Below are 110,370 nucleotides of genomic sequence, written 5' to 3'. Positions count from 1 at the left end.
CTTTTCTTAAGATACACGTTTATTCAGTTTGTTTGCTTTCTTTTTTTTTTTCTTGGCAAGACTCCACAAACATTTTTGGGGTCAAACTTCTCCCAACTATGGGATGTAGCTGCAACTTGTGAAAGGCCACACCTGACTTCCACAACTCATTGTCGCTTTTAGTCACTTTCATGCTTCATAATATGTAAGATGCAGCCAGCAAAGACACTTGCTACAGAAATAATGTTATAAATACACTCTCAAATGGGATATATGTATAAAAAATAAGTGAGAAACCACAGGATTTTCAATATACCTTTCAGAACAGATTAAGGCGCTGCCCTTTGGTTTTATTGTGGTCTACATGTTAGACAGCGTATAACAAACATGAGAGGAGAGGAAAAGAGAGCAGTGGTTAAAAAAAATCATGGATAAAATAATGAGAACATGGATGATACTCAGTAAGTCCCTGCAGGAATTCATATAAACAAAAATACCTGTAACATTAGAGCCTTATCTGAAGTGCCTATGAACTCTCAAGGGACTAAACAGCCTTGATAGATTCAGTGAAATAGAGGATTACAAAAAAGAAACAAAATGAATGAATAAAACAACTTGAGAGGTAGAAAAAGTAAATAAAATGGAATTTGAGAGAAGCAGAATAATGAAAGAAATGTGAAGGGGGCGGGGAGGGAAGTTTATTCTAAAGCTTCCTTCTCTGTCATGATAACACTATTGCATTCCTTATCAACCAGAACTACACGGTCAGATCTGATTTTTTTCTTCATGCCCTGAGTCTGAAAGAATCAGAAGAATGCCACTTATTCCTCCATCCAGCACTAAGAGGCAAACTTTTCTCTGTCCTTACTGCCAGTGTTCAGATCCAGCTTGTCTCCCAACATTAATTCACCTTTCTTCTCTCTGAATTTACTCTCAGTTTCCCAAAGTCATATCATATACGAGTGGCCTAGATTACCACATAAAACTTCTTTGTTAACATAACCAGTTCTTTGGTGTTTCTTAGTTTGCACATTTACTAATATTTTGTCATAAAAGCCTGCATCATTGCTCTGATTGTATATTTTTACTTTTAAGCCTTGGAATTTGCATGACTGCATGACTATCTCTATTCAGAAATTTTTTTTATCTCAAAGTTGATGGTACTGAATCATTTCCATACCCTGTTACATCATGGGAAATCATGCCAGTCTTCTGTGAGACACCATTGCTGCCAAAGTTTTGCCAAAGACTCCTGCCAGGATCAACAGAGATTAAAAAGTGCTTTGTGGATTTAGTGATTGTTCCCTATAGAGAACTCCATCCCCACATGACATCTGTAAGAGAGAGAACAGTTTTTAATGTCAAATGACTACATAAAATGGAGCTAAATGCAAATGTATCCCCTCTTTGATTATCATCTTATGCAAACATAGGTCCATTTACATCAGTGGTGTACCTTGCAACAAGAAGAAAAATCTATCAGCTTTTCTCTTATTGAATACAGCCCGTTAGTTTTTATATCACTAATTTTGTTCTTTCATTTCTTGTTTCCTATACTCAAAGATAATTGGGGTTTCACTTTTCATGTGAAAGCACGAGTTAAAAAGCTAAGTAGCCTTGAAACCTCTGCATTTATTTGATACTCACTCCTCAGCAACTCCTACCAAGATTAAACAAATTTTCTTAGGGACTGTGTGAGATATGAACAGATCATATGGATTAGGATGACTCTGTGCATTCTTTTGTGTATCTGCTTCCTCCCTCCTAGACAGATTCCCAGAAGTTTAAATAATGGCAATGCATACGGCCTGGCCATCTTCATAATGTATCCGTACCTTCTAATTAGGTCTGTATATATTATTGAAAATAGCTTTCTGCTACCAGAGACATTGCTGAAGGAGAAAGCTGCACTATCATTTTCTCAAGGAACATAAATAACACGTTTTGAACACCTTTTATTCTGCAGTGAACCTTAGTCGAGAGTTACCTGTATCTAATGAGGCAGAAATGCAATTCAGTGGTGCCTCCAGGGGCTCCCTTTGCTGAGAAGGGAGTACAGACACCCCCTTGTGGAAGCTGCCCAGTGTTCTGCGTGATCAAGACACACACCAATGGAGCAGCACTCTCAGAGCACGAAATACTATTCCTGTGGACAGATATTATGCCTCCTTTCCAAAGAGCCCCAACCCTTGCTTTTACACTAATCCCCCTTTTTTTCTGGGGGATTCAGGTAAAACCAGGCGAAAAATGGCCGACTCTGTATCATTCCATTCCACTGAAAAGAGCAAAGTGGAGGACACTTACCGATACTTAAAAGTTATTTCAGTAAGGAAGTTATTTCTCTCCAGAACAGATGTTCGGAATTAATGGTCTAGCTTTTAGTTTTGGACTAGCAAATACACTGTACATTGCAATGACCATTTTAGTAATTTTGTTATTTATTACGTTCTTTGTTCTCTCTCTATTCCTTGAGTCCTCAGCATTATATTGAAAAACCATTTCTCTTCCACAGCTCAAAGAAAACCTACCAAGAAGCACTAATTTACTAACCAATAGCAACAAAGAAATACCAAAATGTTCAGAGTCTCAAATTAGAATGGTTGCCAGGGTCTTCAGATGTATAAAATATTTTCTGTAGGCTGTGATGTCTGACATAAATACACTGCCAGAGTAAGGTCATCCAAATCAAAACCATAAATAGTGGAATGGTGGCAGAAAATGTTAAAAACAATTACAATGCACATGTTCTTTTCCCCTTAGGACAAAAGATTCTCATCATGTTCCTTTTTGTTATGCCAGAAATATTTAACTGATTCGTGTTGTGTGGTATAAATACATAAGTCAGTTTCTGTTCCTGTTTCTTAACAGTTCATTTTACGTAACATACAGATTCATTTGAACCAAAGTATTCTGATCTCTAATAGTTTTTTATCTCTAAACCTTGACTACCACAAATAAACTTATGATGTGGGCCCAGTAGGATACAGCGTCTAACAAGCAAATTTAGCAAAGGTTTGAAGACGGACTGACATGCATCTCTAGTGTTATTTGTAAATGCCATTACTTTGCTTCAAGAGACTGAAGCAGATATTTCCACTATGGAAAACTAAGGGTACAGACTGTTTCCTATCTTAACATTATCATCACAAGGAAGTAAAATCCAAAAGGAGAGAAGTAACATAACTGGGCCATGATTGATGCACATGGGCAGTTCACAATAGAAGATAAGGATCCTGCTGCAGGCAAGGCTAAACAGGGAAGAAAAGGCAACCCCAAGCACTATCTATAGTTAGCCCTAAAATGGGAAGAAACACAATGATCTGCGTTTACAAGAGTTCATGCAAAAACATTGCTTTTCAGTTTCGGGAGCAGTAGGTTCATGTTGGCAGGACTGCATGCTTGAACAACACTCAGAGTCGAAGTCAGCTAAAGTCATGGAGTTTAGGGGCTTTTTTTCCCCTACAGAAAATCTTGCTATTGCTTTTTATATGCAAAAATTGCTAACAAAAAGGAAATTTCAAAATCTCAAGCATGAGTATTCATGGAAACCAAAGTTTAAACAGATCAGTAAACAAGAGAGACAATGACCTGATTTCCACCCGTTATAAATAGGACCACGCCTCACCCACAAAGATTTTGTGTCAGTGCCTGTGGGTGATGACAGAACTCTGTAGTTCAGTAAATGCAATGCACTCAATATATTGGAAGTAGGGTGGAACATCACTTAACAAAAGTCTCTTCAAGTAGGTCCCTGGCAAGTAGCACTTAAGTCAGCTGAGATCGTATCATGCACATTAAATACTGCAAATTAAGTAGGAACCTTTCACCTAGCCAGTGACAAGGCCAGTCTCATTGTTCTGGTCAAGACAGCTTGGACAAATGCTCCATGGCTTGAAAAAGAAGCATTTTTAAATTGCCTGAGGGTAGGCATACATAGTGCACAGTCCTGTGGAGAGACAAACGTAAAAAGCAGTATAGCTTCATTACTGGCGTTTCTGCTTGCACTAATAAACACAGTAGTTCTCAGATGAGCTACTTCTTCCTGAATCAAGTATTCTAGCTTCTTCAGAGCTAATACGGATCTCTTTGCAAAATACAAGGTTATTCCTTGGAGACATTCTTTAATATTTCTATATTATTTTCATAAGTTACTGCTCCTGAAATAACAACATTTTTCTGAGAGATGCAGAATGTGTTTTTTCAAGCTCACCTCCTGAACAAGATTTAGTCAGGCAGAGGAGAAAATCTTCCAGTAGCTAGCATGATCAGCCATGATGAAACAGCTCAATCTGAGGAGAAAATGTTCCTTTATACAACAATGCCTCAAAAGGGCGTGCTCTGTACAAGTCTAAATTAGAGACCAATAGAATGAAAATACCATAGAGATGTGGGTAACTCAATCCAAACTTTAATTGGCAAGTGTTCGTCACTCTTAGAGGCATTGCAAATTATTCCCCCTTCCCCCTCCCCATCTCAAGCAGAATCTTTTGGTTATAAAACACCAAATGAAAAATCATAGCAATTTTGGATGTCTTCAAGCAGATCTAATACTGGGAAACTTTCCACTTGTGTACCTACATCAGCAAACTTACTGCCAGTACAATACACAAGCATCCTGGTCCCCTTTCTTGTAAAAGGTAGGCTGAGAGGCCTGTTTAATGGATTACTACATTTCAACAATTACTGTACCATGAACAGGTCGATTGTTCCTCAGCAACACGTATTGCAGGAAAACTCCACACTGAAATTCACAGCCAAAATGGGGGACACCAGTACAAGCATCTGGCAAAGCAACAATCCTTAAATCTTATTGCATAAACTACTGAATACTTTTTGTGCTGTGAACAGATGAGTGTTTGGGGGAATAGGCTAGGATAAGAAACTGAAGCTATATTATTAAAAAGTAGATTAATCATTTTCATATCCAGAAACCTAATAACAGCAAAGAAAAAAAGATAGCTGTGCTCTGATTCAAAGCATGAGCCAGAATAATGCTAGCATAAAATAATAAAAATGAAAGGAGACAAATCATCCCGAAGAACATGTTTTACTCCTGTGCAGTATTATTTAGTCTGTATTGTTAATCAAATTTGGAACATTTGTAATTTTCAACAGAAAAACCAAAGGAAAACAGGAAAAAATATAGATATTCTCCCAAGGCAGTAAAGGCAGGTATTAAAAATATTCTCAACCAACCTGCATATGATTAAACTTTGTTTTAGTATTTTTTCAGTATGAATACAATTTCATAAATTGCCAAACAGCAGATACAAATAAAAATCATGTTTTCCACCATGAAATAAGAAGGTACATGAGTGGAAGAGCTCACAGAAAAACTTAATGCTCTGCCACTTCCTCTAAATAAAGGTGGCATACCTCTTTCCTGGCCTTAATTAAATTAAAAATAATGAATGTAAATTCATATCCATTCAGGCCTTGCCCTTTTTGCCAGATTTGACTAAATGATGATAATTTGTACTACTGATACATACTAATATATTTATGTCTTAAAGTATTTAGAACATGTTCTACCCCATATATTACAGACAATCTTAAGGCAATTAAAAGCCTAACCAGCCCAGCCTTTTAGGTAAACTAATGGCTTAGACAGCTCTATATGCTATTTTGGGTCTTCCCACCCATCTAGTTCTCTTTCATTAGAAGAAGAACATGAGAAAAAGAGAAAGGGGAAAAGAGCTGTAACTCTAGAACAGCAGGGGAAGAGTCTCTGAAAGTACACTAACTATAATTTTATTTAACAAAGACGTAAAGAAAAAAGGAGAAATACTAATGTTTCCAATAAACCAAATATACCTTTAAGTCTAGTCAGTTTGTATACTGGCATAAGTTAAGACACAAAACATGGACCAATTCTTTCACACGTACAGCTTTTCTTCACAATATTTAATAATGTAAACAACTATTAGGAGTAAACATAAATTTTATCTGCTTAAAAGGAAACTGAGATGAATTGAATAGACCTGTAACCTTTCCTACAGGAAAGATGTTCAATTTACAAACATGTTTATAGAGAGCCCTTTTTGTTTGTTTTCACAGAATACTAGGCAATCAGAAATGAAAGTCTCCCAGGTGACAAGGACAGCATAATGCTATGAAGAGATACATGGAGGTATTTCTGTACACAATTACATTTTGAGTACAAATACCTCTTTCTGTGCAATACTTGCATCAGCATCTCTAAGTAACAAACTACAGATGGTGCATAAGGCTACAAAACTACAGAAGTTTTCTGTGGACTCTCTGTATTAGCTACATGCAAAGTGAGTGCATGTGTTAATCACATGGCTGACTATAATACATAGTTTTACAACAATGATTTATTTTATTACTGAATATTGATTTAAAAGTGTCTTAATTCTGAAACAAAAAAATAAAAAATATTTGAAACTTCTTAGACATTGTACATTGAGATAAGCAAAAGTAAATTGTTTAAGTTCAAATATATTATGCAGCTTTGAACAAAAGGGCGATAAATCCACTTTATAATTTGCATATGAGTATGATTAACCAGTCACCCTAATCAGAACCTTTGCTTTGAAACACATGAACATAATTTTAAGTGCTAAGTAGAAATTACTAGCAACACAGAAAATTAAATCTTTTTCTGAAAACACTTCAGATTTTAAATCACATCTGATACTTCGAAAAGTATTTTATATTCGGCCAAGATGAACAAAGCTCCCTCCCTATTTCAATTAAACAATTGCAGCATTGCAGCTAACGTGGCTAGGTGCAGGAAAGTGTTACTTACCAGAACTGACCACGAAGTGGTGCTATTTGAACAAAAATGGATTTTATTTCGTCCTTAAAAGGTTTAGGATGTGCTGAATAGCTTTTTGTGTAATAACCTTTGGTTTAAAAAACAATTCACAGAAGAGCCAGGTTTCATGTGAATTGTTGTCACAACTGGCTGATAATAACATGTAGCCCAGCTGCCCACACAAAAAACATTTTCTTTTAAGCTTTCCAAGTTGTCAAGCATTGAAACCATACAATAGTAAGCTTGCAGGAAACCCATGACAGTTGTAAAGGGATTAAATGTCCTGTGCAAGAACCTACACTATCATTAAAAATCATTGGCTTAAGCTATCCGGAAGGTAAACGCACAGCATTTCACTCAGCCTATCTTGCCATTGTAGATTTCAAAACTGAAATAGTAACAGATGGAAACATTTGTAAACAAAACATTCACCTAATGCATTCACAATATTCACAACTACTGTAGCATTAGTGTCACAAACTCACTTGTTGCATTAAGCTGATGCACCTCCTTGCCCAACAGAGTGTGAAAGGCTACTTGACTGTAAATAAAGCCCCATGCTAAGACTATAGCTCAGCTCGAATTCTTGAATTTCACGATCTTCCATTTGCTCAACTACATCATCATACGACCGAACCCGGAACGCTCGTATTTCACGTACAGTGACGCCTGAAAAGGCGTGTTAGGCCAGGCGATCAGAACCCCCGGCAGGCCTGCGGAGATGGTGAGCTGCTGTGGGCCCAGCGCATCCCGCAGGAAGGCAAGGGCTCGGCCGCACCGCCCCGGGGGAAGCAGGCCTCCTGCTTTCCCCGCTCCTCTCTGGCTGGGCACAAGCACTAGGCAGCCCAAATGGTTCTGGCTTCCCCCCTTCAGTACCGAGGCCTCTCCCTGCCAGGCCTCGGTCTGGCGGGTACTCCTAAGCGGACACAAATGCGAGGGGCCTGCCTCTGTCTGCCAGTGCGCCATTTGCACTAACTCCCCCGACTCTAAGCACGCCTAAGGAGAAGCAGTCGCTTGTCTGAATTGGGATATTTTAACATTTTTGCATTTTTCTCCCCCAGGGACGCCCCCACAACACCCCCCCACCCGCGGTCCTTCCCTCCCTCAGCCTTTGGGCCGCGCCTCCACTGGGCGGGAAGAGCCCGCCCCCTCCCTCACGCTCGCTCCCGCTCATTGGCGGCCTCCGCCTCCCCAGCGCCCAATCGCTGGCTGGAGCCATCGCCATGGCGACAGCGGACGCCGCGGGACCGAGCGCCCGCCATGGCCGCCTACAGCCCCGGGGTGCGCCTCGGCAACTGGGAGGAGGAGGCGGCTTTGGAGGAGGTAGCGCCCCCCGGCCCCGGCACCGCACGGCCTTTCCCCCTAACTCTTTAAACTCCGTTTAAACCTGAGACTGAGAGTGCTGCGTACCGTGTCTAACCCCCTCTCTCCTTGGCAAGCAGGAACGCTTGAGGGATTTTATGCGTAAAAGAGAACGAGGAGAACTTTTAATACAGAAAATAAACAAACTTGAAGAAAATCTTTTAAAGAAGGTAATTTTTAAAGAAGGTTATTTCGATCCTCTGTGACTCACATAGAACGGCGTAGCTGTTGCTAGTGTTCTTTATGCGTTAAGAAATATGGATTAGCATTTTATATGCTAAAATACTTCCGATATTAGGTCCAGATAATTCTGTAAAAATTATGTATATTTTAATTTAGGTAAAGCTGTCGGTATCTAAGGATGGATTTGTTCATTTTGGAGACACTGTGATGCTTTTGAACCCAGACAACAAATCCTCAGTGGAGAAATACCCTGGAGTGTGCGGCAGTCTGACTTTGGCAGTTAATCTGGGTGAAATATCCGTGTATTCGGCCAAATCATTGCAAGCCCCATGTGGAGTTAGCGCGGTCGAGAGTGTGGGCCCTGTGGGTCGAAATACTTTTTGTATTTTAAGGTTTGGTACTTTATTCTGAGTTGTTTTCAATTATTGTGTTAGCTTTCAGTATCTTGTTTTGAGAAATATGCAATGAAGTTTGCTAATATGCAAATGAATTTGAGTAAGATTAGTTTATTTAAGAAAGAGGCTTTAACTTGGGTCATGCATTAGGCTTGATTCTGCTCGCATATTACTGTGAATAATTGCAAGGAAGTTGAAATCAGCTTAGAACTGGTGTGAAGACAGAATCGAGTTCACTGTATCATTTGGTAAACTCTACAACTATTTTTAATGTGGTCGTGTTTCAGCTGTAAAATACAAAATATGTCCAAGAAACACTTAGTATTATTATTTGTTCTCCTGCAAATAAGGTCTCTGAAGCAGAAATCTGTGTCAATGCTTTTGCTGTACATGAAGTGGACAGTGTTTCTATTGTTCTAAAAAAACCCTTAACCAAATGGTATATTGTGTCTCACAAATACATACTTAATTCGAGCTTTGTGGGAGAAGAAACAGAACAGGCTGCTGTTCAATAGTGGAATGCTCTGCCTGAGTGCCTGTATTTAACAATAATAGTAATGCATAAGAGTACAAACTAACCCATATAATCCTGACTGAGCAAAAGTCTTTGGGCTAGACCTAAGAAAGAATTTTGATGCCAAGAGCATAATTTAGACCTTCTAGAACTGCAAACAAAATAGTTTTGCTTAGCTGCTGTCTGATCTTAGAGTCATTGGCACTCAATGCTATCAGGTCCCCCATTAACTGATTACTAAGTTCATCAGCTACATAAGTTTTTTTACACTGAATATACTTAGAAAGCCTAGCACTTAATTTAGTGATTCTTTAATGTAGAATACAGAAATCGTTCTGGAAATAGGGATATACCAGCATCTATGCTGATGTAATGAATCAAATTATTAAATATCAGTTACATATATTATTAGCAACATATGTTAAGTTACCGACAAACAAACACAGACTGTTCTGCTTTTAGTGTGTGATTTTTCAGATGCCTGTATTAAGTGTGTTTTAAAGGGGGCCTCAGTGCTGAATTCCCATGGATTTTTCATTGGATGTTATCTGTCCACCCTGCATGTTAATGAATACATCATAAAAAGTTATCAATACAGTCTGTTTCTATTCTGTTAAATACTTTAACCAGTGAGTCAAGCGTGAAATGTCTTTTCCATTAAGATGAGTTTACCTATTTTTAAAAGTAAACTTTATACAAAGTGTTGCCACAAGACCTAACTATAGAACAAAACAAGACAAAACAAGACTAGTAATGCTGATTATTTGAATAACTCTTTCTTCCTTTTTACAATTTTAACAGTGTTGATGGAGGTGCAGTGGATGAACCAATTAGATTTGGGCAAAACTTTGGTCTTGGCACAACAGGAGGGTTTTCTGACCAAATGGTAAGGCGAAGCTGCAAATGGCAATGGTAGCATATATGGAGAGTGGGCATTTAATTACTATATATTTATATGAAGCTGTACAGTGGTTCAGCATCTTAGCTTTACAGAACAGATTCAGAATCATACATAGATCAAGATAAGCAATACCTATCTAGAAAGTTCATGCAACCTGCCTGAGATCAGGTGTGCAGGCCAAGGGGGCTGTCAGCCAGAACAACTGGATAAAGAAGATTTTAAAAAAGAGAAGAAAAAAGGAAATTAGAATTAGCTTGTGAAGCATGAAAGGACACATCATTAGAGGGATAATTTTTTAAATTTTTCTTTAAATAAATCCCAAACTATAAGATTTCATTTCTTGTAAGGATAAATCTATAGTAGTTGTATGAAGTAACATACTGTTCTATCATTCTGAAGGAGCAGATTTCTGTTCAATGTTAATGTTGTTTCCCTCTGCAAGTTAGGCATAAATAAGACATTCCATGTTACAATGCATTCAAAATAAATCACCACAACTTTGAAAAAATTTTCCCTCTCAAAACTACTTTGGTGACAGAGACTCTTTGGAATGTAAATTAAATTCTAAATGATTATTCACCAGTCTGCATATAGAATAGCTACTTAGGGAGTTTGTTGAGAATACAGAATCTAAGTTATGGATTTTGTATGTGTAGCTTTAGCTTGGCAGACTGATTTTTCAGCCGAGAGAAAATTTTTTGTATTGAAAACTATTTTTAAAAATTACATCTTGTTTATTTTATATTTATACTGTCCTTAATATATTTTTTTATTTACAGTTATATCTAGCAAGTGACCATAAATCATTTGTAAGATTTGCTAAAAAATCTTACCTTCAGCAAGTATTTTTGACAGATGAGCTTTCCTATTTGACTTGCTGGCAAGTTACCTTCTTGGATCCACAGCTGCGTCTTGAATATGAAGGATTTCCAGTTCCTGTAAGAAATTAAAACAGTAGAAAATGTTATGAAGATTTAATTGAAACAGTAGATGGAGTACTTAGAAACAAGTTGTGCCCATTTTATACACATATTTTCCTTATATAAGTTCTGACCTGTAATTTTAGGAAGGGGGAGAGGGGAGGAACCATCTCTTTAACCAGGGAGTCTGCATATATAACTATTAGGTTCTGGTGTTCATTTTGAGGTTGACTTGCTCATTTTTTCTCATCAGAATTTTTTAAAGGTTGACATTATCCTGTTGTGAGGATGGAGTACCTGGAATCTGCTTTTCAGGACTTCTGAGCACTAAATTCCATTTCCAATATTAGGAGCTGTGATTAATTAAGAACTCCTGTTCATTAAATTTAAAAAGCATTATAAAAAACCCCAGGGCATCTGAATAAGTGGATGCTTTTCCAAATGTAGTTTTGTGCTGGTTTTGGCTGGGATAGAGTTAATTTTCTCCAAAGTAGCTTGAATGGGGCTATGGTTTGGATTTGTGCTGAAAACAGTGTTGATAAGACAGGGATGTTCTAGCTGTTGCTCAGCAGGGCTTACACACAGTCAAGGCCTTTGCTGCCTCTCAGCCCACCCCACCAGCGAGGGGCTGGGGGGCACAAGGGGTTGGGAGGGGACACGGCTGGGACAGCTGACCCCAGCTGCCCCAAGGGGTGTTCCACACCATATGACATCATGCTCAGCATATAAAGCTGGGGGAAGGAGGAGGAATGGGGGGACATTTGGAGTGATGGTGTTTGTCTTCCCAAGTAACCATTACTTGGGATGTTACAATGGAGCCCTGCTGTCCTGGAGATGGCTGAACACCTGCCTGCCCATGGGAAGGAGGGAATGAATTTCTTGTTTTGCTTTGCTTGTGTGCGTGGCTGGTGCTTTCCCTATTAAACTGTCTTGATCTCAACCCACAAGTTTTCTCACTTGTACCCTTCCGATTCTCACCCCAGTCCCACCAGGGGAGCATGAGTGAGTGGCTGTGTGGTGCTTAGTTGCTGGCTGAGATTAAACCATGGCAGGTTTTTAACCTTTTGTAAATACATTAAGCAGATGCAGTATTTTCCTGTTCCAAAGAACTGCTAGGCTTCCTGAAGTGCTGGGTGTACAGCAAAATATCACAAATATAAATTTTCCTTCTACAGCCTTGTACTGTGACTCACATAAATCAGCTCAGTGATAAACACAGTCAAAATTATGTAATTGCCAAAGACAACATTCTTTATTCACAATATTGGTAAATGGGGGTGACTAAAAATGAATTATTTTATACAGAAAAAATTGAAAATTGGTAAAATATAAAAGTCCATTTCTAGGCTGTGTCCCCAGACCATCTGGATCTCTCGTACGGAAAAATATCGTATGTAAGTGGGATTACCCAGACGCACAGGCCACTGGAATGACTGATACCTTTTTTTTTTTTTTTAAGTGCCCAGCACAAGGGGGTGGAATGGGATGTACTGTCCTGAGAGCTAAGAATTTGGCTGGTCTGAGCTGTTGAGACAGTTGTGTTGAGAACTGATAGGGTGTAAAGTATCTCACTATCAATGTACAGCAGTACCAGAGTGATATAGAGCAATGTGGGCTTACACTAAGCAGTAAATAAAAGCATTTAATTTGAATAAGAATAGTTAAAATTGCTGTAAAAATATCTGTCAAGTGTCTTCACTTGTTGTTTTTTTTTTCCAGGCAAACTCTAAAATGATTATTACTCATTGCCATACTAATCGGAGCTTAGCCATTCCGAGGAACTTTTGGACAAGGTAAGAATAATTTTTAAAACTGGCAGGGATGTGTATAATGATGTGTCAACATCAAGAGTTTCTGTAAGAAGCAAGATAGTTGCTTTAGGAATGCACTGAGGAAATGGAAAAGAATGCAGAATGCACATTCTCCTTTCCCTTATTTCATTTCTGGGCTGTAATGTGTGCTACTGTGATGCTGAAGACAATCAGCTCAGACTTATTTGGTTTCCTTTTTTCTTTTTAATTCATATCCTATTATGCTTCTAGCCTTCTCTAGTTCCTTGGTAGTTCTCCCTTTGAACATCTTGAGCAATTACAGTTGTTTGGGTTTGGTTTTTTTTAAAGAAAAATAAAAGGTATAATAAGAAATGTAGGGAGTAAGAAAACTAAATAAAAACACACTGCATAAAACTATATATTGCTTATATTCATATGAATCAATCTCTCAACAAATTTAAGTTAATCCAACAATTCAAGTTAATATGCCTGCATTACATTAATATTGATTAAGCATTGTGAAGGAGTATACCAACTGTTTCCCATTAAATTCTGAGCAAGAACTGACTGAGGATTTGTATCAGGTTTTTGAGGATGAAACAAGGTCTGAAAGTTTGAGGCCGAAACAGTTATTAAGTAGCCAGAATCTTCCTCAGTCAGAGAGAAATGGTGATGTGAATGGTGATGACAACCTAACCAGCTTGTATAGACTTTAGCTCTGAAGCTAGAAAGGTGGCATTTCTCTTTGATTTCAAATTCCTAAATTATTTATAGGAAACAAAGTGGGCCATTGTGTTTCTTGTAAGGGTCTTATATTTGAAAGTGCATGGTGATGCTTCTGAATAAGACAAGAGGAACATGAGAAAAACTTGAACAATTTATAGATGATGCAGATTTGCTGAATTCGTATATGTGTTAATTCCCCCTGCCCATCCCTTTTGCTTTGACTTTGCAGGTCTTATTTTGGAAAAGAATATGAAGTAGTTTGTCACACTTATCTGGACTCACATAAAGCTGAAGAAGATAAGAATTACTGGGTAATAGTTACAGGAAATCCCAGCGATGAGGACAGTACAATGATTGATAGACCCAACCCTCACCCAGGCGGGATCAGAAAGAATGAGTTTCGTGAAGAGACATAGAATACAAAAATCCCAGACTACAGCCAACAGAGGCTGATGAGATTCTGATTCTTGGTTTTTCTGTTCAGATTTTAGGTTTAGAGATGTTTGTTTTAAAAATGGAAATGAAAGTCTACCATTAGTAATAATGTATAATCTCATTCACTCATGAAGGTTATACAGTGCACAAAAACTAATAAAATTTGATGAACTATGCACAGCATCAAAAATTTATGAATCAGGAAGGATTCATTTTCACATTTTCACATTCACTGATGGCAAAAGATGTCAGAATCCAGGAATCTAATATATTTTCACTACCTTACTGGCCTTCAGCATGTATTTAACCAGTTCTTCCAAAACCAAGCCAGTGTCACACTTTTTAAAAGGATGAGTGTACAGTTTCCAAAACACTGAAAACCAAAATCCTGCAAGTTGTCATGGGATACTTTGACATTTAAAGTTCATCTGAAAGAAAGCTGGTTGTTGAGCTTGTTCCATGCTCTGTCTAGCATAATAGTGCCAATTACTAAAAAATCACAAGTGAGGTCTCTTTATCTCAAGATTGGCTTCAGGTTTATGGGAATTAATTAAAAAAGGTATAAATTGAGTTTTTTACCCTTGTACATGTATTCCAAACATTTAAATGTCAAGTAAACAAGAACTTGAGCACAGTGATACCGACTAGAGACTTCCAGCAGCCTTATCCATGTGTCACCATGTTCCATTTGCCTCCCACCCTCAGATATTTTCAATCAGTAATGATTTCTACCAAGTTTGATAGCACGGTGAAATTGTCAAAGAAAATTAAGCCCCCACAAGTTTCATGAAAATAAATGCCAAAACAGAAAACGAATAAGAGACACTGTAAGTTTATCCAATAAGAAAAAGATTGTAGGCTATGGTCATTCCTAATTAGAGACCAGAGAATCCACATGAAAAAAAAAATGGTCCAAGAATGGTGAAGATTTCAGCTGGAACTCACATTTTCTTATACAACAAAATCAACTAAGTATGAGATGCAAAGATGGAAAACAGATGTCATTACGTCACCGAGTTACCTGTATTGATATGGAAGTTGAAACAGCACCAGAGAGAATCTTCATGTATGACATTCCACTGTGTCCATTTAGTAAAGCTACACATACACATATTCCTCTTCCTCCTGTACCACAAGAGTGGACTCTTTCTGCACAAAGTGAGTGAAACTCTGAGTAAAATACTACATGAATTTCGATTCTCAAAAAGGATTCCAAAGATCTTCAATGTTCACAAAGGACAAATAAAACTTTTTAACTTTTACCAAAACAAAACCACTAAACTTTCACAGAAGAAGGGACCAATCCAAACATGTTATGTCTTCAAGCTCTATCCCAGATAGACTATGTGTTTTAAACCCGCTGGCAAGGCTTTACAGATTCTTTCCTTTATTCAATTTAAATTAAATCAGGAGACTGCAGAATAGGCTAAGTAGCACTTGGCTTGCAGAGTCTCAGAGCAGGAGACAGAGTACGGTTCTGTGACATGCAAGTTTGCTTTGGGGGAGTGTATCAGAGAGAACAGTTTTTGAATCACAGTCCTTGCGTGCAAACCTTCACAGATCTGTTGTAAATGGAGTCTTATAGAGGAAATTAACTTTAGGAACTTATTCTTTCAGTTTCTGTGTAAAGATATGAAACCTGATGTGTGGAAAACGAAGCACATTTTTATAGAGGCACTGATGATGCATGTTTTTATAGAGGCACTGTTATTACTCCAACTTACAGAGGTTAAAATTCTGCACATTTTCATGATAGCTTACCATAATTCTGCTTTGATTTTGTAGGTAATAAACTAGAAAAACTGAGGCTGCATGAGTGCACTGCAGTGTTTCTAATTTGGCCACTGTGGGCATTTATTGGTATTAGGGTTAGCCATTTCAAATCTGGCAAAGTATCCTTCCTCTTTGTTAAATATAAGAAACAAGAAGAGGCTGAAAACCAAAACCATTGCTGAAACAAAGCTTCGTGTGAACTCATGCAGGAATGATAACTGTGTGGGCAGAGTGCCTTGGCCAGCTAATGTTATGGATAGGAGTGTTCGTGTGAGTGTGTGTGTATTTGTGTGGGAGAGAAGCAACGCAGGCTGTACAAAAATAAGTTTTGTAAAGTCTTACAGGAATACCAAAAAGATAAACAGATACAGAAAAGACTACAGAAGTAGGCAATGTTGGAATTAGGTGCTGATTAAAAGTGGCTTGGAGGCTCTTGAGCGTGTTTTGCTCAGTCTGTGCTCACGGGAAAGGACTTCCTGAGCTGTTGGAAAATAAACAGGATTGAATCGATGATTCTTGATTCCGGTATCAGTTTTTCTTCTTACCTAATACAGTTTTACAACCACAGATTTGTGCATAGCTTCTTATATCCTACAATACATATTTATAATTCAGCTGATTTGTGATATCGAATACAGATATTTATCTTTTACCTAGTTTTCCTTTTAAAAACTTTTTACACTTTGTAATATCGTCCACATGATGGCACCACATTTTTCAAAACAGCACAGTTATTGCTACATATGTAAAACAACCTGAAACATTTAAATCTAAATGAGTCCCTGATACAATGCAACAAAAACTAGCCAAGTAAAATCAGGCCTGAATTCTGGGCTAGGAGGTGTCATTAATGTTTTATCATATTTTTGGAAAATAAAGTTAAGCAACAAAGGTAGGTAGAAGAACATAGAACATTGTGCATTGCATAGAGTCAACTTCTTAAAGCTAATTGGAATATTAATTAATTAGTAACCAAAACATACTTAGAAGAAATTATGTTTAGGAGATTTTTCTTTCAATTTCTATGTAAAGATATGAAACCTGATGTGTGGCAAATGATGCACATTTTTATAGAGGCACTGATGATGCATGTTTTTATAGAGGCACTGTTATTACTCCAACTTAGAGAGATTAAAATTCTGCACATTTTCATGATAGATTACCATAATTCTGCTTTGTTTTTGTAGGTATTAAACTAGAAAAACTGAGGCTGCATGAGTGCACTGCAGTGTTTCTAATTTGGCCACTGTGGACATTTATTGATAAACACAGGATTTAATATAAAGAATTATGGGATTGAATATTAGTGCAGAATCTGAACAATCCTGCAGCTGCCAATTAGAGACACCATATTGTCTAGTGGTAGAGTAATGGAGATCTGTACTGTGCTCCAGACCTGACCATTGTGTAGCTGAGGGCAGCCACTGTATTTTGCTTGTCCTAGTATTGCATATCATGAAATATAGACAGTGATGCTTGCCTCATTTGAAAGCACTTTGACATATACCAATGAAAAGCAAAATCATGTATTAAGAAAGCTTTCAATGCTTCTTCCAAATTAGACCCAATATGGCTGGCTCTACAAAGTACATTGTGGGATAATAAAACTCACTTTGCCTCCAATCGAGGCAGCTGAAAAGCTGTTAGCATGAAGCTGATCCTGAGCTATTAGTCCTTGCTGAGGGACAGGGTGCATTAGTTCAGTTTTAGTGCTGTGCTAATATAGCTTTTCATAGGCCGGTAGCACAGAGAGAACTCACATCGGCACATGTTCCGCTGTGCAGATGAGTGTTAGCAGCACCATGCTGAAGTACAGAGAGGTACAGAGAATTCAAAGAGTCAGCAAATAAAGGCATCGTCGTCCTAGTAAAATTACACTTTGGTAACACTGGAAATTGAAAATCCAGTCTTAAATCTGTCTTCTCTCTCTCCCTCTCTTTTGCATGCTTCCCAACTCATATTTTGTATCACATCACTTCTCCTCTGCCATGTCACTGAGCCCAAACTTACTGATTTGCCATGGTTATAAAGTGCTATTCTAGCACTCAACACAAGCCCCTGGCCCCTCACCATAAACACATCAGTATCTTCAGAAGCTGCTTTTCTTTTCAGTGATTGTCATGAAGTATTGTTGTAGCTCAGACAGCTGATCAGAGTTCATATGCACGTTTAGTAATCGGATAAAACATCTGAAAAAAAAAACCAAACAAAAAAACCCAAAAAACCCAGAAAAATAAAAGCACAGAGAACATTAAAATAAGAAATTCCACACAGCAGTGGAAGAAAATATATAAGCACTGCAAAATTTTGTGGAGTTGGCAGGTAAGAGGGTGATTCTGATAACATCTGTGCCCACTCACCCTAAATTACTATTGCACGTCTGTTGTAATTTGGGGGTGGAGGGAGGTGAATGTTCTTTTAAAACCATAGCTGTAGCTTTAGAATTCTTAATGCATGAAAACTAAACTAAGGGGGCCACAAAATAAAAATACAGATGTGAAATGCAAAATAGATTAAACAGAAGTGGGAATTAGGAAATCTCTACATCATTTTGTCAGCTCTCTTCAAATTCTGTTCTGTTTTAGGCTTTGTCCCAGGCCTTGCCTCCATTCTCTGCCTCACCTGCCTTATTTCCCTGCCTGTATACAGTATAGAGAGGGGCAAGCTACAGTTTGCTAGCTCCCCTCTTTGTGCTGGTTTGACTTCGTCCTGGAAGCCATAAAAGGGAATCTAATCGTCAATACTGCATTCCCCTGGGTAAGATGAGGAGTGGAAAGACCTGTTGTCTTGCTGGATGTGTGCTATTTCAGCAGAGGTATGAGCAGCCATAATAATGTCAACTACATGATTTGCATGGTAGGTTAGCATTACTCAAAATAAAAGGGACAACTTGCCATAAAGATCAAGAGACACCCACCCATTTTGTTTTGTTTGGGGTTTTTTGTGAACACTGTATGGAGGGTATGTAATGAAACAACTGACACTTTTCTTAATTGTTTTTTCACTGGTGGACTTGTTCAGGGTAATGTCTTTTCTGCAAGAGAACAGAATCATTAGTACTGTACTAGGAGCCATTGCTACAACAGAGTCACTTAGCTTTCTCTTGAGAAGTTTCTATATTTTTTGGCAAGGAGCACCCAAAGCACAGCAGAATGGGTACAAACATTAAAAAATGCCTGATGAAATTAATACTCACATTTGATGATGAAATTAATTCATACACATGCATGTCTGCTGTATGTTTATATGAGAAGCTCAGAGAACTAATTTCCCAACATCTGCTAAATGCTGCTTGATACAGTACGTCAAAACAAAACTAAACAGACCATCCAATTATAGACCAGCCATTATATATGTTTCTGTAATGGTGGTCTTGTTTTAATTATAGGCTCCTTGGGGCAGGGACCATATCTTCATCATTTTTTCCAAATACGAACAACTGCAGCAGAGAAGTTCAGTAAGTATTAGCATAAAGCTGTTATTAGAAGTGGTTGTAAGATGACAAGACATTTAAGTAGACCTGGTGCAAATAACCAGAGACAAAGGCATATGAAATCTACACATAAACCAGTGCCAAATAGTAAACTCTCTGTGTGAGGTATGAAGATGCAGTTGCCCAAGTGATTCTGACATTAATGGGAGTTGCTAGGAGAAAAGCCCACAAACCACGGTGCTGTCCATGTGGGTCTGACAAACCCACAGAGGGGAAAATAATTACACATTGCAGTAGTTATTTTTTTATATATATATATATATAGACAGTTTTTTAATTATATAGTATACTAGTTAAAAATACCTAACCAACTGTTAGCATAAGTCCCATTTGCAAAAGTGACACTGGTCCTGAGAAATTGAAGACCTGTTTCTGCAGCTTGTTCACATTAAAACTATTAGAAATTAGGTTGTACACACCTTTGGAGATCTTAGTCTGACTAAGAAAATCCCTTTAAAAAATGGCGTTTAGCTGTTTCTGAAAATGTTACCTGTAGAATTTACAAAAACGTCAAATCCCTAAGCAAAATGAAAGCAAGAAACCAGTGAATAAGCAAAGCCCTGAATTAAAGTATGAGTTATCTTTCCTTTATGGGCAAAACCTCTGACAACTTCTAAAATGCTAATGAGCATGGATTATTGTTATAGGGTCTCTAAAAGATTAAATGCAGCAGTTTGTGAAATCCACATCAGACAGCAATTTCTATCCTTCCTCCCTGGATTCCTACCACTCCTCTTGCTTGGGCTTTCTGCCTCTTCTATATCCTGAAGAAACAACTGAGCAGTTGTTTTGGGAAAAGTTTAAGGTTCATCAGCTTTTCCGGTCTTTTTGCTGACGATTTTGGCAGCATTAGTTTAGCCAGAACACCCAAGATGTATTATAGTCCTGCAAATAACCAGTGTATTTAACTGACCATGAAAAGAGGTGTATTTTGCCATATAAATACACACGTATATTTATGTATATAGATATAAATAGAAATACAAATGAATTGGCACTATATACACATACACACACTGGGTACTATAATGCTGACACAAAAATAACGTGTGGTTCAGATATGCAGAACAATATTTTCCTCCTCTAAAAATATTAATTGGTTTCTTTTGAAACAACCTGAACTAATTAGTTCTATCAGTGTAAGTGGTCAGGGCCATACTCAGTTCTGATTATAAATGGCTCCAAGGCACCCCATGGTAATCCAGAATGACACTCCAGCTGCACTTATTGCTTTACTCTGCCCCTTTTTTCATATTCATCATCATTCCCCTTTCTGCTTGCTGTACAATTGTGTCTTCAAATCCAGCTGACCTCAGGTTCTACTCGTAGTCCCCACAGAGAAACTAAAAATTTGCCTAGAGATGGGCCAACTTACAAGCTGTTCTCTTTGTGTGATAATTCTTTATAGAACATGTTGAGTAGAGGACCTAGATGACTCTACTGTGTTGTCTACAATTCATAATTACAGAAAAAGCAACTTTTAACCGTGGTGGTGTAAGTTCTGCAATAAGGTCCTAATTTTTTTACTGTTTTCTGAATTTTCTGCCAAAAAAGCAGTCGAAATTTGCTCTTCAAAACTTTCTTATTGAAACATCAGCTTTGGATCAAACCAGGAATTCTGGCAGAATTCACCATATTGAACAGAAAGGTTTATTACCAATAAAACAGTTTAGACCTTAAATCAAACAAAGGTTAATAATTTGAGCAGGTTGCTGTGGTTTTAGTAAAATGTTCTTTGGGAGTCTCAAGCAGGCATAGTTGAAAGCCCCAGGATTCAAACTCTTTAAAAGAATGGGGCCCTTGAAAGGTAACTAAAGCGTGCCTCCCACCTTATTGCCTAGAGAGGGGAAGCCAACCAGGATAAAGGAGAAGGTCTGAGTATGAAACTGCAAACCTTATAACTAACTCTGTCTTTTGTTTTTATGGCACCATTGTAGATCGGTGATCGTATTAGACAGAGGTAAAGAGCAAAGAGACTACCCAGGCCAAAAATCCCCAATGTTTGAGCTTTGTATCTCCATTTACTGTTTCAAACAAAGACAAAACTCCTTCTGTTTCCCTGGCTAATACAGGTAATGGTAATGATAATTCTGCGCTTCGTCATACATATATTATGTGCCTTTTCATCCCTCATTTACCATATCTGTGCATCAGCATCACTCCCTGTTAAATGGGCATAATTCTTTCCTAAAGGAAGATAGTAAGAAGTATTTTGTGGATGTTTATTAGATGCTTATAAGAAAAACACAGAAGCTTTACAAAGAAAATATTATCATTGTTCTTAAGTGTCATGGCATTCTAAAATTTACCATAAAATCTGTCTGCATATATTTGGTCTCAGATGGCACCAAATTTCACTGGCTGAATTAATAAAATTATCACTTTCAATTAAGTTAGCAATTTATCCAGACAAAAATCCTCTTGATCTATTCTCTTTTCCCCACATTCCTTTTTCAGACACAAATGACAATTTGTTTAAAAGGGATCTGTGTAGCTACCTCAATAATTACAATGTATGACCTTTAATACAACATAGCTTAGTGTTCTCGCTGCTCATTGAAAATTTTGATGCTTCCAGAAGTAATTCAACATTTTCCTCCATCCCATGCTAATTAATATCTAAGTATATATCAACTGATTGTGCCATGTTAGGCGGTTATGGAATTTTTGTCCTTAAGGGCCAACTGATTTTAAACAGTGTCACACTTTGGGACTAGTGAATGGTTTCTAATGAATATTGGGCTTTATACAGCATTCAGAACACCAACACAAATTCCTGCTTCCTATGAAATTAGCTTAACAAGGATTTGGGGAGTAACCATTTGTACCATATGGTTGATGTGTGCAACCTTTTCATCTAAGCAATTATTTCTGAGAACACAACGTTCATTCATCACAAAAAGAATTGAGGCAAAGTCAATTTATACCACATATTTGGCCTGTTATATGATACAAGCATTAGCTGTTTGGTTTTAGAAGTTAAGCATTACATACAAGCCAACAAGTGGTGAAGGTTTTTTGGTCAGCCCATGTAACCTTTAGCAATTTTAGGTTTTCTGGAGTAATGCAAGGTTCATATTGTAAAGAAAGATGTTGTCATAATTGGTATAAATTCACAATAATGATTTTTAAAACATATTTGAAGCTATTCCATGAAAGAGAACTTACTAACATGCTGGGATAGGGCAGCAATTTTTCCAAATGAACAGTGTAATTAAGTGAGCACAATCCTCCTGTGTAACTGTCATGAAGAGAGTGTTCATCACCTAGAGTTCTTGTGCCTGCAACATAGTGGCATCATTGGCTAAGACAGGCTTCCTGAGGGTGGGACAATGAAGTTGGAACTGAACTGACACGCAACGAAAGGAGTTCTTAAAGAGTTCAGAAAACACATCCACGAAAACAAAATTATAAAAAAAAAAGAACACAAACTAAAGCTGTTCAAATGTGTTTAAACTTGTACAGCTCTCTGTCCCTGGGAACAACTCAATATGATATTAATCTTCCGCAGGTGAACATAGGTTATTTTTCCTACAGAAGTAAACAATGATCATCTTTACAATTTAGTAGTGAAATATAGCCATAGTTATATTCTTCGACAACAGTCTATGAAGTTTTGTGTTGATACTTTCTCCCTTGTTGATCAAAGTTAAAAATGTTTGCTTGAAAGAGTGTTTTCAAGATTAAAAAAAAAAAATTTACTACATTGAAAAACAGTTTCCCTCATATAGTTCCTGTTACTGCAAAAAGATCCTGGTATGATAAAAACACTGGGTATGGAATAAAAAGTGTATTGGCTTAACATCTCAAAATTCATTAATCTCTGTAACATTTGCATGTTCAGTACAATCAGGGCAACACCTAATAAGTTATAATTAATAGCTTCATTTAGGTAAAGAAAACAAACCAGTAATGAGGTGAATATTTTACCTGATTTTGCCAATTACTACATTACATTCTTCCAATCAGGAAGAACATTAATGCAACATATGAATGGCTGGGCAGGCTTTTGAAAAAAGAACTAAGCAGAAACATAGCTCCCAGAATTGGTTATGAGAGGATTAACTGTTGAAATTAGATTAGCCACTATGCCCAAAACAGTACATTGCTGCTGTAGTAAATTGCATAGAGCAGAATAAACATTCCAGGAAGTTCTAATTACCTTATTGATGAACTTTCATTTAACCATATTTCTGATTCAAATGCATCTGCCTTCACATCCCAGTCCTCTGAATTCTGTCTCATGAAGGTATGTACACAGACAGCAGAGAAATCACATTACAACAATTTGCTGGAAGAAAATAAAAGAAATTCTTTAGTCTCTTACTGAAAAACGCACTCCTCAGGCTTCTTGTAATTGTTTTCTGAACTCTTCCCACCTTTTTAATATCTGTGCTAAACAGAGTGGATGCCAGAAATGAACATAGAGTTGCTCCTTTAATGCTTTGTTTGGTAGTAAGGATGCTGGTCCTCCTTGACCCTTTTTGGCACATGTATCCATTTTGAAGGCTGCATCCAAGGCCACAGTGAGGGTGGGTGGCCTGGGGCTAGCTGGAGAAGGAGTTGCATCCTCCAGCCTGCTCCTGCCCCCGCCGCCTTCTCATTTCTCTTTGCTTGAGCGGTGTGAGACCAGCACAAGCTATTCCCCCAGAGTCAAGGAAGCAGGGAGGGGAAGATGGAGAAGTGAGATTGGATGCACAAAAGAACGTGCTTGGGCTCAGTAGTTAGGCTGGGAAGAAGTAGGACCTGCTTTACTGAATTCAGCCATTAGTCAATTACTTCACACTCCTTTTGGGAGACTGGAAGGGACTCTTGTGCATTGACATTATGATTTTCTCTTTCCCCCCATTCTGCAGCTCTAGGTAAATGCTAGCTTTGCCTATAGCTACACTGGCTGTACTTGTCCATACAGTTGCCATTAAATTATTTAATAAAGACATCAGAATAATGGATAGAAGTATAACTTTTAGAGGTATAACCTAGCTGTATATTTTAAATGGCATAATGTGTATAAGGGTAAAGAATAACTGAAGACTAAGAAAAATATTATGACTCAGGAAGTAGTGAAGACTGAATAAAAACTACAAGTTAATGGTTATTTTCAACTGGGCAGGACATTAACAGGGGGAGGTCCCAAGACCTACACCAAAACTGGGGGTTAATTTAATATATATGTACTACTCATCTGGAAAGCAAGCATGCAATAGGAGTGACAGCATAATTCGGAATTGTACACGATTGTTTAGAAAAGCCACAACTTTAACAAAAATACCCCAAAACAACCCTAAAGAAAGGGATCAGACAAGCTGGCAGCTGAAATTTAGTGTAGGTAAGTGTGAGGTAATGTGTATTGAAGGGAACAATTTGTACTATTCATATATACTGATGGTTTGCAAAATCACTCAAGAAAAGATCTAGGTGTAACTGTGGACAGCTTAATGGAAATTTGTACTCAGTGCACAGCAGTGGTCAAGAAAGCCAACAAGACATCAGGCTATATTAAAGACAGATTGGACAATAGTACTGAAAATAGTAACAATACCATCAAATACTTCAATAAAGTATTCTTCATTTTAAGATTAGCTTATTTTGCTTTCATTATCTGAAAACAAATAGGAGTCACTTGGCAATTAAAAGGGACGTAGGGGCATAGATAAACTTCTATAAAGTATAAGATTTTTAAAGGGTGTCAGAATCATGACATCCTTCCAATTAAGTTTTTCTTCTCTAAACAACTTATCTGCTCCTCAGTTCATCAGTTTGTAAACAAGGATAGCAGGAGCCATTGACCTTTGTCTTATCTACTGAGATGAATGGATGAAAAGTGGCATACAGCATATGGATGACCTTCTTTCAAGCACTAGACCTGAATGTAATTTCCCTGCTACCCCAAAGACAAAGGGAAAGGGTCAGTTCCTCATCAAACCTCTTCTCTGCTCTCCCCGAGCCCAAGTCTGCAGGGCCCAATCCAGCACCACATCTTATCCAGCTTAGGCACAGCTGAGGCCTGTACCCAGCACCTTCTATTCAATTTTTACCCACTTCCTCAAATCCAGCCTAGCACCCTAACTTGAGACCTTTCCTCCTTTAATCCCTTCCTTCCCCTCGTGCCCTGCACTTATATCTGAACTGCCCTCTGCTGCTTCCACAGTCTCACAGCGGTTACCCCACTGCTCCCCATATGGCTTTTTAGCCCACTTTTCCCTCACAACAGGCACAGATGACCAGCTTAGTTCCTTCAGTGTCTGCTGTCAGGATTACCAGCGCTGTTGGACATCCATTAATTTGCCTCCCTTGCAGTACCTACACAGCAGGCCACTTCCCCATGTTCTGCAGACTGCTGGTAGAAGTGCATGATACTGCTGACATTATCAATTACTATTCATGGTAACTGAGAAAAACTGAAATCAGAGGTTAATTTACAGCAGAGGAACACCGCCCCACACGCACACCAGCCAGTTTAGGGCTATAGCATGCCTCAGTGCATATATTGCTTAGATAGCAATTAAGGCAGGAGGTTTATGTCCTGACTACTTGACATGCCAGCTTGAAGCTGTCCTGTGGGTTACGGACAATGATCTACACCAACATCCGTGGTTCCTAGGGTAGAGTGCTTGCTATAAATAGACGTCAGATTTGTAAAATTAACATTGTTTAGTCTGAGGATAAATGAGGAAATTGGGAAACTCCTTTGCTCAGCAGTGGGATGGTGTGGAGTGTTGTTTTCTGCTGAGGATTTTTATTTTTATTACTAAACTCTTGAGAGCATTGATATGTCACAAGGTTGTTTTGCTTCTGGGCTGTGAAACCAGGAGGGGAAAATATGAACTGATGCAGTTTTATATAACTTATAAATGTGTTCAGCATTTTCTGTGACAGTGAAGGCAGTCAGAAAATTTAACTGTTTCCTTTGTGAACTTTATTTTGTTTGTCTGGAAGCTTGTTCTTTTCCAGCAGAACTGGCAGTAGGCTTGTCCAGAGTGGGGGCAGGACACTTTTCCACATAAGCAAAATAAATTCTAATTACAATAAAAGGGGAGGAAAAAGAAAAATTAAATTTATACTGTGAAGTGGCATTATTACCTCTCTAACAGGAAGCATATGGAGTAGTAGCATGCACATAGTTCTGAGAGCCAGGAATAAAACAGGGACAGTCTAGACATGCTGATTCCAGCTGTGGTCCTGAAAAAAGCTGTTAGGGTTACAATTTGATTAAGTCTAATACCCACCTGGAGAGAATGGTGAATGACAGCAGAATAACACTGTCACATCAGAGTTGTGCTAGAGGTACTTACATTGTGGCTGGGACACAGGCAGGAGAGCAAGGGTTCCTCCATTGTAATCCCCTCTTTCTGACAGTGACTGGATCCACAGCCGGTATCAGAAATCAGGGTGGTACATCCTATGGAATAGTGACTTATCACATAGCCCTGTTCTCTCCAATATAGAAAAAGGACCAAAGGAAACATCTATATGCAATCCTGTTTTCCACTTCTTACTACAGCACTCAAGGTTTCTTTTGTGTTTTCTCCATTGTGGCTATAACATTTAATTAACTAATATTTAGAAGTACCCAGAAGATGGAAAGCCTATATATTATCTATTTAGGGTGAGTAATTACCTCACAAAAAGACATAAATGAACATTGACCAACAATGTCATTCAGAGAGCAAAGCACTAGCAGAGTCTTACAAACCCTCACAAAAATACCTCCTCCCTCCTCCACTCACTTCCCCAAAACAATGAATACCTCTCAGGTGATCTGATGTGAATAACATTTGCATTTCCTTTACTATTATCATATTTTCACACAGCAAAAGGATCCTAGTTTTTGTCTGTTTGCTTTAGCTCGATCTCAGCTATCCTCAGACAAAACTTTTCCCTCCACTACACAGACTTTATTCACCAAAGAAAAACCTCCAAAGCCCTTGCAGACCTTATGAAAGGCGTTTTCACTCACTTGGGTTAAATGAGCACTGTGTGTTTTCTTTCTTCTTTTTTTTTTTTTTTGTGGGGGGGGTGAGTTGTAGGCGGAGAGTAAAAAGTAATAAATGAATCATTTCAACTTTGGGCAAGAAGCTTAGGTGTTGTGTTTGTACCATGCAACTACATAAACACAGAACGAGGCAGTTAACCAATGAATTGCAGGAATGAGAAGCAATGAGATGATCTAAAACATTTTAACACATTTTCCATATATTAGCCCTTGGACTAGTTGTGTTTTGCTTTCTTACAACAGACACAAGTCAGTAAAAGTCCAAAAGGAAAGTCTGAGGTTTTACATTTCTGTTTGTGGTACAGGAAAAGGGTTACGATCTCAGTGGTTGATTCAGTGAAATAACATCTCTTTTATACACATCTGCCTAGCAAGTAGGGCGGTAGTTGGAAATACCCAATCTAAAGCATTAAAGATTTGCTGGCAAATAGCAAGGCATTTTCTGCAGAGGAAAAGTTGTTATATTGAGTAGTCACTTTGAATGCTTAGGAGTTACAGTCAAATATCCAAACACTGTGGAGTTACATGGCATTTATTATTTTGTCAAGTATTTAACACACTGGGAATTGACTCTGCTGCATATTTCATATCCAAGAAGGCATGATAATAGTGGACTTACATAAGAAGACACTTGGCAATGGTAAGTGATATTTTTCTAGCAAATTATTTAGGCATCATACAGTCAGCTGTTTTTACATGTCAGTATGTATCATTTTCAACTGTTTTGAGAATTTAAGAGGAGAGTATACAGATAAGAGGTGAAACCAGAGGTGTTTCACAAACTACGTTTTTCTCTGTCTATTCACTGTCATTACTGTTTTGTTTTTAAATAATATGAGAAATTTGGAGCAAATTATTGTTGCCTAATTATCAGCATTATGACTTAAAACAGAGATGCTCTACAGGGAAGTACCTTAATTTAGGACACTTTTAGTTTGCTGTATGGTATTTCTGCTATTTCTCCTGACACATATAAAAGCCAGCAGAGTGGATCAGAGACTTTTGTGAGTTCGTAGCTTTCTTCAGTTTTGAAGGCCTCTCTAAACCTGCAATATTATAAGAAGCAGAAATGAAACAAAATCACAAATCAAATTATTATTTACTTAACAGCATTTTAAATCTACAAAATCTCTCTCACTGGAAATTAATCTTCATAAATAAGAGAAATTAATTAGTTTCAGAACCAGATGAAAAGGGGATGATATGAGATATTTTTTTCTTTTTTAGCTTTTGCTAAGTCCATTTTTTCCCAGAATGGTTTCTAACCTTTCCACTCATTTCTACTCTGCTGTGTAACTGCAGGATATGTTCTTTAACTAGTTTATTTTTCTTTAAAGAAGCAATGCAAAAAAATTTATTTCTCTGTGAGAACTGTGTAAGTGTAATATCTAATCTTCTGAAAACACATACACATTTCCAAACCATTTTAAAATGAAACATTAATATGATTATCTAATACTGTTTCGGCGCATAGTTCCAAGCAAGACGTCCAAATGCACTATTTACTTGAATTTCTGTGTGAACTAGCCTATACAGGAAATCAGTAAATTGCTGCAGAGTCTCAGCCTCAAAGGGGATACGTATTTGTTTAGTCATATACTATAAATAACATCTGTAGACTTGAAACCTTGCCAGCATTATTAATGCAGTGTTCACTTAATAGTACCCTTTATTATGAGCCTCATTAGTAACTGATTCATAGAGTATGAGTCTACAGAAAAAACATACAGGCTAGTACAGCACACACATATTGATGATATATCATCCGTACTGCCAGTGTAACCTCATTTGTTGTGGAGCTGGTATGCTCTCAGCTGAGCTCACACCTCCTGGCAAGCAGCCCCTTGGGAGACGCAGTCAGCACAGAGGCTTCTGGAGGACCCCTTTCTGCTCCTCTGCAGGGGGATTGCTGTCAGGGTGGTGGTAAGGCCAAAACACTCCCCTCTTCCCCCACTGTACCAGCCTGTGGGTGCAAACAGATGACATAAAGCTGTGGGGCTGTCAGATTGCTTCAGTTTACGCTGAAGGACTGACCCAAAAGACAATGGCTTCTTCATCACTTTTACAGCTCTTTGCTATTAGAGAACACCAGTGATGTGATCTGCTGCTTTTATTTGCCTAGTGCTGTTATAATATTTATGCTGTCTATATTACAGTATGACACATACTGTACACTGTAAAATAACTTACATGCTTTATCATAAGGAATAAACTTTATATGTGATAGGTTCTACATAATATGAGATGGTTTAGTGTAGGATATCATTACCTGCCACTAGCAGATTCTTTTTGTTTTCTAAGAGTAGTTCATTGGTTTGTTCTTTGTCCCATTTAAAAAACAAAAACAAAAACAAAAACAAAAACACAACAACAAAAAAAACCAAAACCCAAAACATTTAATTGTCTTATAGTACTTTTCATCAGAGGAATCCCCACCCCACACATCCAAGAAAGAAGGTGATAGCCACAACCCAATTTTCATAGATGCGGACAATGATTCAGAAGTGAGGGAAAGTAAACCTATCTGAGGTCAAAACAGCAGGTCACTATCAGAGCTGGAAGGAGATCTCCATACCCAACACAGTGTTTGGTCAGAAAAAATGAGCTAGGGCAGATTGTCACTGCTTTATAGTGAGTGGTGTGTGTTAGATGTGATTGGTAAGGTTCACTGATAAGTAGTTTACAGCTTTGCCCAAGATTAATGCTGAGCCTAAACTGATATTTTCAAGAGCTTAACATTTTCCCTCTTCCTATACATTTAGGGTCCTTTGCTTTAGCCAGAGATAGGAGAAAACCAACTTTAAAACTCCCATTCTTGTATGCAACTGCCCAAGGTCTGGGTATTCTTACCTCTTGAATGTTTATTTCAATCAAGTCTTTCTGGGGAAGTGATTATGGGCCTTTACTGTGCCATAACAGTAATAGTCAGGCTCTTTTGGACAAATCTAGAAATAAAAGCAAATGAGCATCAGGACACAGCAATGTTTCAAAGCTATGGTAACTAACCAGTGTAACAATCTATCTGAGGATATAGCAAGTTTTCAAGATTGGTGGAATAATGTCTTTACAGTCACATTTGGTGCTTATTTTAAAATATATGCTTTACCTGGAGCAGCAGTTATTGCCATCAGTACAGGAATTACAGGTTAAATTTTTCTTTTTCACAGGCCAATTGGACTAGCTAATTAGAACTCCTTCTGGGCTTAAAACCTGTGAGTCTTTAGGAAAAACAAAATCTGAGATCAGGAATCTTCAGCTGAAATCTCTTAGTCGTTGGATCCAAGCTATTTAACATTAGATACTGCTCCAAAAGTGTAGGCTGATTTCAAAACATGGAAGAAAAGTCATCTCCCAAAGACACTAGATCCTAGACTGTTTAGGATGCTACAGCTGACTCCAGCATGATCTATCATACTGATGAGCAGGGTGTCCTCAGGTCTCATGAAGCACCAGAAGCACTGTGTTTTGTGTCTCGCCAGGGAGCTACTTATGTGACAGATTATACTGTTTCACCCATGACAAAGCTGTAAAACAGTCTAGTCTTATCTTGCTGTCAACAATAATGCCAGCAAGTAACATATGTGGTGTGCATTATGACTAAAGTTAGTGTTAAAAGCTACAGTATTGTAGAAGTTAAGAGCAAGAGAGCTGCCCTCAGAGCTTTATACTGTTATCTTCAAAACCACAAATAAAAACCATCCCCTCAGCTTCATTCTGATTGTCACAGCCTTAGAGATAAAGTAAAGCAGCAGCAATGTGAAGGGTCCTCAAGACTTGTTTAGTACAGAGTTAAGCAGCAGCCCGTGTTAAGTAGCTTTGCCTCTGCCAGGCACTAGGAATGACAAATACTCAGAAGAAGCTACTCCTAAAGCCTTGCAGGTTGAAATAACAACTGTACTTATAAACATAGTAAAGTCATCTTACTCGGGCATGGATATGCAAGAGAAGAGATTGTATACTTCCTCATCACTCACTGACAAGATTAACTCAAAAACAAAACAAAACAAAACCCACAAAACAACCCCCCCCAAAAAACCTCCACAACATCCCCCCTCAAAAAAAAAAAAAACACCCAACAAAAAACCAACCACAAAACCCAACCTAAACCAAAAAAACCCCAAACAAAATGCCAAGTCAACAAACCCGGCAATGAAGACAGGACCATGTATGCTATCTGTGAAACACTAAAGGATAACAAGCCCCTGACTTCAGTGAGACTGAGTAGAAAGTGGTGCCTGTGCCAGAGTGTAAAATATGGAGCAAATTCTGCCACTGGTACTCACATGTACTAAATATATTCACCTTTTCAGTACTTCCATTCATTCATATCTGGCTGTTCAAGGTGTAAAGGAGAAGGCAGTAGCAACAAATATGACAGAATCCAACACAGACTCACAATAAAATGCAAAACCAGTCAGGTCTAAATACACCTTTTATACCAAACCCATGAAAAATACAGAGAAAATTTTCATATGATTTTTGCATGTAGAATAAGTTCATTTTTCTTTTACTCTTTTTTTTCCTGATAAATCATACTTTTGGCAATTGATAATTCTCCTTTCATTCAACCTAAAGGGCCTCTTATGTCAGCCTACAGTTCAGGCGAATATAAATCAAAAGGAATGCAAAGCCAGATGAAAAAGGAACATTATGTGACTGGAAATGTGGAAAGAAGAGGTAAAGTCATAACTTTTTAAAATATTTGTTTTAAATTAGAATGACACCATACAGGGGAGCTCACATAATGTTTTTACTAGTCTGGTGCAGCAGTAAGTTATAAACTCCGTATTGGTCAATGGCTTTAAAAAACCCATTTCTTCAGTACCAGATATTTAGCAACTTCATAGCTGACACAAATATACTGTAGTGTTTCTCTAAGCCTAACATAATCGCTTACACATAGTTGATGTACCCAGTGCAAAAATATTAAAATAACAAACACAGTTCACAATACTTTGTTGTGATACCATCCCTGCTATGCCTCATACACCACACCATGGCTACAGTCAATGCTCTTTACACTGGTAGTGCTGTAATTTTTCAATCACACTCCCTTAATACAACACTTATGTAGAGCACATAGGCTACTTTTTCTGTAAAAAAAAACATTGTATGTATACAATAACATATTCTTCATAAAGTTCAAGGATATGTTCTTAAGAAGAGGCAAAGGTACTTTTTGACAGGTGAACACTCAGTATTAGACCCTCTTCCATGGAACTACAGGAGCAATATTCTACAGCTTATCTCTAAGGCACTGCAACAAGTAAGGACACCAGAATAAGGCTAGTAATCATGCAGAGTGTGAGTGCATGTCATGCAACACAAATGTATTTGGGAAGACAAGGTCTAGAAATTTTTATTAACTCACAGGAAGGCAATTGACTGGAAACAGTCCAGAAAGCTGCAGAGCTGGATGCCATTATGAAAGAGTCAGGTAATAAAGTTCACAAAAGGAAGTGGATTTTAAAATAGTTCTGAAGAAAAAGAAGATCTAAACATATGAAAGCAGCATGAAGCTGAAAGAAAGGAGGGGCAGAAGAAGAAAAGGTAAAAGTATGTAGAAGATAGAGGATGACGTCGGTACAGAGATAATGAGAAAAGGATTCTACAGAGACTTGAAAGATTGGGATATTTTTCTGGGTACAAGAACTGAACAAATCTTAGAGGCAGCAAATTTAAAACAATTACAAGGAAGTACATTTTTATGTAACACATGAAACTCATTGCTTCTGGATACTCTTGAAATCAAAAGCTTAATGGGAGCCAGAAATGGATGAATTACAGTTACATTACACAGGATTCATTTCATCTGTTGAAGGAAAAAAAATTCTTTGCACTTCCTGGCAAAAGTTAGGTACTAAGTGACGATAGGAATTCGAAAGAGATTTACCTAATTTGACATAATGCAATACTTATCCATTATGGGGCAGCTGTATCTTCTGCTAAAACAAGATTATCCAATCATAATGTAAAAAGCTTCAACAATTTTGGAATACATACAAAACCTCAGAATGCCAGCCTACTCTCAACCTGTAAGGTACTCAGAAGGAACTCTTTCTAAAAACAAGCGCTCTCTTGATTTTTTTTTTTTTAACAAGGTAATCCCTTCGAATCAATTGCTATTAGCCATTGCTGGACAAGGGTCCTGCATTAACTGTGCTTACAGGGTGACTCAACATGCCATGTTGCTATGTTTTGATGGATGGAAGGGCAGAGTGAAAGTTACGAAACCCAAGACAGAGATGACTAATCCAGTCCTGGCTTAGCAGCGATGAGGGGATGGATTGTGTTGTGCAACATAACTGTTGTCTGGAGTATGGCAAAATGTGAAAATTGTGACTCTGTTTAAGGCAAGAGTAATTAATCAGTTTGCTGAGCAATGTAAGGACAGGACAAAAACTAGAAGACTCCAAACTATTGGCTTGCTTTCCCATTAACACAAGCAGCATTTGGAGTTGGGCGGAGTTCAGGACTGAGGCTAAGTTCCATCATTACTTAGATTTGCTTTGCCCAGTACTAATGTTCTGTTTAAATTTATATGCTCCTTTTTGGAAAAGGTTATCACCAGTAGCAACAGGCAAAATATTTAGTACTGAATAGTCTGTATATTTGTCCTCTAGAATCCAAACCTTTGGATATGGAAAATAATTTAGAGAAAAAAGGGATCAGATCCTGTATCTGCTATGGTTCCAAACACATCCTGATTTTAGCCAGGCAAAAGAGAAGAGCTGTCATAACAAATAAATTCAGTGGCTCTATTTCTTTTTCACACCTCCAATAGACATTAACTCTAGACATCAGAAAACTTCCTCCATTTTATGGTAACTAGGACCCTATCCCAGGACAGAAGTATCACTCTACCTGTGAACGGTACTGTTTGACTTCTTCTGTGAATCAAGAATTGCTGCCACTTCTACATGCTATTCCCTTTAACTGCAGATATTTTTTCATATCTGAAATCAATATACCCACTGAAATCAAAGGCAAAACAGCTGACTTCAAAGGGCTCATGATTTCTGCTATCTTCATGTTCCACACACTAATTATGCTTTAGGTTTCAAGTATTTCCTTTTATTTGTTTGAACTCTCTTCATTTTACTGCATTCTTTTCCCGTCCCTCACATGAAAAGGCAGTAAAGAAACCCAGCTGATTTTCCTTAGAGTACTTACTATCTCATAAACCTTCATCACTACAGCTCCTTTCTGCAAAGGAGAGTCCACATAATTTCAACCTTTTAATATAAAATTTCAGCCTCTGATCGTGTTCACTGCCCTGGTACAATACCTTTGAGCTAAGTAATGAAGATTGACCACAGTATCCAATATCAAAGCATACCATTAGTGCAACATGGCAGGCAGAGCAGAGGTTCTCTCTTTCTCTCCCTCTCTCCTTTTCCTTCTGGCTTCTAGAAATGTGCTTTTCTGTTCACCACTGGGCACTGAACAATTACTCTACAGAGAAGATGGAAAAAACTGCAAAAGGTTAGAGTGAAACAACATGAAAAAAACAGCCCCTCCTTGTGATATTTATGTTTCTGCTGCTGGCCCTGGCAGAAGTCCAGATTCTGAATGAACAAAACTCTCAGAGGCTTAGGGGCTACAGTATTCAGCCCATAGTCAGGAAATGCAATAGCATGTGACAATGAGAAGAAATAAAAAAAGCTTTCCAATGCTTTGGAGCTTCCAGCTCAATCAGTTTGGATCAAAACTCAGGGGCTGCTGAGATTTTCTATGAATGAGTTCTCTATTGCTAAACAAAAATGTGTGTGTTACAGTGTAAGACAGTTAAGTAGTAAACAGCATGTGGCTTTGCTTCCTCAGTGATATTTCATTTTTACAGTACTGGCACTATACAACCCCATTTTATGTATGTCCTCTCCATACAAATACAAATACAGTGAGGAACTGTTTCTCAAAACACAAAATCAGCTCCCTATTTCTCCCCCTATCCAGCTACTTGATAACTGTTGTTTACTGCTCAGTGTCAAATCATGGTTCTTGTACAAGATTAGAACTTAAAAGAGTGGGGTAATGTTCAATGTTTACTGTCATCCAATGATCCAGGTTAAAACTATTCCCTTTACAACAGATTTCCTTCAGGGAACTAATATCCTGAAAACTTATTTGTTGGGAAAATTAATGCCAAATTCTTTTCTTTTCTTGAACACCTAAAATATAAATTATCCACAACTGTATTATCGGGGACAGAGTGTTTTGGGCCTCCTGCAGACACTGTAGAGAGCAGAGGTTTCACCTTCACTTTTTCTCCCAGTATGTACATCATCCTCATGGGGCAGATGCTTGTCTTCACAGTCCAGTGTGAAGTCTAGAAGTCTAGAAGTCACAGGACCACTAAACATAAGACCATGTCAGTGCAATATTTTAAACCTATTTTATAATTCTCTCTCTCTTTTGCAAGACAGACCAATAAAACCAGGACCTTCAAGCCACAGAACAGAGGGCAGCAGGTGTCTAAGCAGTCTCTTGACCATTTTCATGACCATGCAGGGCCAGGTGTAAAATTCAGGTTTCTGTTTACATTTTCCTGAAAAGTATAGGATTTATAGTTTGTGAGAACATTCCAAAGAGGCCTCACTATTTCAATAAACTAACATTAACTGTTTCAGAGAAAATTCTTTCTGTTATGGAATATTTTTTTTAAATCTACTAACTCCCTATGTATCTTATCACACAAATTAATTGGGACAAAGCAGGTTTCTGCAGCAAGATTGCTATTTGTCCGTGTGAGCAGAGTTAAGGATTGACAGGTGGGAACCGACACATTGATCTGTGTAATTGATGAAAAATAGCTAAGTGTGCCTAGGGACATGATGGAAAGGTGGATCCCTGCTCCCACAGGTAGGATGGTAGATGCAACTCAAGCAGTGTTTCATGGGGGGAGCGACCACAATAGTAGCATAGACTGTGAACCATTTACTTTGCAGCAAATGAAAGGTGTAATTGAGGCAATATGGAGTCTATGGCATAGGTCTCACTTCCCGGATGCTCTGTGGAAACAGCAACAATTGATCAGGTTGGATCACAAAGTTGCAGTCTAGCCCATAAAGGGGTGAGTATTTAAAAACTGGTAGGTTAAAGGGTCCATGCCACTTCATGGTGCACAAGCCAAGGGCTTGGCACTCAAAAGTGGCTCATATTATGTTTTGCTCCTGGAGCAGAAGTGGCCTATGAAATTCTTCTAGCTTAATGTTTAAAATATCTGCTAAAAATTACGAGAAACGCGCTTGCCATCTCAGCCTCCAGCAGGAAATCCTGCACTTGATTAGCACAGATTCTGGCTGGCCCCTTTCGCCTCCCCCCAAGTAGGTTTAACATGCCTGAACCCCCTCAGTCCTAGGAACAGAGAGCGATGGGTAGAAACAAATGACACAAGCGCCTTAAATGGTCTTGCCTTCTCTGGGTACCGAGGAGCCTGCTGGAAACAGTTTCCCCAATACTGCATCCCATTGCTTTTGTTTATCTATCCTTGCTGACATTTTCTTCAATTAGGAAACAATAGCTCCGTTCCAATGTACTGAGCAGAATTACTGAAACCAAGTCACGTGACACGATGAGAGTGTGTTTTCAATTATTCACTCTGTCTTTTTTTGCCAGGCCTATGAAGAGGAACAGCCTTCTGCAGGAGTCAGGTTTGTCTGCCTCGCTGTTGTAAGTTCCTCCATTTGAATTTTTATTTTACAATTAGGGATTTTTAAAATTTTTTAATTTTTTTAACAGTAAATTCAACTCTCAGTGAGTTTCTTACTCTATTAGAAAACTTCAACTGTCTAGCTCTTCCTACTGCCTGGAAATCCTAGACATTTGCAATAGTTCAGTGCTAATAGTACTGCTCAGTAATGAATCTGACAAAGATCACAAGCTCTAGATTAGAATGGGAAGAAAGATATTGTGCTGTAAGCACTCAGTAATGTAAAACTCATCGTGTTCTTGCTAGTAAAGAAAAGTTCTATCTTTCCTACTGCCTGGTTAGCAGAGCATTTGAATTCAATCTGGGAGCTACACCAAATTATTTGCATCTTGTAAATGCTTGGTTTAATATCCAACCAAAAATTTGAACTAAATGGGCACAGCTCAAATTAGGTATTTTGTTTGCAGAAGGCAGACTGAGTTAGAGCTTTTTAGACTTAAAGCTGGAAAAATAAAGCTTGGGAAAAAAAAAAAAAAGAAACAGAGGAGGAACATTTGGTTTGCATTACAAACCACAGACAACTTCCATCAGGCATGCTGGAGGTATAAGAATGGCAAGAGAAAATGACAAGCAGTGAGTCCACTGGAGGAAAAGATGAGTGGTTTGCAGAATTGACTTTGAAGTAATTGTCCACGCCACCAATACCTTGAATTAAATTTGGTGGAAGGTGGCAATGAATCATAAATCTTCTCTGGCACTTGTGATATTGTTTTCTGTGTAAAATAACATTTCTGGATATTTTTATTGGAAAACTTATAGACTATGTTTATGGTACCTCCTATGTTTCTGTCACTTATGCAACCCTGAATCAGCAGCTCTGGAGAGGATGTTGCCTTAGTTAAGAATTGGGCTGTGACCTAATCTTAGAGCAAGATCAAGTATTTAACTGCAAGTCTTCAGGTCTACTGGGTTTATTTTCACCTCAGCCACTGGCTTGCTTTGAGATTCTAGGTAAGTCATCCAAGGTTAAATTTGGTCTTTGAGCCGATGGAGCTCTGGTGGGGGTTGGGGAGGAGGAAATAGCTGATGCAGCAGGGCAAAAGAGATGTTCTCTCCCATAAGATAAAATTCCTCAGGAGCATTGCGGGGAGGGGGGGGTGGGATGGCAAAATTCACTTAAAACAATGTTTCCTTCACTGCTTCAACAGGTGCTTCTATGTGTTCCCTGCATCCCAGATGCTTATTACAGTCAGAGGGACACCTCTTGGAGCATTTAGTACCCATGGCAGTGCTCCCTTTTAAGCTCAGCAGCTTCAGGCAGAGCAAGAAAGGGCTCCTGCATCTCTCCATCCTTCAGTCTAGCATGCCCGTCTCCAAAGAGCTGTATTTTGACCATGAAGCTCTCGAGTCCTCTGCTTACCCATGTGTTTAATAGCTCTTTTTAAATTCTTTCTCTTCCGGGAATTAAGAATGTAGTTAATGTTTGTACAACATGAAAAACCTTGAATGAAAAGTACTATTTCTTCTAATTTTCCCCCACAGGCAAGATTGTTTAGGTCTGAATGTGGAACTCAGGCTCATTTCTGACATTCTTATTGCTGGTGTCTGGTAGCAATTGCCAGAACCAGAGAAGGAGCAACAATCCCTGTTGTAGACTTTCAAGCAGTATGCATTCTATGCACTTTCGGCAAGTTAGCTCTGCTGCTTCCTACTGAGGTGCTGAGGGGAGGTACTTGCAGAAGTTGCCCTCATCCTAGCCATCGTATTGCTTTTTCAACTCTACATTCTGGTCTAATGAGCCAGATTGCATTTTTGCTTACCTTCAGACATACATAAAAAGCAACATCAGGCTTTACAAGATTAGTCTCCTAATACGCTGGGAACACTAACAGCGATTTCCCAACTCAAAAATTGCAATTAGGTACATACATATTATGGCAGACTAAAGCTTTAGGCTTACCAAAACACTAAAAAGTGTCTTTAGTTGTTTAGAACAAACAAACAAAATCTCCAAACCTTGAAAGTCTTTACATATTTGTAGGGATAAGTGTCAGTCAGCTTTTAACTAGTGTAATCAACAAAAAAGCATACAAAAATTGCCAACTTGTGATGCTGAATTGCACCACCAACTACTTATTTCAGCTCTCAGAATTATTGTTCTAATATAATTCATAGCACTTTTCATCTCTGTACTTCAAAATAAATTACCACAGAGGTTCTGAAAAGTAGCTTCTATCAATGGTGCAGGAAGGGAGGTTAATCCCAGAGAAATAAGACCCCACGCCAACAACAGAGATAAAACTGAGCTTCGTTATGTCGTACCTTTCCCCATCCCCTCTGGCCTCTGTGTCCTTACGCATAGGCTCAGATATCCTTTTATTCAGCATGTGCTCTGCGTCACAGGAAGGGAATGTGGCTGTGCTGTTAGGCAGTCCTCTATCCACGCCATGGCTGCATTCAGCTGTGGTTGCAAATCTTGTTATTCGTAAGAAGAGAGGCTACTCTGATGAAAGAGAAAAGCAGAACATTCTGTGTACTGAAGGGAGTGGAGAATATGCTAGTTCAGTGTGACCCTTAAAGCTTCCTTCATACTAGTGTGGGGAAGGCTGTGAGCCCAGTGGCTTCAGTTCCAATGTTCCTATCCAGTAGGGTCAGACTCTCCCACAGGAGCAGAGAGGATCCCAAAGACACACAAGAAGAGGGCCAGAAAACATACCAGCATTGTGGAACTTGACGTGTTCCATGGACACTTTCAGACTTAAAATTTGCCCTGGAATAGTGTCCTGCTAGGAAATCTGACAATCTGGTGAGTTCCAATACTCAGGGCATGAGTTTCTGAAGTGCTAGGGATTTTGTTTTGGAAAAGAGACATCAGAGAGCAGAGCAATCGTAGCACTGGTATGATGGAAAATAAGTTGTGACGGAAGGCTGTAGGAGCATTACCTATCAAAAATACCAGAAAGGACTGCAAAACCAAACATAATTCTCCCTGGGAGAAAAGGGACCTCTTTGCTGCTCCTGAAAAATCTATGCTTATTTCTCCAGCCATGCCATATAGCTCCTTTAGACAGGTACTCAATGGCATAGTATTTATCACCTGTTTTTGTTTTTCCTGGTTATTTGGGGGGGGGGGGGGGGGGAAGAAAAATAATCCTGCAGGTTTATTATAAGGCTGGCTTGGATTTATTATATGAATCTAGCTCGGCCAGAACTTGCAGGCCTGTATTTGTTGTTGTGGTTGTAAGGAGCCCTTAGAAAATCTGCCTTCTATTTCTATATCACTAGTGGCATTTCAGGTACAAAGTGCATGCATACCTACCTAATTCTGCATAGAATCAGAGTAAAAAAAACAAACCGAAACAAACAACAACCTAGTTTAGAGCACAATGTACAAACTTCTCTCTCAATAGTATACTTGATATGTGCTTTTCAAATTACATTGATTTTCAATTTTGTGTGTAACACCTATGGTATCTTTGATTTATGTAAATCCTTTTGTTTCAATAGGTATTTTCTCTAGAATGGCAGCATACAGTATCAATTAGGTACTGTGAAGAGAATAGAAAAGTTTGTGTAATAGATATGATAATAACAATTATGTGAAAAAGTCAAAGTAATTAATTTAGACTTCCTTTTGTTGAATTTTCAGCACTGACACACACCTACCAAAATATTTCTAGGAAACTTTTTCTGAGAGAAAAAGGAAACAGTTTAACAAAGGTCCCCTCTGTTATCGTAACAGTGCTTTGCTCATTTTACAAAAGTTCCAACTTCTGCCACGTTTTGATTGTATAGCATTTCTTCCATTTTCTCTTAATTTTGTATGCTGAATCATGTGCTGAAACAAACCATTTCTGTAATGGGATGCTTTTTGATTGATGTATTGGAGCTGTATTCCTTTATAGAGTTCAATCCCTAATCAGATATTCATATCTTAAGTGCTTCACTGGATCTGTTACTGTTAAATGCACAATCTTAAGTGAACTCTGGTCTGCAAAGGTAGGAGTTCTATAGCAATCTGACGCTCCTTGCTCTCTCATGGCTAAGATCTACTTTTGCTAAACCACTTACAAATCAGATGTGCCAGGCAGAGAACTTAACCTCGACAATTTGATTAATCTTCTTTGAATTATAGTGGTTTCATGAATCAAACCTCAGAAGGAGCTTCCACTTTCCAAATAATGTTAGGAGGATGGAATAATGCTTTTAAAGTATCTTCCTTTTCAATTTGGGATTTCAACATGCAAATTCAGCAGAAGCCCAAAGGAAGCAGCACAATGGAAGCATCAAAAACATTTATTAAAAGCACTCCATTGTGCTTGTGGAGCATGGGAAGAGAATGAAAAGGTGAAGGAGAATTTAATAGAGCACTGCACAGAAACAGAATTAGCAAGTCATGAGATATCACGTGGCTGTTAGCAGACTGAAAGGCTCTGTTGATTTCATTTATTCATTAGGGCTTTTCAGTAGTATAGGTTATTAAGTGGGAGAAAGTGGGGTATATTAAAACTTTTTATATTTCCTTTCCTGGAGGATATTTAGCACGAGAGAAGTGGAGAAAGTCATAGAAAGGATCATGCCGCATAAATGGGAGAATGATAGGAAGAAGAGCAGTGCCACCAGCTCTCTGAAGATGGATCGAAAGAGCAATGCTGGGAACAGGAAGTCAAGGAAGTTTCGCTCCATTTCAAGATCACTTATACTCTGCAATGCCAAAAACAGTGACGATGGGTCTAGTCCTGATGAGAAATGCCCGGATCCCTTTGAGATCTCTACCAATTGGGGTCAAGAGGATTTTGATTGCTGTCCTAGAACACAACTGCCATGCACATCAGAGACTGAAGACAGCCCACCTGATCCTCCATGTGTGATCACCAGCGTGGTCCGGTCCAAAGCTGCAGCAAATGAAAACTGCAACAACATGAGAAGAAAGTTACTTGCTAAGGTAGGCAACTCAGTACAGTATATTGTAATGTTCCCATTGCAGTAGTCCCTAAATGGATTAGTTAATTTTTCTCAGGAACACAGGATTTTACATGGCTTTTTCAGAACCTATGAGCCTGCAGTGTTTCTGCTCTATATAAACAGCATGAAAATGTATTAACTTCCCTGCTGTGATGTTGGACTCTGCTGACTGATGTTCTGTTGAAATCAGCGGCCGCTAGGCCACTCTCTTTGTATTCAGACTAGCACAGTTGGTGCTTTCTACCTGCAATATAGTATTCAGCTCAAAATATAAACCTGTCACTACAGTAAAGTGTATTTGTAAAGTGTGATACCATGAGATCTCACAAGCTATGCAGGTATGGATTATATCAATACTATGAAATACACAGGAGATTCAGCAGGCAGGTGTTCTTTCTCTCTGATTCAGGAGGGAAGTAGTGATGGCTCTAAAACCACCAGAGAGGTCACTTTTTCCTAGAGATGTAAAACTCTTGACAACCCTGTATTACAAAATTATTCTTTAATCAAGAAGTAACTGTGTTAACCCTAACAATCTTTCAGTCTGAGCAATATATTCTAGATGCCCTTAGAAAGACCCTTTTCAGTGGCTTATCCTAATTTTTCCACTTTCTCTCTACCTGTTGGTGTGATGTGTAAAAGGGACCTCACTGCAAGTATGGCATGTGTTTTAATACAGTTTGTGTCCTCCTGGCACCTCCTTTATTATATGTCCTTTACCTGTGCAACTGATTCTTTCATCTAAAATATTTATTTCTTACATATTCTATTTTATTTTACATACCTTCAACAGAAATTGGATAACAATAGACTTTTATGTCTCAACACAGAGTGGCACACACAGTGGTACTGAAAATCAGAATTTCCCCTTACTCCTTGAGTTCCTTGCATGCAGCCCAGTATTACAGAGACTGCAGCAAGACAGAGTTCTGTATGTGAGGTGTTTCAGCCCCTGGCAAAGTCACAGCATGAGGACAAAACCAAGCCAACTTTCTATTACATTCTGACAGAAAACATAAATAAGTGATGCTGACCCAACTCCCAAAATACACCCAGTCACCTGCAAAACCATACCACCTCCTTCCTTTTGGAAACAGTCCATATGTACTCTGCTTATTTCCTTCTGTGAGTGAAGAAGGAACTGACCTCTGTGGACTCTCACCTCTTCTCTTTTAACAAAGCTGAACTACTTGCTTAGGTGTGTGTCAGATGCCACAGTCACCTTGCTTGCATACCTCCGAAATATGTAGGACTCTATTAACTGTTGTGATCCACGCCCATATGAAACTACTCAGTATCTTATTGCAGACTGTAAGTTTAGATAATTTGCTTTTCTAGCTGGCAAGAAGATCAAATAGGGATCTGGGGAACAAAGTAAGTCTTTAACTAATGCCATTGCACAGGTAAAATACAACCGCTAAGGGTAGAAATCCACCCTTGGGCTGGAGTGTCAGTGTCACTGAACAGGATGGGTCAGGAGCCTGGATAAATAGCAATATAAATTAGTCATCAACCCGGTCCCTCACAGCAGAGTTTGGGTTTCTTAGTGACATTAAATTCCCTCTACAGAGCTCTCATAGCAATACAAACCTCTTCAGATGGTATTTCCTAACCTTCCATACCTTTCAGAGTCATGGATCAGTGAGTGATTCTAAAAAGTCTTATTCTCAGCATGCTAAATAGGATGAACTTTGGGAACAGCTACACTGACCTTATCCTGTACTACTGTTGCTGAGGCTTTGCCCTATATTATGAAAGCAGTGATCTCTATCTTCCATATGGCACAAGCCTGCCAGAACAATCTTCCTGTACCATGTATCTTAGAGAGCTTAAGCTTAAAGCCTCTCTCTTTAAGAAAGGAGTCACAAGCATTTTTCAAGTCCCAGTGTAACACTCACTCCCTCCATCTCCATGTGATGCTTCAGAAATTCATGATGTGTGACTCAGAGCTGAAGGATCCTTTTCTTTGTTCAAGAAAATTGATTCCATTCTTTCTGTGGTGATGCTGAAGATATTCCACTATTCTGCTTTCCAGCACCTACACCCCTAAGCACGACTCTGAAGGTACTAATAACTCCCACAGAATTGCACAACTTAATTTTTGCTGTCACCTTGGAAGGACAAAAGAACGTCTAAAAGTTGTGCATCATTTAATGCTTCCTGTGTATTTCTTCTCCAGAGCTAAGGAAGAACCTGAAACATCAGTATTCCAAATACTAGTTCCTCTCTTTTGTTCAAAACCTTAAGTATCTTTCTAAGCCATACTCTGCAGATTGCATGGGGCTCACTATTGTATAAACCATGAGCAAATTGAACAGCGTTTCAGGACTTCTGCGTATGTATTAGAGATATGTTTTCCTGATTCCAAAATCTTCAGGATCCCAAATAGTCCTATGTCCCTTTACTAACGGTCTGAGGAACTACGTGCTACTTACAAAGAGGCAATGAGCGGTAAGAGGAGGATTTCTGAAGAGAGGGCATCTATGCATCATGACATCTATTCCTTTCACTTCAGTCTTCAGTAGAAAATCTGAAAGGAGGTTGTAGCGAGGCGGGGGTTGGTGTCTTCTCCCTAGTAACAAGCAAAAGGACGAGAGGGAATGGCCTCAAGCTGTGCCAGGGGAAGTTTAGGCTGGACATTACGAAAAACTTCTTCACTGAAAGGGCTGTCAGGCTTTGGAACAGGCTGCCCAGGGAGGTGGTGGAGTCCCCATCCCTGGAGGTATTTAAAAGAAGGGTAGACGTGGTGCTTGAGGATATGGTGTAGTGGTGGGCTTGGCAGTGACAGGTTAGCGGTTGGACTCGATATCTTAAGGGTCTGTTCCAACCTTAACAATTCTATGATTCTATCTTTCTGTATCCATTGAGGAAAGCACTGCAGCATGAGCACAAGCCATACTAGACTCCAGAAAATCCCTACAGAAACACTGCTCTGATTGCAGTAGCTGTAGAAAAGACTTTGAGCTGGAACCCAGATTTTATTACATACCAGAGAATTTCAGAAGACTGAAATTCTGATGATACCAGATTTTGTTCATTCTTTTCAACAAAATATGCACAGGTTTTGGTGCCAACAATACTACACCAATTGGGGTGGGACTGCAAATTGAAGTAACTTCTTCTCTATCATCTGACTCACAGCACAGTGCTAGCGTGTGTGTGAAGGGACCAAACCTTGTGTCTTGAGTAAATTTGGCTTGTGAGGAGTATTCTGAAGGTTGGCCCACAGATGGGCCAATGGGTACAAAAATGGGTACAAAAACCTGACTTGTACCTGTGCAGATATTTTAAACTGAAGCATCCATAGTCTGCATTTACACCACTAGTGCACCAAACGGGCAGATTCGCTGTGATGCTGCCTACCATTTTTACTGTGATGATATGTGGGCAGTACCAGACGATAGGGGTTTCGGTTCATAACTGCATCTTCTAGGCAACTTCTTGCCAACAGTATGGGGCATGGTGGCACACTCAACATGAAAGGTCAATCTGTGCAGCTTTATACCTGTACAGAAGTTATAACAGGTGGAAGGAAATAAGCTTGAGACAAGGCTTAAATAGGAGCCCATCAACAACTATTCAGTTCATTACATTCAGGGCAAAAACCTTGGTCACTGCTACATCCATCATTCATGTGAACTGTGGAGTTACCTCAGACATTTGGGTGACCAAATAGTCATTCACATCCTGCCAAGACATGGCCACTATATGTCACATAGGGCCCTTTGTAACAGTCCTTTGTGGTTATGTCCTTCTCTGTCCTCAGCCTACCCTACTGCCACAGATATCTAACTTTCCTGCTGCAGTCCTATTTCCAGTCATTTTTTTGTCACAGAAAAGCTGCTGCCATGACATACAGAGAATGGAAGAAAACAGGAGATAATCTGGGAGAAGGGAAATGGAGAGGGAAGAGAAAGTGTGGAATTACAAAGATGGGAAAAGAGGAAACAGTTGACCATGAAATATTTTAAAGCAGGTGAAGTGAGGGGTGGAGAAAGCAACAGTCAGGAGCAGTGAAGGAATCATATCTGCCGCAAAGTGCATCACCTAACTACTTCCCACTTCCCATCAAATGCCACATTCTTCTTTCAGTTCTCAGCACATTTTGTGCATTGCAATAGCAGCTTCATTCATCTACTTGTTGAATGGCAAGTAGAGATGTTCCTACTAAGGACCATCACTTCATAAACTTCCCAACCATCTCTCTCCTTCTGCCTGGCTGATTTTACAGGAAAGCAGTAGAAGCAAATAATACATCACCATGCACACCCAGGCAAAGAAAAGCTGTATCAAATTATTATAGCGCATAAAAACTTATGCTTTGTGAGACAGTACCTGGGAAAGAATGTCTCAGTCTGATCCATTAATCTCTACATTCTCTTCCAAGTATCTCCTTTAATTATATATTCTAAATAGCAATGGTTTTTTTCCCCTTCTCTAATGTACTGTCAGCAACGATGAGAACAGATGAAGAATCTTTTAATTAATTTGGTTTCTGTGTTCCATTATTCACTCATATTGGCTATTGCCTATTGTATCTAGAGCACACAGGATTACCTGGGTGTCATCTGTTCAGCCAGCTCCTGAACCACTTGGTTTCCAAGATGAGGTACACTTAGTCTGGTATGGACAGAGCTGGAAAGCCAGTTTGTCAATGTATGAACAGCAGTTCTCCTTATAGCTTGTTTCTCAGAAGATCAGCAATTTTCAGGTGGCCTGAAAGGAAAAGAAAACAAAAAAAATTATAAGCGGTGTCTGATACCTTGTGCACTGACACAGCAAACACTGTGGAAGATTGCCTTGCCTTCTCATGAAATTACAAAGTCTGAAACTATGCCAGCTGTAGGGAGAAAGGACATGACTAGATAATATCAGCTCCTATTCTTCAGAGAACAGCAGTCTTCGCTGTGTTTGAGAGCTGTTTCAAGAAGCATGCCATTACCTCTTCCCTGCATCACCAACACCCTGGGAAGCACCAAGAGCCAGAGGGCCTGGTAGCAGGGTTGAAATAGCATCTAGAATAAACTATAACAGGGAGGGGCTGCCTTGTCATGCAAACACTGCATCTAAGCTGATCTGACTGCATGGCTCCACTCAGTTCTAGAAACTTCTCTGTCCTTGCTTCCTTTGGTCTTTCACCCTCTGCGCGAAGGAGGAAAAAAGCAAAAGGTCTTTTTTCTCTCTTGGTCATCACCAGAATTTATTTTCATTAACTCACCTTTATACAAACACCAGTTAGCTGGTCCTTTCGTACAAGGACAAGTGTTACGGCAACAGACTGTAATGTCTCAAACATAAAACTATGGGCAGGATGGACAAACAAAACCAGGAGAGAAGACTGCACTTATTTAGACATTCATGTGTTCTCCTCCCTTTTCCTACTTGTTCTCTCTTTCTGTCTTCCTGGCCTTCTTGCTTTTGTGACATCAGGGCCATGTTATTCCCAGAGCAAGTTGGGAAAGAGGCTGTTATATTAAGACAGCGTGTGCTACAAAATGTGGGCCAGGGCAAAGGCTCCCAGAAAAACATACCAAAGGCCAGACGATGGGTAGAAAGGTCTGTCTGTAAGATCTGACATGCTGAATCATCCATCAAGGGCAGAACCTGAATCCCATGCCCTGCTTCTTTCATCATCCAAAGGCTTTCTAGCTTCTGCCATTTTATTAATTGCAAAGAGAATATGCTGCTGGGAAAAAGAATTACATCTACCATAAATATTTTGAAAAGACCAAGGCATTGGCTAGGGTACATCAGAATTGGCGGAGTCACATCAGTTTATGCTGGAGAGACTCTGGCCCTCTCTTTGTAGAACTGATATAGAAAAAAAAATACTTATTGAAGAAAATCCCCAAAGACTGTATTCTCTTAAACTTCTACTTGGAAATCCCAGGCATTTCACAGTCAGGAGACCAGAAAACCTGAATATTTAAATTCATTATTATACTGTTTTTAGATTTTTTTCTTTATTTTTTGGCTTTTTTTAAGACAACAGTCAATCAGCTCATTGTCATATGCTTGGTTAACCGAGTCAAAGACCTTACTTGAACTAGCCTTGTATAACACTTCATTTCAGACAATCTAACTACTGTGTCTTACGTTAAGAGGGCACAAAAGTTTTTCAGTTTTCCACTGATGCCATGGTTACCCTTATTTCTAAACAACATCTGGAATTAGATGTTTTGAGACACAACTCTGGGCTAGAAATGTCTAATGAGAGCATGAAGGAAAAATAAATCTTTTAAATGGCAGACAGAAAAACATCCTCAGAAGCTTTGCATTCTGCACAGCAAAAAAAAGGGGGAGCATGAGGAGAGAGTTGGTCTGGATGTGCAAATTACTTTTCCAGAACTAAACACATGAAAAATTAATCTACTCTCACCTGTGACAAAAATATATTCAAGAAGGCTCTTGAACTCCACGTTTGATTTTTATCTTTCAGCCAAGCAAACTCAGTTTGAAGACAAATTTTGCTTCTAATGCACTCCCACAGACTTTCTTAATTTTGTTTTTACAAAGATGAATGCATATTATAATGCAGATACAAGTTTCCCCAGAGTCTTGAAGTGGTCAGTGGCAAAGCCCCTTATAAGCAGAAACATTTTATTCACTGGCAGCAAATACATATTTAAACATATGTTCTAATAATGAGTAAGCAAGGTTGACCTACAATCCACCTGCCCACACACCAAACCTGCCAACCTTATTTTAGCAAATTTTCAGCATTTGCTCCATTCAGAGCTATCAATCACCTTTCAAAATAAGCAGGACACTTTAAAAAGAAGGAGGATGCAAAATAAATACTGTCTTCACTCTTGGAAACATCAGCTGTATTTCTATGTGTAAAATAATAAGTGAGACAGGAAATAAAAGATATTAAAGAGCAAAACCCAAAGCAAATTGACTGCTGGCACATGGATTGATCAAATGCTTATTTTTCTAAAGAACAGCTTTTATTAATTTTCTGTCATGTTGCAATAACTTGGATGTGAATATAGTGATCTATATCCAGGACCCAAAAGACCGCAGATGCTGGCAACATACAGATATGTGCCACACGTCCCTACAGCCCAATAAAACCTTTTTTTAAAAACATAATTCACGTAAATGAATTGCAGAAACGATTAACACACAGAGTTTATTTGAAATGTAGCCCAACTTGGGAAGATGACTACAGATTTAAACAAAAATTGTTCCCAAGATTTTTCTGCAGTGTACAATGGATTTCACCTCTACTTTCCTTCTGAATAAGTGCATGCAACTTATTGCTCTTGGAAAGAATATTCATATAAGTATTTATTTGGTGTCATTTCACATGTATGTCCCAATACAACCCAGAAATTCTGGCTTGGCATGTGTCCCATTGTACAAAATACAATGCTTTCCCCACTGTACTCTGTGATGTCCTGTGAAACTGATGAGATCTGAATTACTTTGGGACAATTAATTATGAAGATTTTTATAAACACCATGAATGCAGCACCTGTACACTGTGAACAAGTTATAGGAAGGGCATAAGCATGACCATGCCCTTAACAGAGATGAGTTGAAGACAGTCTGAAAAGGCCCGCCATTAAGACCAAGAAAAAAAAGTGTGGAAAACAGCTATGCAAAGTTCTGTGTGGTGTGTCTGACCAGTATCTGTGAGAGGATATACAGATATTTCAAAGGAGCAGTTCACAAGAGTCAGGGCTCCTAGGAAGAAAAGCTGGCAAGTCCAAACTTGAATTCTGACTACAGAAAAAAAGGGAAACAACTTTTTAAAACACTGACTCTAAGACAATTATTCTTTCACAACAGCCCCAATCCATGAACAGCTGAGGTCTCAAATACTTACCAACCAGCAGAATAATTTCCTACCTTAAATATCGATCTTACATTTCTCATGTTTTAGAACAAGAACACTACCCTACTGAAAGTTCTGTGAGCTTCTTGCATGCAGAATCTGGCTGGTAATTTCTTACGGATACCTAAATCAAAGCACCAATACAAATAAACAGAAGAGGTAGCTCACATTTTTTTTACTACTCAAGATCTGAAATTTTAAGACGTCAGAATTCTAATCTTTATCTTGTTACCATGCCAAAGACTTCAAAGCACTGCCATATAAAATAAAAAAGAACATAACGTAGTCCTGATTTCAAGTATGTATTTCCCAAGATATTTAACTTGGGTGAAAAGTAAATATAGAAGCTCAAAAACTAATACTAGAGTTCAAACAAACTCATTTAAAATAAAATTCTGTCCATGCTTATACACTTACCTGTTACTCACTAGAAGCACTCTTCATGAACAAAAGAGGCTTCGTAAGATTCAGACACTCCTCACTAACAGCAGACAATCTGGAATGCAAGCAAACCCACAGAGTTACCAAGTCAGTCAATACAAGTATAGCCCTTATGCATTACCTACTGATTTCAGCCTGCAGTGAGCCTAGGGCTCAAAGTTAAATACTTAATTCATTCACAGCTTTAGATTTACTCTGGCAGGTCTCAGAACGGAAGCCAGGCTTCAACAGTCTGCCTGGAAGATAATGACCATTATTGACATTGCTGTAAATTCAAAGTTTCTGTGCTGTAAGTTAGGTATGATGTGATGCCTATTGATTTGTGGGGAATAGGCATAATGATTCTAACCCTCAGGGCTGGATGAACTCTGCTTAGGGCAAAAATGAAGCCCTACTGACAGTGAAGAAGGTTACACAGCTTTCCTTGTGCTGTCAGAGGACTACAGATTACTGGAAATAGTTATGCCACTCCAACTACGGGACCCAGGAGCCGCACAGACAGTTGACCACTGCTGTATTTTGTGGCCTGTCCTAACATGAAATCTGTCTCCCCTTCAGAAATCTATACCTCAGTCATAGAAATCTCTCAGGAACAAGCCTGGATCCAGGATACACTGAGAGCCCTCTTTACTATGTGGAGTATGGAGAGGCTGGTGAGGGCAGAGGAGGTGGGCTCAGCTGGGAGCAGAACAAGTGAATACTTGAATTAGGAGATTTACTAAGCAAATAGAAAAGAAATTATGTGCTAACTTTTTCCAGCTTTCCTTGTCTCTCTAGAATTTTTTAAGTGTTCACGCATTTGTGCTGCAGCAGCGTATTTGCTAGACAAATGTCTTGTCCTTCATGTGCTTAGTCAATCCATTCTTTTCTTTACTTACTCATATGACTTAAGACACTCTTTTTCTGTATGGCCATATGTTAATGATTCATAACTGTGTTTAAAATATGCTTACAATTAGTCCTCCAGATGCAACACACAGACTACAGCAACCTCAACCAGTCTGGAGCGGACAAAGAATCTTCAACTGCTGCAGTCCTCTCTGCTCCCCTGCCCCCACTAAACAAGTCAGCAGCAGGGGTGGAGCTTCTACTGTTTTGTATACAGTTATTTTCCATTAAGACCTCTTCTGTTTTCCAGAGTATTTCCTTTTCCGGCATATGCTTATTTTCCTCCCTGTCTTTTCTTATAATATTTAGCATAGGCAAAATTTATCCAGTTATTATGAAAAGTCTGTTATCTGTTCTCTTCCCTTCTATGCAACGGGCCACTCAATTCTAATGCCTCCCTCTTGTAGCCAGAAGCCACTGAAGTCCTAAGGAAAACAACTTCTTTTAAACACTGAACCTATAATACAATTATTCTTTCACAACTGCACATTGTTAAAGGCTTGTTCCTATTCTACTTGGAGGCATTCCAGTTCTAAGAACAAGAGCATTTTCTGCATTTCTTAAAAAGGCTCAAGATAACTGTAAGTAACTTTTAACATCCTTGGTACATTTTCTTTCATGCAACATTTCATCTTCTGAATCAGGAGAGCTGCATCTGCAGGCTGTGTACAACCACAGGGAACAGCAACTCAGGAATCAAGCTCTCCAGGAGTCCGAACTGTGCATCTTTCTGGAAAGGGTTCACAGCCAGCCACTTGCTGGCTGGAGGTGCAGCAAACAGGTACAGTACCTGTGAAATCAGCAAGCTTATTAGGGAGCCATTTGCATGGATGTTGCATGACCAGCTTTCTGTGACAAGCTATGCCTGGAAGCTCAGTTTCCGAGAAAGGCAGTGATGTCTGGGAATAATTTCTTAGAATGCTTCCAGTTAAGAAGACAGGTCAAGATTCTAGAAAAACAAAACTGTGACCATTCAGGGATTTAATGCTTCTCAATTATACTAAGAAATAAAACCTAGGAGAATGAAAGATTGTATATAACATTAAGTTTGCAAACAGTGTTTTCCTGGTTGCCCTATTAAAGGGCAACGTCAGATATCACCAGCATAGCAAGGCCACTGGAAAGCAATATGAGCCAAAGTTCCTGAAAGGGAGTAAAGTATATAGCCTCTGATCAACTTGCAAATGCAAGACAGTGAAAGGAGGAATATTTTGCCTGGCTTGGGCTATTCTATCCTGTTGTCTTAGCCTGGATGTAAGCTATATGTGGAAAGGCAGCCACTGATCACCAGGACTGAGCAGAAGAGAGCAGCAAGAGGAAAAATCCTAGCAGGGGATGGGGTGTATCACACACCAGGACACCTCCTGGCAGCTCTGTTCAAAGCGAGGACTGCAGCTGACTCCTCAGTTAGTGAGACACATAGCACAATAGTGCTATATTGTTCTTTGTAAAGCGATATGTAAGCATGTTCCTGTTCTCTTTTTTTAAGGGATGGTTGTCTAAGCCCAAGAGATGAACTGTTAACACTAAATGGACAATCACTTAAAGATCTGTCCAGCAAGGAGGATGAATCTCTCATTCACCCAACAACACGGCTGGTGAACATCATGATGGCTAGCAAAGTAAGCATGAAAGTTGTGGTCCCCTCCCACAACTGTGGGGTGATTTGACATTTACTTGGGAGAGAAGGGGAATTTATGCATCAGACAGTTGAAGAACATGGTTTTGCTCTTCCTTACAAAACCCCAAACCGCTTGTGGCCAGACTCTGGTGGCTTTCAGCATAGCTTGTTCCCAGATAAACAGAGGCCATGGGGAGGCCAAGGCCCTGGGAAATTCTAGCAAGGGCTGTACAACCCCTCCTGTTAGGAACACATAGCTTGATAAGGCTCTTTTTCCATTTGGAAGTCGAGCAAAGGCAGAGGTGGATTTAAGGGAAGATCCATGAATCCAGAAGCCAGAGAGCAGGCCCTGTACTGAAGTACTTCTGTCGATCTAGGATCTATAGCTAGAAAATTCCCATGGTGAATGTTACTGGAGTCTGTTACAGAGAGAGAGGAACAGGAGCCAGCATTAACAGGTCAGCAATCCTGGATTGTCACCAAATCGTTCAGCGGAAAACACTTTTGACCTTTCTTTCAGAGTCCATTTCATTGGATTAGACACATTTCATTTCAGGCTTCTTGTCCTCTCATCCCCACCCCAAACTAGTTGGCACCAAAGGCTTTTCACTTGCAAATTCAGGATGGCTGGTCAAAGTTAGCCCCCTTCGACACATTCACCACTTCGAAGACAATAGAGCTCAGCCAGAGATTTGTTGCAGGCTTCAGATCTTGATATTCATGCAAAAAGGCACTTTCTTCTTGTTATCTGCAAATGGGTCACACAGAAAGCTCTGATATAATCCTAGACTGAGAAAACAGCCCTGACTGGAGCTGCTATCAGGTCTCAGTAGCCTCATTCTAGGACGGCAGTGAAGTGTCTAACCCAGACGTTTGCTGGATTCTGCCAAGACTTTTGTTTCTTTTCTCTCCTTTAAATGCCTAAGTGTGCAGAGATGAACTATATTAAACTTTTGTAGCATAGTACCACCCAAGAGGCAGCCAGGTGAACTGTACATTTAAAGACAAGCCTGCAACAAATTCATTAAGGGTTAATATCAAAGGCTTTTCAAGCTAGCTAGCTTGGTAAGAGAAACACTGCCAAATAATTTTCAAAATGCCTCTTTAAGGCTCTTCTCTGCATTTCTTATTCTGAAGAGTTCCCTAGGGGAACAGGACTGGAAAGCCCTAGTAGGATTTTGCTACTTGGCAATGCCTCCACCTGCTGTCAAAGAGGAAAATTATCATTCTTTAGTTCTTGAGGTATCTCCAAACAGTGCTACTAAAGTCAGGCTTCTGGAAAAAAAGTGTTTGTCTTGGTTGGCTCCAGACAGATTAGAACATATAGATCCTGCTCTGATGCTGCTCTTGTGGCCTTCTTAGCCCCTGCATAATATCACTGAGCAGAACCCTTTTATATTTGGAGGTTTACTATATCTCAATCAGTTTCCATATGATATCTGTATTTAGTAATGTTATTGCTTTAACTGTGATTCCCACAGGATCAATGGCATTCCCCATGTCAGAACAGAAGCAAGACTTTTGGGAACCATACACAACCAGAAACTATTCCTAATGACAACTGTTATTCAGATGTAATAATTTATTTGTTTTCAAACTGTTCTTTAGAACTGGTATTTAGAAACCTAAATGTGTTATCTACAAGTCTTTAAATGCTAGAATTATTAGCCATATTTTCAAAAGCAACTAAGCGTTTCCAAGTAGAAGGCCTGAAGTTTTGGAAAACACTAAAGCCTAGTTCTCAAAGGTTTTTAAACACCCTGGCTCATATTTGGACTAAAAATGGTCCCTCTGAAATCAGCAGAAGTTAGACACCTATCCACCACAGCAAAGCTGGGCCTAAGAATTTTCCTTTAGACACCTTTCTAAGGTGATGGAGACTGAGTACCTAAAAGAACCAGTTATCTCCGGAAAATAGTTAAGCACAGCTTCAGTTTATCCATACATCAAAATATCAGTCTGTATGGAAGCATCCAATTAATTTTCTGTCCATTTTGACAGAAGACCAGAATCTGCTTCTATCTTACAACTTTGGCAAGTTAAAATCATTTTTACAGCAAAGTTTTGAGCTGCATTCATCTTTATCATCCTATTTATTTTAAATAATTAATATTGCTCCATGTTTTCTGATTCAGGTTGAAATTTGTGCAAGCCAAATTAGGAGAAATTTAATTTTTAAATTTAGATCACTTTCAGAATTTCTTGCATCACAATAGCCTTTTTTCTTTTTCTTTTCTTTAAGGAAACGCCAACCTGTAAGGAAAGGCCTTTGGAAATACAAAATGGTTTTCTGCACAGTAAAGCTGCATGTCAACGAACTCGCAGTAACTCAGCCAGTAAGTTGCAAAAAAGTAATCAGTAAGTTGCAAAGAAGTAATCTTTTCTCTTGTAATAGTCAGGGAGCGCACAGCAGAGCACTTTATTGTGTCTCGGTATTGCTGTGTTGAAAGAAACTGCAGCTGTTGTCCAAATTTAGTCTGCAATCCTTAGCTAAGAATTGCTGCATTCATAAAAGCATCGGCTTTTATATTCACCATATCCTACAGTCAGAGGTTTTATGGGTAAGCATTCCATTATATGTTTTTTAAGGTGTATTCTAAATAGGCCAATGCTCTTTCGGTAGGGAATACTTGCTTTTTACTATATTTAACATTGATAGCTATCCCCACAGGGAGGACTGAAAAGATTATTCCTTTCACAGAGGGATTTACAAGAGGATAAAACATTTTGAAGTAACATTTACCTGATAAAACGGATGTGCAGAAACGTCCAACACTTGAGAAATAACCCAGCCTCTCTCCCCACATCTGACAGGTGTAAACCCATACTGGATAGGGGAGATGGACTGCGCAGCTCCCCGGAAAGCCGTGCCCTTCAGAGACCGGCAGCCCAATGCTCTCCACACCAGCTGCAAATCTCTTTCCCAACAGCTGGACTGCTCTGGAGGGAGAAACCCAGTAAGTGCCTCAGGAAATCACCTGAAAAACAAACAAAGCTGTCTTCAGTAAGAATCTCTCAATGACCTTGGCCGCCACTTTCCCGCCAAATCCTACCTTCCTTGCAGGGCCTGTCAGGGAAGATGGCACACTGTGCTTCCTCCACTTTTTAACCCCATCCCTCCTCTGCGAGAAGTAGGAGAGTGGGAAAGGCTCTGTACCAGCAAAACCCCTTTTCTTCAGCAGCTTCTCCCTCCCGTTGCCCCAGCAGGTTTTACAGTGTGTGTAAATCCCCCTGTGTGGTTCGCACCACCTTGGTAGCCACCTGGAGCCACCTCAGAGCTCACCGCTGAAGAGGCCCTTCCCGGGCATCTCCCCGCTGCTGGCCATGGAGATGCTCTGTGCACGTGGCAGATAAAACCCCGGCCTGAGCTTTGGGCCCCGCCGCCGCGAGCCTCCCGAGTCACCTCCGTTGGCCCAGCCATGGCCACAAGCAGGTATGGACTTGCCTCGTGGCTGGTAGTCGCTGCCCTGAGCTGTGCTGGCTGTGTGAGGCATCCCGTTTTCTGCCCCACAGTGACTCAGACATATTGAAACAACCCCGTTAATGCAGGCTAGAGACTGACAGAGTCTCTTGCTATCCAGATGGATGCCAAGTGATTCACCACAGGCTGGGAGAATGGAGGCTGGGCAGGGTAGAGAGGGTGTGCTATTTATGGCCGCAGATCCCCAGGCTCAGGACTGGAGTGGGGAGATGGAGTGGAGCTCCTCACACTCAGCTGCCACCTCTCAGCCTGCCTGAGGGACTTGCTGCTGCTCCTCTGGCTTTTCCTGGCTATTCCCTCACCTAAGGCTTTAAGTGAGGAGATGGCATGCTGGAGCACAAAGCCCAGCGAAACAACACCTCTGCAGACAGAAAGACCCTCAGGGATTTGCTGGGCTTCCTCCTGCTTGAAGGTCCTGTGTGGCAGATGCTGCCAGTTGGCAGAGGCTCTTCAGTGGCATCCTGGTTCTGGGTATCGTTATCCACCACACACAGAAATACAAAATACACCTCCTCACACAGAAGCAGAAGAAATTTGAAAACTTCCAATTTCAGATTCAGAAGACCCAAAATGGAATAAGCAATCACTCTGATCTGGCAGAATTATACTTTTGAGAGAGTATGTTTCTGGTATTGTACAGACATTTCCCTCTTAATCATGTTCCCAATCCCATGTTGAATAAATAATTTTGTTTTATGTCAAAATTGAGACTTATTTTCTCACATATGCAGAAGCTGAAATTTTGGCAGATGTTCCATACACTTTAACACCTGTTACTTTCACTTTGCTGCATTAAAAAAAAAGGTGTTGAACTCTCTTCTACTTGTAATGAATGCAATTATCTCTTGCCCTGCTGAAGTTCATGCATAGTTAGCTTTGGGTAATGACTTTTGTCAGTGTTTAAATTAATTTGTAATACCGAATTCCATGTTCAGATAGGAGGTTTTCATTAAATATTCCATTAAACATTTCATTAGAGGTTCATTAAAATGGGTCAGATCTCAGGAGCTGGAGTTCAGAAATCCACTATCTGAGGGATGGAGGGAGGAAAAGCACTGAGGAATAGCTTACCTTGGTTATCAAGCAAAAAAGATGTGATTCACCTTTCAGCAGCAGAAAGAAGTCTGTGTGGTACCTTATCGGAAGCAACAAAGGGTAGTTCACAATCTGAAGAACTTTTGCAAGCACTAATTCTTATTTTAGGGGAAATGCTGAAAACAGGTTCTATATGGCCCAAGATAAAGTTTTTTAGTGGCCAGATGAGGAAGGAGTTAGAATTTCTTCTTTTTTAGTTCAGTTCTTAGAGGCAAATAAGATAATACTTGTTTAGGACCCCTAATGGCCACAAATGTCATTTTGGCATGGAGAATCAAATGACACCACAAATATATCTTTGCACCACTTCAAGGACCAACATTCCCTTGATTTTGGTCTAGTTTACCCACTGTGGGACAATTTCAGTGAGCAGTGATTGAATAACAATTCAGGCTTCTGAAAATTAAAGATAATTTATTTTTTTAAAATTTTTAGTACCATCAGTTATAAGGAGGAAAATTTGAAATAAACAAGTTGTCCTAACATATGTCCAAGAATTTCTGGTTCTGCAGTAAAATGATTTTTTTTTTTATGTTCACAGGCAATTTCAAGGTCATCTAGATCACTAAGTACGGCACACCTAGTGCACACATTCTGTGGCTCACAGGCTTCAGTAATCTCAAACATTGTATTGATGAAAGGACAAGGGAAGGTAAGATTGGCTCTGTTGACTTACCATGTTTTACTTCAGTTCTCACATGCAAGCTGCAAAGTGCAGGGAAGTGACTTCAGGTATTAAGGTTGCTAATTCTGGGTTGCCAGATCATATCCAGGCTTTGACATGAGTGATTAGTTACCATCACTTGCTTCTCAACATTCTGAAGTATTTCTTCGCTGAAGCACAGTCTTCAGGTTCTAACAACATACCCACATCAAGATAGCAGCACCAACACTGACATTCACTGCTACCCTTTTTGGCATCGGGAGATAGGCTTGAAATCATAGACTGTGTGTCATCCATAAGTTGCACTAGCACAGCAACCTTAGAGCTTCCTTCAAGTCAGAGTTGAGACATAAGGACAGTTCTGTTGAGAAGGGAAATGAGAGCTACCAGGAACATACAGGACTTCAATAAAAAACAATATACATTTGCAAAAACCTCAGTAAAGTCTGCAGAAAGACAGAAGATACTTGTATCTGCAAAAGTAATGCCACTGAAGATGCTTAAAAAGAGAATACAGAAGCTATGAACTTAAATACATAGCTTCTGAACTTGTTGAATAAGGTTCTAAATTTGTTCATTAATAACCTTTTAATTTAAAGTATTTAATATTTTATTTATAACTATTTAAGCTGTCAGAAGACTCTCAGAAATCATTCCATCCAGTATCATCATCATCATTTACAAAATAATAATTTCTTGCTTGTATTTTGGGAGCCTATGAAGATGTCATCAGCACAGTACTTTCACTTTCCATTTGAGGGACCTTAAATGCTTCAGAGGTGCGAATTAGTCTTGTAACATCCTTCTAAGGGTAGCAGTTAGTGTTTGGCTTTTATATAAGGGGAGGAAGGGCAAAGAAAGAGTAGACAAGAAGTATCTACCTACAAAGGTCTATTGGTGTTGCTTAAACATACAACTCTCGTTAACTCTGTTTGGTAGATGGTAAGAGAGAGAGATCTCCATGGAATTTCCATCTGTGTGTCTGAACTTAGTAGTAATATCAAGATATTATACAGTGTTATTTATCAATCTTATTTAAGGGAGAGGAAATTAAGGGCAAGAACAGATAAATTAATCTCTCAAGGCTGCTTATTGGTTCAAGGGCAAAAAAAAAAATTAGACACCTTGTGTGTTTATAATAATGAACTAACTGATCACAACAAACAAAAAGTAAATCATGAGAGTACTCCACTGAAATTTTAATTTGTTTGTACTACTGCCATGTGGTTGACTATTTTTTCATGGATTATACTTCTTCGTTGACTAGTACTGCCCATGTAGGTAACGCAAAAGAAATTGCAAATGAACTATTATAAGAACTGAACATGGGCTCTCACACACTATTTTTCTTCCATAAATTAGGGTTTGGGCTTCAGTATTGTTGGAGGGAAAGACAGCATTTATGGTCCAATAGGCATCTATGTCAAAACCATCTTTCCTGGTGGAGCTGCTGCTGCTGATGGAAGGCTACAAGAAGGTGGGAAATCCCTCTTCTCTCCCTTTCCCACTCCAGATTCCCAAAGAATGATACCTAAGGCAGATTAAAGTGAAGCTGAAATGAGCCATAAGTGACTTTTACACCTACATCCATTATTACATTTGCAAGACTGCTTTTGAGTACATGTATGTATCACCTAACTTATTGCACAGTACAGTAATAATAACATAGTACCATTTCTCTCTTTAAAAATAGGTGATGAAATCCTGGAACTGAATGGAGAATCCATGCATGGATTAACACATTATGATGCTTTACAAAAATTCAAGGTTATGTACTCTTCTTCCAGAACAATTTCTGTCTTTATACACCACGTGCATGTGAACTCAACCATTCATTCATTATCCTTTCTTTCTAGCAGGCCAAAAAGGGTCTTCTGACACTTACAGTCAGGACAAGCTTCAGCACGCCTCATTCTGCTTCCAGCTGTCTGTCACCCCTCTTGTGTCAGTCACTGAGCTCTAGTACATGCATAACCAAAGAAAACAGCTCTTTCAGTTCAGAAAGTGCAGCATTCTCATTAAATGCTACAAAGCCCAATGACAGGGTGATAATGGAAGTTACCCTAAACAAAGGTAAGTGCTAAAATTAACTGAGCACTGGTGAACAAGGCACTGATTGACAAAGCACTTTTCATTTGTTCTCTGGTTGTCTTTCCTCACTAACCTGATTCTTTTCCTGAACTAAGGTTTAATACACTAAATTAGATCTTGGTGCCTGCCAGTGTTAACCACTATCTATCAACAGCAGGATTTTGAACACCATCTGTCCTCAAGAGCCAATCATTCATTTTTTTGCACTCAAGCATTATAGTCACATTCATATCCTTCATGTGAAAAAGTAAACCTCTTAGCAACAACTGCCAATTATTAAGCAGATTATGCAACTCATCCATAATTATGCAAGCAGTTAATTTCATTCTTGAAAAGGTTTAAAAACAAATAAAATACATATCTATATCTTCTTGTAGTTCTTTCACCTTCTCTCCAATGGTTTGACTGCTTCTTATGTCTTTTTTTTTGTTAATTCTTTCAGAGCCAGGTGTTGGCCTTGGAATTGGGTTATGTAGCATTCCTTACTTCCAGTGTATTTCAGGAATTTTTATTCACACTCTCTCACCTGGCTCAGTGGCACATATGGATGGGAGACTCAGGTAGGATGAGAAAGAGTGTCTGTCGTATGCCACAAGTTTTTCATTGCTGTTTTATGGGTTTATTTTTGAGCTGCTTTGGCAGGAAGTCTAGTGCTTTCTGGGAGATTTGGGTTTAAAGCATATGTGTTATTCTGAGGTTTTGAGCATGCATATTTAGGATATGTGGCATTTCCAGATATTTAGCAACCCAGTGAAATTATTGTCTTGTCCACGCTGGGCTAGCTTTGGGGGTCTCAGACAAGCACATAGCATGCTTCTTGGAGAAGATTTCCAAATGAGAAAGTATCTGGAAAAACCCCAACATATGGCATATTCTATCTTGTTTGAACACTAGTTTTTCCTGACACAAGCTTCTCAAATTCTATCCCTTCTTGCCCAACAGAAATACAGATTTGCTAAAATGAGCTTTAGTGGGAGTGTAGAAATTAACTTTGTAAGATTTATGACCAGTTAGTAGCGTTGAGCATATTTAGAATTGAACAGAACACAGTATTTTCAGTGAAGGCTTTTTGGTTTAACTTTAGGTGCTCTGTAACCCTCCTCTCTACATGACTAAGACTTTAGCTGAAAGAACTATGGTCTTACACTGTTTGAACATTTGTATGATATGAATCTGTGCCTTCAGTCAGCCTCTTAATATATGTGGGTATTTGCAGTTGAGCAGAGGAGCGCAGTCTCAGTTTCCATGTGGGCCAAACTTGGATTTAATCTGGAAAGATTAAATCCAGTAGTCATCAAGATTACTATAGTTTGCCACTATAATTTTTCCATTAAGAATTTATTCATATGTAGCAGAAACACAATATCCTTTCTGACCTTAAGTAAAACTATCAGACCATAAAGATATGAAAAGTGAAGTGTTAACTTGAAAGGAAGGAAGGAAGACGTAGGTGCAAGCAGCAGCTGAGCTGCATACAGCAACAAGATCACAAAGTGTGCATAGCTGAACATGAAGAAAGCTCAAAGGTTGCATGCAACAAGGCATTTAGATCAAAAGAACCTTGACGTCCAACTCATTTCCATTCCATTTTCTGTAACAGGAACAGAGAGACATAATGATTCAATCTGTGATCAAATTAGAGGTCAACCACATGAATTTCTTTTTGTACACTTTCACATGGGTGAGACAAGGTTAGGAAAAAATCTGTTTTGTTTACATCCTCTCTCATTTTTTAATATCTCTGTAGGTGTGGAGATGAAATTATTGAAATTAATGAAGCTTCAGTACAAAATACAACTCTTAATGAAGTTTATGCTGTACTAAGCCATTGTGATCCTGGTGCGGTGCAGATTATTATTAGCAGACACCCTGAGCCACAGGTAGCAAACTCTGTATTCTTTCTGACTTTCAATAAAGCACATATTGAGAACTAAGACTGAATAAGGAAGCAGGTGCTGATCTAAAACAGGTGGAAAAATGTTGATAACAAAAATGCTGGTCTCTTTATAGGCATCACTGCACACAAACAAATCAGAGATATGCACTATCTTAAATACAATCATGTAAGATTTGAAGATCACTGGAGACAGTCTTGCATGAGTTTCTGTGCTGTGAATAAGGAAACTACAGAAATGACATTTAATGAATAAACCAAAATATATTTCTTATTCGAGAAAGAACTCCCAATAATAAGAAAAAAATTTGAAAGAGGGAATATGCCTCCCAAAAACAAAGAAATGTTTATACACCTATCTTTCATTAATTAAAATTTAGGTCTTGTCCAGCCAATATCTATAATTAAATTAATATTAAAGTAAAATATTTTACTCTTGCAAGATTTTTCTACAAAATGCTTCCTCACACCAAATAACGTATAAATGATTATTAAGTTCAAATTATTGCACAAATTATCATAAAAATGTAGTGTTAAATTATCTTATACTGGTAAATCCAGAAGTCCACTTCTAGTGAAATATGGAAAATAATATTTATCTTTGAAAGATTCCATTTCACCTAAAAACCAATATAAACAGCACATCCATAGATATACTTCAGCTATAATAGACTATATACAAATACAATGGTATGCACTTACTTAACTTTAACTGATGTGAGATATAACTGGGCCTATTAATTTCCATTAGAGGGCTTGCAGGACTTGGAAATCTTTGTGAAAGGAATAAATGTTTAAATGTTACTCACCCCACAGCAATCTCTGAGAGTATAATGGCGTGATGTTTTCTAGGTATCTGAGCAACAGCTAAAAGAAGCTGTTGCACAAGCTGTGGAAAACAACAGATTTGGAAAGGAGAGACTCCAATGGAGTACTGAAGGTAAGGGAATAAGTGCATTCATTGAGACATGGTAATTTTGACTTAAAAGATATATATATATAATATATATCTATATCTATATATCTATATAAAAAGATATATAAGATATATAAGATATATAAATAAAATATGTAAAATATTATTTATATATATATATATATATATATATATATATATATAAAAAAGATATAAAAGATATACATGCTGTATTAGAACCCTTGGTAACAGTCAGGTAACCCAGAGCAGAAAAGAAGAGGAGGAAACCTCACAGGACAGTGCTCCTACCATGCCTCCTAAGATACGTTACCAGAGTGATGAGAAAAGACCGCATCCGACTGATTGCCAGCAAAAATTTTTGTGCAAACTTCCTCTCGCTCTTGCTCATCCTTTCCAATTCATAACCTCTGCTAAAAGCTTTTCAAGCAACTGTCAGTGGGTGACAGGACTTAAAATGGCAAGGAACTGCACAATGCAGGTGATGTCCTGGGGACAAACAGCTTGTTAATCCCCTTGTGAGGAAAGGCATATGCAATCATGGTTAGCGCTATTTGCCCAGTTCAGCTATGACAGCCTCCCACAGTAACATATTGCAATGATACTCCATTTAGTGTCCTCATTTCTTTTAAAGGACCAAAGGTAACAGAATCATCATCGGTAAACTATATTTTGAGAGATATATATATATATGTATGGGGAAAATTTAACATTATATTGCTGTCCGAGAACGTAACTCTTCGACCTACAAGCCTTTAATGCATAAATCATACCTTTGCATCAACCAGTGGTGGTATTTAACTGCAAATTTAATCAGCTGAATCCTAGAAGTGAGCGCTTTGCATGTATCTGAATAGACATTTTGAACATGTTCCTGATACAGGTGTTAAAAAGCTAGAAACGAGCTGGCATGGAAGACACTCATGTGAAAAACATATTGAAAGGAATGCTGCTCATTGCAACCGCAGGACACAGAAGCTAATGACCCGCTCCAGCAGTGACAGCAGCTACAACCCTAGGTCCTCATGTAGTAATGGTGCTGCATACCAACTGACTGACTTGAAAGCAAGAGTACATAGCATTGATGTACCAATTACCAGACAGCCTGGCCTGCTGTACTCATTGTCTGGTAATAATTCAGAGAGAAATCCCCCTCCTACTTGTAGCGAGGGAGGTCGTCCCTTGCAAAACAGTAAGAAATCATCAGAGATCCTTGTTAGAAAACCTAAATCATCAAAGCCCAAACCTCCACCAAGGAAATATTTTAAGCAGGACTGTACATGTAATGACCAGTGTAACGCAGACAGAAAAGAAAAGCTTGTATCGGAAGTGGCTGTATCACCTTCTGCAATTGTCCAGGTAAAGTAAAATTTGCAAAATTTTTCTTGTGCTTGCGTATTTGTGAGGCAGGGGAAGGAGGAAGGCAAAGTAACTTTGTATGATGGCAGGAAGAAAGGCAGGGAAGAAAGCGTGCTCAAATATGTGACGACTGGAGGAACGGGATGAGGCTTTTCTGTTTTGAAAATAAGGTATGTATCTTAGTGAAGCCAGTTTAGGTCAAAACGTGATGTGCAAACTAAGCTCAGAAGGCAGAGAAGTGCCTGAAGGAAACTTTCTTCCATATAAAGGAATCTGAGTTAAAATCCCAATCCTCCAGTGCGAGCAGCAGCAAGAATGAATTTGAGTCCCTCACTGTCGTTCTTCGTGAACCTGCGCCACTGGTTGTATCAGACTCTCTCTGGTTCCAGTCGGACTGGAACAGCGATGTGCTCTGGGCTGGGACTGGAGGATTTTGTGCAGCCTCTGATGGCAGCTTGGTATGGTTGATCTAACATTAACACTTACAGAGTCAAATCATTTATGAAGTAGAGAAGCTGTGAAACAATTTCTTTGTTTTAGTAGTGAATTTCTGTTGAAAGAAAGAAATAACATTATGTACAGCAGGTAGTCTTAATCTCACATATATTTCCTGAGACCAGGAGGTACTAAACAAACTCATTTAAATTGTGAGGCACATACATATTTGTTGATGAGCTGCAGTATTTGAAAACTGAGTGTATATCTGTACATTAATAAATTTCAGTTCCCTCTCTAAGATAGAGCAGAAAGACAGTGTTTCACATTTGCATGAGTGTGAGGGATTGTGAGATCTGCATGTTGAAACAAAGTTGTGGTTTGTTTAAAAATGAAACCTCTTTCCCCTAGGTTTAGTAATATGCCAGCAGAAATGAGCAGATCTCAGTGCAATGCAAACAAAACCCCCCACAGTTCCCAAGCTGCAAAGATCAAAATAAAAGTATACAGCTCAGACTGAAGTCCATGTACAATGTTAATAGCCAAGAAAGTTTCAGTTCAGCACCTCATGTAAGGTCATTCTTTTACCATCCCCTAAGAGAGCAGTAGAAACATATTCATTAACAGCTACTAGATAATAAGCTTTTAGAAGTAAAATTCAGGGAAATAAGTACATGTTGAACTTATCACTGCATGCAACTTATTATTCTTCAATACTCTGTTATTCTAAATGATAAGGAGAAAAAAAATCTTAAGATCAATAAAGTCCATGAAAAGTTAAGCTCTCTTAATGAAGAGAACTTCTTCCAATAAGACAGTCTGTATATCTCAGGGCAATAGCTCCTTTCAGTCCTCAGGAGAGAGCGTTTCTTGTCAGAACGTATTTTAGATCATTAAGAGAAGGTTTTATTACTGGTTTTTTTTTTTAAAAAACCACCTTTATTCCCCAAACATTTTGTTTTAGTCAGTTTGAGGCCTGCACACAACAGTTTTATGTGGGGGTTCTGCAGACTGTAAAGTTGTTTTTTCATAACGAAGAATGCTTAATTGATATTTTCGACTGTGCTTTAAACAGCATCAATAAAAAGGTAGGTATAACTGCCATCAGTAAAGAGTAAGATCAAGCTGTCTGGTCATAGTGCTTCCAAATTGGCTACTTACTGAATGTCTGATGTCCCCATCTAACAGCTACAGAGCACAAGTGCAACTTCCAAGAAGGACCCTAATAAGCAGGGGATGGAGGAAGGTTTTCCTAGAATAAGGAAGTTGCATAAGAAACACCACCCCATTACAGAAAAGCTAAGAAATTGTTCAATTAGTGATTTTTTCAGGACAATCTCATTTGTCTCTAGACCTTCCCTCTCTGTCCTGTTTGATTATGGTTCCTATTAGCAGTCCTGGAGCTTAACTACATAGCAGAGAGCACTTACAGTGTCACAGCAGAGCAGGTGGTAACTTGGTATCATTGGTTACAAAGGAATCAAGTAATTCCAGAGCGTATGTTAATGATGTTAAGAGTGGCATTTACTGCAACCTCAGACTAATCCTCTCACCCTGTGTTTCCAGCCAAACACAAGAAAGGGAGAGCTCTGAAACTGCAGTAACAATTTAGATTGTCTAGCTTGTGCTTAAGGGCAAAAGGCTTCAACACAAAACACTGTAGTATGAAGTTAGAGGCAATTTGCTTGACTGGTTTGCAGAAGTCTACTGGATGTTTGATTTTACAAAAATGGAAAATTATAGTAGGCAGTCTTTTAGTTTATTACTAAATTTTTGAGATGCTAATTGCATTTTTTCACAGTCTGTTTACAAGTGTAACCATGAAATATCATGCCAGCACTCTTGAAATGTAGAATAAATTAAGTCCTATGAGGATTACATCCAAAGCAGAAGTAAAAGCTTGATTTCTATTCAATATTTCTTTTCAGATTAAAAACAATTGAAAATATGGGTTTTTTTTCAGATTCATATATAGTGTGGCTTGTATAATTATATTCTGACACAGTTCTATTTCCTGTTTGTTCAGCAGGAAGTTGGAGAACCAATGCTAGAGGGACATCAAACTGATGTAACCCACAGTATCTTTACCACTTCTCCTACAGCATGTGATACTGAACACATAACTGCTGTTTCAGCGGGCAGAGATCAAGAAAGAAAAGCAAACTTAGGTATGTTTCATTCCCATTAACTTTTTTTTGCAGCTCAACCTAGCATTTAGTTTGGATTCCAAAATGACTATCAAGCTGACTTCACCTCTCTCTTTAAATGTAGACTTCAACCTATATCTGTAAATTTTTGGGTGAACAGATGAAATTTCAAATTATTCATTAACCTTTGGACAAAAGGGGAAACTATATCAAAAGAAGCATAGCAGATTATTTATTGTAAAAATACATTAATGGACAGATACTCTATTGCTGTATTTCTTCAGATGAAACTGCTTATTCATATTGTAAATTTTATGTTAAAGGTTAGTTTTAGCATTTCTAAAGGACATTTTTATGCACAGTTTCAAGGCTTGAGTGTTGCAATGGTACAAACCACTGATGACAAGTTAGTATCTTGTGCTAGTTAAAATTAAGGAAACTTAGTATTAAGGGAATTAGACAATCTCAAGATGTCTCTTACAGTTTAAACCATTACGTACTTCTGTAACTTCTGGCCCAGGTCATTAACAAAATAATTGTGCCTTAAAAATATATTTTTTTTTTATTTACACTGAAGCAGATAACAGTAACTGTGCAACTGCAGAAACAAAAGTTTGCTGCCATTCAGCTCTACCATGTCTAACATTAAAATGCCTAATCAGTCTGTGATGTAAAAAATATTCCTACATTAGAATTGAGCTTCTGCTTACTAGAAAAATACAACTGGAAACGCCTGCATAAATTTAAGGAAGCATAAACATTAATCAAAGATCTTTATGGAAGATTCATTTTAGAGTAGATATACTTATAAATGTAGGAAAGAAAAATGAGTTTTTTAAAGAATTTACTGTAACGCCAGTTTTTTCAGTAGGCTGCAGACAAAATTGTAATTTTAGCCTGTTTTAACTGTTACAGCCTATATCATGACTTCAGCACCCCAGAATTTCAGGTTACCTTTAGAAGTTACAGGCTCTTTAGAAAAGGGATCTTGTATATAAGCACAGAAGAGCCTTGTTTTTCGGTTAATGTCAGTGTCAGAAATTGGAACTTGTAGATCAAGAGTTGTGAACTTTAAAAAAGTTTAAATTTTTAGAAACTTTAAAAAATACCTATTGGAGGCTTGAATGAAATTCAAATTTAGTGAATTAATAGCAATGCATAGATAAGGGATGGAGAAGAAGTAGGAGGCGATTTGTTTATAATCGATGTTTCTCTAATACAGGGAATCCACTTTCATCAGTACAAAGGCCTATACTTAAAAGACAAGCACGAGTAGATTATAGTCTAGATACAACAACAGAAGACCCTTGGGTTAAAATTTCCGACTGCATAAAAAGCTTATTTAATCCTACCATGAGTGAAGACAACGTCCACTTAGATTTGCAACCTGCCATCGACACAAAGAAAGATAATGAAAATCAAAGAAGCTCAGAGACAGTGCAGAAGAAATCAGAATCAGAAATAGGTAGTTCAAAAATGCTAAAATCAGATGAAAATGACAGTGTGAAAAAGGGTCCTCCTGTTGCACCTAAGCCAGCCTGGTTTCGCCAAAGTCTGAAAGGACTGAGGAAAGCAAATTCAGATCTAAAAACACAGGCAGATCAAAGTCCTCCTGACCTCGAGAATATTTCCAGCAAAGAACTGCAGTCCAGCTTATCTCGTGTCTCTCCTAGGGGATCATCAATAAAACAAAGAATAAGCTCATTTGAATCCCTGAGTGCTCCGCAGTCACCTGAAAAAATACACCGAAGGTTTAGCCTGAAACCGTCAGTCCAGAAAGAACATTCTCCCACTGCAACAGGGTCAGAAGCAGCTCCAGCTCATTTAAACCAAGCCTTACTCCAACATTGTGAAACTAGCCAACAACAGGCAAAGTCACCTGTGGTCATGGGCACAAAGAGCCTAGACAGAACTTCCTCTCCCAGGGAGGTCCTCGTGGCTAGCTCAGAGAAAAGCAACAATGCCAACAGTGAAAATTCCTTGGGTCTCTTAACTACAGAAGCCATTGCAACTTCCCATCTTGTATCGGTAGCAAAAGCACACAGCCTAAGATCACGAAGCTTCCCACTTACTGCTACCCAGTCTTGTGAGATGATGAAGCCATATAATGAGAAGTATAGCAAAATCTATTCCATCAGTAGCCAGGTGTCATCTGCTTTAATGAAATCTTTGCTCTGCCTTCCTCAGTCTCCAGCCTCTTCTGGAAATAGTGCATGGGAAACTCTGGACACGTTGTCTCACTCCTCCGTGGAGGAGGATGGGACTTCTCTCTCACCCGCAAGTGAGAATCATCACCTGGACACTGGGTTTTCACTGAAGTAAGATACCATATTTAAAAATCAGATCTGTACTGATCCACTGACAGATTAACATTATAAGGCAGTAGCACAAAATAGTAAAGCACAGACTAAGTTAAGAACTTTTTAGAGCACAAAGGTTGAATGACCCACATGACTGTTATGCTTGTTTTTAATTTGTACGATATAAGCACATGTATGTTTCAAACTTCCTCCTCCTTAAGGAGGAATGTTTCTAGCATCTCCATGGTAAAGGAGTTTTAAGTCTTGGTTTTTGCCTGGGGCCAAGAGATTATTCCTGTTCTTTTATGTGAGGGTTCCTACTTCTGTTAGGCTAATATGATTAATTTACATTTGTATGTATTTATAATACTTATTATAGGAGCTACCACCACAATTAAATGCTAGTAAGGTCAAAAGGTGGCTGCTCCAAAATTGTTTGTGCTAGGCTTCTGAGGGTATGTTCCTTCATAACTCAATGTTTCTTTTTTTCTCTGGTTACAATGGGACAGCCTCTCTGAGTTGAGAGAATACACTGTAAGCCTAGCAGACAATGAGAAAGGGGAAGAGAAACAGGAACACAGCTCACCTCAAGCGTCCGGTGTGTCAGGGCAATCTGTCATCTCTCTGCTTTCCCCTGAAGAGTTAGAAAAGCTCATAGAAGAAGTCAAATCGCTAGATGAAGCAACCTTAAAGGTAAATCTGCTTTTTCTTTTTGTGCACAACTTTCAGAAAGCTGTGGAGTGGATGCACCTGGCTATTCTTTGCAAATTGATATTCTAACAAATAAACCAGTCATCTTAATATGTACCAGTAGTAATGTTTAGCTCTCTTGATCAAAAATCTTGAAGAAGTCTTCAAAGACACCTGAGCTAGGGTAATACCCATTTAACTAATGGGATAACAGTTATTTCAGCAGGTAAGGTCAGTGTATGCAGAACTAGGCATTGATATTTTAGAGACCTTTCTTTTTATTTGGGTTGCCAGTCTGAGATACCCAATGCCTCATTTTTGGGATATGAAGAAACCTTTAGTCTTACTGGATTAACATAGAATTGTGATAAAGCTCAGAATAAGTCAAAATCAAGGTTAAATGTGTGCATCCCAGAACTGTAAAGACTTTTAAAGACTGCTCACACTCAAAGATAAAGGAGATAACATCCAGAGCTCAGCACTGGAAACAGTTCAGCTTCTGCTGACAGCTACATGCTTCTGCGTTTAAGACACTGCAAGCTGTGCAAAAGCGGCGTAACTGCATTAATGCACCAATGAGCCTAAGCTAATATAGTTTTTGTCTCTTAGCTAATTGCAGTGGCATGTCTCCCAGGTTAGTCCTGGTTTGTGTCTGTACTGCATGGAGCATGGGTAGAGAATTCATGTCTGCCTATCAGAATATTAGGTAGACATATTCTCACGACAAACACAAATTCTTACTGACTACGTTAAACTTTGCTAGTATGTTGCAATCAAAAAACAGTTTGACAAGCTGAATTTTTGAAAGCCAAATTTTGTATCAATTTAAGTTTCTTCCAACATCCCACGTTGACATTTTTGGTCTGATGAGCAGTAAAAGCTATGTTGCAATGTAACACTCAATGGGACATTAGAGTCTCTCGTATCAAGTCGTCTGTTTTCATGGAATTTCCCGGACATTCTCTGAGCAGCATGTACCGTCTGCTTGGTTGCAGCTGGCCAGTGGATTCAATTGTGGAAGGAAACAAACTCAATATCAAAAGAGGCAACCACAGTTGCTCACATTTGAACATGGTTGTGAAACTGTGGTCAAGAAAGCCACGTTTCCTCAGGAAACTAGCTTGTTGCTGTACACAAACTCATCTTTGGAATAACACAATCAGAGGCAGCTTACTCTACCTGTTACCAGAACATTGTTAAAAAATAAGAATAAGACTAAGAAGCAATTTTTTAAGCTGTGACACTTACATCCATGTGAGTTGTATGCCAAATTCTTTTTCCACTTTTTCAGTGAAAAAGTCCTCTAACGTGATTCAGCAATATTTTCTGTTTCTACAGTACATATCTATACTCTGTAATATAATTCAATTTATGGTCCAGATCCAACTGATAACCTGCTTACCAAATCAGAACAATTTTAGACACAGGATAGCATTTTATAAAATACCTAACTGATAGATAAATTTGATTAAAACCTAATACTAAACATGTCTCAGTATTATGCTTATGCTACTAAGGCTCATTATAAAATACACAATGGACAAAAAGAAAACATGTTGATTTTCCAATCATCCTGACATATCTATTGGGAAGTTCTTGACACTATTTCTTTCTCTGCCTAGGAATTCGATGATATTCATGTTACAATTTTACATAAAGAAGAGGATACTGGGCTTGGATTCAGCCTGGCAGGGGGCATTGATCTAGAAAACAAAATAATAACAGTAAGTAGCATCTTTCTTAAAAAATGCTCCAAAACCAACTACTCTATCTAAAAATATATAACTTACTGGATTTGTAATACAGAGGTTGGTTTTTGGCATAATCAAGGTAGGCAGCTGTACTGATAGGGTCAGAAGAATCATGGTCTTACTGGGTGAAAACAGGATCTTTCTGCACAGAGCTCCCCTCTCCAGGTGATTGGCAGTGGTGTCCTGTTTCCTTGGGCACCATACACCTCAACAGCTCTGAAAGCCAAGGCAGAAAAACACACAGCCCTCAGCAAGAAGTAACCAACACCTTATTCACATGCTTATAGGAGACCATGCAGGGTGGTCAGGAGGAATGAGGTGAGTACGTAGACATGTAAGTCAGGACTAGCTTCGCGCCTTCATCCTCCCACCAGCAGAGCAGTGAGAGGGTCAGGAGGTAGCACAGGCAAGGAATGTACCATGGGAAGCAAGGTATTGGCCATCTGATACAAGGGCTAAACAGACTGCCTAGCTGCTTGAGGGGGGCAGTGCCCAGAACTTCTCTGTACTTCTCAGTCCTGAAATGTGCTAGAAGCAACTTGTCGCTGGCAAAGAATGGAAGATGCACATGGTAAAAACTATCTATTAACTGAGTGATCTAGTGATTTGTCCTTTTTTTCCCTCTTTCCTTGTGTGCGTGTGTGGTGACTGTGCTCTTCAATAGGTTCACAAAGTGTTTCCCAATGGACTAGCATCTCAGGAAGGAACTATTCAGAAAGGAGATGAAGTACTATCCATTAATGGAAAGTCTCTTAAAGGTGCGACTCACAACGATGCCTCAGCAATCATGCGACAGGCTCGACAACCCAGACAAGCTGTTGTTGTCACTAGAAAAGCTAAAGATGGAGAAAAAAATCTCAATGTTTCAATTGACTCTAGTACATCTTCAGTAGCAAGTGATGCCTCACAAGAGTCTGGTGAGTAAGTTCAGTGGTGTTACCTTGCAGCCCCCACCTGCTAAGTGTTTACTCATCACCTTGCAATCCTGGGTGTTCATAAAGCAGCTCAGCGTTGACTGCGTAAATCTGAGAACAATGATTAAAGACAGCATGGTTAATAAAACATTCCTGTAACAGACTTTTGGAGTAACTGTTGGAAAGGGAAAGAATTAATGTATTTCTAAAATAAAGGAACCCTCTGAAAAAAACCAGCTGTGATCCTCTGTATGAATTTCTGTAGATGTACAAAGATAATTATTGTAGTAACACATCTAATTGAAGGTATAATGACAACTCAGTGAACAGTGATTCTAGTATCATTAGTCTCTAGTTTACAAGACTTTTTCTCTGCAAAAGAGAATTTCGGTTTGAACAAACAATGTGCTATTGTTTGAAATAGCAGGTAGCTACATCTGAAACAAGGTCAGATTCACATTCTTAAGATGTTCTTGTAGTTTTTTTCTAAAGCATAATCTGGAGATCTGTGGCTTATTTAAGTACTGCAAATACATTAGCTGCTCTGTAGTTGATAACAATTTCATAACCAACATCAAGACAAACATGTTTACCTTAAATTTTGTTCATTGAACAGATTTTTCTAATTCTAGTAAATGTCACCAGCTTCCATTTTTATATTTCCATTCTGCCATGAATTCAAACATAGCCTTATCTCCCCAGCTTCCCAGAGGGCCTTACAATGACAGAGGAATTAAAAATTATAGTTTTCTCTTTCATTTGGCAGTTTATGGTGCCTTTGCAAACAAAACAGAAGTTCATCTTTTGTAACAGATGTTTTAGCTTTCCAGACTATGTGGTGCCCATCTGCTAACTTTCCATTTGTTTCCAGCAACCGAAGATACAATCTGCACTGTAACTCTAGAAAAAACACCTGCTGGTTTAGGATTCAGCCTGGAAGGAGGGAAGGGCTCTATTAATGGAGATAAACCCATCATCATCAACAGGATATTTAAAGGTAAACACACTTAAAAATCCATACATGGCAGGTTCTTAGCTGACGCAAACTTGCACTGTTCATAACTGACTGCTGATTTATACCCTGGAAAATGGTATTTTTTGTAAATGCAGCATTATCCTGTGCAGCACCAGTAATTTGTTGCCTGCTGAGACCAGGTGCTTTATACCAAACATGCTGGTGATCCTTAATAAATGAAAGATACACTAAAGACTCCTCCACACAAAGAATTAAAGAAAATTAATTTTCTTTCTCCAGGGACTGCATTAGAACAAAGCAGCCCCGTTCAGCCTGGTGATGAGCTATTACAAGTGCACACAACTGCCATGCAAGGACTTACTCGTTTTGAAGCATGGAATATAATCAAGGCATTACCTGATGGGCCCATCACAGCTATCATCAAGAGGAAGAATCCAAGCTCTGTTACCACCAAGTCATCTGAAACTTTGTAAGAGAAGGAGTTAGACTACTGCCAATATTACAAAAAAAAATAAAAAGGACTTTATTACTTGCAACCATTTGGCTAACACAGCAAGATACTCAGAAAGTGCATCTGAAAAGTACAATGATCTTACTGCCAGTTACAGAGTAAGCTGTCTGGGATAAAATAAAATGTGCACAATTCTTATTTCAACATTCTGAAGCAGATGCTATAAAGTGTAGAATTATAAAATAACGACTTTATTAATAATATACTGGTTGTAATAAAAGATGTGACAGCAACAGTACTCTCCTATTTTAAGCCATTAACTTAACAAATATCAGAAGCACGTTCTGTGTTAATTTTTCAGTCCTATTCTACAATCTTGCTCCCTACCTTACCTTCCCAGGAGGAAGAAATGCATCTACAAGCCTACAACTAAACACTGCAGCAAACGAAAAGCCCTAGACAATGTGTAAAGGGCAGAGAAAGTGGGATGCAACTTTGTGTGTCAAAACAACAATGTACCTTGGAATACTCCAGCTTTTCTATTCAAACCACAGAATATCCAAAATGATCAAAGCTGTCTAGGGTAACTTTCTACTAGCAATTGACAGAGCCAGCTCAACTCCAGCAAGCAAACACAGAGTGGGGGTGTGTGTGTGTGGGGAAGAGTGTCTCACAGTATTGCAAGGGTGAGGCAGGAAACTAAGGGTAACATAGCAGAGGTTTTTCTGACCTTCTGATCTTCCTTTCTCCAGAGGTCTCAGCGGACTACAGCAGGAGAGTAACAAGGCCATTTAAAACCAACTCTTACTTTCTAACTACACATATTTTTTGAAATGTCTTTGTGTTAATTTTGTAAGGAAAAGTACCAGAGAGAGTATTTGGGAACTAGAAGTTCTGAATCCAAATGTTTCTTCTGGAAACACTAACTTGGAGATAAATCTATGCTTCAAACGCTGCTATCAGCATTTTGGCAGCGCTTTTTAAGCACTGTATGGAATTCTACCAGCAGCAGCACGTGTACCTACAGCAAGATGGCCTTGCACACCCATTTGGTCTTCTCTGACCTACTTCACTAAAGGGAGAGCTGCAACATCAGGATGGAAGTAGTGACTCACCAGCTGAAAGCCAGACGGCTGCACTGGTTATTGTCTTCAGCTGTTCACCTTCCCACAGTTGGGAATTTGCTGCACCCTCCTTCGGTTACTTCATTTCACCAGACCATAAACTGCAGTTCAGAAGCCATTTTCTGTGCACTTAACACAATGTCACAGAAACAGCAAATGAAAGAAAGGGAAGTACGATGGAAGGTATTAATGGAATCCAGGCATATAACTTGGTTTGGCCTTTCCTCACAAGTCAACTCTGTGTTAATCCTTTAAAGAATATTCTTGACAAGCCATATGCCCTCAACACTTCCAAACCCCTTCCCCATTGAGTTGTCTTTTCCCAAAACCAACCAAACATTCCTCAAAACAAAATTTCTATGAATTGGGTAGCAACCAGAAAAGGAGAAAAATGTGAGGGGGAATCTTTCTGTACAGTTTTTAACCAGTACCTACCTAAAACTCTCTGAGTATTTCCTTTTTTGGGGTAAATTTCTTGCATTTGACTTAATCTGTATTATTGGCTTAGGTTTAACAAAGTCTAAGTAAATGCCTGGTGCACACAAAAGATTATAAGATTTTTCAACCACTTGCCCATACTACCAAAAATAGGAAAAACATGAATGATTTCTGAACAGAGGAGCAGGCCTGAAGTCTTCAGCACTGTTAAGGATATTTCCTGTAAAAGACAGATCATGTTATGGTGAGTTTCATAACTTTAACAGAGACTGGACCGGCTACAGCCACGGCACAGAATGCCTTGATTACTTCAATGCCATCTGCTGAAGGTGTCCTCACCTGAAACAGCTATTTATTTTCATCAATTTAAGAACTAACACACAACCACCAAAACAGATTTGATTGTTTTATTTCTGGAGGTGTTCTTCTCACTTCACTTCTGAAGTTTTTAGTTTTTGCATGTATCTGCATTTCCTGGCATCTGCCAAAATCAGTCAAAACATGCTGTGTGACAGGCAGCATGTCTCACTGGGGAGTCCTCAAGGATCTTAAGAGATGATCTTTGCCAAGACATTTCCATCTCCCATTTGGCAGGGCAGAAGGCTGAACCTTAAGGGCTCTTAATTCCTTCTGGATAGGTGTAGAGCACTTAGAAAAGGGATCCTTAAGTTATTCCAAGAGCCTTACCTACCACTTTTATTACTCAGAGCAATTTAAAAAAAATTAAATAGATGATAAATACCTAATAATACCCCCATTATCTGCAAAAGGTTTACTTTTCAGGAATAATGAGCAGTGACCTCAGCTCTGCTCTTTGAACTTTTTGTTAATTAAATTAATCCTAATCCTGCAAAGATTTGCCAAGATATTGAACTTCATGCCTAACAGCTTCAGTACATTTACATAAATATATATGAGCCTCTGTAACATCAGGGCTCAAATGTCTCCCCAGTCAATTTGTTACTCTTCTTAAATACAGAAAGCAGCAATCTAAATTGGAAATAAGGACCAACCAAGGGCAAAGAAGTCAGTAAGGTGAGTGTTCTCACCAACAACCTTTATCCCCACTTAGTGAGGAGGGCAAATGGGAGTGAAGGATTTTCCCTGCCTTGTTGCCTTCAATTGAGAGAGATGCTGGAGGTCCAAGTGGCTCTTGCGTTTTTTTGATGGCAAAGCAGGTGCATGAGGAACCACTTTAAAGGATGAACCAGGAAAAACAGGAAGATGTAGCAGAATAATATTTATTTCAAACTCATACAAGTTTTCACATCTTTGTACACAAAAGAGACTAGATTAAAAACCGATTCCTTAAAAAAATCTGTTCCATACAGTGAGATTTACAGTAGAAACTTTGTATGCAAGTCCACGCCCTATACTAAATATAAAACAAATACAGGGACAGAAAGCAGAGCATATTAACCTCGTTAAATGATCAAGTTACAGCATTAAAATCGCAACCTGCATTTAAATTTCTAATTCAGAAATTAGTTTTTCTGCTGTAAGTATATATAATCGATAGTAATGTCTGACATTCCTGCAGCAACCAACACCATAAATATTTTCTAAAGCTGGACACATCACTGCAGACAAGATCAGAAGCTGATTTCCCAAGCTAGTGCCGCAAAGCAAACCAGTCTTAGAGAAAAAGCAATGTCCTTACGGCCTGTCAAGTCAAGGCTAAGCTACAGAAAAGATTATTTACCTGTTAAAACCTCTCACCACAAGAATGATGAGACTCTCAAGAACAACTGCACTAGATTCAAGTGCAGTTAAAAATGGCTATTTTAAGTGCAATTTAAAAAATGGCAAGTAAAGTGCTTAATCCTCTTTATTTATTGCCACTATGACAGTGCAGTTTGTTTCCTAACACTGTGAAAATCACTGGTTTTGGTAAGGGGGGGAAAGAGTGTCTGCTTGCCAACTCACAGACCTAAGAACTGATTTGCACTGCTAGAGCTTGATTTAGAAAAAAGGACTTAAGGCATATTTACCATCAGTATTGAAGTATGCTGGAACAAACAAGTGGGACCCACTGCACAATCCAGTTTTTTCTGGCCATTTGCTGGCTTGGACCCACTGAAGCACCTCAGCAGCTCTATGAGGGCTGGCAGCAGAAGAGCTACCTCGTCTTTTGGGGAAGGAACACTGTGCCACAGGAGCCTGCGGGCAGCTTCAGAGACAAAACAGGGCTGGCCTGCACCTGGCTAATGCTGTAGTGCTAAGTGGATTTTCGCAATGCTCCTCCTCACAGACACTGACAAAGTGTGGCCAAGAACAGATCTAGTTTGTGCATCTTCTCTCCGCAGACAGCCCCAGCACTGCTGCCAGGATTCTTCCAACCTCTGGTGTCATATTTGACTACGAAAATGAAGGATATCATATTAGAAAAGGATGCATTGGTTTGAATACAGATGGGTAGAAAATTATGTTTTAAAAATTTACTTTACTTAAGCCATTGTTCCCCTTTCACCTTTCCTAAGTATCTTTGCTTTTAGAAAAGTCCTGTAGGGCAACTTCCTACTCCTACCCTTAAGCTGCCAGGTTTTTCCTACCCTCAGCTGGTGATGTCAGCAATTGGTCTTGTCACACTTTTAATGCCTTAACAGCTTTGGTCAGGTTGCTGTAAAATCCAGCTATGCTAGCTGGAAAGAAGGAATCCACCACCGTCTGGGGAAGATAGCCACCAAGGTCAGTCTGAAAGAAACTGAGGAGTTGAGTCCTGCCTGGCTCCCTGCAAAGACAACACAAGTGATTTTATAGCCAGCGGTTTAAAAACATTAAGAACTTTATGATAACTCATATATGTATTGGCTGATGATAGATATTTCTAAGTACTTTTTTTTTTTAAACAGACAACAGACATTGATTTGAAATTTCAATAAATGCGGTTATCCCCACAAGTCAAATTACAGTTAAACTAGGCCCTAATAAGGCACATGACTCTGTTTATGAATTATGGCCATGTAATAAACAACCGGATATTCATTTACCAAAAATTTAGGCTGCACTTGTGCATTCTGCTGAATCTCTGCTTAAAAGGTCAGCAAGAATCCTACCACAATGATGGTTCCTGCAACATTAAAGACTTCCCTCTAGGAAATGACAACAGACTAATTAATTGCACAAAAAAAGAGAACAAAAAGGGCACTCAGTCATACTGATTACCAGTCAAAGGAAGACAGAAACATGCTACTGCCAATAGGCTATTCATGTGTGGCCATACACACATAAACACACCACACAATGGATAAGAAGGGCTTTAGAATACATAACGGTCAAAGAGAGAGCTTCTTACCCTGGAAGAGGTATACAGAAACAGCCACAGGGATAATTAAAACCTCTCACAAAATTTGGTTGAGGAGGACACAGCGGGTGTTCCACATTGGTGGCTGTAAGAAAAAGCATTCAAGAAAAATGTCATTTTTAGAGGAGATGGAAAAGAGTCCTTGGTACCTGAAGCACCAGCTGAGAAGCAAACTCACTGAAAGAGAATATATTTAAGAAGAATGGCAGTATAACATTTTCAGTGTGGGGTTGTACCATACAAGCAATCAGAAAAGACCATTAAAAGGAACCACTTGGCCAGGGGATGGGGAAATCAAAGAAGCGCTGAATTAAGAAGCAGTTGTTACTGAGCTCTGAACTAAGCATCAAGATGGTTTGAGGGAGTTTCACTGAACCCATGTTGTGTGAGACCTTTGCTTTTCTTGAGAGGTCACTCAGGTTACTTCCAACAAATCCATACCACAGAGGTATATGCCACATGACTGCTGAGAAGCTGCACTCTAACAAGTATATAAATTCCTGGCAAGGCATTCCTGAACAGGACAGGAAAATGGGACAGCTGAACAGCAGGGCAATAAAAGCACTGACTTGTAACAGTTAAACAACAGGATGAAGGTAAAAAAAACCCAAAAGAAACATCCTTCCACGCAGTGACAGCCACTTAAAAATCAGCACTGCTTGGTTTCATAAGAACAATTACTTCCATACACAGGAGCGGTACCTTTATTCAGTGGCTTCACCAAAATCTAGAGGCATTGCAGAAAATGTTAAAATATGATTTAGCCTATATGGGACTCCTTTCAGAAAGTTCTATAAATTCTTAAAAAAATCCACAACAAAACCACACACAAAATGCCAGAATTTAACAGTAAATTAAATACTTATTTAATCTCAAAAGCATAGCAAGGGAAGAAACCACAGCCCATCAATATCATCGTTATCTGAACATTAACATGACTTACGTACTCTGAGGACAATGATGTAAAGAGACTGCTAATATTTTACATTCTGATCAAGATCAGATCAACAACTACTAAACAGCATGTTACTTTTTATTTTATATTGACTTCTGCTAGCTGCTGGTTACCTCTGCACATAAGGTGAACATGTTGAGAACACAAGCATCTTACCAGCAGATAGCATTGTCCCATCTTCATATTGCTTCACTAGTACCACATCCACAAATTCTCTTGGTGAAATAATCCTCATGAAAGCTGAAGGTGTTGTGGTTCTGCATACAGAAACAGTCTGAAAGTCACAAAACAGAGTTATGTCAGTTGATTTCAAAAGTACAGCAGAAAAATCCCTGTACTTTCTGGCACTCTTTCAGTTACACTTTCTAAACTGAATCAAGGAATTCTATTACACTCTTTGTTGAACAAAATGGAAATCAGCACCATCAAAAGGCACTACAGTGTGTTGGTGAAGAAGACTTTAATGGAGAAAAACATGAGTGATAACGCATTGCTTCCAGGCTGTTTAAGGACAGATACCACATGGGAAGCTGAAAAGCAGATCTGGCACATCTGTGCTCATAAGACAGTTAAAACGCTTCTCCTCTCCAGGAAACTAACAAAGATAACTTCTTTCTATCATATCACATGGGATATAACTTGATAACCAGATTTGTTACACTGCAGAAACCTTAACACTACCATCCCCTTCCGTGGAGGCTCTGTGGTGATAGGCTTCCCAAAACAGAGGTTTCTACCACGCTGGTAAGTCTGATAAAATCTATGAATTTCAAGTGGCACGTTGCAGCATTTCTAAAGGTTAAGTTTATAATTAATACTAAACGTCTGTAAGGTTCCCCCAAGAAAAAGAATCTCCCCAGGACTTCCACAAACGTTCCTGGGACTGGCTGTGTTTGCACCCTGGCTGCCTCTGAGCACCAACATGCACTTCAGATTTGGAGATCTAAATCCAATGCCCTTTTAAGGTTCTGACACACTTAAAAAAATTGGAAAGTAGACTGTATAACCACAGCAGCAGAAACTACTGCTCATACATAGCCCTTTTAATGCTCCAAGTGCAGCATCTCTATTTTAATGATAGAGTCACTGAGGCGAAGTGCTGGGTCCCAAGGTCAGTCAGCCGGTTAAAGGCAGAGTGCAATGTGCCATGGGTGAAAGACAAGGCCTGAAAATTAAGGGCTGATGACATGAACGCTTGGCTGCTTAGCTAAATTTACGTGTTCTCTAAGCCTCCTCTTCCCTCACAAATAGCTTGTTAAAAATAATCATACTTAGCTTGATTTACAGCATTAACAACAATGTAATGCAGGAATCTTTAATGTTATACGTTTACATATCTTAAGTATGCAGTATTTAACCAAGAATGTATTAGTGGTTTCTTTCAGAAAGATAAGCCATTGTTAAGAGGATACATGCAATTTACGGAAAAGAAAGGAAAAAAGGGGGGGGTGGGCGGGTGGGAATATTCTTAATCCCAGAACTGTCAGAATGATCCAAACAGAGAGGCAGTACAATTTCTTGAAACCTTTCTACCTCCCTGCACGTGACACAGGGCTGTCCCATGAGGCACTACAAGAAGGTCTGAAGCGCTACAAGAAGGCCCAGTGCTTCTGAACACAAGGCTGCATTAATCACATCACAACAGTTTTTAAGGAACTTACATCGCTGACGGCTTCAACGACCTCAAAGTCCTTCACGTTTTGGTCCCACTTGGTCCTAGGCCCGCCGGCCACCGGCTTTATGCATTCCCAGACGTGCCGGGGGCTGGCAGGCAGGATGCCCTCGCCCTTGTACCTGCGGCGGGACGAAACGAAACCGAAACCCGCTGCACCACCCGGCCTGGCCCCAAACACTCCGCGGGGGCGATCCCGCACCTCGGCAGCGCGGGAAGCGAACGCGGGGCGCCGGGCGTACTCACACGTTGCCAGCAAACTCCGCGGACGGTCTCCAAGACACGGAAACCTCGCTCTGCGGGGAGGGGAAGCGTTCAGCCGCCAGGCCGGGCCCGCCGCCCGCCACTCCCCAGCCGCAGCCGCGGCCCCCGCCCCGCTCACCGTGCGCCGGCAGCCCCGCCAGCCGCCGGGGTCCCGCCGGTACAGCCCCATCTTCTCGGCAGCCGTCTCAGCGAGCCCCGCGTAGTCCATGGCCGGGCGAGCCGCAACCGCCGCTCGGCCGCCGCCTACGAGGGTGCCGCGCCGCCCCCGTGGGCCGATGGCGGCGCCGCCCCCTCACCTGAGGGCTCGCGGCCTCCCGCCGGCCCAGAGGAGGTGGCTTGCCTCCCCTCCCCTCCCCTCCCCTCGCTGTGGGGGGGTGGCGGGGTGGCCCCGGGGCTGGAGTCGGCCGTGAGGCCAGGCCCGGAGCCGCGGGTGGCGGTGGCCGTGGCGTGGCACTCCCCGACAGCTGGTAACAGCGAGCCTCGCCGCCGGCAGTCTCCGGACAGCGTCCTGAGGCGAGAAAAGCCGCCGGGCGACAGGCAGCTGTGGGGAAGCGTTACTCAGATCGCCTCTGGCCTTCGAAAATGGCGGGGAGCCAGGGCAGAGGCTCAGCTGTTCCCTTACCTACAGATGGATGAGCCTGCTCACCCACCTACAGCGCGGCCACGGTGCGGCCGTGGCGGAGGGCCGGTGGCACACGGCACACACCCCAGCAAGGCCTGGGGCGGCCAGCGAGGCACGGCGGGAGGTGTCCGTCCTCCGGCCAGCCTTTGGCGGCGCGGCACGGCTTGGTGGGACCGAGTGGAAGGAGACAGCGTGGTTCTGGCTGAAGGCCAACGGTTCTTTTAACCCGGTGTAATACAAACGGCATGAAAAAAAGAACAATCTTCAGCATCTAAAGATGGTGTAAAATTCCAATGGTGTGCAAAGAACAGGAGACAATTAAATTATGAGTAATGAAACAAATTTTTAAAAGGCTGCGGACAGAAAGTTTTCCACAGTCTTGCAGTGAAACTTACAGCTGGCTGGGCTGAGCAGTCTCACCAGAAGATTAATTGAAGACCTAGGATTTCATCTAGAAGACTATTGCTACGATCAAATAACGTGGTTGCCCATGCAGTACGCTCCAGAGAATGTCTGTATTCTCTGTAATAAACCTATTGCTGGTTTGTTTGAGCTATACTGTATTCAAACTAGGCATGTCAATATATAATAATTTATACTGTAGATAGCAACTCTATTTGTAGAAAGTTGATTTACTGTTGAGTTTACTCAGTGGAAGCGTCTTTAGCTGTGGCTATGTCAAAGAGAGCCTCATCTGACAGGGTTTGTACTGGTTTAATTAAAGTGCCCCAAGTACATAGCTTTTGATTTTCCAGTAGGTGGGGTTTTTGTTTTTTTTTTAACAACATAACAGTAAGTAATAAATTGTAATAATTTTTTTCTTCCAAATTTTGCAACATGTCAGGTGTGATATTTAAAGCGAGGTACAGTTAACAGTAAACACAAGGCCAACTGTGCTTTTCCCACCTTGAACGGCTGTATACACTGCTGTTGCAAAGACAATATCATAGTTATTCCGACAGACCTCAAACAGCAAGCACAACAAATGCATGTACACTTGTTCAAAACACAAAAGGGCTAGGGCACTTTCTCAGACATTTGAGCATACCAGTTCATTAGGCTCAGACATATTTAGATCAACGCTGTTTTTTGATTTCTTTTTGGTGAGTTTTGTCCCAGGTTTCGGATACTTTTCCTTGCTATGAATGACCTGGATATACTGGTCATTGCTGCTGTTCTGCGGATCACTGCTGGATTCGATGGAATCGGATTCAGTTAGAGATTGCTCCATCTTTTGCTTTGATTTTGGTTTCACACGTGGCTCAGCATAGTTCAGGTGCACTTTCTTGTAGGCATACGGAGGCCTGTCCAGGTCCAGCTCAAAACCATCATCCCAGGATTTGTAATGCACTCTGGCTAGATCCTTGCTCATAAGGATGTGGCCATCAGCACGTTCCCCAATGTAAAATCGTGGTGCTGGGCGAAGATCAGACAGCGAGCGAGGGCGATGGGATCTGTTCATTAATTCTCTCCCAAGTTCCTCTTCATCATCCTCATCTTCACTGGGGTGAGGGGAATACATCTGGTGCGGTGCTCGAATCACATATCTTCTGACATTGCGTGGATACAACTCAATAACGTCTCCTGGTTCATCCTTTCTGATGTGCCTTTGGAGTCGGGAGGCAGAACGGAGCGATTTTTTGCGGGACTCATTCTCATTAACAAGAAAATACCTGGTAGCGTATGGTCTGCGTCCCACAAAACCAGGAGCCCCTGCCCCAAGAGCATCCGGATTTACCTGCCGAATGCCTTTTCTGAAGAGAGGCTCAGAATGAACATCTTCAGCATGCTTTTTGAAAATCACTGGTGTGTACGGCTTTGTTTTACAGAGCTCACTTGCACTCCCATGCACAAGGCTTGGGTACCTTTAGGAAGGAAAAGGAAAGGAAGGAAATGTTGAGATACACACTTATCTGTCAATGTAATTAAAATGTATAAAAAAATTAATTGCTCTGGAAGTCAAACACTAGGTTGTAAGGGTGGAGATTACAAAATCTCCATTGTTCCAGATTTTAGGACCAGTTTGAGAAACAGCCTAGAAATTAGGAGATCTATTTGTCTTCCCTGGGAAAAGGCAGCAGACAATCAACCTCTCAAGTTACATTCCCGTTCTGTTTTCTTATTTTTCTGAGAACTGTTTAAAAATGCTCTTTATCTGATCACCTGGAAAAAAACCAACATGCAGCTTAAAGCATCAGTCTGCTGATGTCCAAAACTGGTTGTCCTACAACTAGACCTGCACAGGCATCCTGCAGAATTGCTTCACTCTTACTGTGTCTGTCTCGTTCATGCAAACAGTATCCTGCACAAACTTAGTTATATGCCTGAGGGGAAGCTTAGTGTTTCCCTTTGCTTAAGGTGTGTGTATACTCTATCAACTACATTATTTCAAAGGTTTTATAATCCCATCTCAATTATGGGAGAGTTAAGGGGGTAGTGTTACCATCAATCTGAATGGTACCCATGAATGAATCTGCTTTTAAAAAAATTCCTCAGCTGTGTTACTGCACCAGACAATCTGAATACACAGCTATTTTGTAAATAAACAAAGGTATGTCATGAAGCTGCTGGAAGAAATGCCATTTCAAAATCAAAGAAGTCTTGCCTGTTTGTGATATGATCGTTTCTTGGTTTCTGTACACTTGATACTGAGGGAGCTGGTGTTAAAGAAGTTGAAGTTGTGGGAGTTGCATTGATGGGTCTTGCAACATCAGTTGAGGGCACAGTCTGGGGCACAGACTGGGAAATGGTTTGTATCCTGGTGCCTTTGCTCACAGGAGATTCAAAGTTCAAGACACTGCCATTCTTTCGGGGAGTTGAGGACCGAACAGAAGACTCCTGGCTGTTAATATCACTTTCTTGCTCTGGTCTCTTGTCATTCCCATCCAGATTTTGGATTCTGGCTAGAAAACAAAAATTGTTACAGGAACTGTTCAGGTCTCTAAATTCAGAAGCTGCTGTGTAAATGCAGTGGTGCAATTCACCCTTCAGTCAGGGGATCCAATGCTAACAGAACCCCACTATGTTCAGAAAAAAGAAACTGGTGTCACACTGGGAGACATGGTGATAAGGGGGTGGTTCGGCATACTATGGTACATGGCAGGTGTAATATTGGGGAACACAGGAAAAACACTGGACGTTGCACTGTAGGATTCCAAAATGGGCAACAAGCCGCCATCTCTTTTCAAGAGCTCTGGTTTAGTTCACAATGTACACCACTTCCAATGTGAAGGTGGCCAAATTCAGCAAACTGGCTCCAGTGACTGTGCTGGTCACAGCCAAAAGCTGAATTTTGTTTCTGTAACAAAGGAAATCCAACTAGGACACATGCCTCATTGCCCTTAATAGTCACTCCTGATCACTATATTGTTATACATCAGGTATTTCACCATTTATGTTTGCTGGAGAGCTACAAGGGGGTCACGGTAGCATTAAGATCTAGCCATGAGGCTGCTGAATCATGTCTTCTCTTTGGCTTGGCAAATTTGTACTTGTTCCTTTCACTGAGAGGTATTAGAAGGACAGCATCCTTTCTGTGGTTTCTTGTTGCTAAAAACTGAGAAGTGGAAGGCGCGGGTTCAGATTTCCTCAGGCACAGTAGACAATTAAGTCTGAAATCTTTTAATTGCTGATGCAATATTCAGCCATTCCCTTCCTCCTCTTCTGCCTACTAGCCTCTGAATTTTATGCAAGGTGTGGCATGATTTGGATCATCAGAGATGCCTCCCACATTCTGCCCTGTTCGTGGTAAAAGCAGGAAAATACCCGGTCCAAAGATGCAAACAGGATTTTGGTATAAACTACACACCTTGTCTTTCAGTGCTGCCAAGATTAAGTCAAGCTGAGGTCAAAAACCATCTAAAAGGACGGCTCTACAGTGAATACAGTTTTTAAAATATAGTTGACCTTCTCTATCTGTATGAGAAATCAAAACGGTTTTGCATCCAGATACTTTATTAGCAGTGGCATTTCTAAAGCTCACCAACTTACCAACTGCCATCTGAACCACCTTTTTCTTATCTTCAGTTCTTTCCTAAAATACATTCAGAAGAATGAGAAGCAGTAAATTATTATGGATTGGAGAGTAAATCCATAGCTGTGTAAGGATGAAAAATGCGGGATTGGTTTTACATTGTGAAACACTGAAAGTGACTTTAGAGATTTAATTAGGCTAGTACTTTATTGAAGACCTAGCAAATCGCATGTAAAAATGCTTTGCGCTGTACTTACTGTTTGGATCTTCATTCTCAGTTGATTGTTGGTGAATTTTAATGATCTTGCAATACTTTGTAGGTAATAGATTAGCATGCTAGAAGTGAAAGAGGTGATTATGAGTCACTTCAAACATTCTTGACTGTTTTCTCTTTGAGGGTTTATAGGTCATCAAAATGATGTACAGGTTCAGCTGCTGCTTTGTAGCATTTCCTTTATACCATGATAATGGATCACAGCCTTCTTTCAAGCAAACATACATGAAAGAAAGAAGCAACACTGAGAACAGATTTAACAGCCGTTCTAATTGTGCCTGTGTTTTTTGTAGGTCTTTTCATTGCGCATGTAGCCCTGGGTGCCATTCTAGCTTTTTTTTTTTCTTTAAATTCTGGACACACTCAAAACAAAAATTTTGATAAATATTTTCTCCTCTTTTTTCCCAGTCCAGGGTTACAGAGCAGAGTCACCAGAATTACAGCTGAGTTTGCACACTCATACCAATGTAATTTTGTTGACTGACTGGAAGAACACCTTGTTTACACTGGCACAGCCGAGATCAGATCTGGCCTGACATAATGAATTACACTGGCTTTCAGATGAAGTAAAGTCTTGTAGCTAGACTTCATACCACAAACATTTACATATGTGCTTAGCCATCAGTTTGAAGCGGTCAATAGATCTACTTAAATTTGCAAATATGTTCACATTTACATGACTGGGACCTCAGAGAAAAATGTTACAAATCGGAAGTAGTGCTTCAGTCTTTTTGATTTGTCTGAGAAGCCCGCTGGTGGGACAAACTCTGCATTTGTCTGTAGTTTACAGGGAAAAAAAATCATAAAAAGGTACATGAAAGGCGAATGATACTTCATAGATGCAAAGTTAATTTCAAACAGCTCAAAGTAAATATTAATTCCCAGCTGTGAACAATTATTTAGAATCTAGAGTAAGAAAGGACTTCCACTGGAAAGTCTGCAGCGAGTTATATTACATTAACACTTAAGAGCAGACCTTCATAATTGATTTATCTTATCAGAAATCAGGGTGACTGAGTATCTTCTTTAAATGATAGACTGAACCCTGTTCACAGTCATAAACTGAACTAATGACCATGAGGAAATGGAAAATTAATTTCTGATGAGCTTTTGAGAGGGAAGAAGGATCTTAAAACTTCCTGGAACCAGCAGGACTGCAAGCCTTGGCACAATATATGAACTTGCTGGTATTAATACAGTCAGTTTAGCCTGACTGTGAAAACCAAAGTACTTACAATAAAAGTAGGAGTGCGGGGAGGACAACCACAGGACTGCTGATGTAAGTAATCACTGTGTTGAACCATGTGGGAAAATCATTCTGAATTGTTTCAGAAACAATATCATATATTTTTTCTTGTCCACTATAAGAAGGGAAAAAATCCCAGGTAAAATTAAGCTGTAAGAAATCCTAGGTACATCAGTTTGTTAAGCAGTGCTGCACTGAATAAACAAGGAGTTTCATCCAAACTAAAGATAAAAGCAACTTGTTCATTATTTGCTTTTTACCAATTTTTCCAAAGCACAAAACATTGGCCAGTCTTGGAGGGTGCTTGAATTGAGACTCAAGATGGTGATGATGTGTGCTAGGTTGCTCAGTGGCACATTACATTACGGAAACATAACTGAACCATGTACATAAAGCAAAATATTGAGCCTCACTCAAAACATATTCACCTAGTTAAATCTTAAACTGGAAAACACTGGCAGCAGAAAAACATTGTCCTATCAACTTTTGGTTTTTTTATTCGCTAATTTGGGTATTACTGAACCTGATGAATTTGAGAGGGTGACACAAAATCTTTGCAGTTTTCATTAGTCCATTATAACTTACCTGAAGGGACCACAGCTTAAAGATGGCTTATATCGGGCAATAGCAAAAATTGTTGGTAACATGCATAAGAACAACATGAAGAGCAACATGGCCAAGTAGAAATTGTTGGATCTGCAAGAAGGTGTAACGTGTTTCAGATTAGACTAATCAGAGAGTAAAACAGAGGCAACATAAAAGGTGCAAATCTGTATCTACCTAACAAGTGCAAGATTTACAATTCTGAAAGATCAAAAACATTCTGCTATGATTAGAAAGCCTGAACAGAGCCAGTTTAAACAGACTCTTAATGATCAAAACACTATTTGCACTGCTTTCCAGATACCACTGCTGACAGAGAACGGTTGATAGTACCCTTCCATAAAAACCAACGTTACAACCGGCTGTGTTGGGGGAGAAAAAGAACAGTGGCAGAAGTTGATTCATCTTCAAAACGTGTTAGAAATAATCGATTCTTAAGGAATAAAGATGCCCTAAATTATTTCAGTTTGGAGCAAACAGTTAAGATATTAATTATGATAGAAGAAAGATGGGGAAATCTGTTGTGCAATGTAACAGGCAAAAGCGGATACTTCCTAGCTTTCAAAGAAACATCAAGAAATAGGACTTGAAACAGTTAACACGTAGGTTATTGTGCTCGATCAGATTTGTATGGAAATAAAGCATTTATGTTAGGCCACATATATTGGTCTAGGAATATTCCCTGACATGTTTTTCAGTTCATGCATGCCTTTAACTACCCTGCTTTTCTAACCCTCCAGTTTCTCAGTAACTGTTTTTTTCATGGACCATCACTGTCAAATCTGACTGTCAACTTCCAGAGCTAAGATCTGTCATTTAGTTCCTATGCACAGAAGACATTTCCATTGCCTGCATTTGATTTATTCTTTGTCATTTGTTCTTGTTTTGACTAACCGAGATGCTCTGAAAACCTGCTGATGTGGTACATTACATGTTAACACAGCCCAGCTCCTCAGGTACATGAGTCCAATCAACTTGAGAACATTGAATGCTGGTAAGCAAGGTGAAAAGAAAGCTCCCATCCTGGAAAAATAGTACCATGTCAGTGCTTAGTGTTGCCAGAAGCAATTTTAATAGCAAAAGAACATATGAAAAAAACCCAGGTAAAAAACAGCTCACTATCAACAGGTGATCTTTTATCATAATAAAGTATAAAAGACTGAATTACCAATATCCTACTCAAACAGGTTTCATTGGAAATCATCAGATTGACTTAGTCATCAGCCAACAAAGGAGAAGAAAGATCACTTTTGGACTACATACCAGATCATTCCTTGGTTGTAGACCAAATGCAACACATTCTCTGCAATTTTGAATTCTCCATATTCTGGCTACAAGAAACACAGTGTAGGATGAATACCTTGTCTTTATCTTTTTTTTCCAGAACATTTGTTAGAAACATTTGACTGAACCAGTTGGCAGACAGCACATAGCCTGAAACATCCAGATCAAATACCAACTTTTGACAGACAGTGGGAACACAATAAAACTCACTCTGCAGCAGGGGATTAAATAAACTAATTCCTTTCTAGTTTACTTCACTTCTTTAGTTAAGGACAAAGAACAGTCCACCGACTTTCACGCCAACAGCTTCTTGCTAACCAAATATTACCGTCATTTTTCTGAAAGGGCTATATGGTTTTGATTATTTTTTCTTGGACCACTATCTACATTATGGATCAATGTTACAGCTACAGAAAAGAGGATGTGGGGAGCAAGTCTATGCTCTCTGTCTCATCTCTGACTCTGGGACTGCTCCATGATCTCATTTCGGGAAAGACAAAATTTCTGTATACCATGGCCATGGGAGTAGGCTTGAAAAAACATCCAACCTCAGCATTTACCCTGTGCCTTCCAATTTAGACTCAGTGTGAGCTGTGCCACTGTAGATGTGTGCTATCAAGAAATTATTTATCTGTTGAAAGGCTTTAAGGACGTTCAGTACTAAGGGAAGGAGCCTACCCATCTTCTGCATCTTAGTTTGATGAAATGAAGACTGTACTTACAAACTTGCTTTCTAGATCCCAGCACCAGCAATCACTTAAGTATCGAACACACAGTCCACGGAAGAAATCGATTAGCAAGATGCTTGCGACTGTGAAAATCATGTCGATAATTGAAAGTTTTAGCATCTCCTGAAATACATATTGTTCACACATACTGAGTCACTCTGGAAGCAAATGGAGTGCATGTGGTTCTTTTGCATTTTTACTCATATTTTGGCTCAAATTTAGTATCCTGATAAAATACAATTTGAATATATAAATTATTACATTTTAAGCTTTTCCTGTTTGATTTTTCCCTTGTCTTTGTTCTAGCAGAAAGAACAAATATAATCAAGCTTCCAGTGCGCCCTCTATTGCTTGCAGCAATAAAACTCTGGTCATGACGGCTTCAAGCTTTCTTTTTAATGACTGTTCTGAAAATTTATCTAGATAAACTGAAACAGGTTGGTTTTTCTATTATACCCAATCCTTTTTATACCAACTGTTGTAATACATTCTTGCTAAGTGCTTCGCAATGAGAAATGCTTATTATTCATACAAAACTAAAACCCAATGGCAGTAGGATCATCAAGCCATAAGAGACCTATTTAGTGCTTAAAAATGAATGGGGTTAATCCTATATTTAACTGAGCTTTAAAAAAGTGCAATTAAATAGAAAAGGTTCAATTCCAAACGTCTCTAGCCCATTCTGGGGAAAAACCAAACAATCAAAAAACCCACGAACACTGATTCTAAACATTTCCTGATGACCGTGAATAGGGAGGGTGCATACAAGGGTAGAAGTCAGGCTAAAAAACCTAGAAGGGGTCATTTGCTCCAGATGATCAAACAAGACCTTTAATATTTCTCACTCTGGAATAAGGTGCTCAGCAAGTCAGAAGCAGGCTAGCATCATGTCTCACCACTAGATCAAGCGCAACACTGACAGAGGCTAAAGTATATTGGGATCAAAGGGTGTCTTTTGGATTTTGTGTGGTTAAAATTTCTCTCTGTATGTGTTAGTGCCACTGCTAGTCACTCAAAGCAAAAGCTACAAATGATGTACACTTCACATGTAGGGAAGCAAAAAGTGTCATATTAAGTGTGCAGATTTTCTGCAGCCTAACTGTGGGACCATGCGTACATGCTGCTGCCACCCAGCTGGCTCCATTCTTACAAACTGACAGTATTTTGAAACCTTTTGTTGTCCTCTTTCTGAAGAAGTGAAGAACACTTGATTCTCTAGCAATTTACCAAAGCAGAATGAATAGAGACTTCAGAGATACCGTACAAATGACCAAGAGCAAAATCTCATGCTTGGCTGAGGTCTGCATCTATCAGGCAGCAATCTGAATCTGCACAGGGTGCACGTTACTGCATATACATTTTCATAGTTGTGTTTCTCTGTATGAGTTTAATAGGATGCATCCTATTAAAATTGGATCTGTATCACACATCTGTGGAGATCTGCCTGTGCAGAGCTGAAGACAGAGACCACAGTCTGGCAAAAGAACATTTGTACAACACTAAACACATTGTAGATACTGAACAAGAAACAAAGCTTGCATTTGTGGCCACATCATTTTGTGTAGTCTTTACTTTTTCTACAGAACCCTTAGCTAAATTCTAGAATTTATTAAAAAAAAAAAAGCTCTAAAACTGAACACAGCACAACATGTTTTAATTTTTTGTCAAATGTATTTTAGGAATAAGTTGATGACATAGTAAAACAATTACATACTTGACCAACATACGTCTCCCAGCACTGATCCTGGGGGTTCTGGGTGTTGTAGTTAAAGGCAGCTGATTTGTTAACCAGTGAGTCAGAGACCATCAAGCCTGGAGTGCGACCGTCTTCCAATGTGACCATGTTGTTTCTCTTAATTTGTACATCAGGAATAGTTGTAGATATATTGTCTTCTTTAGAAAGAGTTCTGGTTGTTGAGAAGGCGGTAGAATTACTTGCATTGTTGTTAACATCAGAGTCCTGAAATAATAAATGTACTGAAAGCTACTTTTTCAACTGTGCATACATGCAGATGTCAGTACCTTCTACAACACACACACACAGGGGCATTCTTTCATGTATTTTCAAGCAGCAGCTAGGTGACTGTTAAGCAGCTGTCAGTGTACACAGTCGGTGGAACTTATAAGGACAGTACTGAAAGATGATTTTACGATTTTAGGTAGCTGGAAATATTTGACCTAAAGTGATTGCTTTCAATCAAACTGATCCAGTTATCCTAAAAAACTACAAGTAATTGTAAATCAACATTATGAACTAAACTTTACAATCCTATCAAACTGTAATATGTTTTAATCAATTTCAAACAAATTTTCATCTGCCTTCATATATATCATAATAAATGGAATTCTATCTATAAAGTCTACTAGCTCTACACATCAGAACACATCAAGTTAAACTTACGGTGACGCTCATACTGTCCACTTTATCCAGGAGAGCAATGATTAAACTGTATAGGTTTCCCAGGTATAGAACAAGAACCCTGAAAACAGGAAGATATGGGTTATTGGCATTGATAACCCATTGACTTCTCGTATATTCTCTGGTTTATCTGGACTAAAATGTGACCAGAACACATCTCTCCTCTTCCTCTCTTTCTCCCCACATGTTTTCTATCCTGCATAATGCCCATACCTGGCAAGCTGGAAGCGAAGAGTGGTTCTTGGATGATACATCTCCAGAGCTGCCACAAGTTCAAAGGCCGAGGGTGCAATCATTGTGATCAGTGACACAACTACGCTTACCTACAGAATGGAAAGACGCAACACTTTTGTAGCTTTTCATATAGATCTTCTGTGGTACCTTGCGTACTGTTTGAAATACTGCTGATGCACATGCTTTGGTGATGGCTTTTCTTGGAGGAGGTGCTTTAAGAAGTTATTATTAACGTTAGTGATAACAGTAGTTATGATCCAAAATTATAGATCTGGAATACCACTCAGGAAATCTTTACTCCAAATATTGTAGCTTTAAAGTTTCTACTTTATTAAGTAAAATATAAACTTAACATGTGGGAGATATGAAGATAGCATTTTCCTCCAAAATAGATGAGTAGCTTCTCCATACCTACTCACTTCCTACTCTCGGTATCCACCTGTTCCTCTGAATGGAAATATTCACAGAACATTCAGTATCCCCCAGCTGAGATCAATGGCTATTGTCAAAGCCGGTTCCTTTCTAGTCCACTGGCCCAGTGTTTGCTCAGCTCAATCATGTGCACAGAAGTAGATTTGTAAGTGACAGGAGAGTTTATGCTTTGTCCGCACAAAATAGGGCCCAGCTAGAACTGCGGTCTCTGTGAAATGAGGACCAGCAGCATCCCTCTGCCCACTTCAGCTCTGCTAACACCTTGCTGCAGAGCAGAGGGAGCAAGTGTGCAAAGACAGATCCAGGTAACCACCACTCTGCCCTTTCATTCCGTGTTTCGCCTGGCTAATCTCTTGCAATTTACACCTCAGTGCACTCTCTTGCACCTCAGTGGACGCTATTGCTGCAGAGAGCCCTGAGACGACGAACCTGCTTCTAACACAGAGGTGGCATAAAGACAGCGTACCTCATTTTTTTCCCAAAGAGTCAATTCCTTTTTGGTACGCTCTAACCTTTGGGATCGATCCACGACAAAGTATATGATGTAAATACTTCCAGCAAGTGAGAGAAGCACAAGGATGTTTGCAATAATTCTTAAGCTTATAGTCACTGCCCTAGGGAAAGAAAAAAGACACCACCAATACAGTAGGTTGTCTTATGACACCAGGGGTCTTTTCTAACATGGTTTTTAGAGGTATGAGACAAGCAGATTAGCACTGCTATCTGCATTGAAACAGTGCTTTGAAAAGCATCTCTGATCTTATATACATACAAGTTTTTGCTTTTCTTCTTTTCCTGCTCTTCCAATATAGCTTCCTTGAAAGAAACACAGCATTATCATTTTAATACTGTTCAGCAAAAATAATGCACATATCTTTATCAGAAGGTATCAAGTATACTAATAAAAAACTTCACATCCTGGAAATGCAAGCAGATGAATACCCCTCTGTCCTGCCTAGCTTTTTAGGAGTGATAAGTGAGCTTAAATAGTGAAGGAGATTTCTGAGAAACAAATACACTGGAATCAAATACTTGTGCACTTTTAGTCATGCATGTTCAATGGGGTACAACCAGAGGTTTACACTACCAGATCTTTTTGCAGGACATGCCTGTAGGATCCACGTGTCAGTAATATGATACAGAACTGCCAACAGTTATCCTCAGTCATTGAAATAATGAAATGTCATAGCTTATTAATTTATCCTTGACACAGTTTGAAGAAATTTTGTTCAATGACTTAATGACAGGACATCAAATTTGGGAAATAAATTACTTTTCATGAAAACCACATCTGTTCTTAAATTTTAAATGGAAAACATCTATATTTAAAGTCATTTTCTAATATTGAGAGAGCTGTAAGATGTCCCTGGACCGTTTGTTATGGAAAGATTAAATAAATGTGTGTTTTCACGTTGTTAACACAAATTTTGAATTTTATTCTGTTCCTCAGTGAAATTGCATCTCAAGCAAATTTGTTTCTAGTTATTTAACTTCTTGCCACACATACAGTGGCATTAAATAAAACTCTTCTGAAGAAGAACTCAATGGCCTTGCTGGGACAGAATGACAGTGTCAGCAAGTACAATGTGCCTGCAATACCACACAGAGATGCGATACCAGCCCTCCCCTAGGCAAACAGATTCTATAAATGAATACCAAAAAACAATAGGAAATGCAAGGGAATGAGAGGAAAGACTTATCCAGCATACATATTAATAAACAAATCAACTCCAAATAATTCGAAGGTCAATTGCTCACCCTAATGCTATTCACTATGGCAGCAGCTTTGCTCTCCGCAGCCTCGGGGTTTCCTATTAAATAGTCCCAAGCACAGAACAGTCGCCAACAGAAAGTGTAATTTTCATCAGAAGCGCTTGCTAAACTCATTCTTGAGTTCTTTGCCATTCTGCAAGAAAATAACAAATATTCAAGTGTTGTTAATGTGTGAAAATGAATATGAAGGAAATCATTGGTTTGGTTCATAATTTTCAGATGTCTACGCCTTTAGAACTACCAAAAGTTTGCAGCAATTAGTGTCACTGTTGGCAGCTTTCTGAGGAAAATAAAACAGGTGGGGTTCAGAGCATGAACTTGACTTTTGTTCTAGTGCAGAACTGACTCATTGTGGAAAGGCATTTTCCTGTTTACATGCTTTATAGCTGACAAATAAAGCAAAGAGATCGCACTAGAGCCGTGGACTTAGACGCATTTCGGTTTTACAATCTCCAGGTAGGATCCAGCTGGAAGGTACTATCAACTAAGATCACTATTACTGTGATTACAAGCTAGTTTGGCAAAACTAGTACTCGTGCACAAGATCTGTATGTTTTCTGTGTTGTTTTCACCCTCAAAATATATGTTATTGTCAAATAGAAACCCAGTGCCGTTTTGCAGACCTTGGGAAAAAGAAAGAAAACCCCACCTACTCATCTCAGATAGGCAAGGTGGCAGAATATTGCAAAGTATAAACAATGAAATGAAGATTAATAGCTTACGAAAGAAAGGGCATCCAAATAGACAGTGTTAAAAGGGGAACTGTAAGCAGCTAAGCAAAGAGTCAGTGAGCAAAGCCAGAAGGAGAAGAGGTAATCATATCCAGAAACTGCAGATGTGTAGATCAGTGTCAAACATCAGTGACCCTTGGCACAAACCAGCAGGTAGAATAAAAATAAATGAAAAGAGAAGGTTTGGCTTCAAACTGAAAGTTATTACAGGCATCACTATAAATGTCCCTGGACTCCACTGTTCCGGAAATAGGTATCCAGAAGGGAAGGGAAAGCAAATCAGGAGAAGGTAGAGTGACCTTGTCCCTCTCCAACCACTGCACATTCCTGGATTTATGGTCAGTGCTAGCAGTCTCGCTCTCTCTGCTAAGTAACTCCTACTCCTTGTCATTCAAAGCAAAGGAATTATGCTCACATTCGAATGGGACACCACATACCAGCTGAAACAATGCAAATGGTATTATACTGGGATGGAATTTTTATATTCGTATTTCAATAGATGGGAATACTTAAAGTTCTGTCATAGCAGTATTTATACCAGAAGAGAGGAAAACAGAAAGCACTTCCATGAGTGTTGGCCCTTACACTATACAAACACAAAGCACGTGGATAATTTTCTGTTTTATAGACTGGGAAACTGAAGAGAGAGCAAAGATAAATGACAGCAAGATAAAGAGCAAGTTAGAATTAAACTTAGTCTGCCTCCCTAATATTAGCATACTTGAACAGATTAATAGAACTATGCAGAATAAACACAGAGGAAATGGAATAGATACACCACTAACGATTGCCTGAACACACAAGCTTATGAACACCAATAAATGGGAAGTCTTACTTTTTTAAGAGAATGATGAAGCTGTAAGCAAACACTGCCATTCCAACAAGGAAGTAGGCAAGAGGCAGCCGATATCCAGCTTTCCCAATCTTTCTGTCACGACCGTAGTAGCCATAAAACAAAACAGAGTACTGGAGGTAACCCTGCAAAGACCAGAGCCTGTAAGTAAGAGCAGTAACTACTGATTACAACAGAACAGCGATATTGAAACAATAAAGAGTGTTTTTAGTCTTGCCCCTAGTGACCAGATGGTGTCCAGGTCCTGAGCAGATGCAATATGCTCTTTGGGAATGGTCTTGCTGACAGTGCTGCCAAACGGTGCTCCGGCCAGTAGCTGGGAAAGAGAGAGAAGGTCTCAGAAGCTGCGCGAGCCCGGCTGGCCTGGGGCTGCACAGCAGAACCCACCAAGGGCTGCCCGCAGGGACGATACTAGCAGGATAGCGAGTATTGGGTCATTCCTCATCCTAAACTAGAAACTCTGTGAGAAATCCTGCATTCATTTTCCACTAAACCAGATGGGGTTTTTTTGCTCTCTGTGGTCTGCCTATGAGGAAATTTAGTGCTCTGTAGATGTCTTTTGAGAAATGAAAAGAGAGATCAACTGAAGCCATTAAAAAACTAGAATAAAAGGTTATGTTTTATTTACTTTAAGCATTTTGAAATTAAATATAACTGTGTTTGATTTCAAAATGGTGTTTCAAGATTAAATCACTTTTTTTAAAGTAAAAGATGAAAGTGAATACCTTATTTTGGTTTACTTTTGTGGTTTTTTTGGGGGTACTTACCTTTTTTTTTTATTTATTTTACCCAGTGAGAAGAAAAATCAGATAATCCCACAGTTTCTGATAATGTTAGTAAAGCATAGGTTAGGTGAGGCAAAATAATATTTATCAATAATTTTAAAAAGGTAAGAAATAGCCTTACTTGCATACAAGAACTAAACAAAATAGTGGCTGTTCAGAACTTCTAGAGAATTATTTCTAACGGACAATAATCCAGAGTCTGGAGAGGGATGCTATGTTTTTCTGCCTGTAAATGACATTAACAGGACTTGAGCATACTCAGCACCAACTACAGCTTTTAGGATTTGGTTCTCTATTTTAGTAATCAGATACAAACATATTCTGTAAAAGCATTAGTACCTTGTTGACAAAATACCGTCTCTAACAGTAATAGCAAAAATCTCTTCTCCTTTGGCAGAAAAAATACCTCTTAATAATGGAATTTATTTTAAACATTTAAGTTTCAATTGTACATTTCAAATTGATGTATGCCTTTAAAAGTGGCATTTGTTTAATTCAGCAAGTGCAACAGTAAGCATTTTTCTGTAAATATTAACATGTTCTTACCTCTGGTAAGACTACAAATGCTCCTGTCATTATCGTAAGTACAATATTGATTCCAAATAGCCATCTCAAGAATATGAAGTAAGAGGCAACTCCAGACCCAAAATGACCTTAAACCACAGAAAACAGTTTTCTGAGCTACACAGTCTATAAAAGCTCATATAATTTATTCATGAGGTATTATTTGAATAATAAAACAAAAGAAAAACCTTTCTTATTCATGCAGGATGTACAGCAAAATAGAGAAAATGTTAACGTGCCCACGAGAAAAAATATAATTCCAACACAAACTGTTGGGGAAGTCTCATGATTACCAGCAGTATTTACACAAGAAGCTTCTATGTTGGGTGATGTCATACATCCGTTTGCCTTTGCCACTGAAGCACAGGGTATGACCTGGCTGCTGATGTAATGTTAAGGGCAGCTTTAATTCAATTCAAAGAGTCAAGAGCTGGTGACGCAGGTTACAACACTTAACCCTGGGCAGATCTGGGGATGTTGGCCCGCTGGACTGTGATAAACTATAACCAAATCTTGCTGCATTTTCAGAACCACAGTGGGGCAAATTTGACTTTTTAAAAGTCACTCCCTGCTAAGACCATAAATGAGAACTGTACAGTGTCTCAGGGACCAGGAAAAGAAGAAAAAGCAAAGTTTTAAATGAAAACATCACTGCTGAAAGTTTGCATTTAATGCTTTCTCCCAAACACTATTTAAGTTGGTAAATTTAAACATAAATACTAAGACCCAACTTTTTAGCAAGTGCTTTAGTGTTCAATACCATTAAATCTTTATACTTACTCTCAATTTTCTTTATTCTCATTTCCCAAGGAATAAAGATTACCACAAAATTATACGCAAGTCGAATAAACTTCCTCCAAAGCTGAGAAAAAAACAGAGAAATGAGAAATATGACACTTCTGCATGTAAAAAGTAAAAATAGAAATGCAGAGTATTTTGCTCATGTCTCGTTCATCTTATATCACAAAAATATTACAAATGTTAATTACTAAAATCTTAGAGCATGTCTGTGGGTAAGGTGGGTAAAGCAAACCACGGTGAGGTTTAGAAACACACAAAACATGGGGACGCAGGGGTCCTTGACCCTGTTTACCAGCCAAATGCCAACAAAGACAAGACAGAGTGCTCTTTAGACACCTCTGTGGGTATAGTCAGGAGCCACCAATCTGCAGTTTTTACACACAAAGACTGTGAGGAACCAACAGAAGGAAGCCAACGGGCACCATTCCCTGTCACCTTCTCCATGGTTGGAGGCTGCAGAGGGAAGGAACTGCAAAGAAGGGCCAGGCAGCAGCTCCAGGCAGCAGAAGGCATCCAAGCCGGGTGCTGCCAGGATGCCTAGCCTCTGTGTAATTTATGAGGGAATCCCTCTGCACTACACATAATAAATTTGATTTCTAAGGCAGACAAATGAACAGACAACTAACATCAAATTCAAGAGAAAGATAACGTCAGTTTTTCTGAGAGGAAAAATAAGGTTTGATATTCAGCAGCAGCAAATTCAACTGCTACATTCTCAGCCCTGTGTATTGCAGCTGACACCTGCAGAAAACCTGTGGTTATATTTTGTAGAGTATTTAATCTCCATTTTTGCATGGTCAGAGGAAAGCGTCTTCCTGCACACAGTAGGGTGTGCATACACACGTGGGAGAAGAAACAATATCTGCGTGTGCAAAACTGAATGTGGTTTTTTGTTTGTTGAATTAGAGCTACAACTTTACAGTATCAATAGAAAAATAATATTTGTGTATCATGCATTATAAAGTATTTTAGTACAGCTAGATATTTAAACAAATCTCTATATTTAATCAGCAGCAGTGTCAATATTGTATCAGGTAATCTAATCTCCTTAAAACCAAAGAGAAGTAAATAACATTTTAATTACTGAATATATCATCAATCTCTTTAGCTGAAGGTAATTAATTTTTAGTGTGGCATGGTTATTTTATTGCACGAACGGTAAGTATTTTAATTAAAGAGACTGTAGATGCTGTGAATCGCATGGGAATTGGTGGGATTGCTACTTTCAATACAAAACAGGGTTCACAAGGATGAGAATGGAATCTAGCAGCTTGTGTCAGTTGTACTGCAGATTTATAAAGTACACAAAGCTTTCCATGAGGGAGTAGTATTTGTTAAAATTATAATTAGATAGCTATCACCTCTTTTCCTGCCTACTGTGTACCTGAACAGATAATTTATACTTTTAGAATCCAGACTATGGGCATCTGGCATTAATTGCAAATGTAAAAAAAATACAATGCAAATATTAAAAAAATGACATGAAAAGGAAAAATGCTTTCAGTGTCAAAACAGTATAAGGTATTTTAACTTCAAATTTCATAAATAATAGCATGAATGGATTGCCCAATTATGAACAGTTTGTATTTTGCCAATTTAAAAAACTTATTTAAAAATTTATACACTTACAGCTGCATTTTGTTCTTAGCGCATGTTCAACCACTGAGTTCTTAATTTTTATGATGTAGTGCTTGTTTTGCTGTGCTACAATTTTTGCCTCCTTTGTCACCATACCATTTTCTGAGAAAAGATGTGAAGATAAAGCCCTTCCAGTTAGAAAAAAAAAAAAAAAAAGGCAGCTCATTCTGTTGCATTTGCTGAATTTAGCCTTGATGTAAAGGCTATATTCCCTAATTTGTGCTAGGAGGAAAGAATACAGTTCCCCTGCAGAAAGTGAGTGGTGCTAATTAACTGCTGAATTATATCCCTGTGCTGAATATTTTTCAAGAAAATACATACAATAGAGACAATTAGATTAGATACGAACTTCTAATCATTGTGATCTCTAAGATAAAAAGGGGAAAAGATACAAAAAGGGGAATATAAACAAGTAATGAACCCAATCTCTGATTTACTGACATGTATTGCAGACCCTTAGCTCATACTCCTCTTTCTAGGTGACATCCTAGTTCTGCTCAGGTCAAAAGCAAAAAACAGTATTTATTTTAATGGTGTCCTGCTTCCACTGCATTTGCCACACACATAAAGGCAGAACAAGGCAAAATTACTCTTTCCTACCTTTGAAAGTAGTACTTTCAACCTTTGCTGTGGGCCAGCATAACAGAACGGATATGTATGTGGCCTTTCACTTTTTCATGTGAATAAAGTACACTGTGTTCCATTTTACTGTTACAATCCTGCCTTTCTGAATTAAGATAAGTTACTCATTAAAAGTCTACTCGTTATGATGACAAAAATATTCTTGACTGCCTAGATGACTAAAGATCTCTCCTCTGTTAGTTGCATATTAGGGACAATTTCCTACATGTTATTAATTTCCAGCAACTAGGGCCAGGGTATATTTTCAGTGGTGTAAAAAGAATTTTAATCTAATCTTAGCAAATCTATGAGTATTAGACAAGCAAAACCTTTTTTAACAGTATATTTACCATAAGCTATTGTAGGATTGTCTTCCAAACTGAAAGCTAGACACATTTTTCATATTAAGCTATTGAACTGTGGCCCCAGAGTCTGGTGAAATAGCTCTTCAGAGAGTACTGACATTGTGTTGTTGGTATCCTGTTCCCATCACCCCCTCTAGCAGACATCAGTATTTCTAGATTATTTGAGAAGGAAGCTTACACTGCGTTAATAGAAGGACATCCATCCCTCAACACATAAAATTATTCTGCAAAAACTAAATTACTAAATGCAAAATAAAAAAAAAAAAAAAAGCAAAAAAAAAAAGCAGCAGCAGCTTTTAACTCCTTTTTCCTCCCTCTACAGAGTTCCCGAGTTGGAGACCAGGACTGCATAGCAAGCGTCTGCTTCCGTGAATGAAAACTGCAGATTACTACTGGTGTAGAAAAGAGCTGTAATTTAAGAAAAAGTAGCTGTACCTCTGCACCAGCAGCTTGGTAACCTCTTGTTCTTGTGAGCCTCCCTTCATACTTCAGCACGATCTCCTTTGCCTGCCTGCACAAGAAGGTGGAATTTTATTTTACCTTGATCCAGTTACTCGAACCCCTTATTCTGCAAAAGCAACGACTACCAAAGTTGTCAAATGCTCTGAAATACTACCGTGGATTGTCTCACCATAAAATCCTTAACCAGGCAAAGCTTTTTCCTTTTCCTATTGAGGTTTTTACTGACACTTTAAAACCACTGAGAATTTTGACTGAGAGAACTCAGCATTCAAAAGCTTGCAGGGAACATTTTGTATTCCTCTAATATTTTTCTCTGTCCTTTTGATTCAAAGTCTTTCTTTTAAAATAGCACAACCTAAATGAGTGAAGTAAAAAGATCCTCATTACAGTCTGGCTAATCTTATGGGGATACTAACACCTCTTCTGCAGATATGGTGCAGCACTTCTGTAAGATACAGAGGTGCACGTTCCTCTGGTCGTACGTAGTCTTTGACCTCAGCAGGAGGTGGATGGGGACCACCAAAATCTCATCGGTAGGAGCAGGAAGGCAGCAAGTCACAGACTCTGCCTAAGAGAGAAAAATCTCTCTTTGCTCCCAAGATTACAGAACGGCTTTACTGCTGGTAGGGATTCTGTGGGTCCTCATAACTAAAACACCATCCTAGCATCATACTGGGTTTTAAGAGAAAGATGCCAGTTGAAAAGGAAAAATAAAACGCAAGCCCCAAACAGATCACACTGTGAAAGACCAGACACAATTTAGACAGATGGCCCAAAGAGTTAGGCACCTACCTTTCACTGAAATTTGGAATTATTCATATAATAATTGCAATCTTAAATTGTGAAACATGTTATTACCTGTCCCAGTTTCGGCTGAGACAGAGTTAATTTTCTTCCTAGTAGCTGGTCTAGTGCTTTGTTTTGGATTTAGTATGAGAATAATGTGGATAACACACCGATGTTTTACTTGTTGCTAAGTAGTGCTTACACCAAGTCAAGCACGTTTCAGCTTCTCATGCTTTACTGTCTGCGAATGCTGGGGGTGCACAAGAAGCTGGGAGGGGGCACGGCCGGGACAGCTGGCCCCGCTGGCCAAAGGGGTATTCCACACCATATGACGTCATGCTCAGCCTATAAACTAGTGAAAGCTGGCTGGGGGGCTGCTGCTCGGGAACTGGCTGGGCATCGGTTGGCAGGTGGCGAGCAATTGCATCATTCATCACTTATTTTGTGTATTCTTTTATAATTATTATAATTTTACCTTCCTTTTTCTGTCCCATTAAACTGTCTTTATGTCAACTCAAATCTTAGGGTTTTTTCCCCGATTCTGTCCCCCATCCCACTGTGGGGCAAGGGGCGAGCAAACAGCTGTGTGGTGTTTAGCTGCCTGCCAGGTTAAACCATGTAATTACTACACTGAACGTGCCTTTTAAACTTACAAGCGTCCAATATTTACTGCCATTTACAATATATTACCTGAAGATTGTGACCAGCTGCTGTTCTCATACTGTGCAATTGTCACATGCAATTACCTTGAAAATAGACTGTTTTTCCTTCTTGGGACAGAGTGAAACAATTTTGGTTAAAAATGTATTACTAAGCGTTATCACAGTCTTTCCTTAGACCACTGAACAGCTGACACACTGTTTTAATAGTTAATAGCCAAAGCATGATTTCTTGCTCTCTCCTCCGTACAGTGACTGTCTAAAGGGAGCCACAGGCATTCACAGGAGACAACTTCACCTGCAGACTTTCCAGCCTGAGGCTGCTGCCTTCAGCCAGCTCTCAGATCTTGTCAGAGCATCCTCGTGGCATGCTTCCCTAGCAGCTCTTAATCATTTCTGTGGGCACTCCCTCCCAGCTTACACTGAAAAACTTCCGAGGCTGGAAGCACTGTCAGTCAGTGCACCTGAGAGCTTTCGTGCAAACACCTTTACCTGAGCGCCCTCAGCTTCTGCCTCATCGGCCACGGCCGGCAGCGGATGTTGGACATAATCTCCTTCTGATACTGGATGTTCTGAAAGATCTGCTCTGGGTCATGGCTCTCAGCCTTTTCTTCACTGATATCATCTTCCGAGTTGCTGGAAGCCCAGCACACACCCCACAAGAGGAGAAACAAGACAGATTATTCCCAGACAGATTCCCCCCAGCAAACTGTTGATTTGCAGAGGATCCAACCTATCGGAGCAATGTAAGAGCAGTGAGCTAGGGAACTCACATAACTTTATTGTTTTGAAGTTGATGAATAATTCTGATGATCTCCCCATCTCCAGGATGTGCCTCTCTTCCTCCTCACCGCTTGCTGCTCAGTCATAAATTATCCCCACTCCACATCACAAGTTCCAGTCTTTCCTCTCCAAGCATTTCCAACCATACAGCTTGTACATCATGCTTGCAAGACACTCAGTGTATTTTTCTGGAATGAAGTGCTGTCTAAACATTTCCAGCAAGAGCACTTAACATTCATCAATTCACCACGGGGTGTTGGCCTTTTATTTTGATTGCAATAATGATAAAATATTTTCTTGTTATAATGGGGGGAACAGATACTTAGGACATGGTCACCCTTCATTCCTGCTCCCTGCAGAGGGGGACGGGAGTGTGGGACCCTGCCCACCATGAATTACTCATCCCTGTAAAATGATTCATGTGCTTTGATGCAGATTTCTGTGGATGATTATTAAATCATCTTTTCTGATGCTGTCATCACATTTGCTAAGCTAACGCTGTCTCAGTTCTCTGTTTGAAACAGTGTACTCTATGTGAAACAGCAGCAGTAATCATTCTTGCAGTGGCTTAGGTCTAAAAACCCATGGCGACTCTTTTCCCCTGAATGAAATGAGTATTTCTATGTGCTCGTTGGGAAAGTTCCCTGCAATTTTGCTGAAAAAGCAACACCTTTAAATCACTTAGAAATAATTCATAACGTAAACCATGCCTTGTAAAAACATTCAGAGGATGTACTTCATCAGACCACTCATCCATCAGTCCGCAGTCCTGTCCCCTCAGTCACAGGGGACATTCAAGGGAAATGTATAATTACACGGGAAAAGCATAGAGAGATTTCTTACCCTGCTATACCCTGAACTCTTTGGAGTTACACTGTTTTATGTACAGCGTTTATGTTGCAGTTTGAAACATTACTTTTGTGAAAATTAAAAAAAAAAACAAAAAGAGGTTTAAAATACATCTACATATAGAGAGAATAATGATTTTTCTCACACTCCTTTCCATGCTACCACACTCCGTCTAAATGAAAGTGAAAAGATGAGATCCCACTTCCGTGCTAGGTAAGGCAGATTTGCACTTCAGGAGAGAGGAGGGTCTCTTACCTGTGGGGCGGCTCCTGGTAGGTGTACATGCTGGCGTGTCGCTTCACCGTTCGATACTTTTTGCAGGACTTGGCAGTTTTGGCTGCAGCAGAGCCCGTTGCTGCTGCCATGGTGGCAGCTGCCGCCCGCACCAGGTGAAACTCTGCCACGCTAGAAAGAAGCCTTTAGCTCACCGGTCAGATGTCTCATAAGCAGCCAAATGTTATTAAGTAGAGAGCAGCGAGCGACTGCGAGCCCTGCTGAGTAGAGGATTGCTGCCTGCGCCTGGTGCGCCAGCTGTGGAGAGGACCTGCTGCTTGGCAGTGCCTGCATGCCTTAAAGCGGCAGTGCACAGCAGCCCCTGCCAGGGTGCTTTTAAGTGATATGGCCAGAAGCGAGGTAGGGAATGGAGTCCAAGGGTGGGCCACCTGCCGTCCGGAATCCAGAGTCAAGTTTCCCTTGTCATGGATGAGGTATTCCTTCAAAGTGCCATCGCGCTGTACTGCGCTGGCCCCTTAGGGTGATGGTTCCAATGAATGCACTGGACATACTGTTGACATATTTGCTTCACGTGCTTGGGATAATGTTATTGCTCAAGTAAGCAAGACAGTTTGCATTTTGGCCTTGACTAACAGAGAATGCTATGTCATTCTCCTGCAGGACTTCCAGAGCCTCTCCCAGAGGACAGCCCTGACAGAATGTGTGGTTGCTACTTTCCTGGGCCCTGGCCCCAACCTCTCTGCCTGACCTCCATTCGTTGTACCTAAATTTATGGCTTTTGTCTTGGAGGTAGTAAAAACACCTGCTATTCAGATGAGTACAGAATACCAAGCAATTCACTTTCTCTTGATAGTTGTAATATCTTAACTATGATCAATTCCATTAATTACTGTATCATCTTTAACATTTATAATAAGCATTGGCTAGATTATTGGCAATGATACTGGTTATTCCTCGAGCTAAAACACTGGAAAGCGTTACCGTCTGATGCTCATTTCCCATTTCTTCAGCTCTACTACTTAACTAATTTTATTGCAAAATTAATTTATTAGATACTAAAAGTATATTTAACACAGAGAATCACTTTAAAGGACAATAAATGAACTGGTGCTGTGAGCTTGAGGACCTTATAATAAATATTCTCTCTCTTACTTTTTGTATGTCCTGGGGCAAATTCTTGCACTTTTGTGCCTCGTTTTCCATCCTTAAATAAAGGTAGCATTTCTGGATTTTACAGGAATGATGCACTTAGTGCCTGTCATATGATGCTTACATATTGCTACATCATTAACTAGCATCATATGGGCATGAAATTCCTCATTCACTCAAAGCATTCATGTGCATGGTAAAACTGATAGCAAAACACCAGTTTTCAGTTTCAAATGTCTCAGCCAAAATACTGTAGCAATAGATTTGACTCAGTTTACATCTACTCAAAAAGTAATCCATCCATTTAATTCAAGATTAACTACTGGGCAACTGACATACTGTACTTGCCAGCAGTCATATTTTTATGGTGGAGAGGCCCCTGACACTATTCCTATAGTCAGCTCTAACACCACCTCTCCATCAGCATTCCTGTGATACTGGTGTTGGGTTGTTGGGACAGCACAGACTGCTCCAAGCTTTGCTGGAACCAGGGCAGCTGAAGAACTTGACACATGGTCAAGTGAATTTCCAATGCCTTTCTCCGTTGTAGAAGTTGTGGGTATTCTGGGTCACATGATTAAAACGGAGCAAAACAGACCAAAAAAACTTGATATGAATAGTTTCTACACCATAATTTGATGCTCAGAACAGGGGAGAGAAAGGAAAATTTTATGGACAGTTTTCACTTGTTCCTAATTTGGTATTTTCTCTCCTTAACAGCTCTGTGCACATTGCAGGAAGGTTTCAGTAACATAAATCAATGGTCTGTTGTAGTTAACTTTTATTTGCAGCCTCTGACAAGAACGAACATTAAGTTCTCTGTGCTAAATTTTCTGTAGAGAATAACACAGGCTGCTTTTCCCCTCTGCCCCGAGTTAATCTAAAAATACTGCCACTTGCTGAGAAATTTTACTTTTCCATGATCATGCTTCTGTCCAGTGTACAATACTTATTTAGTTAAATAATTAAAGGGCTAAGTAGTCATGAGCCTCATAATTTATACTCTGAGAGTTACTTGCATGGTTTTACAGTTTTGAAAGTGTAAGTCCACTTGATGTAATTCACTCCACACTTTTTAGATTAGAAGGAAGGACCAGCTTAAAGACAAGTCTGTATTTCCAAAATGTAGTCAATAGTAAAGCCCAGAGCCCCAGGTGTACCTTGTTTGAAGCTTCCCCAGAAATCTGGGTGTTCCATTAGCACAAGGCAGAAGAGCACCAAAATGGTAAAGAAATGAAGAAATGAGCCTAAAGCCCCTGTTCAGGGTTCAGTAAAACCAGGCAGCTGTATTCCACACCACCCTTTTCACTCTCCCTTTTGTCACATATGCATGACTTTTGAACCTAGTAAAAACCATTGGTGGAAACACCTCTTAGCCATGTTCTACTTCCTACACGGGTTTTTCCGTGAACTGAACTCGCTAGTCCCAGCGCCATTCTGAGCATCTCTTGTAGACACCCACTTTAACCACAATAGAGGCTAAAGGGTGCGGGCTCCAATTTCCAGCTTCCCAAGAAGGATGGACCATAATAATTTTACTTTTTCTGTGCTGCATTTTAGTATTTTTCATAGCGAAGTCTGTAAAATATAGACTGTTAGAGCTTTGACATATCAAACTACCTGTACCATACTTAAATCCACCAGCCTTGGAATGGCTTTCCTGTTTGGCTTCTAGATCACAGAACAGAAGAAGCACCCTACTATCCTCTCTGTGAGTCAGACCATTCATCAAGTGAAAACAAAAAGCCAAACAGAATGGATATCAGCCCAGAAATATGTCTCTACTAAAAGACTTATCACCTCTTTCCATCTGGAAAAACACACAGAGGAACTATTCTGAATTCCAGAAACACCTCTTAAGACTTTGATGCTCAGAGTATACTGCAAACATGCCCACATCACCTTTTTTGACCTGCTGCAACTTATGCTTTCCATTTTATAATTTAAAAGTGATAATATGTCAGTTCAAATATATTTCCTTGGTTGTAGTTATTTCTTTGTATCTGGACCAGTGGCATGGCATTGGGGGCCAGATTCTGCTGCCTTAGCTCGTGAGAATAAGTGCCTCTCTAGGCAGGCCATTCTACTAAAGTCCATTAGCTTATTCCAGTTATGTGCAGAAATGTTAAAATCATGTTGCAGATAAACATCTCACTAAGGAAAATTTCCATACACCCAGAAATTAGGTTTTGGCAGAGTAACACCCTGAGAACACCCTCAGAGAACATAAGCTAGATGTCCAAAAACTACATGAAAGAAACTCGACTGTTTCTCCCTCTGTATTACCATTCGTACTTCCCACTTTTCCCTGGGCTTTCGGATGCCCTAGCTTTCATGTGAAGGAACCACGCTGGAGAGATTAAGACTTAACATCATTGGTAGTTCCCAGAGGTTACTACATTCCACAGATAAAGCACCATCCTTTAATACGATGGTGGTGTAGCACTACCAAAACATTAAAATGATTTAAATAAATTTAATTAGGTAGTATATCTTAACATGTCAACAAGGAAGATTAATTTTGTTGCCATTTGTTAGAAGAAAGTCTAAAGTCTAAAAAACAAAGGGACAATTTAAGCCTGACATTTATATATCTCTAATACTGCCAGTGCTGAAATCACATACGTAATCTGGAGTAACTACCAAGCGCTAAAAGCACAACGAACAGCACGACACCCATGAATTCAGAGCCCATCTGACAGGAGAATGCAGCGTGCTTTTTAAGAGAAAATAAAAAGCAAGCCTCACGAGCTTATCCCTGAAGTTGGTGGCATCCTCCATCACCCATGACCCCTGCAACAGCCCCTTTAAAGAACTCAAGCATTAACTCAGATCACAAAGAGGGTTTTGGTTTTGCATTTCACTTCAGCAAGCAGTTTAGCAGCCAGAACACCCAGCTGCCCATTTCAATACGCTCTACTGAATCCAGAAACCTACTGAGGTTTGTTTTACTCTGAATGAATACTGCAGGGGTTACAGATTTGATTTCAGTTGCTATTAACTGGATGTAAACCAGGACATTAACCTTTTACTGCAAAACTTACAGTGGCAGTGCTGTGTGCATAATGAGAAGCCTCACATTTGATCCATGGGATCATTTTGCATTTTCAAACACTTATCCAGCAAAAAGCTGGGTTGGTGAACTCTGCCTACTGAAAATTCAGGCAGACAGTAGACTCTATTCTCCTTGCTTGTCCGTTCCCATGGACTTTCAATTTAAGTTTTACCCATCTTTCCAGCAATGTGGTTAAATTCTGGGGCCTTTTCAAGATCTCTCTGCTTGGGAGGTTCACAACAGTGCTGATCCCGGTTCCAAGGTGAAAATTCAGAAAGGACTGAATTTTCCAGTAATGTCTGTAAGAAGAGAATGTTATCCCTCCAGATCCTTAGGTACGTAAAGCAAGTGGGGGAGAAAAGTATTTGGAAACACTGAAAAATGACCCTGGTGCACGTTTAAGTGAGCTAATAATCAGTAGCGCTAAAAACATTCAACGCCATGGAAAGCAGTGATAGGTAATGATGCTGTACATCATCCAGGTTGGTGTGAAAACACTGAAACTCCTCTTAGTTTGAGCTTTTAAAGACTTTTTTTTAGAGCTGCAAAAACTCAGATGGAAAGACAACCCAGCTGGGCTTCAAAGACAGACATTCTGCTCTCAAATTACAATCTCAGTTCACCTGTTCAGTCCCCAGAGTTATTATAGGTGTGCAGCTGGACATAAGAGCAGTTATGAGATTTCCACAATAACAAAGCCAAAGCCATCATCTTCACTTACTGAGAGTAAAACTGATCTACTGAACCCTGTTAAAGTGCTGTCTCCCCAAAAGATTGTTTGGGCAGTTTAATTGCGTACAGTAGGTTTCACTCTTCAATTTGAGCATGTTCATGTCTCTTGCTGACATTTATCAGACTTGGATCAAGG

The 110,370-nt window shown here is 39.4% G+C and overlaps 4 protein-coding genes across 5 annotated transcripts; 2 read left to right on the top strand and 2 right to left on the bottom strand.

Annotated features, from left to right (window-relative positions):
* The first annotated feature begins 7,973 nt into the window (after positions 1–7,973).
* CFAP161 (cilia and flagella associated protein 161) lies at positions 7,974–14,158 on the top strand. Of its 2 annotated transcripts, XM_075100517.1 has the most exons (7): positions 7,974–8,083; positions 8,203–8,292; positions 8,462–8,697; positions 10,016–10,100; positions 10,895–11,053; positions 12,755–12,828; positions 13,763–14,158. In XM_075100517.1, the coding sequence occupies exons 1-7, from the start codon at positions 8,021–8,023 to the stop codon at positions 13,947–13,949; spliced, it is 894 nt and encodes a 297-aa protein (XP_074956618.1). In that variant the 5' UTR covers positions 7,974–8,020; the 3' UTR covers positions 13,950–14,158. The 2 variants fall into 2 exon arrangements, with proteins under 2 accessions (XP_074956618.1, XP_074956619.1); XM_075100518.1 differs by lacking the exon at positions 10,895–11,053 and having other exon boundaries at positions 7,975–8,083.
* A 17,687-nt stretch (positions 14,159–31,845) lies between these two features.
* IL16 (interleukin 16) lies at positions 31,846–74,117 on the top strand. Its single transcript, XM_075100516.1, has 22 exons — positions 31,846–31,907; positions 36,849–36,883; positions 41,416–41,827; positions 51,664–51,800; positions 52,509–52,641; positions 54,883–54,976; positions 55,455–55,597; positions 57,758–57,868; positions 59,243–59,357; positions 59,574–59,647; positions 59,740–59,953; positions 60,414–60,531; positions 61,719–61,851; positions 62,718–62,805; positions 63,683–64,158; positions 66,620–66,761; positions 67,963–69,058; positions 69,550–69,733; positions 71,353–71,454; positions 72,146–72,398; positions 73,267–73,392; positions 73,651–74,117. Exons 1-22 carry the CDS (start codon positions 31,893–31,895, stop codon positions 73,842–73,844), a joined length of 4,395 nt encoding a protein of 1,464 aa, XP_074956617.1. The 5' UTR covers positions 31,846–31,892; the 3' UTR covers positions 73,845–74,117.
* A 2,492-nt stretch (positions 74,118–76,609) lies between these two features.
* On the bottom strand, positions 76,610–82,174 carry STARD5 (StAR related lipid transfer domain containing 5). The gene is made up of 6 exons (XM_075100514.1): positions 81,698–82,174; positions 81,562–81,611; positions 81,305–81,437; positions 79,800–79,917; positions 78,680–78,773; positions 76,610–78,115 (listed from the first exon to the last, which is right to left on the bottom strand). Exons 1-6 carry the CDS (start codon positions 81,785–81,787, stop codon positions 77,968–77,970), a joined length of 633 nt encoding a protein of 210 aa, XP_074956615.1. The 5' UTR covers positions 81,788–82,174; the 3' UTR covers positions 76,610–77,967.
* A 221-nt stretch (positions 82,175–82,395) lies between these two features.
* TMC3 (transmembrane channel like 3) lies at positions 82,396–107,765 on the bottom strand. The gene is made up of 22 exons (XM_075100515.1): positions 105,320–107,765; positions 103,925–104,068; positions 101,961–102,036; positions 98,881–98,962; positions 98,083–98,189; positions 96,969–97,067; positions 96,734–96,876; positions 95,153–95,300; positions 94,167–94,210; positions 93,861–94,008; positions 92,942–93,051; positions 92,711–92,789; positions 92,024–92,269; positions 90,304–90,432; positions 89,561–89,628; positions 89,192–89,320; positions 88,280–88,390; positions 87,684–87,809; positions 86,432–86,510; positions 86,192–86,234; positions 84,807–85,104; positions 82,396–84,066 (listed from the first exon to the last, which is right to left on the bottom strand). Exons 1-22 carry the CDS (start codon positions 105,427–105,429, stop codon positions 83,232–83,234), a joined length of 3,354 nt encoding a protein of 1,117 aa, XP_074956616.1. The 5' UTR covers positions 105,430–107,765; the 3' UTR covers positions 82,396–83,231.
* Positions 107,766–110,370: the final 2,605 nt, after the last annotated feature.

The sequence above is a fragment of the Phalacrocorax aristotelis genome, chromosome 7, assembly GCF_949628215.1.
Source record: "Phalacrocorax aristotelis chromosome 7, bGulAri2.1, whole genome shotgun sequence".
In the NCBI taxonomy this organism is placed as follows: domain Eukaryota; kingdom Metazoa; phylum Chordata; class Aves; order Suliformes; family Phalacrocoracidae; genus Phalacrocorax; species Phalacrocorax aristotelis.
Note: the sequence above shows the minus strand (reverse complement) of the source record. Positions and strands in the feature narration are given on the sequence as shown.

Coding starts and splice junctions, on each gene's coding strand:
- STARD5 (XM_075100514.1), bottom strand. CDS start 81,787: ATGGACTACGCGGGGCTCGCTGAGACGGCTGCCGAGAAGATGGGGCTG. Junction 81,612..81,697: donor GGCGGGGCTGCCGGCGCACG/GTGAGCGGGGCG, acceptor CCCTCCCCGCAG/AGCGAGGTTTCCGTGTCTTG. Junction 78,774..79,799: donor TGGGACAATGCTATCTGCTG/GTAAGATGCTTG, acceptor TTTTTCTTACAG/CCACCAATGTGGAACACCCG.
- CFAP161 (XM_075100517.1), top strand. CDS start 8,021: ATGGCCGCCTACAGCCCCGGGGTGCGCCTCGGCAACTGGGAGGAGGAG. Junction 8,293..8,461: donor AAGAAAATCTTTTAAAGAAG/GTAATTTTTAAA, acceptor ATTTTAATTTAG/GTAAAGCTGTCGGTATCTAA. Junction 10,101..10,894: donor GAGGGTTTTCTGACCAAATG/GTAAGGCGAAGC, acceptor TTTTATTTACAG/TTATATCTAGCAAGTGACCA.
- IL16 (XM_075100516.1), top strand. Junction 54,977..55,454: donor AACTCGCAGTAACTCAGCCA/GTAAGTTGCAAA, acceptor CACATCTGACAG/GTGTAAACCCATACTGGATA. Junction 69,734..71,352: donor TAGATGAAGCAACCTTAAAG/GTAAATCTGCTT, acceptor TTCTCTGCCTAG/GAATTCGATGATATTCATGT.
- TMC3 (XM_075100515.1), bottom strand. CDS start 105,429: ATGGCAGCAGCAACGGGCTCTGCTGCAGCCAAAACTGCCAAGTCCTGC. Junction 104,069..105,319: donor TACCAGGAGCCGCCCCACAG/GTAAGAGACCCT, acceptor CTGGGCTTCCAG/CAACTCGGAAGATGATATCA. Junction 94,009..94,166: donor AAGAAGAAAAGCAAAAACTT/GTATGTATATAA, acceptor TTCTTTCCCTAG/GGCAGTGACTATAAGCTTAA.